The 144,179-nt window shown below is 44.0% G+C and overlaps 1 protein-coding gene across 1 annotated transcript; it reads right to left on the bottom strand.

The window, feature by feature from the left end:
• Positions 1–47,035: 47,035 nt before the first annotated feature.
• On the bottom strand, positions 47,036–116,050 carry GPD1L (glycerol-3-phosphate dehydrogenase 1 like). The gene is made up of 9 exons (XM_073630291.1): positions 115,895–116,050; positions 112,143–112,320; positions 91,672–91,812; positions 88,571–88,709; positions 84,073–84,170; positions 68,443–68,457; positions 54,049–54,282; positions 49,708–49,814; positions 47,036–48,011 (listed from the first exon to the last, which is right to left on the bottom strand). Exons 1-9 carry the CDS (start codon positions 115,936–115,938, stop codon positions 47,915–47,917), a joined length of 1,053 nt encoding a protein of 350 aa, XP_073486392.1. The 5' UTR covers positions 115,939–116,050; the 3' UTR covers positions 47,036–47,914.
• Positions 116,051–144,179: the final 28,129 nt, after the last annotated feature.

Here is a 144,179-nt window from a genome sequence, read left to right as displayed (position 1 = left end):
TAAATAAACTTTATAATTAAAACATAAATAAATTCTTTTAAATTTTCTTTTTCTTATATTTATTTATTTATTTGTTCATTTAATTAATATTTTAAATAAAACATATATCAATATCTCACTCAGTTATAGAACTCGAGCGAGTACCATAAATAAAACCTTCTTCAAAGTCCCCACCAGCCGTTTGTGTTTAGCAAAAACAAAAACGGCCTACCCCACCACCGCGGCCATCTCAATCATGTTTTGCAAATCTAAATTAAATATATCCAAGCCTACATCCGACAAGTGAACTCTGTCTTGTCGGTAAAGGCCTGAAAAACCTCCTTCCAAATCGACATGTCTGAAAGAAAAACTATCTAAAAAAGGCATAAATTTTGCAATAGAATGGTTCACACGTCTTCTAATCTTCTCCAAAGGCTTTGTCTCTGGGGAAGACAACCATACAAGACGTGGCACCATTTCTGAAAATAGTACCCGAGTACCCGGAAAAGAAAGATGTATGCGATGTAAATCCTGTTTCATCATAAAAATTAAATCCAAAGTGGATTGTTTACCTACATCATTACCCCCTAAATGAATTATCAATATATCAGGAGAGGGCCATCGCTGAGATAATGCAGAGAGATGACAGAAAAGATTGTTCCATTGAAGCCCACGAATGCCCTTCCAAAGAACTTTAAAAGAAGCATGGGGTAAACATAAATTGGAAGTATAACAACGTTGACCTGCTCTTTTGTGAGCCCAATAAACAAACGAATGTCCAATGATGCAAATGTAAGACTTGCGACCTATGAAATCAAAGACATAAATTAGGGCGAACATACAAATTAAATCTCTTGGACTCCCACCTCCCTAATTTCATAATGACTGTATCCTCAAGACCCAATCTAGCTGCTTCTGTGGCGGCTCCAATGCGAAAAGAGTGTGACGAAAATTTAAGATGAGAGAGACCTAAATGAGATAAACAACGACGTAATAAAACGGAAAATTGAAATTTAGTAAGAGGGGAATGATCCAAGTGAACTAAAAAATTACCCGAACACGAAGGACGAATAGAGATATATGTAGAAAGGGTTACATAAGGACAAATAATAGAGTCACCACAGGCATATAGACTGAGCCAATTACCTCTACCATGCACGTCCGTCTTAGATCGACTTATAAAAACTTGTACCTTACCTGGTGAAATTAATACTTCGTTAAAGAATAACCCAGAATTACCTTTTTTGTTAGCCGGGACCATCTCTGAAATTCGAAGCGCAGCAAAGAAAATTAAAACAAAGGCTGAATGAAGTAATATCGCTTCATATTCTGAATTGCATACTTTAGGCGTCACTAAACAAATATCCCGTAATATATCCAATGAAATAGGCCTACGCATATCCGGTGTGAACGTTTTTTTCTTATAACCTTTAAGAGCTTGGCGAACTGAAAAGAAACTCGTGCAAACTGGCAAGTTATGAAGTTTTAAGAAAAAGGAAATTCCAGCCAAGCTTTTGTTAATATGATTATAAGAAAAATTCTTTTGCATAAGAAAACAAAAATATGCTAAAACTGTTTGTTCCGTTGGTGAACAACCGGAGAAGCCCATTGCATCATTAAACAATAGCCATTTTTTCCATGCAACCAAATATTCGGTCCATGTTCTAGGAGCTAAAGAATGCTGAATAGCTGAACAGACAGGGGTTAAATCAAATCCCATAGATGATTTGGGCATGTGTAACCAACTAGGTCCGCTTCGGGAAAAAGCTGCCTGAAACGAGCCATCTGAAAACGAGATAATGCATCTGCTATCTCATTCTGCTTACCAGGAACATATTTTGCCTTAACCCAAATATTCCATTTTAAACATAAAAATACAAAGTAACGCAAAAGTTTTATGACAGAAATGGATTTAGAAGATAGGCAGTTTATTGCAAAAAGTACTCCTTTGTTATCAGAATGAATCAGAATTCGCTTGTTTGTGAAAAATTCACCCCATAGCTCAAAAGCCACAACAATCGGAAAAAGCTCCAGTAACACAATATTCTTCGTGGCTTTTGTAGAAACCCAAAAAGGAGGCCAAGAACCAGAGCACCAATGAGTGCGCCATATTGCTGCGAAACCCAATGATCCTGCAGAATCAGTAAACAACTCCATATCAGCTGAAAAAACGAGTTCTTCCTGAAAAAACGTACGACCATTGTAATCTAAAAGAAATTGAGACCATACCAATAGATCATCTTTAAGATCATTGGTAAGCCGAATATGTGAAAAAGGAGATTTAAACCCCGACATAGCCATAGACAGTCTTCTTGAAAATATTCTGCCAACTGGCATAACTCGAGACGCAAAAGCCAACAATCCTAAAAAGGATTGAAGTTCTTTCAGTAAAACCTTTTTCCTGCGCAAAAAGAGACAGATCAACTCCTGAATCCTATTAATCTTTAACACGGGAAGTTGAAACTGAAATAAAACAGTATCGATCGTAATACCTAAAAATTCGATAACCGGAGAAGGAAGAACCGTTTTTTCATCAGCAATAGGAATTCCAAAATTGTTAGAGATAGCTAAAAATAATTGCAACAGCAGAGCGCAAATTGGGGAATCAGGCGGTCCTATAAACAGGAAATCATCCAAGTAATGGATTATTCCTTCCGAACCTGAAACATGCAAAATAACCCATTGCAAAAAGGTAGCAAACGTCTCAAAATACTGACATGATAAAGAGCAACCCATTGGTAGACACATGTCATAGAAAAAATAACCTTCGAAACAAAAACCTAAAGAATTAAAGGACTCTGGTGCAATGGGTAATAATCTAAAAGCAGCCTTGATATCTGATTTAGCTAACAAGGCTCCAATCCCAAAATTTTTTATTAATGAAACAGCGTCGTCAAAACTAGCATATTTAACTGATGATAAAGAATCGTCAATTTCATCATTTAAAGAGTTACCTTTAGGAAAGGAAAGATGATGAATAAGACGATAAGAGTTTGGTTCTTTTTTTGGCACTAAACCTAATGGGGATATACGAAAATTTTCGAAAGGTGGAGAAACGAAAGGACCGGCTACCCGACCAGCTATGATCTCTTTGATCAACTTTTTCCTAACCACCTGTCTATGAAGAAAGACTGATTTCAGATTATCCACTACATGGCACCCATTACCATAAAAAACAGGGAGTTTAAAACCGAAAGTAAAACCGTTAATTAAAATTCCCGCTTTCTCCTTGTCTGGGTACAGAAGTAGCCACGGGTACATGTTTTCCAGCCTCACTGGCGTGTGAGCTTTTTGAATTGTCCCGGGATTGCACATTGGAATAACTTCTTTTAAAACATTTCACTAAAGGATGAGTCCCGAAACAAAAAGAACATTCATGCTTATAACGGCACGAAGCTGACCATTTACACTGTGACTCGTTATATGCATAACAAATGCCCTTTTTATAGACTGATGACGTGTTTTGATTGACAAGAGGCTGTTTGTTGAATGCTTGTTTTTGAGGAAGAATTAAGTTTAACCATAAGCCAACATCCTTCATTCCCCACTTCAAAGAAGGGAAAACAGCCATTTTTTGGCGGAATGATTCATCATAGTTGTACCAACCAAAACCGCCAAAATTTCTATAAGCTTCCAAAATGTTTTCTAGATGTTGAAATAAACCACTACATTTTTCCGGGAACTTTTCGCCCATTATTGCTGAAAAAATACAGAATGCTTGCAACCAGTTATGAAAAGATTTGGGAGCTGTACGGCGTCTATCCTCATCATCATTCCGTTTATCATATTTAAAAGGTAACTCCTTGTTGCTAGGTAATAATGTCAAAAGATCAATGAATTCACCTTTCCATATTTTTTCTTTTATATTTGAAGTTAAATGAAAACCTAACGGAGACATCTCGCAAGGTAATACTTCCTTAAAACATGTTTCCGGCACAGGGGACAGTATATGTGCCTTAGTAACACAATCTTGGGTATTATTAACCACATTCGTGTTAACCATATCATGTGAATTGACAGATGACGAAGTATTATGTGACCAAACATTAGCTGGTGAAATAACAGGTGCAGATAAATTTGTATTACCTAAAGAAGCTGTAAATTTAGACAAAGAATCAAGAAGTTGGGTTATGAAAAGTTGTTGTGCTGACTCACCAGCAGGGGGTGTTCCTGTAGTAGAGTGAAGATCAGGTGTCTGTTGAAATTGTCTATCTGCAGCAGCTGTTTCAATACGGGCTTCTGTCATCCTTTCGTCCAGATGATCAAGCCTGGACACTCTCGAACCCGTCGCCATGGCAACAGCTTGCCTAGTAACCTGTGGAGAGAAAGAGAGATTATCCCCGCGAGGCGGGGATAGATGAGTATTACCCCGCCCCCCTTTACGAAGAGGCGACAGAGAGAAAGTCCTCTTCTTCTTGCGGACACGGCCTCCACAGCGCTGAGGCGGCATGACATCATCCGCAGTAACCTCTTCAGCTGGGCGGGACTCCGTTCTTCCTTCAGAAGCTGCCATAGCCGCTCCGGCGGGCGGCTTCGTCGCTGCCTGCTTGCTGCTCTGAGGTAAGTCGCTGGACTGCTCGCTGGTGGTGATAGGCTCTGTATGTCAATTGCGGCTGGGGCCGGCGTACATTCTTCTGGGTCTCTCATGCCCGCTTCCTCCGCCGGGTCCGCTTCAAATTCAGCCAGGCATTTCATAAGCCATTCCTCACCCCCCTCCGACGCCGCCCTCTCAAGGACCCTCCTCACAAGCGTCTTCATGACCTAAACGGCAGACGAGCTCCTGTAACCTAGAACCTATGGAGCTGAGCTGAGCTCGTCAAGCCGCTGTGGGGTCAACAGTGACTGGAAACCTGAGTGCGGGGGTCTTATATAGCTTCCAGAACACGTGTATTATTCCACAATACACGTGTTTTTCCCGCCCGTAGGTCACGTTGATTTTTTTTTTTTTTTTTTTTTTTTTTTTACCTGCCTCTCATATTCCATTTCTTAAAGGAACAGTAACCAACAAAATTTTTTTTTTTTTTTAAATATTTCTTTTGCCAGCCACAGTCCCCATGCCGTGGGCACTTAATTAATGCCCACTTTTTCATGGTAACTCTAGAGGAGCTGCAGAGATCCACAGCTCAGGTGGGAGAATCAGTCCACAGGACAACTATTATGCCGCGTACACACGGTCGGACTTTCCGGCATACTTGGTCCGGCGGACCAGAGTGTGCCGGACAATCCGCCCGTGTGTGGGCGCCGGCGGACTTTTCCGGCGGACTTTTTCCCAAAAGCCCGCCGGACCTAGATTTGAAGAAAGTTTTAAATCTTTCCGCCAGACTCAGTTTCGGGCGGAAAGTCCGCTCGTGTGTGTGCTGGTCCGACGGAAAGCCCGCTCGTGTGTATGCTGGTCCGACGGACCAGATACGACACGAGGGCAGGGTATTGCATCTCGCGCTCGCTGCAATAGGAAAAACAAATTTTCCTATTGCGGCGAGCGCGGGGCATACCAGGCCCTTAGGTCTGGTATGGATTATAAAGGGAACCCCCCTACGCCGAAAAAACGGCGTGGGGTCCCCCCTAAAATCCATACCAGACCCCGATCCGAGCACGCAGCCTGGCCGGTCAGGAAAGGGGGTGGGGACGAGCGAGCGCCCCCCCCCTCCTGAACCGTACCAGGCCACATGCCCTCAACATGGGGGTGGGTGCTTTGGGGGAGGGGGGCCGCCCTGCGGGCCCCCCCCACCCCAAAGCACCTTGTCCCCATGTTGATGAGGACAAGGGCCTCTTCCTGACAACCCTGGCCGTTGGTTGTCGGGGTCTGCGGGCGGGGGCTTATCGGAATCTGGGAGCCCCCTTTAATAAGGGGGCCCCCAGATCCCGGCCCCCCACCCTATGTGAATGAGTATGGGGTACATGGTACCCCTACCCATTCACCTAGGGAAAAAGTGTAAGTAATAAAACACACTACACAGGTTTTTAAAATATTTTATTAAACAGCTCCGGGGGGGATCTTCCTCCGGCTTCGGGGGTCTTCTTCCGGCTTCGGGGGTCCCTCCGCTTCATCTTCTCCCGTCGTCCGGTTGGTTCTTCTCCGCTCTCTTCTCTCCAGTTCTTCGGCCGGCTCCTCTGCTGTCTTCAGGTAGCTCTCTTGCCAGCAGAGGTCCGGACTTCTTGTCTTCTTCTCTTCTCCAGATGTTGACACGACGCTCTCTCCGGCTGGACTGCTCTCCGAGGGCTGCGTTGTGACTTATATAGGCGGAGACCCCGCCCCCTTTTGATGTCACAGTCCCTGGGCATGCTGGGACTGTGACGTTTTAGGGGGCGTGGTCACTGGGTGATGTTGACCACGCCCCCTAAAACGTCACAGTCCCAGCATGCCCAGGGACTGTGACATCAAAAGGGGGCGGGGTCTCCGCCTATATAAGTCACAACGCAGCCCTCGGAGAGCAGTCCAGCCGGAGAGAGCGTCGTGTCAACATCTGGAGAAGAGAAGAAGACAAGAAGTCCGGACCTCTGCTGGCAAGAGAGCTACCTGAAGACAGCAGAGGAGCCGGCCGAAGAACTGGAGAGAAGAGAGCGGAGAAGAACCAACCGGACGACGGGAGAAGATGAAGCGGAGGGACCCCCGAAGCCGGAAGAAGACCCCCGAAGCCGGAGGAAGATCCCCCCCCGGAGCTGTTTAATAAAATATTTTAAAAACCTGTGTAGTGTGTTTTATTACTTACACTTTTTCCCTAGGTGAATGGGTAGGGGTACCATGTACCCCATACTCATTCACATAGGGTGGGGGGCCGGGATCTGGGGGCCCCCTTATTAAAGGGGGCTCCCAGATTCCGATAAGCCCCCGCCCGCAGACCCCGACAACCAACGGCCAGGGTTGTCGGGAAGAGGCCCTTGTCCTCATCAACATGGGGACAAGGTGCTTTGGGGTGGGGGGGGCCCGCAGGGCGGCCCCCCTCCCCCAAAGCACCCACCCCCATGTTGAGGGCATGTGGCCTGGTATGGTTCAGGAGGGGGGGGGCGCTCGCTCGTCCCCACCCCCTTTCCTGACCGGCCAGGCTGCGTGCTCGGATCGGGGGTCTGGTATGGATTTTAGGGGGGACCCCACGCCGTTTTTTCGGCATAGGGGGTTCCCTTTATAATCCATACCAGACCTAAGGGCCTGGTATGCCCCGCGACGGGGCTCGCAAGGTGTCAATCTCGCCGATAAAAGCGGCAAGATTGACATCCTTTTCTAGTCCCGTCGCACCTGAGTCACGTTCAAAATGAACGGACTTGTCCGTGTGTGGGCAAGTCCGTTCATTCTGAAAGTCCGCCAGAACTCCGGCGAAAGTCCGTCGGAAAGACGGGCGGACTTAGCCTGCCGGAAAGTCCGGGCGTGTGTGGGCAAGTCCGTCCGTTTTAAAGTCCGGCGCACCTGGCGGACAAAGTCCGTCGGAAAGTGTGCCGGACCAAGTAGGATAGAAAGTCCGACCGTGTGTACGCGGCATTAGTCGTGCACTCCACAAATCTGGCCTTTATGAAAGAGTGGCAAGAAGAAAGACATTGTTGAAAGAAAGCCATAAGAAGTCCTGTTTCCAGTTTCTGAGAAACCATGCGGGGAACACAGCAAACATGTGGAAGAAGGCGCTCTGGTCAGATGAGGCCAAAATTGAACTTTTTGGCCTAAAAGCATTACGCCACTCCCACCATGAAACATGGCTTTTGTTCAGCAGGGACAGGGAAGCTGGTCAGAGTTTATAGGAAGATGGATGGAGCCAAATACAGGGCAATCAGAAAAAAAAAACGGTTAGAGTCTGAAAAAGGATTGAGACTGGGGTGGAGGTTCACCTTCCAGCAGGACAATGACCCTAAACATACAGCCAGAGCTACAATGGAATGGTTTAGATAAAAGCATATTTATGTGTTAGAATGACCCAAAGTCCAGACCTAAATCCAATTGAGAATCTGTGGCAAGACCTGAAAATTGCTGTTCACAGACGCTCTTCTATCCAATCTAACAGAGCTTGAGCTATTTTGCAAAGAAGAATGGGAAAAAAGTTCACTCTTTAGATGTGCAAAGTTGGTAGAGACATACCCAAAAGACTTGCAGCTGTAATTGCAGCGAAAGGTGGTTCTACAAAGCAGTGGTGGGAGCTCCAGCAGTGGTGGGACCCCATTCATGCGTCCGGCCCCCTAATCTATATACAGGATGCTGGATGTATGGATTCCAATGGGGTTTTATTTTTTAAGCACGTGATCGCTATTGTCTTCCTCATTCTCCTCCCGACCAATCAGGAAACCCCTATTGGCCAGGGAGTCTTAGGACTCCCTGGCCAATTGTGTCTCGGGACACACTTCCTGTTTCTGCGCAGCCTCCATAAGGTAAGGCACCATGCACATGCGGGGGGGTGAGGGTTGTGCCTGGTGATTGCCGCCGACCATCTACCGTGGGGGGGGGGCTGTTAGTTTGTGCCGCCCCTCTAAAATTTTGAGCACCAGCTGCCACTCTTACAAAGTATTGACTTAAGGGGGCTGAATACAAATGCACGCCACACTTTTCCCTTATTTATTTGTAAAACATTTTGAAAAACATTTAGCATTTTCCACAATTATGTGCCACTTTGTGTTGGTCTATCACATAAAATCCAAATAAAATACATTTACGTTTTTGGTTGTAACATGACAAAATGTGGAAAATCTCAAGGGATATGAATACTTTTTCAAGGCACTGTAGCACAATAGAGGGTGCTACACATGTTTAACTTGGTATTGTACAGAGTGCTCCCTTTTCCTTTCTCCTGGCATCTCCCACCAGCGTTCTCCACTCCTCCTCTTCTGCATATGCCCCCATACCAAGCTGTGTGCTATGGGGACACATGTGCGGACACGCACCCCAGCTATGCTGTGTGCATCCATTGACACACACAGCATGGCTTGCCCACGCCCCTGTTCCCTCCTCACAGGATTTGATTGGCAGCAGCCATGGGCTCCTGCTATTCTTACTGCTAGGCACAATGCTGGATTGATAGAGGACTCAGGTAAGTGATTGGAGGGGGCGCACAGTAAGTGATAAAACATTATTTACCGTGGGGCGTTGCCTGGACATGGTAAAGTCGCATCTTCTGTGAGCTCCTGGCCTCCCCCTATCTACCCCGGCCTTCTCAGCTTACTATCATCAGTATGCTATTGGCGCTTTAAAAGGCGATATTCAATGTTTTCCGCATGGCGCTGGTCGGACGTATCTAAGCAGAGCTCCGTCCCAGCATAGGCCTAATTACCTCTGGCAATGCCTGCAAAAGCCTCTAAATCCCGAACGAACACGTGTAAAAGGTCCGGGAGAGGACCCGCGATCTCAATCTCCTCCTCGCAATCCATTAAGAGGTTTCTAGCTGCGGAGAAGCTCAGTCCCTACAGCTGACTCATGTCTCTTCTGCTTCCTCCAAAACAGCCGAAATGAACTACAAGCTGCTGACAAGGTGGCACTATACCCCAGCTAAATCACACAGTATGTTCCCTTCCAGTTCCCCGATGTGTTGGAGCAATTGTGGGAACACAGCATCTCACGCACATATCTGGTGATCGTGCCCAGTCATCTAACCTTTCTGGACAAACATCATCCAACTTGTAAATCAAATAACGAGTTCGTCTTTACCTATGGATCCATGGACTATACTTTTACATAACACTATGGAAACAGTTGGCTCCTATAAACGTTCTCCTACAAAACACCTGCTGAACGCTGCTAAAGCGCTCATCCCGGCCATTTGGGATCAATCTGTTGCTCCTTCCTTGAAAAAAATGGATAAAGGCGGTAGAGAATACCTGTCTTATGGAAGAACTTACCTTTTTAGCCAGAGACAAACTCAATCATCACACTGCAATCTGGGCCCAATGGTCTGAATTCAAAAGTTCCACTGCCTACAAGAACATAATGTATGTATCTCATGGTCCCACACAACAAACTCCCCCTCTCATACCTAAATGATGCATGGGCATGTAGTAGATATAGCTTTAGCCAAAAGTAATGCATTGTTTGTATGTAACTTGCGTCACGTCGTCTTATGTAGTACATCGTCTACCAGCACTTTTCCACCTTAACCCTCCCTTTTTTTCCTTACCACCCCCTCCCTCTCTCTCAACCCCTTACTGCTTCCCCTCTCCTCTCTCCCTTACCGCTCTTAAATTACCTACTATTTGTCCAGTTACCTTACGGTTAATATGCATACACCATCCCAGACCCAGGTCACTGTACAAAACTGCTTGTTGTATATAACTCGTGTGATCGAATCTGTGCGTCTTTGGACAATACAACTGTTATAACTATATGCATATATTGTTGTTCCACATCTTTGTAAACAAAGATTAAACAAAAAAAAGGTGATATTCAGCACTTCTCACAGCATCAGAGGCTCTCCCCGGGCGCTACAATGGCGGCTCCACGTGGCCTTCCTCAGAAAGCCCAGGCCTCACACATACAACCCCTCTCTCCCAGTCCTTCTGCCACCTTGGACTGCTTTTCGGGGACACCGGCAGCCTTTTGGCCAGAGATGTCAGCCTCCTCCTCCACCCGAGCGCCGTTCAGCTAGACCAGGACATTTGTTCCCTGCTGCAAGCCCTCCCTACCTGAGGGATGAGGTACACGCGCTCTCAGAAAGGATGACCACGGGTGAGACATCTCTCTCCACTCTGGAGAAGCGGGTGACAGCCCTGAAATGCTCCTAAGACTCCCACATAGACATGGCCATTGAGTTACAGCTACACTTGGAAGATATGGAGGACCGGAGCTGCTGGAACAACCTGAGGCTCTCGAGGACTCCCGGAAGCCACGGGCATGGAAAACCTGGGGGTCACTGTCACGGCCATCTTGCACAAGATCCTGGATACCCCTCCAACCTCGCTGGAACTAGACAGGGTTCACAGGGCCCTGGGCCCTAGATCTCCCAATCCCAACAGACCACGGGATGTGGTATGCAGACTCCACCGCTACACACAGAAGGAGGAGATTCTGAGCAGAGCCTGGGAGCATGGCGATGTGGAATTCGATGGGGCCCTAATCAAGATCCTACCTGATCTCTCCAGAGCGACACTGAGATGCAGAGCGCTCCTCCACCTGGGCCTGGAACTGGCAAAACACCATGGCTGCACCTACCGCTGCACCCTTCCTTCCCCCTCCCTTGACATACTCTAAAACCATGGATGTACTCAGAGTAATCTCACTTAATGCCAAAATAATTAAATGTCCCTGATAAGAGACGGATGTACTTATATAACATGCACAGTCTCCGCTCATTTGTCTCCTCTCCCCTCCAGTGCCACAATTTGCACCTTTCGGGGGGGAGGGGAAACAGGATACCTGTCTTCAACAGGTATCCTGTTCTCACTTTCAGGAGTCCGCACCGCGGCCCATGACTTCACCGCGGGGCTTCCTCCTCCTCCTCCCTCCTCCTCTTCCTGCCACTGGGCCAGTAGGAGAGAGGAGTGGAGCATACACAGTAGGGTTCCCGGCATGAAGCCGTAAGGCTACACTACTGGGTTCCCTTACCCGCAACGGTGGTGGCAGCACCCGACAACTATTGGAAAAATCAGCTGCTGTGTCGACATCACTGGACTCCAGGACAGGTAAGTGTCCTATTATTAAAAGCCAGCAGCTGCAGTATGTGTAGCTGCTGGCTTTTAAGTTCTTTGTTTTTTTTGGGCGGACTTCCGCTTTAAAGCAGATATTGCCTTTGTCCAAGAAACACATTTTAGAGATGACACACTGCCTATACTCAGGAACAAGTTCTTTCCTGTGACATAACATTCTACATACCCAGCGGCGAAAGCTCAGGAATTACAGTATCTATTCTGATGTCAGCCCGGGTACCCTGGGTTTGCCTCAAAATGGTTAAAGACCCTGCTAGCCGATTCCTATAAGGCACGATTGGCAGCGTCAAGGTGACATTGGCAAATTTCCACATCCCCAATAGTCAACAAGACCTTTTCATTTGTTGGCACAATGAGTTTGCAGAGGGCCAACTAATTCTTGGAGGGGATTTTAATACCCCCCCAATCCCCGCTGGATCTTCCTCGGTTCCTCCTGGCTCCAACAGACGTATAGCAAAATCCCTTCACAATGCCCAATTGATAGATGCCTGGCGTCTATTTCACCCCAGGGAACAAGACTATACCTTCTACTCCCCACCACATAACGTCTACTCATGTATAGACTACTTTCTCATCCCGCATGCCCAGTTACATGCGGTCTGGGATACCTCCATAGACTCCATAACATGGTCAGATCACGCTCTGGTGACTCTGTCCTTAGCCCCCACTGACAATTCCACAGCTCAAAATAGGTCATGGAGGCTAAATGAGAGCCTTCTACAAGACCAGGACGTGTTAGCTGGTATCGCTAAAGAACTAGGGGACACCAATGACACACCTGACTGCGACAAGGGCATTGTCTGGGAAGCCCACAAGGCGTTAACACGCAGGGTGCTTATTAAACACGGGTCCAGGATTAAACGGCAACGCGCATTACAACTGACCTCCCTTCTGCGGGATCTGCAGGCCCTTGAAGCACGTCATAATCATGCCCTGTCACCACCTCTGGAAAGGGAATTAACCGGTTCAATACAGGGAATTTTCACCCCCTTCCTTCCCAGACCAATTTTTAGTTTTCAGCGCTGTCGCACTTTAAACGACAATTGCGCGGTCGTGCGACGCTGTACCCAAACAAAATTGATGTCCTTTTTTCCCCACAAATAGAGCTTTCTTTTGGTGGTATTTGATCACCTTTGCGGTTTTTATTTTTTGCGCTATAGAAGAGCGACAATTTTGAAAAAAACACAATATTTTATACTTTCTGCTATAATAAATATCCCAATTTAAAAATAAAAAAAACTAATTTTTTCCTCAGTTTAGGCCGATACATATTCTTCTACACATGTTTGGTAAAAAAAATCGCAATAAGCGTATATTGATTGGTTTGCGCAAAAGTTATAGTGTCTACAAAATACAGGATAGAATTATGGCATTTTAAAAAATGTTTTATTTATTTATTTATTTTTTACTAGTAATGGCGGCTATCTGCAATTTTTTTCGTGACTGCGACATTATGGCGGACACATCGGACACTTTTGACACATTTTTGGGACCATTCACATTTATACAGCAATCAATGCTATAAAATTGCATTGATTACTGTATAAATGTGACAGGCAGGGAAGGGGTTAACCACTAGGGGGACACGAGGGGTTAAATGTGTTTCCTAGGGGAGTGGTTCTAACTGTAGGGGGTGGGGACTCACGAGGGGAGGAGACCGATTGGTGTTCCTCTGCACTGGGAACACAGATCGGTCTCCTCTCACCTGACAGTACGTGGATCTGTGTGTTTACACACACAGATCCACGGTCCTGCTCGGTTAACGGGCAATTGTGGGTGCCCGGCGGACATCGCGGCCGCCGGGCACACGCACCGGGTCCCGAGCAAAACGCAGCGCGCGCGCCCCCCTAGACGGCCGGGAAGCCCAGGACATCATATGACGGCCGCCCAGGATGGAAGATCCCATCAGCAGTCGTCATTTGACTATACGAGGGTATTGAAGTGGTTCAACATCATCCGTAAACAAATCACTGACCTACTAGACTTCAAAGCCAAAGCAGCGCTTCAAGTCTGCCATAAACGGTCATACAAATCGGGCAATGAATGTGGTAGACTACTGGCCCAGTCCCTAAGGTTGCAGAAACTAGCGGCTTACATACCACACGTCATGTCCTCTACCGTTCATAAAACCACTCTACCTAATCATATCACACGAGAATTTAAACTATTTTATTAATCGCTCTAAAATCTCCAAATAGTGACCCCCTCCCAAAATCACATAATGGATTACATATCCTCCTCCCAGATGCCTTCGCTACCTGACGATGTTAGTGAACTCCTTAACGACCCCATTACACTACCTGAACTCCAACTAGCTATAGGGAACACCAAACCAAGGAAAGCACCAGGGCCGGACGGCTTCACGATTCAGTATTACAAAACCCTACTCCCCTCTCTCCAAACATACAGGGTTGAAATATTTAATGATCTAGGCACGGGGAAATATTTCCGTGAGACTACTCTCCAAGCCCAAATTTCGGTGATCCCAAAAGAAGGCAAGGATCCCGCCTCTTGTGGGAGCTACCGGCCCATATCCCTACTATACACGGACCTCAAGCTATTTACCAAAATTATTGCAACCAGACTGCAGCAGCACCTGCCCTACTTGATTAATTTGGACCAAGTGGGCTTTGTTCCATCCAGAGAAGCCAGAGACAATACCACCAAAGTCCTCAACCTCTTACATATCGCTAATACCACTAACACCTAGTGTGTCTTCCTAGGGACAGATGCGGAAAAGGCATTCGATTCGATACACTGGCCTTTTATGTTCTCGGTCCTACAGCATGCAGGATTGGGACGCAATATGCTCAACTGGATATCTTCCATTTACTCTAACCCAGTAGCCTTGGTCAGGGCTAATGGAGTTCTATCTGATCCCTTTGCGATCACTAATGGGACAAGACAGGGTTGTCCTCTGTTGCCTCTCTCATTTTTGCCCTAACCCTGGAACCTTTCCTCAGTCATGTGCATCTGAATCCTGATGTCACTGGAATCGATGTGGGGGACTCCCAACAAAAAGTATCTGCATACGCAGACGATATGATGTTTTCACTTATGAACCCCCTAATTTCTCTCCCCAATATGCTGCGTGAATTCGAAACCTATGGAGCATTGTCCAATCTAAAAATTTACTTTACCAAATCTGAAGCAATGGGGATGGGTGTACGGCAGTCCCTCCTCTCACACCTCCAAGCGAGCTTAAAATTGAAATGGACAGAGACCGCTCTGAAATATTTGGGCCATTCATCCCCCCAAAGCTTTCAAAACTCTTTGAACTGAACTTCCCCCCACTTCTGAAAACAGTCAAGACCCTCCTTAATACATGGCACACGGGACTTCATTTGTGGTTTGGCCACTGTAGTATACTTAAAATGAGTATTCTCCCTAAGTTTTTATATCTCTTTCAAGCCTTACCCATCTCTATCCCCGCAAGTTATTTTAGACTGATGCACTCACTGTTCATTGAATTCATTTGGGCTAACAAACGACCACATCTAAACAGGAAACTTCTTTCCCTGCCCAAGCAACACAGAGGCCTGGCAATGCCGGACATTCGCACATATTATCACGCAACACACTCAGGAAGACTTGTGGATTGGTGCTGCGATCGTGACAACAAGCTATGGCCCCGATTGGAACAAGCCCAGAGTGGCATACCCCTCAGATGGGAACCCTGGTGTTATGCATCGCTCCCTTCCAACCTCAAGAAACACCCCCTTATTGTCCCCACTACACGCATATGCGCCCAACTATTCACCAAAGCCTCCCTTACATCCCGGAACTTACCTTTATTCCCCATATTGGGGGACCCACTAATCACGCCGGGACTCCATGATGTCGTCTTCCAGAATTTGATCAGCTCAGACCACTTTCAAACCTCCCATTTCAGGACTGCAGGGAGATGGATGGCTTACGGACCCCATGGGTCATCTCCAGCTGGATTCTTGGAGAGCATTTCAGCTACGTAATTTCTTGAAATCTATATCACCTCCCAGCAACCCTGACCAACCTCTCACAACCCTTGAGGAGTACTGCTCGGAGACCGGCGTCCTGCCTCACGCGCTGTCCCTCACATACAACCTGCTGATTACACCTCTAGCAGACTATCAACCCCCAGGCTTGGAATGGGATTTAAACCGCCAATTTAGCCCACACCAACGCCACCATATTCTTCGGTTCACGCACAAATCCTCCATTTGTGCGAGAATACAGGAGACTAACTTTAAACTAATGCCACAGTAGTATTGTACCCCATCACAATTACACAAATTTTTTCCCTCAATGTCAGATCTATGCTGGCAATGCCAGGAGGAGCGAGGAACACTCCTACATATTTTCTGGTCCTGCCCTAAAATCACAGACTTTTGGAAAATGGTCCGTCAAATCATACAGAAGTTCACAGAACGTCCTATCCCAGATGACCCAGCCTTTTTTCTCCTTCACGCCTCCGCCACTTTGGAGAAAATTTACAAGAAATCTGTTTTTATGCCACCTCCTTGACGCTGCCAAAGCATGCATCCCCCTTTATTGGAAGTCCCCACATTCACCAACCTTATCAACCTCATCTTTATAAATAAACCCTTTTAACTGTAATACACTATGGGAAGCTCCTGTTTTTGTATTCTCGGCCAATACCTGGTACCCACTCGGGAGATTCCATACATCCTAGCAGGTTGTCGGCTCCACTGAGTCCCAGTTCGGTGTTCTGAGTTATCCATCAAGGATCCCCAGAACAAAGGCCCTGGCTGGGTGTTTAGCCACAAGCTGTATTTTGCTTGCCTTCTGGTAAGCGCATATTCCTTACGGTGATCAGCACTCAATGGTGGTGGAAGATTACACTTTATTGTCACAGCATCTTCATTAGACATAAGAATATTTGTTTTGTATTTTTTATCACTTTTATCATAATTTACTTGATATTTACCCACTTTTCCTTTTCTTATTTTTGGGTTGTCATTTATTATCCTGGATTTATCACATATATTATCACAATTCATTTTTATTCTTATATTCATTTTTTACTTAATTTGTCCCACATTAGTTTATTACCAGTAGGTATATCAATTTTTAGCGCAGCTATTGTTTTTCCATTTTGTATATATGTATGTATTCCATATATTAGTTGCTGCTATTCTTGCTTTTTAGGTCAAGCGCGGTATTAGTCTTCTTTTTACATTTCACCAACCATCGGCCTCTGGCTGAGAAAAGTTGAGGACATAAACAAAATGGAAGACCTCATCCTCACAGCCAGACACCGACAGGACCAATATTCCAAGACCTGGACCTTATGGAACATGTTTGTATTCTCTGAAGAGGGACAGGCTCTCCTGAGAAATGATACTGCTGACTAAAAATGTTCTTTTTTGACTCTCTAATATGTGACGAATCCACTGGACACTATACTCTTTAGCCACTCTACCAATCAATTTGCATTGACACTCCTCTTCCCCCCTCCCTTTTCCTCCCTCCCTTTCCTTCTTTCCTCTCTTCTATTTTTCCAATTTCTTCGCCTCCACCCTTGTACTTCTCTATCTCTATTTTTTATTATCTTCTGCTTGCTGCTATCTCTTTTGGTTTCTATTATTTAAAGGAAAAAAAAGGGAAACTGTAAGAGAAGGGATACAGTGCCTAATGCCCCATTCTGGCATCCCATATTCCGCTATGCCCGCAGGGGAGATATAGTCCATATGTTGTGACTAGTACAATTATACACCGAACATACACGATGTGATACAGTTGCTAATGATACATGTTTGATTTTGTCGCCATTCTCTTTAACTCTGTAACGCTACAGACTGATGCACTGTGCTGTATTATATGCCTGTGTGTAATATGCTTTTTGTGTATTTAATTAGATTGGCCCAGTGGATCTTGTCTTTTGAATAAATAAAAGATTTGAAAAAAAAAAATTTTATTTTAAGAACCACTTTAAGACACTAGCAAATAACTAAGGGCTCACGTTGTGGAGTAGAGTTATAGGGGAGGCACCCAGGGGCATGTCCTTGAATGATTTGCTAGCGTCCATTCACCTGAATGTACTAGCCCTAGGGTCTATGAATACTTTGCTTGTGTACTGTACTGTATGATTAAGATAGATAGGGTGTTGAGAGGCAGTTCACCTTTTCCTTTTCCTTTTTTGTGAAAAGGTGAACTAACCCTTTAAACTGTTTTGTTTTAGTTTGCCAAAAGCTGCAAACTTTTTGCAAAGAGCTGCAAAGAGTTACTGCGAGCCCTTCAATTGCAGCCCCCATACTTCTCTTATCGAAGGTTAATAACAAAAAAAAAATGGTAAGGGGTATATTTTATATTGCTCTAATGCTACTTTGGAGCAGTGTAGGCAGGAATATATGAATCAAGCTGCAGCTTTATAGTAAATCTGACTCGTAATCTGTCTCACTGCTCCTGTATAGCACTGCCTTACTGAGCAATAAAGTTGATAAATCTACAGCTCTTTGTTAAAGTCTGGCAATAGACATGAAATATTTGGCTGATACAGAAACAGTTCAAACATTTTATAGAATAAAACACTGCATGTGTTTAGTGGACAATTACAATGGAAAATGTTGCTCACAGACAAGCCAAGCATAAACTGAGAAAGAGTCTTTTCTTTGTAATAGGAACAGTTTAAATAGAAAACCTCCAACTCAAAGGAAGCTTTCACCTGCCAGTGATGTCCTGAAATAATTTCTTGCAATATTTTCTTAAAGTAACTGTAAAGCTTAAGGTGATGGTAAACGACACATTGTAAAACAACCCATTCAGTTTTAAAAAGAAGTATGGGATTTTGGGTTTTTGCAGATTTATACTTACCTAGGTGGATGCAGCATTGGTTCGATGCTGCATCTGTCCCCCGCCTCCTCTAACACTGAGAACCAAGCGATCTAACACCGCCGATTGCTCAGTTCTCAGAGCTCCCCGAGCAGAGAGCGGTGACTGTCAGCCACCGCTCTCTGCTCTGTCCCCTCCTCACTCACTGGAGCACTGGGCTGTGGAGAGAGAGGGAGCAGTCGGCTCAGGCTCTCAGTGGCTCGCTGAGAGGCTGAGCTGGGTACTGGTCCAGGCATGTGGGTGGATCCCGACCCTAGCGCTGCAATCTTGCCCAAGCCTCGACTGGCTCTGTGACATCAGCAGATAGTGGACTTCAGCCTGCTGCCTGCTGAAAACAGGTCACAGGAGTTCAAAACTAACTGCACTCTTGTGATCCACGGGAAAAGTACAGCCAAACAAGCTTTGGTTGTACTTCTTCTTTAACCACTTCAGCCCCGGAAAGATTTACCCACTTCCTGACCAGGCCATTTTTTGCGATACGGCACTGCGTCGCTTACACTGACAATTGCACAGTCATGCGACATTGTACACAAACAAACTTTGCCCTTTTTTTCCCACAAATAGAGCTTTCTTTTGGTGGTATTTGATAACCTCTGTGGTTTTTATTTTTTGCGCTATAAACAAAAAAAGACCGACAATTTTGAAAAAAAAAACAATATTTTTTACTTTTTGCTATAATGAATATTCAAAAAAAAAATTCTTCATCAGTTTAGGCCAGGGGTAGACAACCCCTGGCACTGGTGCCGCAAGCGGCACGCAAAGCCTCTTTTGCCGGCACTCGACTCCCTCCCCATCAGCAGAGCAGCGCAGGGAAGTGTTAGTGAGACACTAATGCATTCCAATTTCAGAATTCCCCATGCCGCACCTACACTGAGGGGGAGGCACTGTGCCCCCACGCATTGTTCTCTAACTTTGCTGTAGCTGCGATCGTCAACTTTTGTGATGGGGAAGAGATTGGGTGCAGTTCTGCTGGGGGGGGCAGTCCCTGTTTCCAGGAGGAGGAGGACTGTCTTGGCCACTGCTAAAGCCAATCACAGTCCTGCTAGCCCCGTCCACCATCTGGAGGAAGATGACTCACTTGGTTGCCACTACCAATCTCAGAAAGAAGGGATTTCACAATCAGGTGACAGTTTGTGGAATTACTGTTGAGCTTCTGGGAACTTTGTTGAAATTATTTCTGGAACTTTGCATCACTTACTACTGAACCCCTGCACTCTGTGTCCCTTTAAGCCACAGCCAGTATTCAGCGCAATGAAAATCACACCCAACTACTTTTTCTCAGCTTCGGGGGCCCAACTTATGATCCTGCACACAGACCCACTGCTTTCAGAAAATGCCCTTGACCTGAGCTCATCATTGCACATCCATTCCATATGCTTGTATGTGAAATCACATACAAGCACTTGGGCTGGATGCCAGAGGTGGATCAGCAGGATGAGTGTGCCAGGACAGGTAAATGTGTCTCATCTCTGCTTCCTTTCACCACTCTGCATATCACTCATATCATAGATGAGAAGAGGGTACAGCAGTGGAGCAGATGAGCAGGAGGGTACAGCGGTTCGGAAAATGAGCAGGAGGAGTTCAGAGGTGGAACAGAAGAGTAGGAGGGTACAGCGGTGGGGCAGATGCGCAGGGAGGCACAGTGGTGGAAGAGATGAGAAGGGGGTTCAGCAGTGGGACAGAAGAGCAGGGGGGTACAGTGATGGGCCAGATGAGCAGAGAGTTCAGTGATGGGCCAGATGAGCAGGTGGTAGAGCAGTGAGGCAGATGTGAAAGGAGGTGTATTGGTGGGGCAGATGAGCAGGGGGTTACAGTGGTGGGGCAGGAGAGCAAGGGAAACAGAGGCAGGGCAGAAGAGCAGGGGGAACAGAGGTGGGGCAGAACAGCAAGGGGGTATAGAGGTGAGACTGATGTGCAAGAGGTACATTGGCGGGGTAGATGAGAAAGCGTGTTACAGTGGTGCAGCAGATGGGTTCAGTGTTAGGACAGATGAGAAGGTGATTCCGTAGTGAGACAGAAGAGCATGGGGATACGGTGGTGGAGCAGATGTGCAGGGAGGTACAGTGGAGGGGCAGATGAGAAAAGGGGTACATGTATGGGGCAGATGAGCAGGGGGGTTACAGTGGTGGGGCAGATGAGCAGGGGGGTTACAGTGGTGGGACAGAAGAGCAAGGGAGTACAGTGGTGGGACAATTGAGCAGGGGGGGGTTCAGTGCTGGGCCAGATGAGAAGGGAGTTACAATGGTGGGAACGATGAGCAGGGGGTTCAGCGGTGGGGCAGAGGAGCAGGGGGTACAGAGGTGGGACAGATGTGCAGAGGGGTGCAGAGGAGAAAGGAGGTACATCGGTGGAACACATAAGCAGGGGGGTTACAGTGGTGAGGCATATGTGCAAGGGGTTACAGTGGTGGGGCAGATGAGCAGGGGGTTACAGTGGTGGGGCAGATTTGAAGGGGGGACAGTGATCAGAGGTGTGAAGGTGTATGAATTGGGGCTCATCTGAGGTGTGGATTTGCAGGAATTGGGGCTGATCTGAGTGCAGGGACTACTAAAGTAGTTTACAGCATTTACTTTATTAAAAATCCTTTTCGTGATTGAGAGTGTGAAGTTAACATTTTTTTGTTATAAAATTGGCACGCTCAATTTCTTTGAAAACTTTTTTCGGCACACGGTTGCCTACCCCTGGTTTCTGCCAATAGGTATTCTTCTACATATTTTTAATTAAAAAAAAATCGCAATAAGCGTATATTGATTGGTTTGCGCAAAAGTTAAAGCCTCTACAAAATAGGGGATATATTTATGGCATTTTTGTTAATTTCTTTTTTTCACTAGTAATGGTGGTGATCAGCGATTTTTAGCGGGACACTTTTGACACTTTTTTGGGACCATTGATATTTATACAGCGATCAGTGCTATAAAAATGCACTGATTACTGTGCAAATGTTACTGGCAGGGAAGGGGTTAACACTAGGGGGGTGAAAAAGGTGTTAAATGAGTTCCCTGGGAGGTGTTTCTAACTGTGGGGGGATGGGACTGACTGGAGGAGGAGAGAGATCACTGTTCCTGATCACTAGGAACAGCAGATCTCTCTCCTCCCTTGTCAGAACCGGGATCTGTCTGTTTACCTTGACAGATTCCCGTTCTGGCTCTCTGTGGAGCGATCGCGGGTGGCTGGTGGACATCGCGGCCGCAGGCCACGTGCATCAGCTCTGGCGTTGTGGGCGCGCGCCTCCCACAGCTCTTAAAGCGGCCGACGTACACCTACGGCGGTTTGCGCAGCCATGCCAACCTACCACCGTATAACGACGACAGGTGGTCGGCAACAGGTTAAAATAGAAATTAAATGCAAAACATTTTTGTATAGATATAAAAAAACATTATGAATACCTTTTTAAGAAGTGATCACATTCCCTCTGTTCTGAGCTGCATAAAAGCTGGGGGGAGGAGAAGCAGCAGTACACTGAGCTTCCCAGTGAATGGCTGTGTAGTGGGGTAGCGTGTCAGGACAAGTCTGATCATTGGAGGGGAGCACACTGAGTTTTCAGCATAACTAGAGAACTGACCACAGTGTACTCTCCTGCTTAGACCCCTTTCACACTGAGGTGCTTTTCAGGCGCTTTTGTGCTTAAAAAAAAAAGTGCCTGAAAAGCTCACGAAAACCTATTTCCATTAAGATCAATTATTGCTTTCACACTGGGGCGGTGACAAAAAGTCCTGCAAGCAGCATGTTTGGAACATGTTTGGAGCGCTTAAAAAAAGTGCCCTAAAAACGCCCCTGTCCATTGAAACGAAAGGAAAGAGCTTCAAAAGTGCTGCAAAATGGTTCTTTTGAGTCACGTGACCGTAAAAAAAATGCTAATGCCGCAAAAGTGCCGCAAGAAAAAGCCTGACTTTTTTTTGGCCAGTTTTCAAGCTCCTCAGTGTGAAAGGGGTCTTAATGTGGTCAGTTTTTAATAGAAAAGCAGAGGGACCAGCAAGAACACCGGGGATTTCACATAAAGGAAGCAATACAAAGAGAACAGGATACTTTCTCATACAAGTACATGATACAGCAGGCACATATCAGGAATATGAAATGTTGGGGTAACAAACTGTAAAGTATATTATTTGCTCCCTTTTGGTCTGTTAAATATACCATTAAAATGTTTAGTTATAGCTGTTTGAAAAGTGCAAAAATACCTGGTGGATCCTGCCGGGAATGCAGTGGGCTTTTATTTTACTCTTTGCCTCTGTAGCAACAAAAAGCAAATATAATCAGCCCTGCCCATTTTGCCTACTAAAGAATACCTACCCCCTATGTTACTGATATGAGGAGAGGGGCGGTGTTCTGTAATCCAAATCAACAGCATTCTAGGGTGACAACACTGCTTCTCCATAGATGCAGTACAGGGACTGAGTATTTTTATCCTAGGACAGGAAGTGTGTTACTGGCAGGACTCCCAGGTGAAATTAAAAGGCAAAGAAAGTCTGATTAAAAAATGAATGCAGTCACCATATCTAGGCCCCTTTCACATGAAAATTCAGCATCAGGTCCACCTGTCAGTTTTTCAGGCAGACCTGATCGAATTTGTCTATTTACCCCTATGGACAGGCTTGTATCCCTTTGCACCCACCTACCAGCTCCTGATGAAGTCACGTGACTTGTGATGATACACGTGGAGCGGTAGAAGGTGACGCTGAGAATGCAGGATTGGAAGAGCGGCAGGAGATCTCTCAGATCCCAAGTACAAGCTTTGCAGATAGTCCGGTTTTAACCTATTTAAAAGTAAGTACAATTTTAATAAACCTACTTGTGATTTGAAATTACTACACTATGGTGGCATCTATATTGGCTCTGAGTTAGCTTTACAGAGGAACATAGCAGCACAGTGGAGATTTAAGGGCACAGTGACCTTCAGAATTGAAGTGGGCTAGTAAAACATCTTGGTGGACCCGTGAAGGCATTACAAATTATTCCCAAGTAGGGGACAGCGTTATGTGACCTACACTCACCAGCCAATTTATTGGGTACATCTTGCTAGTACTGGGTTTGACCATCTTTTGCCTTCAGAACTGCCTTAATTCTTTGTGGCATAGATTCAACAAGGTGTTGGAAACATTCCTCAGAGATTTTTTCCACACTGACATGATAGTATCACGCAGCTCCTACAGATTTGACGGCTGCACATCCATGATGCAAATCTCCCATTCCACCACATACCAAAGGTGCTCTATTGGATCAAGATCTGGTGACCTTGGAGGCCATTGGAGTGCAGTGAACTCATTGTCATGTTCAAGAAACCAGTTTGAGATGATTTGAGTTTTGTGACATGATGAATTATCCTGCTGGAAGTAGCCATTAGAAGATGGTACACTGTAGTCATAAAGGGATGGACATGGTCAGCAACAATACTCAGGTAGGCCGTGGTGTTTACATGATGCTCAATTGGTACTAAGAGGCCCAAAGTGTGCCAATGATTAGCAATTTGTGTTACCAAACAATTGAACAGGTGTACCTGAGAAAGTGGCTGCTGAGTGTATATTAGCGTATGGGTCAAAGGATCAAGGGTACATCCATAGTTACTTTCTGGGTGTCTATCACAGAGTGTGAAGATTGGGCTTCTTTGCAGTACTGGCAATGCGGGATCAGTTTCCAATATGAAACCAGTAGTAACACTTTTTTAAACCACAGGTGTATGGGCTGTGAAGAATTACATACAAAAGAGTGAAGACACAGAGTTTGCACGGACACTTTATGCAAGAAAAAAACAGTTATAGGTTTACTTTTTCGTGTATGCACTTGTGTAATTTGAGACACGGTGAGAGTCATTATGGAGATTTTACGTCAATCTTTTTTATTTTTATTTTTGAATTTTTAAGTGTTGGTGTCTTTGGAATAATTTACTGTGATCTGTTTTGGCACCTTTTTTTTTGCACACAGCAGCAGCGCAACACCAATCGTACCAGAAATGATGTCAGCGAGAGTGTGCGATCCTTGCTGTGGTGGAACGCACGCTGAGATGTGGCTAAACGGTGTCTCAGCGATATCGTTGTACATGTTGGTGCTGGCTTATTAGCACCCTACAATGTAAGTGTGCATTTTTATCACTATTTGGCATCTGTGTACATCAAAGCATATTGCGCTATGTGAAACATTCTGCTTATACTGAGCTATATTGTCCTGTGAGTACAAGGATACATCAAGGGATGTGATACACCCTCAAAAGCAGTGGTTCTCAACCCTTCTATTGCCCCCTTGATAAAATTTCCCAAGTTGTGGGGACCCCTAACAGTAAAATTATTTTCATAGCGTGGGTTGTCAACACCCAAGGCAAGACAAGTAATTTGCGCCCCTAACATGCGGACAGTACTTAGTGCTCCCTGAGTCCCTTCCACTCGTAGAGTATTAAAACCCCCTTATGGTACATTTTAGGATGTACCACTCTTTCTCTTTGTTCTTTGTTTCCCTTTTATCTCTCTCTATGCTAATTTTTTTTTTTTTGGGAAACAAATTTTATTGAGTTTTATGCAAAAGTATACAGGGTATTTGAGCATTGCAAGTCGTATCAAGGAGACATAACCCAATAAAGGAAAACAAATGTATACATGCATAGAAAAAATAAACCCACATAAATTAAGAATACTGATGACGATTGTGTTTCATTTATGGTATAAACCAAAAGGTGTATGTAATTCACACATGCCACATAGGGCCAGGTGCATTTAGCTAGTAATGCATAGTGCAGATTCAGGAAACACAGGTTGATGAGGACTGGAGCCATCTGTCCCAGATTTTATTGTATTTGCCCGGACACCCTCTATAGATGTAGATTATCTTTTTGTATGTAAGGGTATTATTAATTTCAGAAATCCAGGCAGCCATTGTAGGAGCTGTAGCCCGGATCCAATTCCGGGCTATAATCTTTCTAGCTACAAACAAGGTTTTATCTAGGAATCTGAGAGTGCGTTTGTCTATATGAATGTCAGGGAAGATTCCCAACAGGCATTGCTTAGGATCATGGGACACCAGTGAGCCCATCTGATCATGTAGGAACTGGACAATCTGCGACCAGTATCCTCGAATACGAGGGCAGCGCCAGAGGAGATGGACAAAAGTGCCAACTGATATCATGCATCTGGGGCACATTGAGTTATGTGAAGGACAAAATTTGGCTAAGCGGTGTAGAGTTAAGAATGCCCTGAGTGTTATGTAGACTTGTGTAAGCCTCTCCGACCTTTTTGGGGGAGACAAGTGTGCAGGTTTCTAGAGCCTCGCCCCAGTCCTCATCATCCAACTCCCCAGCATCGTCAATCCATTTGGTCTTAGCATTGTAGGCAAGTTTAGTGGCAGCTGGAGTAATGAGCATGTTATAAAAAATGGATATGAGTTGACGTGGCTCATTGTTACAGATTATAGCAAGTGCATCCAGGGATGGTAGGTCGGGGTAGGAGCCCGTGAACTGGGTATATAGGGCATGGTGCACCTGAAGATAATGAAAGAACATACGGTTGGGGAGGTTAAATTCTGCCTTTAATTGATCAAATGTTTTGAGTGTTCCATTTGTGAGAACGTGGGACAACAGATATACTGTTTATGTAAAACCCAGGTGTTCCCATCTTGGACACTGACAGATCCCATATCCGCTTGTGCTGGAATATAAGGCCCGAGTGGCTTGGGAGCTCCAATGAGCCATGCAGACCACGCAGAAGGTCGGTCGCAGAATAGATGTGGAGCCCGGGAGACCACTGAACGACATGCCAAGGCAAGGTATCTACATTTGTCAGTCTTGTCAATATGATAAAAATGTGAGAGCTATGCTGCCAAGTAATATGATCCAAAGTCCGGGATTGCCAGGCCCCCTAGGGAAGTTGGGATCTGGAGAACCTTCCAGGATAATTTCTGTCTACTGTGCCCCCATACGAAAGACTGTAGCAAAGTGTCCATCATTTTGAAGTATCTAAGTGGAATATATACCAAAGAATTTTGGGCAATAGTATCATTTTGACTATTCCCATGTGGCCCATAACTACCAGTGGCAATTTGGCCCACGTCTGTGTTTTGGCTTTAATCAGCGGGAGAAGAGGTTCCACATTTAGCGAGATATAGTCAGCTACATCCCTAGAAACCAGGACCCCCAGATGTTTAAAAGTGCTTACTCTCAGCAAGGGCATATTGGCCTGGTCTTCAGGTGGGGGAAACATATCCAAGGGGAAGATCTGGGACTTATCCCAATTTATTTTAAGGCCTGAGAATCTACCAAAATTGTCTATGATCTGTAGTGCAGTTGAAAGGGAGAGGCCAGAGTCAGCCAGGTAGAGGATAATGTCATCTGCATATAGTCCCACCCTTTCAACCACAGTTCCAGATGTTAACCCTTTAATATCAGGGTGGTCCCTAAGTGCCATCGTTAAGGGTTCTACAGCCAGTGCATATAGAAGGGGTGAAATGGGGCACCCCTGCCGTGTCCCCTGTGAAAGTGGGAAAGCATCAGACATTAAGCCATTTGCCACCACCCTAGCCTGCGGTGTATCATAAAGTATGGTGGGCCATTTGACGAAGTTGGGGGCCGAACCCATAGCAGCAAAGACACTGCCACAGGTATTGCCATTCAACCAAGTCAAATGCCTTGGCCACATCAAGGGAAACAGCTACTCTAGAGCCAATTTGGTCATGGGAGGCCTGTAGGTTCATGAAGAGGCATCCAACAAATCAACCTGTTCGGCAGATAGTTTGGGGAGATCTAGTGTCTCAAAAAGGGTTAGGAGATCCTGAGGGGGATAATGCACTTTGGATGTGTAGACTTTCCCGAAGAAATCCACAAATTCCTTGGCAAAGATAGCGGGGTCTGTGATGTCCCCTACCGTGGCTGAGTGCAAGGTAATAACCACTGGGGGTCTGGAGTCCAGATGCGCCTGATAGGCCAGTAATATACCCGGGCGCTCGCCTTGCTCGAAGATCTTTTGTTTGCGAAAAAACAATGTGTGTTTAGCCCGTTCCTGGCACAGCTGTTTCACCTCCCTGGTCTGAATTTTCAATTGTGCCAGGGAGTCAGAAGACGGTGAGGAGACATAACGTTCCTCCGACATCGTCAACTGAGTCATGCATTGTAGAAAATCTGCTGTAGAACTGTGTTATAATAATAATATAATAGTAATAGCCTGGCATGTTTCTTGAGGGTTTCCCAGATCACTTAGGGAGAGACCGTGCATTGTTATTGATGAAAATTGTCCATTCCAAAGCTAACCTGTCGCTAGCAGGGAGAATGGTCAGCCAGAATGGATTCAATCTACATTTCAAGGACAGTGGAGCAGTATATGAGGAGAGTTCAATGCAGAATGGGGAGTGGTCTGATAATATTCGGGGGGGGGGCCAAATCCCGCAGCATAGGGATTAAGGCACAGGGCAGCAATATATAGTCCATACGAGACATTGACGAGTGCAAACCAGAAAAGCAGAAGTAAGCCTGGCGGGTGGGGTGTATCGCCAGGTATCCACCAAAGTAAAACAAGTCATCATTGATTGAACCTGGTGTCACGGTCTGGCATTGGAGACTGATGCCCCAAGGTCATTCAGTCCAGACATGAGTTTGCAACCATATTGAAGTCTCCCAGCCAGACAGCTGGTATAGATGGATACCTGGCCATAAACAAAAAGCCCTCACTAAGGATAGTGGAATTATAGAGTGGAGGGACATACCAAGCCAATATTAGTAACAAATAACCCTGTATCTTAGCAAGTAAGAAAATATATCTGCCCTGGGGGTCTGTTACCACTGTCTGAATCTCGAAGGACACTGATTTGGCCACGAGCACAGAGGCACCCCTGAAGTAGGATGTATGTGTGGCATGAAATGCCCATCCAACCCAGGGATGCCGCAGCGCCTGCTGCATGGACCCCTCCATGTGGTCTCGAGCAGAACTAAACTGTCTGCGTGTTGTGTCTTGAGAAAGGACAGGGCAGCAGTGCGTTTCAGCTTATCGCGTAGACCACATACATTCCACGTGAGAAACCTCAACCCGGCCACAGTACATGCGTAAGGTAGGACAGAGGCACCCTGGTCCTGGGCAGCCCATTAGTAGGCATTGGTAAATAAGTACATAATAAAATACACCAGGTATGTAACATAACAGTAAGTGGCAGCACATGTATGGTTAGACTTAGCACACAATTGTGGAAAACCGTCATCAGTAAAAAAAAAGAAAAAAAAGAAAATAACACCCCAACCCTCCCAGCTCTACACATACCCCAACTTGTGTAAGTCCCAAAACGGAAAACAAAAAACATAGGCTCCCAAAGTAAGCACCAGCTCGGTGTCTGAGGCTCCAGGGCCACCGACTGGGGTATTAATCTTGTAAGGTAAGCGTCCCAGTATGGGGGCGAAAATCCTCTGAAAAATACTGCATGCAGTTGGGCGCCGGAGGGGCTATCACCCGTGGTAGGCGAGTGAGATGTGAATCTAACCCCAGAGCTGTTCCATGTCCACCGGCGATGAATAAACACATTATATTTCCGTGTGTAAAATATGTTGTTGTAACTGGTCATTGAGCTGCCCAAAAGTGTTGACAAGTGGGGCACACTGGAACAACAGAAAAGTAGCATAGGCAACATAAAAGGGACTGAAGTAGAAGAAAAAAACACCAGAAAAAGTCCAGTGTCCCCAGTAGACTGGAGACGGCGGAGCAGGGGCCGTGGGCAGCATCATCTAGGTAGGTAGGAGAGTTTCACAGCAGGTGCCTGCACAGTACTTACAGCTCAAGCAGGATTTAATCAATTGAGCCATTCGATGGCAGCTCCCGGTTCTTCAAAAAAATGGACATGATCCTCAATGACCACATGGAGACGAGCGGGGAATAGCCTGGAGTACTTTAGGTGGCGGACTCGCAGGCGCCGCTCACCGCTTGGTGAACTGACTACGTTTCTGCTGCACCTCCACCGAAAAGTCGGGGAATGCCAAGATCTGATGGTTATGCAGGGGGATATTACCCTTCTCCCGAGCTAGTCGCAGAAAAGCATCACGATCCCTGCAGTTGAGAAACTTGCCAATAAAGACGTGGAGGTTCTCCCCGTGGTGTTTTTTGCAGGCATTCCGTGAGCTTGTTCGAATGATTGCGCGAACTAGGCCTCCCTGCCATAGGTGTTGATGAGCAGGTCTTCCAGGAATGTGGCTGGGTTGTTACCCCCTTCTCCTCCCAGGAGGCCTACGAAGCGAAGAGTGTTTCACCTCTAATGATTCTCCAAATCGTCCTGTTTCTGCTGTAGCTGGGCGATGAGGCAGTGTGCCTGATTCGATGATTCGTACAGGGGCGGGAGGGTGCCCTCCACGTGTCTCAGGTGTTGCTCTGACTCACCCACTCTCTCCCGCAGGTGTTGCATATCCTGGTGGAGTAGGGAGATGTCCACCTTCACCTCCTCAATCCTCGTAGTGAGGGAGATCTGACAAGTTGCGATCGCCTCCAGGATTTCTGCCTTATTAGCTGCATGGGTGGTAGAGGGGGAGCCGCAATCTTTGGCTTGCGGGTCTCCGTCCTGTCGGTGGAATCTATCAAGTTTAGCGAGGTGGCGACATCTCTTCAGGGGTCACCGAGGCACTGCAGGTAAGATACCAGGTGGGATATCTCGAGAAGAGAGGGACAGGATGGTAGATTCAGGATCTCGTCGGCGTAGCTCAGCTCAGGCACGTCTTACCACATGCAGCTTCAGGCCACACCCCCTCACTATGCTAATTTCTTGTTTTTTTCCCCATCCCTCTCTCTAGCCATCTTTCTTGTTCTTTCTCTCCCTTTTTCTTTGTTCCTCCCACTCTTTTCCTCTCCCTTCCATGTATTCTGTATGTTTATTCCTTCTCTTACTCCTTGGTGGGGGGGGATGAGATGAGTGACAGTGCTGGCGGGGAGTTGGGATGAGTGGCATTGCTAGTGGGGGGGTGGGATCAGTGGCAGTGCTGGGGGGAGTTCTCATCAGCCAACTTAGGTGATCTTGATCAAGGTCATCTGCTGATCTGAGAACTGTAGTGGGGACTTTTAATGGCAACTAATAAAATATAAAAAAATAATATATATTACTTTTTTTAACATTATTTATTTGAGAGGTTCACCAGAGCAGGAAAAAAAACAAACAGCTATCAGGCACAAAATATAAAGTAAGGGAGCCAAACCGACAAAGTTCCTAACAGTTAGGGCAACTGTTGCTTCAGTTATTTTGCACAGCATCATTTATTTACATAATCGCAATTAGCGATTTTGTACACCATTTATGGCTTATTGTTAAATATTCCATATATATCATTAAACTGCGCTGAATATCATTAACTTTATACCATTTAAGTGCATTTACACACTTTGGATCTAGCTGCAACTTATCTGATTAGCATAATCTTAGCGATTTTACATAGCAGCATCATGCGTTTTTGCACAGTTGCAACATAGTCATTCTGTGTTTATGTACACTGAACATAGGGCTATTGGCACTTTAATATATACTATGCGTTTAGATTAGTATATTAATACCCAGAAACACTATTGCATTTGCAAAACACTACGTGCACATACTCAGATTGGTTTGTTCAGCACTGTTTATTGTTGTTTTTTAGGAATTTTTAAACAGCATCATTATGCGGTTTTGCACAGTTACAACATAGGCACTTTAGTACTCATCTACATTGAACATAGGGCTACTGTTGCTTCAGTTATTTTGCACGGCATCATTAGCAATTTGCATAATCGCAATTAGCGATTTTGCACATCTTTATTGCTTATTGTTATTTTTTATATATATCATCAAGCTGCGCTGATCATTATTTACTTTATACCATTTAAGTGCATTTATACACTTTAGATCTAGCTGCAACTTATCAGATTAGCATATATTCACTTTGATAGCACGAAGGATCTTACTTGCATTTACTTATATTTTAAGATTTCAAATGGTGCTGAGGGGAAGTTCCCAAAGCTTAACATGGAGAAGTACGACCAAGGGATGAAAAAAACACAAACCCCAAACCAGGGAAGTGCAGGGCACTAAGAATCCATAGATGAAATAAAAAAAAAAAAAAAGAGAAAAGGGACGGGAGGTAAAAAATGTATTTTCTCCTTTCCTTTCCTTCCTCCTCCCACCTAAGATTGCTTGGGGGGGGTAGTTTGGCCAGGTCATAAAATCATAGAATCGACTAGATATATACCACCAGGTTTAGGCACCTATGGGACTGGGGTATAGGAAAAGGCCTAGAACATTTGTTTGCAATATATTACATTTTTGTTCTTGGGTTTAGCTACACTTTAACCGTCAAACTTTTAGGTATTATCTGAGGAAGTGGTGGCCGCTCATGTAGGGCGCCGCACCCTTATCCAATGTGCCCAGTCCCCAATCTACATGCAGGGCACCGGACGCATGGATTCCAATGGGTTTATTTTTAGAAGCACATGCTACAGTGTGCTACAGTGCAGCAGAGTGTTAGAGGCTGCGGGCCACCCCTTCAAGAAAATTGAGCACCAGCCGCCACTCATCTCGGGTCAATTTGTAATTTAAGTTATCAGGTCCTTTAAAAATGCTCATAATATAGGAATATAAAAGCAGATACTGTATGTGTGAGATGAAAAATATATTAGATTTGACAATATTTTTCTGCACTCATTACATTTCTGTTGGTAATGACAAGCATTTGAGGCAAACTTTTCTGCTTTGTACCTATACATGTGCTGGATGTAGAACACGGGTGGCTTCCAGTTCACATGCCTACCTGGGAGGCAATCAAGATGAATTCTTCACTAGGACAATGCCCACAGGTACAGCATATGTCATGTGAAAACTTACATATACATTTCTAGTTGCCTAGGAGGCATCCTGATCCTCTGACTGGAAGAAGTAGGCAGCAAATTATGTCTAAACTCCTATGCTACATACCTGCACCAGGTCAATGAGCCCCTGGACGCAACAGCAGCAATAAAACATCAAATATCTAAAAATGTACTCTCATCCATGAAAAGCGTAGAACATTTATTAGGACCTTTTCACACTTACACGTGCATTTTAAACATGTCTTGTATTGGATTATCCATTTATTATGAGCCCCACACAGACCAAAAACACTTACCTGACTTTTTTTTGGTTGCCAACATGGTACCACAATGCAAGTGTATCTACACATCTATGCTTTGCAGAGTGTTGAAAGGTAGAGGTGCGTTGTTGACAGCATAGGTTAGGGCCTATTCGAGATGAATAGCACATACTGTATGTGTGTGTTGATAATGAGGATGCATAGGTGTCAGTGTTGCCAACCTACCAGACTGAAATTTACTGACACGACACCCAAAGTTTACTGGCACAGCCAAGTTTTTACTGGCATATTCAAAAGTTACAAAATGACAGTTTTAAGTGCAAATTTCAGTTTTTAGGCTACACACAGGTACAATATGCAATTAGAAAAGTGATCTAAGGTAGATATTAAGGCAAAAACATATTTCTTATTTTATTTTCGATATAATAAATAAGTAGCTCAGGGACAGGAATTGAGAGGGCAAGAAATTAAAATGGGTGGCACACACACATAAAATTGACTCACAGTGACACTGACAGCAATGTGCAGCAGCACAGATGATGATGGCACCTCACCAACATGACATGTCCCCCCCTGAGTCACAGTGACCCTCTCTCTCCCTGCCAGGTGGTCCCTTCAGTCCACTACCGGCTTGTCTTCCTCCCATTCCACAGACCTGCACATGAGGCTCCGGCTGCTTTTCCCTTGCACCATGACTTCACGTGACACAATGTCGGCACAGTCCGAACACACTGTAGCAGGCACTCGGATAGTCTCAGCCAAGCGTCACAGCCATATTTTTTTACTGACAACCTTTTTCTTTCACTGGCATTTACTGGCAGGAGAAAAGTGCCCATTTTTTACTGGCTGCCAGTAAAAATACTGGCGGTTGGCAACACTGATAGGTGTGGAGCCTGCCTTACTGTATTTGAAGATATAAAATATTTCTGAATCTATAAAAGGTTACATACGGTGGGTAATAGAAGTAGTCAACACCACCATTTTTCTAGGTAAATATACACTATTTTACCAAAAAGTATTGGGACGCCTGCCTTTACACGCACATGAACTTTAATGACATCCCAGTCTTAGTCCGCAGGGTTCAATATTGTGTAGGCCCCCCCTTTGCAGCCATACCAGCTTCAACCCTTCTGGGAAGGCTGTCCCCCATTTTTAGGAGCGTGTCTATGGGAATGTTTGACTATTTTTCCGGAAGTGCATTTGTGAGGTTAGGCACTGATGTTGGACGAGAGGTCTGGCTCGCAGTCTCCGCTCTAATTCATCCCAAAGGTGTTGTATCAGGTTGAAGTTAAGTTCCTCCACCCCACACTCACTCATCCGTGTCTTTTATGGACCTTGCTTTGTACACTGGTGCGCAGTGATTTTGGAACAGGAAGGGCCATCCCCAAACTGTTCCCACAAAGTTGGGAGCATGAAATTGTCCAAAATGTCTTGGTATGCTAACGCCTGAAGAGCTCCCTTCACTGGAACTAAGGGGCAAAGCTCAACCCCTGAAAAACAACCTCACACCATAATCCCCCCTCCAAAAAATGATTTGGACCAGTGCACAAAGCAAGGTCCATAAATACATGGATGAGCAAGTTTGGGGTGGAGGAACTTCACTGCACAGAGTTCTGACCTCAACCCAATAGAACACATTTGCGAGCCAGGCCTTCTCATTCAAATTAGTACCTGACCTCACAAATGCGCTCCTGGCAGAATGGTTAAACATTCCCATAGACACACTCCTAAACCTTGTGGACAGCTTTCCCAGAGGAGTTGAAGCTGTTATAGGTGCAAAGGGTGGGCTAACGCAATATTAACCGCTTCAGCCCGGGAAGATTTTAACCCCTTCCTGACCAGAGCACTTTTTGCGATATGGCACTGCGTCGCTTTAACTGACAATTGCGCGGTCGTGCGACGTCGCACCCAAACAAAATTGACGTCCTTTTTTTCCACAAATTGAGCTTTTTTTTGGTGGTATTTGATTACCTCTGCGGTTTTTATTTTTTGCGCTGTAAACAAAAAAAGAGCGACAATTTTGAAAAAAAAAAACACAATATTTTTTACTTTTTGCTATAATAAATATCCTCCAAAAATATATAAAAAACAATTTTTTTTCTCAGTTTAGGCCGATATGTATTCTTCTACATATTTTTTGAGAAAAAAAAAATTCGCAATAAGCGTATATTGATTGGTTTGCGCAAAAGTTATAGTGTCTATAAAATATGGGATAGATTTATAGTATTATTATTGTTTTTTTTTTTTTTTTTTTACTAGTAATGTCGGCGATCTGTGATTTTTTATCGTGACTGCGACATTATGGCGGACACATCGGACAATTTTGACACATTTTTGGGACCACTGGCATTTATACAGCGATCAGTGCTATAAAAATGCATTGATTACTGTAAAAATGTCACTGGAAGTGAAGGGGTTAACACTAGGGGGCGATCAAGGGGTTAATTGTGTTCCCTGGGAGGTGATTCTAACTGAAGGGGGTGGGGACTGACTAGAGAAAGTGACGGATCGTGGTTCCTAGCTAATAGGAACACACGATCTGTCACTCTTCTCAGAACAGAACAGGGACGTGTGTGTTTACACACACACGTCCCTGTTCTGTGTCTCCTGCTCACGATCGCTTGTGGCTGGTGGTCATCGCGACTGTCGGCCATGAGCATCGGCACCCCCGCTGTGTGGCGGCGCGCATGTGCCTGCTATCCTGATCCCGTGAGCCAACGTATAGCTACGACGGTTCGCGGGATTGTGCCGACCTGCCGCCGTACAATGTACAATTGTACGGCGGCTGGTCAGCAAGTGGGTTAAATGCTACGGACTAAGACTGGGATGCCATTAAAGTTCATGTGCGTGTAAAGGCAGGTGTCCCAATACTTTTGGTAATATAGTAGATGTCTAAAGGTGCTATTGACATGAAATTTTTACCACGTCGGTAACAACTCATGCAATCCATATGTACAAAAGGAACCAAAAAATCAGTTTAAAAAATGAAGTGATGTGTAATAAAATAGAATGACACAGGGAAAAAGTATTGAACACGCTAACTGAAATGTATTTACCAACAAAGGATTTTGCACCAAGTATTAATGAGAGCTTCAAGATGCCTCCTGTATGGAGAAACTAGTCGCATGCATTGCTCAGGTGTGATTTTGGCTCGTTCTTCCACACAGTCTTTAAATCTTGAAGGTTCCCTGGGCCTCTTCTATGAACTCTGATCTTTAGTTCTTTCCATAGATTTTCTATTGGCTTCAAGTCAGGTGATTAGCTGGGCCATTCTAGCATCTTTATTTTCTCTCTTTGAAACCAATTGAGAGTTTCCTTGTCTTTGGGATCATTGTATTGCTGAAATGTCCACCCTCGGTTCATCTTCATCATCCTAGTAGATGGCAGCAAATTTTTATCAAGAATGTCTTGGTACATTTTTCAACTTTCCTTCAATGATAGGAAGTTTGCCAGTACCGTATGCTGGAAAAACTGTCCCACACCTTGATGTTCCCACCTCCAATTTTCACTGTTAGTTTGGTGTTTTCAGTGTGATGTGCCATGCCATTTGATCTCCAAACATGGAGTGTATTATGACAACCAGAGAGTTCAATTTTGGTCTCATCTGACCAGACCATATTCTCCCAGTATTTCACAGACTTGTCTACATTTACATGCACCAAACTTTAAATGAGCTTCAACATGCTTTTTCTTCAGAAAAGGAGTATTGGATGGTCAGCATGCATACAAGCTATGGCAGTTGAGTGCATTACTTATTGTTTTTCGTGAAACAATTGTACCTGCTAATTCCAAGTCTTTTTGAAGCTCTCCATAAGTGGTCTTTGGCTTTTAGACAACTCTTCTGATAATTATTTTAACTCCTTGCGACTAGCACCTGGTTGTGGCTGGTTTATGGTGAAATGATGTTTTTTCTACTTCCAAATTATGGCCCCAACAATGCTCACTGGAACATTCAGAAGTTTAGAAATCGTTCTGTAACCAATACCATCCGTATGTTTTGCAACAATAAGGTTGCGAAGGTCTTGAGAGAGCTCTTTGCGTTTACCCATAATTAGGATTAGTTTCTTGTATGAAACCTTGGTAACCAAGGTGATATTAATTTGCATTGACAAGTGGCAGGATAGCTTTCTAATTACTGATAGATTTCAGCAGGTGTCTTTGCTTTCCATACTTTTTTGCACCTCCCTTTCTTCATGTGTTCAATACTTTTTCCCTGTGTCATTCCATTTTATTACACAACTTAATTTCTGAACTTATTTGTTTTGGTTTCTTTGTACGTATGGATTGCATGGGTTTTTACTGACACGTGGTGAAAATTTCATGTCAATAGCACCTTTAGAAATAGATTTACCTAGAAAAATGGTGACTTATTTTACCTGCTGTATATTTTATTTAAATAGTAGGTGGCACCTCAGAAGGTATTAGCTTCCCTTTTCTTCGAAGTCCCCAAAAAAAAGCCTCAATGGTGGAACTTCCAAACTTGCAAGGCACCTCCACGATGCTTCACTGTTGCCTGCAGACACTCATTATTGTACTGCTCACACAACCTACACTAACAAAACTGCCTTTTGTTACAGCCAAACCCTGCTGCCATTTTTCTGTACCCAAAGTCTTATGTTTTTGTGCATAGGACATGTAAACCTAACTAAGTGACGCTACTGTGCATGAAAACATAGGAACTAGGGTGCAGAAAATGGCAGCAGGTGCTCTGGACTGAGGCTTCAAAATTTTAAATATTAGGCTGTAACAAAAGGCAGTTTGTTTGCAAAAGGGATAGAGAGCGGTACATGTTTTGGGCTGCATTTCTGCAAATGGATTTGGAGATTTGGTTAGGATCAATGGTGTCCTCAATGCTGAGAATTACATACAGATATTTATCCATCATGCCATACCATTACAGAGGCATGTGACTGGCCTCATTTATTCTGCAGCAGGAGAACGACCCCAAACATACAGCCAAAGTCATTAAAGCAGAGTTCCACCCAAAAGTGGAACTTCTGCTTTAAGCACTCACCCCTCTTACATGCCACATTTGGCATGTCATTTTTTTGGGGGGGTGGGGGAGCGGGGACCTAGTTTTGACAGGTACCAGCTCCTACTTCCTGCTTTCATCACCTAGGCGACTCCTCCTCTCCCCCCCTCGCAGGTCAGGTCCCAGAAGATTGCCTGGCCACTAAGAGCGTAGTGCGACTTGCGCATGCGCACCTGGCTGTGAAGCTACAAGCTGTCAAAGCCGTGTGCCCATGCTTGCAATGCCGGCGCCACAGAGAGGCGAAGGTGAGGAGTGAGGCTTCAGGTGGCCGCATCGTGGGACAGGCGAGTGTCTGTTTATTAAAAGTCAGCAGCTACAAAAAGTGTAGCTGATGACTTTTAATAAACAAACGAGTGGAACGCCGATTTATGAACCATCTTCAGTGTAAAGAACAAGGACTCCTGGAAGTGATGGTTTGGCCTCCACAGAGCCCTGATCAACATCAAGTCTGTCTGGGATTACATGAAGAGAGAGAAGGATTTTAGGCAGCCTACATCCACAGAAAATTTGTGGTTGGTTCTCCAAGATGGTTGGAACAACCTACCTGCTGAGTTCCTTCAAAATCTGCGTGCAAGTGTACCTAGAAGAATTGATGCTGTTTTGAAGGAAAAAGGTGGTCACACCAAATATTGATTTGAATTTCTCTTCTGTTCATTTACTTTCCAGTTTTATTTATAAAAAATAAACTATTAACACTTCTATTTCTGAAAGCATTCTTAATTTACAGCATTTTTTTAAACCTGTGTAAAACTTTTACACACACACATACAGTATATCATATATAAGTGGCTACATCATAAAAAATGCTGTACATACAATAAAAGCCCTATCACACTGGCACCGCTCCATGTTAGCGGTAAAGTGCTGCTAGTCTTAACGTGATTTTAACCCTCGCTAGCGGTCGAAGAATGTGGTGGAGGAGCGGTGTATACAGCGCTCCTAAACCTCTCCAAAGATGCTGCTTGCAGGACTTTTTCTAACGTCCTGCAAGCGCACCACTCTAGTGTGAAAGCACTCTAGCTTTCACACTGGGGCTGCAAGGGAGGTGTTTTTCAGGTGCTATTTTTAGCCCTTTAGTGCCCAAAAAAACACCTCAGTGTGAAAGGGGGGGTCTAAAAGCTTGATTTGAGAGCTTTTTGCAAGACAAGAAAAATTTTAAAATAAATTTTGACTTGATATACAAGCAATGTCTTGATACACAAGTAGTGTCATGTCACAACTGAGTATAGAAGAGTGACGCCTTTAAGTGTAGAAATATGGTTACATTTCATGAAGGTATAACATTTAGCAACTCACATGGTTGATGATTAAAACAGGCATATTTAAGTATGCAGGCATCTGGGGTAAAGCTGTCCACACAGACCATCCTCCGCACCGCCATCAACGTTATCCCTTCCATGCTGCGTTCCACGAGCATTTCAAGCCTCGCTTTCAGGGTAGTCTTCCTGCTCACAATTGCAGACTGACAGCGGTGAGAGCCGGCGGTGCGGAGGATGGCCTATGTGGACAGCTTTACCCCAGATGCCTGCATACTTAGATGTGCCTGTTTTAATCATCAACCATGTGAGTTGCTAAATGTTGTACCTTCATTAAATGTAACCATATTGCTACCCTTGGAGGTGCCTCTCTTCTCTTTTATACTCTGTAGCTCCTGCTGGATTTTGCTTCTAATCCCCTTGTGGAGGCTGCCATTTGTGAATGGACATTTTATGGTTACACAACCAACAATCACATTGCTATAATATTTTTATATGGACTATAAACTGAAAGACCTATGAATAAAAGGTTGTGGAACGACTCACCCGAGTTTCCATTATTTCTTATGGGGAAATTTGCTTCGATATAAAGTGCTCATAAGTTTACATACCCTAGCAGAACTTATGATTTCCTGGCCATTTTTCAGAGAATATGAATGATAACACAAAAACGTTTCTTTTGCTCGTGGTTAGTGTTTGGCTGAAGCCATTTATTATCAAATCCTGTGCCTTTGTAGCTCACATATCCCCAAAACATCAGCAATAAACCTCTGTGTTTCACAGTAGGAATGGTGTACCTTTAATCATAGGCCTTGTTGACTCCTCTCCAAATGTAGAGTTTATGGTTGTGGCCAAAAAGCATAATTTTGGTATTATCACTCCAAATTACTTTGTGCCAGAAGGTTTGAGGCTTGTCTCTGTGCTGTTTGGCGTATTGTAAGCGGGATACTTTGTGTAGTAATGGCTTTCTTCTGGCAACTCAACCATGCATCCCATCTTTCTTCAAGTGCCTCCTTATCGTGCATCTTGAAACTGCCACGCCACCATGTTTTCGGAGAGTCCTGTATTTCAACTGAAGTTAATTGTGGGTTTTTCTTTGCATCCCGAACAATTTTCCTGGCAGTTGTGGCTGAAATTTTGCGTGGCTTGGTTTCAACAGAACCCCTCATTTTCCACTTCTTGATTAGAGTTTGAACACTGCTGATTGGCATTCTCAATTCCTTAGATATCTTTTAATGTCCCTTTCCTGTTTTGTACAGTTCAACTACCTTTTCCCACAGATCCTTTGACAATTCTTTTGCTTTCCCCGTGACTCAGAATCCAGAAACATCAGTGCAGCACTGGATGAAAGATGCAAGGGTCTTTCAGGAGTCCAGAAACTCGTTGACCTTTTAAAAACACACACTAATTACAAGCAGATTACAGGTGAGGATGGTTACCTTTAATAGCCATTCAAACCCCTTTGTGTCAACTTGTGTGCATGCTATCAGGCCAAAATCACCAGGGTATGTAAACTTTTGATCAGGGTCATTTGGGTAGTTTATGTTGTCATTATGATTTAAAAAGAGTAAAGATGGTTGATTTGATAATAAATGGCTTAGCCAAACACTAACCATGCGTGAAAGAAATGTTTTTGGTTATCATTCATATTCTCTGAAAAATGGCCAAGAAATCATAAATTCTGCCAGAGTATGTAAACTTATAAGCACAACTGTACAAGTGCTTTGGATTAGAAGAATGTTTCCGGAATGAATTATGCTTGCAATCCAAGGTTTTACTGTATATCAAATAAATATACACATCAGCTGTCATATAGTATTAAAGCAATTTATTCCAGATAGCAGCACAGAGAGAGAGAGAGAGAGAGAGAGAGAGAGAGAGAGAGAAGAGAAGTGGTCTTGCACCCCAAAATGCCAATATTTTTTGAGACTTTACTTTCAGGCTCTGTGCTGGGATAAAACGGCTTTACACACTTTGCTTTATGTTGCATCTGATGTGTATATTTGAAATGTTTAGCTTTGCTTATACACTGTATGATGTGGCCACTTTGCGATATACAGTATTAGACCTCATGCCCACAGGCATTATAAAAAAACGAGCTGTAAAGCAAGTACCGACACCAGGAAAAAAAAAAACAAAAAAAAAAACCGTGATTTTATCAACGTTTTGCATTGGCGTCAATGCGCGTTTAGCCGTGCTAGCTTTTAGCCGCGTTTCTCTGCCTCTATTCAAAATCAATGATTCCTTATGGGAGCCCATTGAATTGAATAGAAGTCACACCAGAAGTCGGATCATGATGATCCGACTTGTGTGCTGAGAATCTTGAAGAGAAACACCCCCCTCCCTTCCGCCAAAATGAAAAAAAAAAAAAAATTGGCGTGGGGTTCCCCTCCCAGGACCATACCAGACCCTTCGGTTTGGTATGGATTTTAAGGGGAACCCACCACACCGAAAAAAAAAAAAAAAAAATTGCGTGGGCCCCCCAAAAATCCAAACAAGAGCCTTATCCAAGCATGCAGCCCGTTAGCGCAAAGAGGAGAAGACATCCCCCCGACTCATCTTCTCCCTCAGATCTTCTTCTGATGTTGACTCAACGCAATCTCCCGATGTAATGCTGGGTCCACCATGTGCAAGCACTTATATTTGCATGGGACGGGGCCACCCGCTGACATCATCCGGAGGCCCTACCCCCTTGTGACACCATCACCCATCATGCACTGGGCGATGACATCACAAGGGGCGGGGCCTCCGGATGACATCAGCGGCCCCCGCCCCATGCCAATATCAGTCAGCGGACCCAGCATTGCACCGGGAGATCGCATCAAGTCAACATTGGAAGAAGAACAGAACAGAGGGAGAAGACAGCAGCGAGAAGACAGCAGGGAGAGAAGACAGCGCAGAGAGGAGAACGATCGACAGAGGGAGAAGACATCACCAGAAGAGGGAGAAGAGCTAGACAGGGGAGAAGAAATTGGAAGAGACTCCGGAGCTGCCTTAATAAAATACTTTAAAAACCTGTGCACTGTGTTTGACATTTTTTTCTTAGGTGAATGGGTAGTGGTACAATGTACCCCATACTCATTCACATAGGGTGGGGGGGGCCTTGTTAAAGGGGGCTTCCAGATTCTGATAAGCCTCCACCCGCAGACCCCGACAACTAACAGCCAGGGTTGTGGGGAAGAAGCCCTTGTCCTCGTCAGCATGGGGACAAGGTGCTTTGAAGCAACCACCCTCCATGTTGAGGGCATGTGGCCTGGTATGGTCCAAGGGGGAGGGGGAGCTTTCTTGTCCCCCCCTTTCTGACCTGCCTTGATGCGTGCTCGGATAAGGGTCTGGTATGGATTTTGGGGGGGTCCCCACGCCATTTTTTTGGCGTGGGGGTTCCCCTTAAAATTCATACCATACCAAGTCTGGTGTAGTTCTCGGGGGAACCCCACGCCAATTTTTTTCTCATTTTGGCGGGGGTTCCCCTTCAAGATCCTCAGCATACAAGAAGCACCGCAAGTCGGATCATCATGATGCAACTTCTATTTAAATCAATGGGATCCCATAGGGAACCATTGATCTTGAATAGAGGCAGAGAAACTCCCGACAAGGGTTAACGCTCTGTATATAGCGTTAAGCCACGTGTAACAGCTTTTACCGGCATCTGGCGTTTTTACAGCTCTAGTGCTGGAGCCTCAGAACACGCTGGTCTTGGGGTTTGTTTGTTTTTTTTGGAGCTTAAAAATGCCTGTGTGGGTATGAGTGTATGCTGTAAAAATAAAAAAGGTCCTAAACGCGGCTGTAAAAATGCCCATGGGCATGAGGCCTTATACAGTATCTCACAAAAGTGAGTACACCCTTCACATTTTTGTAAATATTTTATTATATCTTTACATGTGACAACACTGAAGAAATTACACTTTGCTACAATGTAAAGTAGTGAGTGTACAGCTTGTATAACAGTGTCAATTTGCTTTCCCCTCAACACACAGCCATTAATGTCTAAACCACTGGCAACAGAAGAGAGTACACCCCCAAGTGGAAATGTCCAAATTGGAGCCCAATTAGGCATTTTCCCTCCCCGATGTCATGGGACTAGTTAGTGTTACAATATCTCAGGTGTGAATGGGGAGCAGGTGTGTTAAATTTGGGGTTATCGCTCTCACTCTCTCATACTGGTCACTGGAAGTTCAACATGGCACCTCATGGCAAAGAACTCTGAGGAGCTGTAAAAAAGAATTGTTACTCTACATAAAGATGGCCTAGGCTATAAGAAGATTGCCAAGACCCTGAAACTGAGCTGCAGCACGGTGGCCAAGACCATACAGCAGTTTAACAGGACGGGTTCCACTCAGAACAAGCCTTGCCATGGTCCACCAAAGAATTTGAGTGCACGTGCGCAGCATCATATCCAGAGGTTGTCTTTGGGAATTGAGTGCTGCCAGCATTGCTGCAGAGGTTGAAGGGGTGGGGGGGGGTCAGCCTGCCAGTGCTCAGACCATAAGCTGCACACTACATCAAATTGGTCTGGATGGCTGTCATCCCAGAAGGAAGCCTCTTCTAAAGATGATGCACAAGTAAGCCCGCAAACAGTTTGCTGAAGACAAGCACGCTAAGGATATGGATTACTGGAACCATGTCCTGTGGTCTGATGAGACCAAGATAAATTTATTTGGTTCAGATAGCTTCAAGTGTGTGTGTGGCAGCCACCAGGTGAGGAATACAAAAGACAAGTGTGTCTTGCTCACAGTCAAGCATGATGGTGGGAGTGTCATGGTATGGGGATGCATGAGTGCCGCCAGCACTGGAGGGCTACAGTTCATTGAAGGAACCATGAATTCCAACATGTACTGTGACATACTAAAGCCGAGCATGAGCCCCTCCCTGTGGAGACTGGGCCGCAGGGCAGTATTCCAACATAACGACCCCAAACATACCTCCAAGACAACCACTGCCTTGCTAAAGAAGCTGAGGGGAAAGGTGATGGACTGGCCAAGCATGTCTCCAGACCTAAACCCTATTGAGCATCCTCAAAATGGAAGGTGGAGGAGCGCAAGGTCTCTAAACATCCACCAGCTCCCTGATGTAATCATTGAGGAGTGAAAGAGGACTCCAGTGGCAACCTGTAAAGCTCTGGTGAACTCCACGTCCGAGAGGATTAAGACAGTGCTGGAAAATAAATGGTGGCCACACAAAATATTGACACTTTGGGCCCAATTTGGATATTTTCACTTAGGGGTGTACTCACTTTTGTTGCCTGCGGATTAGACATTACTGGCTGTGTGTGGAGTTATTTTGAGGGGACAGCAAATTTACATATACATACATGTTATACAAGCTGTACACTCACTACATTGTAGCAAAATGACATTTCTCCAGTGTTGTCACATGAAAAGACATAATAAAATATTTACAAAAATGTGAGGGGTGTACTCACTTTTGTGAAATACTGTATATACACTGATGAACACAAACATTTTAACCACTTGGAGCCCGTGCTTTATCCCAAAGACAGCTACATCGTAGGCTTAAATTGCCGGGAGGGCGTACAAGATGTCCCCCTGTGCTCGCGTGACCCATGTGGCGCATTCTGTGATCACCAAGTCCTTGGGTATACACTTTCAGTTTTGGTTGAAGGGAAAAAAAACTGACAGATCCCTGCATGAACACAGAGATGTGTAATGTGGGGAATCTCCCCTGCAACAAACCAAATTGTCCTGTCTAACAGTTAAAGTTAAAACAAAATAAGGGTTTAGTTTTCACACATTTGCAAGCTGCAGCAGCCACGGCATGGCACCCCAGTGTACTGCAGTCCTAACGTAATAATTTTGACAGTCTCCTTGGTTGTAACATGAACTGTTAGACAAGGTCAATTTGGTTTGTTGCAAGCAAGTAAACTGGGCATTTGTGTTTGTTGTTTTTTTGAAATGCTCTAACCACAGTTTATTCACAAACTTGCTGCAAATTACAGAGCATTGGCTGTACTAGATTACAGCAGGGGTTTTGAGCCAGGGTTATCCATATCCCTGGGTGTATGGGATCCAAATCGGGGTATGGAACTGAATCGCTACATGGAATGAACAAAAATGTACATATGGTGGACTGCTTCTGTAGCACAGCACTTCTAGGAATAAAGATTTCAGATTATCTCTAAACTGACAGCCTCTACAGTCCCTTTTTAGGTCAAAAACACACACACTCTTATGTTAGCCATATGTTATACAATTTTCTTCTCCAATTTTTTTAGATTTACATCAACTATGTAGTGCAAAGGTCTGCCTGATTGCATACAAACTGAGTGTTTAGGTCTGACCTCATATTATATGGTTTAGGTAAATCTAAAAAGGAGTACAAGAAAACTGTATAATGTATGTATAATGTATTAAACCTCCAGGCCTCCCCAAACGACCCCCCCCCGATCTGCCCCTGCTCTGTCCTTAAACACCCATGCCCCCCTCCCCTTGTTTTCCCTGTCATATACCGTTACACAATCTCTGCTATACCCCTGCCCTTTTCCTGGTCTTGCCCCTAGGTCAGCATCCTACATTAGTGACCCCATCTCCCCTTTGCCCACTCGTAAAATAACTAGTTCTCAATGAAATCATTGTACGGTACCGTTCATGTCCTAATTTGTAAATTGTAATAGCACATTCATTGCACTTTGTTTACTTTCAAAACAAGTTCTACTGAAACTCTATGCACGTTTAAAAACAAATAATTTGTCTTTAGTTATATTTTAATGTCATATGAAATGCAGGTAACATTGTCAGTTACTTTACCTTGAAGTGACATATTTTGGTTGCAAAAAGAAACCGCAAAAATCTCACTAGCTGTAGCCATCTTGTATATTTGTGGAGTGCCTTTATATTATAAAAAAACACGGATTATAAAATCATGTTCTGCCTAGCTATATGAAATCAAGTTGTTGCCATCTCTTTAGGTCATACTTGTGCCTATTAGGACTGGCAATAATTTTGGTAGTCTGAAGAAAACAATATTAAAGTAAAAGAATTAATAACCACCCCTCCGCGCCCCCCCCCCCCCCCCACACACACACACACACCAGTGATACCCCCCCTTAAAATCTTTACAAAATGATTGATGCCATCCTTAATACATTCAAAGGATCGGGTAGACAAACTCACCCTTTAAAAGCCCAACCACCTTGGGAGGAACCACTGATGGTGATCTTTAGGTGTGGACAGTCGAGTGCAGTGAATACACGCAAGCCTATGCCAGACATGTCTGTGAGCTAGCTCTGAGTCGGACTCACGCCCTTCCTTATACACATGTTCCCCTGAGGCACAATCCTCAATTTCAAGAACTCTCCTCCATACCCAATATTGACATCTGGGTCTCTAAAAAGGTGTTTTTAAAAGCCCTTCATCTGGTGTTCACACCCAGGCCCAAAGACCTTTCAAACCCTGAAAGAGGAATTTGAGCTTTCTAACCATAGGTTTTTGTTTTTTTTTTGGTATTTACAGCTCCATCATGCACTACAAGCTCAGTTCCCAGATGATATCCCTACCTTTCAACCTCTGCACTTGATCAATATCACTGGCACAGAACCCACTAGATTGATATCTGCTCTGTACAATGCCCTGTGCATCCCCACTGCCACCCATATAGCCCACAGGGTCAAATCTCGGTGGAAGCTGGATGTTGGGTCTTTAGAGGATGCCCAGTAGAAGGAGGTACTGGAGGGCACCAAACTGGTTTCATCTAGATTACCTAACAGACTCATGCAACAGTATATTAGACATAGAGCATACCCAACTCCACTCTCAGTTTATAAATACTGCCCAAACCACAGTCCATTATTAAGGGGAAATGGGCACTCTATTTCACCTGTGGACCTGTATATAGAAATATAATAATATTTGGGATAGATGGTTGAGCAGTCAGACACCTGTGCTGTATGATATTGTGCTCAGGCTCTTAGAATTCATTATGGGGTTCTACATCTATGCTTGCACCCTTGTAATGCATTATGTGTAATGCCACTATGCCCCTCTTCAATGATCAACCCTTTTTCCTCCCTTCCCTACCATTGGTCCCCATTTCACACATGATTCCCATTCTATGAACGTTGGTATTAAGTATTTCTATTACCATTGTACTAACTCTATTGTGTTATGTCTGATAACTCCATATTGTGACTTATGAAGACCACTTATGCACCTTTTTTTTTTTTTTTTTTTTTACTATAAACTGTGCCATGCAATTGTATATTTAAATTGCTTCTTTACAATTAAAAACTTTTTTTTTTAATTCAAAAAACAAGAAAAAAGAATTTTCACATTACTCAAATTGTTACCGAATGATTTAATAGTGTTATGGTAAATCTCATGTGCGGATTACTGCGTTGTGGAATGGCACAGTACTAGGATTTTATAAAATATGCATCAATGCTAAAATCATTACATACAATAGAAGATTAGGATATTTAAAAGATGTACACTTAAAATAGGACTTCCCACTTAATTTGTCTTTGTCGTATAAAGAGTGCTCCCAATGTTACAAGTGTTGTTCACAAAAAATACAAAACAAAAAAATTAAATAATTTTGCCTTGTAGTAATAAAAGTTGATAACACTAAGCTTATATATTAACAAACTGATATAGTTGCACTGTGTAACAGTGTCTAGCTGGTACCTCGGAACTCAGGAGGTCCAACTTTACAATGAATGCAGCATGTAGATAATGGCATTTTGTTGGAGAAACCAGAAATACAGACTAACAGATTAGTAATATTCATTCCCTTTTAGAGAAAGTAGTATAATTCAATTCATGATCTCTAGGAGAATAAAATTCTGCACTGAACCAGGTTGTCAGCACAGGCCTCTTCCCTTAATACAAGTGTCAGTTGCCCATAGGAATAATACTTACAGCATTTGCTGGACTCACAAACAATCAGATTTAAACCATGCCTAAAAATTTGCCTACAACATTCGGTCTTACAAATTTCATGAGGTCCACAATTGGTCAATATAAAAAGGAGGCATTTAAATATTTTGGTGTCTGTAACCTTATTAGTCTGCAACCAGACCCAAAGCAAATGATAACGTACTTTACACATTCATGCCTTTGTGCGTTAGTGGAGCATTTTCTCCAGGATTTTGCAGCATAAAAACAAGAAAGAAAATAAAATAAAAAAAGACTGGTCATGTTGAAGATATTTGTCCCCAAGTTACATATGCTCTGGGTGACTCTGTAAACAAGAAATTACTTCTTCCACAGGTGTTTTCTCATAGCAAATTCGATAAACAGCAGTGAAAAGTGGAAATCTGTGGGATAAAGAAACAAATGTGTAAAAAAAATATATACTGTAACAGGAACCATTTTATTAAAACCCTACTCAAGTCTCACATTTTTTCTTTTATACAGTAGTACGTTATAATGCCCCACGTTAACATTTCTGAAATAGCTTTGTTACTTGTACTAGACTTTAGATTAGGCCTGAACATCTACCTGGTAAAAAAAAAAAAAAAAACTTAAACATGTGCAAAGAGGACCAGACAGCAGACTTGCATATCTGAGAAACAGATGTCTGATGCTGGATAGACCATAAAGCACTGATATAATAGAGTGTACTTTATATGGGAAACTAGGAACTTTGCCCTCAAGCCCAAAAGCTTGAACTCCTTTTGTCGAATGCACTTGGAAATAGTGGAGAGAGAAGCAGGTTGTCCTTTGTGGGGACCCTCAGGAATGAGAAAGAGAAGATCAGCTTTCCTAAACATCCTGTAGATCAGCGGTAGACTCGAAAAGCTAGTACAACATCCAAGCAGTGGAGATTCCTAAGGATGGCGAGGAGGTGGACACAGAGAAGGTAGGTTGAGGTGGAAGGGAGCAACCACCTTGGGAAGAAAGAAGGGTTTTGCCCACAAAACAACCCTGTTATTATGCAACACAAGAAAAAGGGCCCTTACAGGCGAAGGTCGCCAACTGAAAGACGTGCTGTGATGAGCTTCAAAAAAAACATGCAGTGGTGATGGCAACAAGATAGGCAACCTTGAGAGTGAAAGTGGACAAGGACATACCCCTGACATGCTCAAAGGGCGGTTTCTGAAGAGTTGAGAGACTCAAAAACGTATTCAATATCCTCAAGTTTCCCCAAACTATGTAATATAATATATTCATAAAAGGTTGAGAAGTCACTAGTAGTAAGTATATCAATAGCCAAAAAAATAATAACCTGGCTGAGACTTAAACAACCACCCTATAAATAAACCTTGTGAATACTCAAATATGCTGACCAATGGAGATTCCATTATGAAATCTAAAATTACAATTATTTATTAGCATATATAAAAATTCACAATAAATTTAGCCATAATAGAAATACTAAGACGACATAAAAAGCAACCCACTCAGTCTAAAATAGAAATGAAAAGCAAAAAACATTTCTGTATAGATATATGAAAAAAAAAAAAAAAAAAAGTATTAGTAAAGTTTAGACTAACAGTGCAAGGCCCTCAGCAACCCTGATGAGATTTCTTTGTAAAAACATTGTTTTTCCACTAAGCTTAAAACACACAAAAAAAAAAAAAACACAACAGAAGGGTACAGCGCAACCAGTTTTTTTTGTTACATTAATGGGCACAGAGGTTAATTTTTTTTGCAAATATGACAATTCTCAGCTATTCTACCATACACTGCACCTGTCTTTCTTTCGTTCCATTAAGAGGTTTTTTTGGGAAGGAGGAAGGTCTGAACTGCCATGTAAACAAGCCCTTTGGCAAGTCAAAGTCATCATTGCTCACGACACGCTTTTATGAGAATGAAAGCAACATTTTATCTGCAACAATGCCTGCTCGCCAGCCATGTGCCATTTGTATATGCTATTCAAAAATGCATTCTTTGATCGGTAAGCACAAAAGAAACATCACGCAGTCCTCTGTATGGCATGCCATCTCTATTTGCTGAAAATTCCACAAAAAAAAAAACAAAAAAAAAAAAAAAAAAAACACAACCACTCACTTATCTACCATGCCCTTCTGCTGCAGGATTCGGTAGACTTCTGCTGAGGTTTGAGGACCCTGAAGTTTCTGTCCATTAAGCATCTCCTGCTCAAGCTGTTCAATATTCTGCAACAAAGAAACACACTTACAGTATTACATTTGAGGTGATCACCAGAACATTTGAGAATTACAAAATGGTTTAATAACCAATATAAAAGATGACCCGGAGAGAACAAAAATGTAAGATATTTATTCGTACACAAGTTGTAGTAATGTAACCAAAAAGCCGTGTCTTTCTCTACCAATTTCTCAGCTGGAAGGCTCCGATACCCCATGGCCAAACAGAAATGTGTCATCACAGGAAGATAATGCAGTGACAGCATACAGTAAAATTGAATCTTCCCAGTAACAAGAACACATGCAGAGGTATGCAAACTGTTAGTAAACTTGCAGCTTGCTGTGCACAATCAAAGAATGCAGGGGATTCTCACAGACTAATGTCAACACTTTACAGGCTTTACTAAAATCAGCAGATTCAGCTTATGGTGAAATAAGGGAACAATATGTTACAATATTGGGTACAAAGTGTATTTCATATCAAATGTGGGTCTGTTTTTAAAATGTCTTTAAACCTAAAGCTCCCCCCATTTTGGATAGAGAAGGAAATGGTTAAAACCCCTGCCATTGTCTTTATTGGAGGATTTTCCCTCTATTCTGGTGACAACTCAAAATGTTGGCTCTTTAGTCTCAGTGACAGTGGACATAAGAACAAAGTGAATTTCCCTAATGGGGCAATAAAAACCTCTTCAGTCCATTCAAAATATAAAGTATGCATGCCAAACTTGTTTGGGCCACATGTGGCCCTCTCGCGTCTTCTCCCTCAGTGGTTTAGGATGTAATAATTATATATATATATATATATATATATATATACATATATACATATACACACACACACACACACACACATATACATATACACACACACACAGGGGACGGACCCCCTTAAATTTTTCACTCTGTTATATTGCAGCCATTTGCTAAAATCATTTAAGTTCATTTTTCTCCCTCAATGTACACACAGCACCCCATATTGACAGAAAAACACAGAATTGTTGACATTTTTGCAGTTTTATTAAAAAAGAAAAACTGAAATATCACATGGTCCTAAGTATCTAAGTACTACTCAGGTGCTGTCCATTTTTTTGATCATCCTTGAGATGGTTCTACACCTTCATTTGAGCCCAGCTGTGTTTGATTATACTGATTGGACCTGATTAGGAAAGCCACACACCTGTCTATATAAGACCTTACAGCTCACAGTGCATGTCAGAGCAAATGAGAATCATGAGGTCAAAAGGAACTGCCTGAAGAGCTCAAAGACAGAACTGTGGCAAGGCACAGATCTGGCCAAGGTTACAAAAAAACTTCTGCTGCACTTAAGGTTCCTAAGAGCACAATGGCCTCCATACTCCTTAAATGGAAGTTGTTTCGGATGACCAGAACCCTTCCTAGAGCTGGCCGTCCAGCCAAACTGCTATTGGGGGAGAAGAGCCTTGGTGAGAGAGGTAAAGAAGAACCCAAAGATCACTCTGGCTGAGCTCCAGAGATGCAGTCGGGAGATGTGAGAAAGTTGTAGAAAGTCAACCATCACTGCAGCCCTTCACCAGTCGGGACTTTATGGCAGAGTGGCCCGACGGAAGCCTCTCCTCAGTGCAAGACACATGAAAGCCCGCATGGAGTTTGCTAAAAAAACACCTGAAGGACTCCAAGATGGTGAGAAATAAGATTCTTTGGTATGACGAGACCAAGATAGAACTTTTTGGCCTTAATTCTAAGCAGTATGTGTGGAGAAAACCAGGCACTGCTCATCACCTGTCCAATACAGTCCCAACAGTGAAGCATGGTGGTGGCAGCATCATGCTGTGGGGGTGTTTTTCAGCTGCAGGGACAGGACGACTGGTTGCAATCAAGGGAAAGATGAATGTGGCCAAGTACAAGGATATCCTGGACGGAAACCTTCTCCAGAGTGCTCAGGACCTCAGACTGGGCAGAAGGTTTACCTTACAACAAGACAATGACACACAGCTAAAAGCACACAGCTAAAATAACGAAGGAGTGGCTTCACAACAACTCAGTGACTGTTCTTGAATGGCCCAGCCAGAGCCCTGACTAAAACCCAAATGAGCATCTCTGGAGAGACCTAAAAATGGCTGTCCACCAACGTTTACCATCCAAACTGACAGAACTGGAGAGGATCTGCAAGGAAGAATGGCAGAGGATCCCCAAATCCAGGTGTGAAAAACTTGTTGCATCTTTCCCAAAAAGACTAATGGCTGTATTAGATCAAAAGGGTGCTTCTGCTAAATACTGAGCAAAGGGTCTGAATACTTAGGACCATGTGATATTTCAGTTTTTCTTTTTTAATAAATCTGCAAAAATGTCAACAATTCTGTGTTTTTCTGTCAATATGGGGTGCTGTGTGTACATTAATGAGGGAAAAAAATGAACTGAAATGATTTTAGCAAATGGCTGCAATATAACAAAGAGTGAAAAATGTAAGGGGGTCTGAATACTTTCCGTCCCCACTGTGTGTAATTATATACATTTTTTTTAATTGCAGAGTATATTACAGTAGAATAGGGATTGTTTTTTTCATTTTGATTACAGCAAGGGAAGTTTAAAGGCGCAAGTAGACATGTTGTCTATGAAGTTAATGCTTTGAAAGCAGGAAAAAAAATGCAGTTTGTTGTGTATAGGGTTGCGAAGCCACGGACTGGTCAGGGTGCCCATACTGACCTGTGTCCACAGCCAAAAGCACCTACAATGGGCACGCAAGCATCAGAAATGGTCCATGAAGCAATGCAAGAAGGCGGCGTGACCTGATGAATCACATTTTCTTTTACATTATGTAGATGGCTAGGTGCATGTGCATTGCTTACCTGGGGAGGAGATGGCACCAGGATGCACTATGGGAAGAAGGCAAACTGGTGGTGACTAACTACACCCCTTTGTGTAAATGGTATTCCCAGATGGCAGTGGTCTTTCAGCAGGATAATACATTCTCTCACAATGCAAAAATGGTTCAAAAATGAAGAAACACAAGTTTGAGACTTTGACTAGGTCTCCAAGTTCAGCACATCTCAATTTAATCAAATATCTGTGGAATGCATTGGAAAAACAAAGTTCGATCCATGGGAGGTCCTATCTTGCAACTTACAGGACTTAAAGCCCTGTTGTCCAACCTGCGGCTTATGGTCCGCATGTGGCCCTTTGGCACTTTTTGTGCAGCCCTCGTGCCTCCTGCGGACACTAATCTGTTTCCATATTATCCTGTTATAGCAGTAATTTCTGTCAGACAATGACGGTCTCCTGAAGCATGTCCCCAATCTCCAGCAACTCCTGTACCCTATCTGCAGTCCCTGCCCATCTCCTATACCCTGTCCGCAGTCTCTGATCAGTTCCTTTAATGTCTCCAATGTGTCTTACCATTTCTTGTATCATGCCCATAGACTTCTTGTTATGCGTCTGCCATTTGACATTTGAACGTTCATTGAATTTTATGTGTGGCCCTTTGGAGATGTTGAGCACTGCACTTGAGTTCCCCCCACATCAAAGTTAACCAACAATGAATTAAAGGATCTGCTACTGACAGCTTGGTGCCAGCTACCACTGCATACATTTGGCAGAATCATAGAGGCGTATATGCCTCGACTGGTCAGGGCTGTTTTGGCACCAAAAAGGGGACCTACTCATCCCTGCCCTCCAGCTGTTTTCCAGTTAAAAAGTTAAACTTCCTTATATAAAATTTTGCAGATATGGTTTGTGGCTCTTTTTTATTGGGATTAATTATTGTAAAATTGACATTTCTTTCATTACTGTCTTTTTAAGTTCCAAAACACCATAATCTTTTTCTGGAAGCGTGTGTGGCTCTAAGACAGAATTCAGCCGCCTTGAAGATAGTCATCTCTCCCACTGTTTTGTCCAAGTTTGAAATGCCTGCTTAAAAAGTAAGCCCTTGAGTGCTCTATGCTTGGCAGAAATGGTCAGGAGGCAACTACACTTACCTGTTCTTACACTTTGTAAGTTGCTGGAGTTTCCTGGAAACCCCAACACCTGCAGCAGTCCATTATCCAGTTGCAAAAACTTCAGCTAGGATGTTGACACTTTGTGCTGCCCCTCTACTGTGCCTCATAATTGGCCAATGACTATACTTGGTGGCGTCACTGACCAATCATGAGGTACAGAATGGGGAGGTACAGAGGGTTAACTTTCTAATTGAGGTCAGAGAGCACTTTAAGTGTAAGTTGTCCACAACTTTAAATGCATAGTCAAGATAGAGCTCAGTTCATAGAAATACCTTGCCAGATTTCACAAATGCCTCAGCAACTTTTCTGTTGCGTCCTCCATAACAAGTAGTGATGAGATCAGCCACGCCGCAACTCTCAAGGAATGTGGCAGTTGACACAGGGCCTTTACAGAAGATTTTGGCAAATGCAATCATTTCCATTAGCCCCAAACGGATCACTGCAGCTTTGGTGTTGTCTCCACACTGCAGGCCATCGCAAAATCCAGCACCGACTGCCACAATATTCTGCAGGAAAAACACAAACATGGTAAAGACTGAGAACGTAATATGCCACATTTTATTGATATGCAATGCATTTGTCAACTGTAGGGATTTATACAAAAATAAAATATTAATTACTATGAATAGAAGCTTACGTACTCTGGGCCAAAATATAAAGCAATAAAGAAAAAAAAAAAAAAATTAAAACTCATCACACACCTTAAGGAAATCTGTGAAAAAAAAGTGCAACAAGCCCGTTTTGTTGAGACTCACATGAAAACTGCTGACATAGATTTTTGTCACGTTCACTATAGACTAGGTAATAAATTTATTGCGGGCCAGTAAAAGGAGAGTGTCAGTTTAAAACAAGGTATTCACAGCAATGTTCTACAGATTAGGGCAGTGTACCCGTAGAGAGAATTATATCTAAAATGAATTATTATCCTCACTAGGATAAAGGAAATGCAACAATACCTACCCTTTATGATCTTAACCAGAGACAGGTTCATCCAATTAAAAATCCTGCATCCCGTCTACTACACAACCCAGCGACTGTTATTTATCCCATGATAGATGAACACTGTCCAAAGTGCCACTTGGCAATTGGTGCGTTTATTCATATGGTTTGGACCTGTCTCTGAATACAGCAGTTCTGGGGTGAGGTGGTAGGAGATCTTAATGCAGTTACTGTAATTTGTTCCAGCATCAGCCTTTTGCAGTCCCTACACAGCAGAGCTAAAACTGGGAGGGGGAGCAGTAGCACAAGGAGCAAATTGGTTCATATGCAGATAAGAAGCATTCCAATAGGAAGAAAATGGAGAGCTCACCATTGTGCTACCTTTCTTTCATAGGCAGAGGTGGGTTCAGGACAACCTGTGCACAGGAGAAGTAGGTTTAATGATGCTGGCCATCAGGCTGGGGACATCTAGGAGGCAGAAAAAAGTACTGCGGAGGAAAGTTCTGGGTTAAATGGTGAATATTGAAGCAAAAGATGGCTTTGTAAATGTATTTTTTTTTGGGCAGTTTATTGTTATCTAGTCATTTTTGGCTGGAGTTCTGCTTTAACTCACAAAGTGCGAGTTCATCTCAGCGAAGAGAAAAAGCCCCATCTTAGGTCCAATTTGATCTGGTTGGAGCTTATACAGGGCTAAGAACATCTACCCTATCCTCAAATGCCAGCACTCAGGCCTTGTGATTGGCTGCTATATTGGTCAGTGGTGCATCATGGGAAGAATGGAAGAGATGTTCCTCCGTACCTGAAAGTTATACTGAATTTCACTTGCCCTAGCAACCTACAAAAGCAGCAAAGGCTCAAACAGAAGAAGAGTGTAAGCAAGGTCGGTGGCAATTAAATTAAGTTGTAGCTTTGTTCTGCAAGGCATGTAAGATGACCTTGGGTGTTCTGAAAGGCACCAATAAATAAAATGTATTATTGTCAAAGCACAGGTTCATTTTAGGTAGGCAGCTCCCCCCCCCCCCCCCCTTTTAATTCAGCTTCCTCTCATCTATAGTACAAAAAATAAAAACAACACACACACACACACACACACACGTTGAATAAAAGATTGAAGGCCAGCCAGAGGGGGAAAAAAAATAAAAAAATATTCCAGACAATAAATTATAAAACCTCCAAACAAATACAGCTTTACCGAGGCAAAACGAATGCTGTGGAGTAAAGTGATGTGTGATGCATCACTAAGATCATAAAACCATATTAACAAGCTCTCACGGTTTATGAGAACACACTGGGCAGCCAAGCTTGATTAAAAAACACACTAAAAAAAAACACAAACAAAAAAAAAAAAAACTAATTAAGCAGCTAAGTGTCTTCAGACCCCACAGCTATACTTATTTAACAGCAATCAGCTTGGGTTTCCGCTATACTGAATACAAGCATAGTGCGCTGATTTCTTTTTTTTTTTAACTAAGTATTGTAATTAATCTTGCATTATCCATATCATTCTAACCCTATTATAGGAGACATTTAAAATTCGCTTTTCTTCTACTTCCATAAACTGAAGCCAATTAAGTTTTTAAGACATTTTGCAGTGATCAAAGGCTGCGTGTGTTTCCGGAGTCAGTGTGAAGATGGAAGAATCAGAGGAGTGCGTTCACTGACAGAATGGCATATGAATGTCAAACAGCAGAGTGCCTTTTGAAGAACAGTAAAGTGTATGTTCCCCTGAAGCAAATATACCCTTCAGCAATCTCGCATGCTATGAAGCTGCTGGGTAATAATAATAATAATAATAAAAAAAAAAAAGAGGAGTAAAAAATAAGAAAAACAAAAAGCATGGATGTCTTATCTTTGCTGCTTCCGAGGCACTCCGACACCGGCTGCATCCAAATGAGGCAAAAGCAATTTCTGTGTTTAGCACCGAGCTACAAGTCAGGATATAAATACCCTTTTAAGTAATGAGTGGCCACTGCAGCAGAGCACAACACAATGGGAAAAGACAAACAAATAAACAGAACATCAGTGGCAGATTAGGTAATGGGCAATTTAATATTTTTATAGGTAATAAGAGCTGGAGATATTTAATGATTTAAATGCAATGGAAGGTCTTAACATAGGCTTCTCGGGCATATTAACAGGCTGATGGTGGTGAGCCGAGCAAGGCATGCAGGGGAAATGACCATTATAATGGAGCCCCATTATCTTTCATGGGCCGAAGATCAGGGGCGGATGAAAATATATAATAAAAGCATTACAGCAGGTTAACATCCTAGTAATCTTTTCAAAGCCAAATATCAAGGGAGTTGCCCAGTTTTAATGGACATCCCTGGTCTGCGTTTATTTAATAATGAGCAGAGGCTTCAAATATTCCATTAGGAACAAAAAAGCACTTATCTTGTAGGCGTTTTCACTTACTGAGTGATGAAAGACAAAAAAAAAAAAATTATATGAGTGGTTACATTTTAAGAAAATCAAAAAAAGACTTTTAGCACAGGGCTAATGAATTAAAAATTCAAGGAGGTGCTATTGCTAAAATTTTCTTCCAAAGTTCAAATCTCAAGTTTGTGCTATGACTGATTGTAGTCATTGTAAGTCTATCAAAAATAGATGAGGTGCTGCCATCAGGGTGTCCCTTTAGACCTATAGAGCTCATCAAAGTGAACAATGTACTTGTACCTGATGGATAAGTTCCCTGTAATCAGGCAGGAGCTGGAGAAGAAGCGAGTTGCAGGGGGTGTGAGCTTGGCAGAGAAGCTTGCTGCAGGGGGCAGGGCATACACATGACATCATTGGTTGCTAGGAAGCCAGTGGTCCTAACAACCAATGACTGCTTACCAGCAGGGATCCAGCGATTCAAATTGCCATGCTGATGGTCCTGACAGGAGCATCACTTGGTCCGGGTCCGGACTGCAGTCGGCCATTTCGTAACCCCAAATGTCATCTGTTGGTGGAGTTTTGGCAAAGTGGTAGTAAACCCAAAAAATTTATAGATTGCAGCTTAACAATAATTTGATGATTCTCCCTCACCCTCTTTTCATTTTCACCTGGTGATCTGGCCAGTAAAACGCCTAATGCAACCATCACATCTAAGGATTGGCAAGCAGCAATATAATAAAATGATTGCTTCTGGGTTTAACACCATTTTAAGCATTTACGCTAATGGCTCTGGAAAAAAAAAAAAAAACACATTAGCAGAGGCACCCATGGGTCTAAATGGTGAATGTTTACTGGAGATTTTGGAGGATTGTAAGAAGGGTGCAGGTATCCTGTCTTTTATGCAGTATATTATATTTTAATGAATTAAACACCATGACGGGTTGTCACTTATTCAGATATCTGACATGAACACAAACTTCCCCAGAGGTTACGTCTGAGCGTGGCTCATTCATTCACTGCAGACTGCTACAAACCCAGAAAAAAAGACTGGTATCAGGGACCTTTCTTACAAGCTTCCAACATCTCTAGGGAACATACACCACCTAAACCCATGATTGCTTCCGCTACATTTTTTTAAAATTTAAACTCTGAGTTGACCTGACTATCCGCATGACACTTTAATGGGATTGATCTGTGGTACACCATTTAATCAGTGCTGCACGTACCTGTAAACCTGTAAACCTGCACATTGGAAATCAGAGATCCCCTCCCATCTATTCAACAATGGCTACACCGAGTACAGGACATTAGGTTTATGGAGGAATTAACTAGTATGCTGACCGGTAGAGAAGAGCAATGTTATAACTTGAGCCACCCCATCAAATCATTCTTTGCAGCTATTACCTTTTGTACCACCACCCCCTCCCTTTAGAATGTAAGCTCAACGAGCAGGGCCCTCCTGTACCTTTTGTATTGAACTGTACTGCAATTGTGTTGTCCCCCTTATACATTGAAAAGCGCTGCGTAAACTGTTGGCGCTATATAAATCTCGAATAATAATAATAACTTACCTCATCTGGGAATTAATATTCATTCCAGTAATAAGAGCAACTCCTTACTGGCTGTACTTTATTTCCCCGACTCTTCCTAAACGGTCCCCACTCCGGCTGGGTGTTCTGCGCCACCCTCCTACAGGACACATGAATTTCATGTTCGTGCATTCCCCCATCCCTTCTTTGTCTTTCTAAATAAAGCATTGCGTTCTCCTTTTCCTCTGGGCAGTTTGGGATTTATAATTTTTTCCCATATTTCCATAAGGAAAGTTCAGATTATAGAGATCTGCATTCCTGGGATTCAGCATTTTTGATCAATTGACATAATTAGGACTTTATACAAGGCTGTATGTGTATTGGACATCCCTTGTATTGTTACTTTCCGAATCCCTGGATTTGTCCACACTAGCTCATTTTACATTGTATTCAGTTACCATTGCCTCTTCATGATTACCACTGCTTTCTTTACATGCATCACTGACCAATTCCAGGTAATGTGTGTGCGTTTTGGGGTTTTTTTTTTTTTTTTTTTTTTTTTTTACACACACACACACACACACACACACACACACACGAGAGAGGAGATAGAAAGATACAGCGATATTTGTTTTTTTATATATATTTTTTTAAAAAGGGACCTAGGATTGGACAACACATTTAATAGTATATTTAGCAGAGCAAAAGAAAATTCATGGTTAGGGTTTACACACACACACACACACACACACACACACACACACACACACACACACACACTTTAACCCACAAGTGGCCTCTCCAGTCTGTATTACTGCATGTCATTTTAGCATGCCTCAAGATCTATGTAGCACACCTTAAATGCCACTGCAGCTTGATGAATCAGGGCCATTGAGTCTCACTTCAAGACTAATCATAGGGTATGCAATTAGTAACTAAAGCCACAATAGAGCCTTTGTGTGCCATGGGATGACATCACGACACACAAAGGGTGACTTGGTATCAAGGTCCTCATACCGATTTGTATTATGTTAAAAAGAATACATAGTTTTCCCTTTTTGTTATTTTAAACATGTAAATGCAGTCTTGGTTCTGGATCCTATAAACCCAACTTTTGTAGTCTACCCCAATATTATACACTTTTTTTGTTTTTTTTTTTTGTTTTTTGTTTTTTTACACAGAGCATTCATTTGGTAGCAGATCTGGACACCTAAAGTTTATATTCTATGTTTTAACTGGGTAGAAATAGGGACAAATTAGAACATGTAATTTTCCTACCAAAAATTGTGCGTAACTTGCAGAGCTTGAGATATTTACACAAAAATAAATAAATTGATCAACCCGACTTAAGGATATTAGACTGCGATTCTGATATAAGAAATGCAATTAGCACTTGTTAGTGCAGCATTAAGACTCCATTTACACTTGTACGACTCGTAAGTTGTGGACTTTGTATTGGTGCACCCATCCAAAGTTGCACTCCAATTTAATTTTTTTTATCGCTCGCCTATACGAATTACCGATACCTAATGCAACTGTTTTGTTTATATTTCAGATGTAAGCAATGGTACAAAGCATTGAAAAGTTATGTAAAAATTTAACTTATTTATTTTTTCACATTTTGCACTCTTTTCAATGTGAAATGTGTAAATACAAGTTAAAAAGGTGTAAAAATATTAATGAGCAAAGCAAACAAAAAACACAAAAAGTTTTAAAAATGAAGTAAAAAAAAAAAAAAAAAAAAAAAAAGGAAGAAGAGCAGGAGAATATTAAATGGAGGCGAATAAGGAGTGAATTAAGGCGGAGTAAGGGGTTAAAACAGGCGGAGCATCTAACAAACAAACAAAAAAAAAAAAAAAATACTTGACAGGTTGCTTTAAAAACTGACTTCATCTTCAGATTGAAGTTCATCCCTTTGATCTGTAGATGAGGAAACAAAGATACAAAAAGAAACAAGGTTTCTTTTTATCTTCGGGTTTCAGAAAAAAGAAAAAAAAAAAAGAAAAAAAGCAGCCAGGCACTGTTTGACGGCTCCAATTGCCCAAATTTAACACTTCAGCTGTCACAAGGGAAACCCACTGACAGCTGAAGGAGTCATCGGTTGTTAAGAATGGGTGGCCCTGCTCCTTAACAACCAATAATTGTCAACTTTTTTTTTTTTTTTTTCCACACTTCAGCTGTCAGTGGGGGAATCCCACTGACAGCTGAAAGAACTGAGCCTGAAATTATCGGTTTCAGGTATCGGCGCATTTGCACGAATACAGATACTCCTGCAAATGCTTAGTATTGGCACCGATACTGATGTCGGTGCAACCCTAGGTGCAACTTGGGTACAACTTTGGCTTTGACCAGTGATAATAGACAACTGTTGCACTGTAGAACATTCAGGTATGACTTTCATGCAACTTTTGAGGGTTAACATTGAAGTTTTATGGCCCACAAGTTGTATGAAAGTCAGACCAAAGTAGTGCATGAACTACGGTACTTTGAGGTTGCTGTACTAAGTCATACAAATATAAATAATCATTGTTGGAAAACATGGGGAATGACTTGTCATGTGACTTTGATGTCCAAAGTTGCATGACAAGTTGTGAGCTCACAAGTGTGAGCCTAAAACAAGATCAAGTCTGGGTTTTCATAGATTGAAACTAGCACAATGGCAACATTTCATGGATTTGCGATAGTTAAAATTCCATGAGAGGAACATCAGTCATGGGGTTGTCTAAATCAAGCCATTGAGGACCGGATACAGCCTCCCATTTACTTCTGCAGCTCACATACAATATTGATCTATTGCTTGCTGTTAATAAATGTATCAATACTATAGTGAACCGTTGCTGTAGGGGGAAAGCTGCTGGACTTGCAGGACATGCCAATGACATCACAGGTGACATCACTGCACTGCCCCTTTAAAGTCAATGTGAAAGCATTAATTTGCACTGTGCTGCTTTGAAGTTCTCTGTAGTAGGATCAAGCTCAGGAGCTGAATAAGTTAGTTTTGGGCTTTTTGCTGGAATACATTAGACACCCCTGGGATTCACCATATGAGATTTGGTACTTTTAAAAAAAACGGGGCTTGGACAAACAACGGCTCAGGCTGGATTTACACTAGTGCGATGCGGGAAACCCTGCCAATCAGTGGCAGTTGCCGCATCGCACACTGGTTCACAATGACATTTGCGAATTGCTGGGGGCTGTCAATGTGAAGTTAACAACACCCCCAGATTGGTTTGCATCAATTTCAGCCAGTTTGTCTGCGATGTCTGATCTCACTAGTGTGAACCCAGCCTAAACCAACATTATGTTAAAACTGCATCTGGGAATAAGGTGGCTAAATGTGTGTTGTAAAAACAGTTTCAGCATTTCCTTTATATAAACATGGTAATATAATATTACATTGTTGTACTGTACTGCTCCTTCACAATGCAAGCCTTTGGGACCAATTCACTAAAGGAAAACAGACTGTCTCCTTTGCAAAGGAAAATTTCCCCAATGCTTAGTGTCAAGGTAAAGCTCTGCTGACTTCCATCATCCAATCATATGCAAGGAAAAATGCTCTGGGGAAAAAATTCCCTTGCAAAACACAACTTCCCTTCCAAAGTCAACAGCCTATTTGCCTTTAGTAAATCAACCCTCATGAGCCAGTTCAACTGTTGAAAGGAAAGCACTCCTTAGATGGCCAATATCTCAACAGTTGTAAAGCAGAGAGGCAGGGTGGCTGTATTACCTCCGTAAGGGCAAATTTCTACATTTAAAAACAAAAATACATTCAAGCAAGCATAGCCATATCAAAAATTACTAAAAATGTGTGTTCATTAGAATTGTTCTCTCCCTTTAGTTCCATAACTGTAAATGTAAAAACAAGCATAGCCACTAGATGGCAGTCATATGTACAGGCTACCAAATAAGCCTATTTTATTTTGGAAATACTACTGCATAGACCTGAATGCTTGTAATATATGTGGGCCTGCATCGCTATGCACCCAGCCAGTTTTAAAGGAAACCTGTACCAAGTACAAAAGCTGGGCTTTAGGCCCCTTTCATACTGCCGCGATTTGAAAGTCGGGCGATTTCAGGGAATGTCTGTGTAAACGAGGTCTACGGACCTCAACTCGCATCAAAGGCAGACCAAAAGTAGCACAGGGACTACCTTGAAGTTGCACAGATATGAATGGTCACCATTGGGAATCATGGGGTACGACTTGTCATGCGACTGATGTCCAAAGTCACAGGAAAAGTCACACAAGTGTGAACGGCCTGATTTCCCCTTGAAAGCAATACTCTTAAAGCTGAATTTGAGGCACTAAGACTTGTATTAAAAAGTGTATGTAAAACTTTATTAATGAACTTCTATTTTTGGCTCCTTTTTGGTCAGTTAAAAATATCTTTGAAAGCATTTTGCTATGTGTATAATAAGTGTGAAGAAGAAAAAAAAAGTTCATCTTGTCAGAAATTCAAAGATATCCTGCGTCTTGCGTACACTTCCTGGGTTATTGGTAAACCCCCTAGTTCTCATCTTGGCCTACAGTCTTCATCAGGGAATGGGCTGCATTTTTTCGACACAAACTTTAAATAAACCTCTCAATACAATACCTACACAGGGTATAAATTAAAGGGGTTGTAAAGATAAAAATTTTTTCACCTTAATGCATTCTATGCATTAAGGTGAAAAAACTTTCGACAGTACCGCCGCCCCCAGCCCCCCCGTTTTACTTACCTGACGCCTCGAATCTTCGCTGCTCGTCCTCATTGCAGCTCAACCTGGTCGCCGATTGGCTGCAGTGGATGGATTGAAAGCAGCGCAGCCATTGGCTCGCGCTGCTGTCAATCACATCCGATGACGCGGCGCGCCGGGGGGCGGGGCCGAGTGATACAGCGAGCGGCTATAGCCGCCGGCTGTATCACGGGAGCGCGCCCGCAAGCACTCACCACCATGCGAGGGAGCTCGCATTAAGGTGGTAAATGCTTGCGGGGAGGAGCTGAAACAGCCGCCGAGGGACCCCAGAAGACCAAGTTCGGGGCCACTCTGTGCAGAACGAGCTGCACAGTGAAGGTAAGTATGATATGTTTGTTATTTTAAAAAAAAAAAAAAAAAAATTACCTTTACAACCCCTTTAATTATTTGTGCACCAAGTGCAAACCATGTTCTTACATTGCAAACGTAGGGGTGACATGATCATAGTTGCCCATAGCCTATACACCAGCAGGACCACCCATTATAGGTTGCCTGAGGAAAACTACAGGAGGGGCAGATACAAGACCAGTTATCCTGCACAAGGAGAGTGAGCAGCAGTGACTGGTCTTTAAAGCTTAACTCCAAGAAACCTAAAATTCTCACCTGCATGGGTTAACGGCTTGTTCAAGTCTATAAGACTCTAAAAGCAGTTACTGACCTGATCCTCTACTCCTGCAGTCCCTTCTCCCCATACTCTGGCATTCTAGAGGTCCTCTGATGGATGCAGGGCTCATCGTCTTACACTGGGCACTAAGGAACAGTCCCCCATCAAGAGCGTTGGGGAGCACTCTCCGCCAGGGGACCAGAGGAGCAGGTAAGCAGCGCTGCTTTTCTGTGTCCTAGACATAAATGGGCAGTTAAGCACCTGCAGTGTTGGTGCAGCCCCAATGCAAGGGAAGGTTTTCAGGTTTCCTGGAGTGGGGTTCTAATGCAAGAAGTTCATATACAGAGACAAAAGTACAGCAGGGGTTTCATGCAGATTACTGCACAGATCAGGAAGATATATTACGCAAAGCACACCAAGATTCAGGTAAGAATGCACATATCTCTTTATTTAAACAATATTTACTTAACCCAGAGCAAAATTTAAAAAGTTAAAAAAATAAAAAATAAATAAAAACTAGCATTTTTATTTATTTTTTGCACAGCCTGTGGCACTTGCAATCTCCAAGATGCAGAATGGTTTGGTCTAGTCGAGTGCTTGTATCATTACTAGCCACCTAATAGGCAAAGAAGAAAGAGCTGCCATCGCTGGTGGAGAGGCAAACACATAAGCAACTTTGCCACATTGTACATACCCGCACATTACGGCAAATGCTCTCAGAAAAATCTATTTAAAGGGCCTGTTCACGCTATATGTAATGCCCCGTGGTTTACAAAACAATGTTGGTCACTGTTGTGGTAATGTGTGGGTCGGGAAAATGCAGTCAAGTTGCATTTTTTTGCAGTGAATCAGATGGCTTTACAGGTGACTGCACAGGGCTGTGCGGGGATTTGAATGCATTGTACATTCTAAATAAAACAAAAAACACAAAATAAACTGTGCAATGCACTGAAACAGCACATAGCACCACCCCATCACTGACCAGCAAAACTGATAACAGCCTGAGTGAGAATACGAAACATTTTAGCATGCAGGTAGTGTTAAGAGGCCCTAAAGTAGCAGTCACCAAATGCACATTACAAATGTAACACCTAGAGAGTCCTGCACACACCAATCATGTAGAACAGCCTCTATATTGACTTTCTCTCAACGGAAAACTAAACAGTACTCATGCACATCATATATTGCAGGGACGAATTCCATTCAAATAATGTCAAGCAGAATGTACAGATCTGTCAGCTTACAGTACTGCTGAGCTAGCATCAGTGTTTTTAAAGGGCTGTATCTAGGAAAAGACAGCATGGGAGGTGGTTATCACATCATACACATTATACTTAAAGCAGAGATCCACCCAAAAGAGGAAGCTCCGCCTACTCGCACCCTAACCCCCACTGCCACATTTGGCACTTTGGAGGGGAACAGCAGGACCATTCAGAAAGTGCAGCACGACTCACAGTAGGAAACAGGGTGTTAAACCGCAAGGCTTCACTTTCGGTTTTCCTTAGTGAAGATGCCGGCATCTGCACCCAAAGCCGATTGACGAATCAATTAGGGGTGCTGACATTGCAGGATTCCTGGACAGGCAAGTGTCCTTATATTAAAAAGGTCCGGCGCTACAGAAGTTGCAGCTGCTGACTTTTACTTTAGTTTTTTAATTTTCTTGTTTTTTTTAAAACAGGCTGGAACTCCGCTTTACCCACTTGCTTACTGCCCAGACCAATTTTCAGCTTTCAGCGTTGTCAAATACGCAGTCATACAACACTGTACCCAAAATTAAATTATCATTTTTTCTCCCCACAAACCAAGGTTTCTTTCAGTGGTATTTGATCACCTCTGGTTTTTAAAAATAAATAAATAAATGAAAAAAAACAAAAAAATTTTGAAAAAAAAAAAAAATATATATACAAAAAACAGTTTTATATTTTGTTACAAAATTTTGCAAACAGGTAATTTTTCTCCTTCGTTGATGTACGCTGATAAGCTGCACTGATGGGCACCGATAAGGCAGCACTGCTAGGTTTGCACTCGTGGGCATTGATAGGTGGCACTGATATACACTGGTGGACACTGAGGGCACAGATGAGGTGGCTATGCCTCTTCCTCTTCGGGACCAATGTCCCTTACACAGAAGCCAGTAATCGGCTTCTTTTTCTCCTCATGCTGACAGCACGAGGAAAAAAAAAAAAAAAAAAGGATTACCGATCTTCTGTTTACATCACGTGATCAGTCTCATTGGCTCGGTGATCACAGAGCGCCTCACAGTGATCAGTGACATTCTTGGCTACTATGTCTCTTAATGTAGATGCCTTCCTATAAATCACAGCAATTTACCTTTTATCATAGAAAAGGTTTTTTCCCCATGTAAGAGATGCTACGCCTGCAGGAACACCAAACAAAATGGCCAAAAATGTACGAAATTCATATCTACCAGTAATAAAAAGGAATATCAAATTAAAGACTTCATATAATGCAGAACTGAGGGGGTAGTATATATATATATATTGCAGTATATACAGTATATAGGAAGAACGAAACGACCGATGTGAAAGAGGATCCGAGAGCACATACAAAACATCAGGAATGGTTTCCCTAAACAGTGTTTCACATCATTTTCCACTATGCCATGATAAAAATCCCATTGGTTTTAAATTTTGGGCCATAGAAAAATATAAACCACACTGGCAGGGCAGTAATAAGGTGAGAGAACTCAGTAAAAATGAATCCAGATGGATTTTTGAAATGGGCACTCTCTCGCCTATGGGATTAAGTAATATTTCTAATTGTGGGCGGCACAGTGGTGTAGTCGGTAGCACTCTCGCCTAGCAGTAAGAAGGGTCACTGGTTCGAATCCCAACCACTGTACTACCTGCCTGGAATTTGCATGTTCTCCCTGTGTCTGCGTGCGTTTCCTCTGGGGAACACCGGTTTCCTCCCACACTCCAAAGGCATGCTGGTAGGGTAATTGGATCCTGTCTAAATTGTCCCTAGTATGTATGAATGTGAGTTAGGGACCTTAGATTGCAAGCTCCTTGAGGGTAGGGACTGATGTGAATGTACAATGTATATGTAAAGCACTGTGTAAATTGACGGCACTATATAGGTACCTAAAATAAAATAACTGTATTTGTATATTTCTTTATATAAAATAGTGGTAATTATACATGTCACCACTAGAGGGATTTTTATTGAACTTATTGGTTAGGTTAAGTGCCTGTTCTCGGGTCTTAACTATATTTGTATAACTGTATAATTGCTTGTTTTTACATTTTTTATTATACAAATTCTTTATTTTAAAATGGTTTGTATGCATAAATAAAATTTGTATCATATCTAATATGCTGCCTATGCGGTAATGATCGCATCTGATGGTATGATGATGCACAACGCTCCTTTAGAACCATGGCAATAGTTACGCTCAATAAAAGGTATAAAATATTCAGTGAGCATGTCATAAAAGTCAAGTGTCCAGTGACGTAACACGTAGGGAGGAGCCAGAGACCTTAGTGCTGTGTGAGCACGGACAGCTAAGTGAGGAGATTGGTTCGGTTATATGCAACTGACCGTCTTAAACCCCATACACACTATCAGATTTTCTGCTGATTTTTGTCTTCAGATTTCCCAAAACCATATAATATGAGATCAAACCTTTAGGAGTTTCAATTTGTATGCAATCAGGCAGGCCCTTGCACTACATGGTTTTGGGAAATCCGATAGTGTGTATGGGATCTTAGATGCGATTTCATTGCGGGGCATGTGTGAGTGTAACTGTGCTTTTATTACACACGTTGATTTTAGCCTATTTATTTGCGCAATGAGTTTGTCATTTTTTCTTGTTTGAGCAAAACGGATCTATGAAGGATTGAAAGGAATCAAGATCTGAAAGCAATCCATCACATGTGAACACTAACAGACTCCACACCTGATCATCTGGGTATAGTTGTCCCTTTGTGCTTTTATTTCACCAACTATGGGTGTTCGATTATTCTTCAGTAATTCTTCAGAAGTTTATGAGCAATTTATTCATATTTGTTTGGAAGCACTGTACTTATTTTATTCATTTTTTTGGTTGGGTTCACTGGACATTTATATATGTTAAGTGTTTTTTCTAGGTTTCTATAGGATCACTGTGCAATATAAAGGTTGATGGTAGCGCTTTATTAATTTATTTCATATATATTTCTTGTGATATCAGCACATAACACAATAATAGTAGTCACCATCATTTGAGCACCTTAATAATTTTTTTGGTTCACAGATTTATTCACATCAGCGCTTTAGTTTTCTTTACAGTGAAGAAATGACACTTTGCTTCAATGTAAAAAAAGTCATGAGTGTAAAGCTTGTATAACCGTGTAAATTTGCTATCCCCTCAAAGTAACAATACACAGCCATTAATGTCTAAACCACTGGCAACAAAAGTGAGTATACCCCTAAGTGAAAATGTCCAAATTGGGCCCAAAGTGTCAATATTTTGTGTGGTCACCTTTATTTTCCAGCACTGCCTTAACCCTCTGGGGCATGGAGTACACCAGAGCTTCACAGGTTGCCACTGGAGTCCTCTTCCACTCCTCCATGACGACATCAAAGGAGCTGGTGGAGGTTAGAGACCTTGCACGCCTCCACCCTCTGTTTGAGGATACCCCACAGATGCTCAATACGGTTTAGGTCTGGAGACATGCCAGGTCAGTACCCCACCTTTATCCTCAGCTTCTTTAGCAAGGCAGTGGTTGTCTTAGAGGTGTGTTTGGGGTCGTTATGTTGGAATACTGCCCTGTGGCCCAGGAAGGGGGATCATGCTCATGCTTCAGTAGGTCACAGTACATGTTGGCATTCATGGTTTCCTCAATGAACTGTAGCTCCCCAGTGCCGGCAGTACTCATGCAGCCCCAGACAATGACACTCCCACCACCATGCTTGACTGTAGGCAAGACAAACTTGCCTTTGCACTCCTCACCTGGTTTCCCCACACACGCTTGACACCATCTGAACCAAATAAGTTTATCTTGGTCTCATCAGACCACAGGACATGTTCCAGTAATCCATGTCCCTAGTCTGTTTGTCTTCAGCAAACTGTTTGTGGGCTCTCTTGTGCATCATCTTTAGAAGAGGCTTCCTTCTGGGAAAACAGCCATGCAGACCAATTTGATGCAGTGTGCGGCGTATGGTCCGAGTACCGACAGGCTGACCCCCCACCCCTTCAACCTCTGCAGCAATGCTGGCAGCACTCATATGTCCATTTCCCAAAGACAGCCTCTGGATATGACGCTGAGCACGTGCACTCAACATCTTTTGTTGACCACGGTGAGGCCTGTTCTGAGTGGAACCTGTCCTGTTAAACCACTGTATGGTCTTGGCCACCGTGCTGCAGCTCAGTTTCAGGGTCTAGGCAATCTTCTTATAGCCTAGGCCAGGGGTAGGCAATCCCCAGCACGCGAAGCTTCTTTTGCCAGCACTCAACTCCCTCCCCATCAGCAGAGCAGCACAGGGAAGTGTCAGCGAGACACTAATGCATTCAAATTTCAGAATTCCCCACACAGCACCTGCACTGAGGGGGAGGCACTGTGCCCTCACACATTGTAAAAGATGGGAAACATTGTTTGGTTCTCTAACTTCCATCCACCATCTGGAGAAAGATGACTCACTTGGTTGCCACTACCAATCTCAGAAAGAAGGGATTTCACTGATTGAGAAAAGCACAATCAGGTGACAGTTTGTGGAATTACTGTTGATCTTCTGGGAACTTTGTTGAAATTATTCCTGAAACTTTGCATCACTTACTACTGAACCATTGCACTCAGTTTCCCTTTAAGCCACAGCCAGTATACAGCGCAATGAAAATCACACCCAACCACTTTTTCTCAGCTGCGGGAGCCCCAACTTATGATGCTGCACACAGACCCACTGCTTACAGAAAATGCCCCCCCCTAACCCGAGCTCATTATTGCCCATCCATTCCAGATGCTTGTATGTGACATCACATACAAGCACGTTGGCTGGATGCGAGAGGTGGATCAGCAGGATGAGTGTGCCAGGACAGGTAGATGAATCTAATCTCTGCTTCCTTTTACCACTCTGCATATCATAGATAAGAGTACAGAAGTGGAGCAGATGAGCAGGAGGGTACATCGGTGTGGAAAAAAAGCAACAGGGGTTCAGAGGTGGAACAGAAGAAGAGCAGGGGGGTACCATGGTGGAAGAGATGAGCAGGGGGTTAGAGCAGTGGGGCAGATGTGAAAGGAGGTGTATTGGTGTGGCAGTAGAGTAGGGGGGGGGGGGGGGACAGTGGTGGGGCAGATGAGCAGATGGGTTCAGTGTTAGGACAGATGAGAAGGTGACTCAGTAGTGAGACAGAAGAGAAAAGGGGTACATGTATGGGGCAGATAAGCAGGGGGGTTACAGTGGTGGGGCAGATGTGCAGGGTGGGTTACAGTGGTGGGGCAGATGCGCAGGGGTAGGGCAGATGTGCAACAGATTTGCAGAGGGGACAGTGATCTATGGTGTTAAGTGGCAGGAATTGGAGTCTGAGGCGTGAGTGCAGGATGGTAATTTCTCACTACTAAAGTAGTTGACAGCATTTACTTTATAAAAAAAAATCCTTTTTGTGATTGAGAGTGTGAAGCTGACATTTTTTGTGTGCTCAAAAGGTTGCCTACCCCTGGCCTAGGCCATCTTTATGTAGAGCAACAATTCTTTGCCATGAGGTGCACTGTTGAACTTCCAGTGACCAGTATGAGAGAGTGAGAGTGATAACCCCAAATTTAACACACCTGCTCCCCATTCACACCTGAGACCTTGTAACACTAACGAGTCACATGACACCGGGGAGGGAAAGTGGCTAATTGGGTCCAATTTTGACATTTTCACTTAGGGGTGTACTCACTTTTGTTGCCAGTGGTTTAGACACTAGTGGATGTGTGTTGAGTTATTTTAACCGTGCGGGGTGTACTCAGTGTGTGTGCAAGTGTGTGTATAAAATTTTACAATACACATACACACAACAACGACCAGCAGCAGGCTCTTTAGTGAAGAAGAGACATGCAATGTTCAATGCTTCCTCCCAGAATAAAATAAAAATGTTATCTGACTGCAGCCTTCGGAGTCATCCTGCGACCCAAAGACAGCACCCAGAAGAGAGAAGATGCTGCACTAGCGAAGGACCTTGCGAACGTCAAACCAATGGAGCATAGGCAAGTTTTGCAGAATTATTTCCACTCTAAAAGTGTTACAAGGTTACTTAAAATGCAGCTTCTGACAGCGAGGAAAATAATTTTCAATGAATACAAGGTATTTTGTGATTGGACAACGGAAGATTTTATACTCCCTTGTCCAATCACAGAACGCCTAGCATTTCTTGAAGACAAAATGTTTTTTTTTTTTTTTTTGAATGGAGGAACTGCAGTGTGAGTGACCTGCTGTTATTGCCGTGCTCCAGTCACAACGATTTGTTTTACTACCTGAACTTGGTCACTATCAGAGGCTACATATTTCAAGAAAGGTGCATTGTTAGAGGTACTTTTTAAATTTTTTAATTTTTTTACACCACACAAAACAAACAAACCCCCAGAATACTACATGCAAGTAGCAAACTTGCCCAGGGTACCCAGCCAAGGCTACCAGAGTTTATAACCCTTTTATGGGTGGCCTTGTCTGGTGTATATAAGAGGTACCTTATTGGTACCCAACACCTCAATACAGTTTTTGCCCACACATCTTTAGAGAAGAACTAAAAAAGGCAAAAACTTTTTTATTTTTTTAGATTTCGATACAGCGGGGAGGGGATAGAACCATTACTAGGTTTTTCAGCATCAGCAAATTCATTTGCTCGAATAATCATGATGTAACGATCAATGTCACAGGGAAAGAAAAAGAAAGAAAAAGAAAAAGAAAGAAAGAAAAAGAAAAAGAAAGAAAGAAAAAGAAAAAGAAAGAAAGAAAAAGAAAGAGAAAGAGAAAGAGAAAGCGAAAGCGAAAGAGAAAGCGAAAGAGAAAGAGAAAGAGAAAGAGAAAGCGAAAGCGAAAGCGAAAGAGAAAGAGAAAGAGAAAGAGAAAGAGAGAAAAATGAGGGTAAAAATCAAAAATTTTGATTTGCTACCAGCACAGGAAGAGAGGAAATCTTTCCATGGGGACCATCGGACTAACTAAAAGCGACACTATTATTATTCTACAGGAAAGGAAATTAAGTGAAAAATAAAACTGTTTTAAATTGTCATAAAAATATATATTTGGGATCAAAATCTTTATTTTTTGGCAAAAACATGGCGTGGGCAGATTTCTGCTAGTCACAGGTTGCGTCACACCCCTCCATCAATCTACATGCAATACCCCGCCCCCATTGTGTTTAGCTGGTTAGTGGGCATGGAGGAGGAAGGAGGGAGGGAGTGGGCTGTCATTGTGTATACACCCACATGTGTGACTCTAGAGTCACATGGGCTACTCAGATGTGATCGGAAACTCCCTGAAAACTGAGCATGTGCAGAGTTGCCAACAGCGGAATTGGGGACTTGGATAGAAGGTGGAGATAGAGAGCAACGGGATAAACCAGGTTTTTTGCAGAATACAGAAAAATTAATCTCATGGTGACTGAGCGAGTACAAACAGCATGTAATACGGCATTCATTGATAGTTTTTTTTATGATGTGGGTTTAGTGACACTTTAATAACAAGTCAGAAAAAGCTTCTACCAAGAATGACACCGGCTGTTTAAAAGAAGCAGCAGCCGAGAAGGATGTGTGACTGATGAGCAACAAAATTACACTATAAACCAGATTTAGATTTTAAAAAGTGCATTTTTGGACCATTTAACTCGCTGGCATAAGCAAAATAAATGAATGTCAACATAGCTGAAAATAAACACGAAAAAATAAAAACCCACAACAGTATTAGCAACAGAAAAATAAGCAATCTTCCAGCAAAACTCTAATGACTACTGATGCAAGAACACAGATTTCCTATCTGCCATGCAGGCTCCGAGTTTTAAATACGTATATTAGTCTTTCGCTGGAATTGACTTCTTCCTCTAATCTCAGGGCCAGAAATAAGAGTTATTTGGCAGGTCGCATCTATAAACAGAATCACGATATGGATATAATGCTGTTCCCATGTAAGCAGCAAATCTTATTATACACTGCAGGCTGCACCAGATGATGGCAAAATGTGCGGCACTCCTGTCAACGGTAAACGTGGCTTATCTATTACTCAGCTGTGTAAACACTCGGTACATTGACAGGCTGCACACGCGTCAGGAGAAGGAAAACAGCAAGAATCACAGCAAAGTGTTCTCAAAACAAGCTAACAGTAAATTGCTTCAAAACCATTAATGTATTGAGAAATATCTGCTTAACTAAGAAAAAAAAACGACAGCTTTTAGGAGCTATGATCTGAAAGAGAAGTATGCTAAAAGTAGGGTTTAACCACTTACCGACCGGCTCCTGTACAGATATGTCGGCACTTTGCAGGTGGATAGCCCAGTAACGGCAGCAGCTCCTGCCACAACCGAGGTATCCACCTTTACAGGAGCCGGTCGTGTTTCCGATAATGGTGGTCTCTGCGGCGGGTTCGTGAAGTGAAGAAATAAGTAAAAAAAAAATTTTTTAAAGCGCCCTGTCCCGACGAGTTCGCGCGCAGAAGCGAACATATATGCGAGTAGCGCCCACATATGAAAACAGTGGTCAAACCACACATGTGAAGTAGTACCGCGACTGGTAGAGCTAAAGCAATAATTCTAGCCCTAGACCTCCTCTGTAACGCAAAACATGCAACCTGTAGAATTTTTTTAAACGTCGCCTATGGATATTTTTAAGGGTAAAAGTTTGACGCCATTCCACAAGCGGGCGCAATTTTGAAGCGTGACATGTCGGGTATTAATTTGCTTGGCATAACATTATATTTCACAATATAAAAAAAAAAAAAAGGGCTAACTTTACTGTTGTCTTATTTATTCAAAAAAGTGAATTTTTTCCAAAAAAAGTGCGCTTATAAGACCGCTGCGCAAATACGGCGCGAAAAAAAGTATTGCATTGACCGCCATTTTATTCTCTAGGGTGTTAGAAAAAAAAAAAACAATATATAATGTTTGGGGGTTCTAAGTAATTTTATAGCAAAAAAACCTGTTTTAAACATGTAAACACGTAAAATCCAAAACGAGGCCTTAAGTGTTTAAATGAAGCAACTGAATGCCGAAGCCACACATGTATTTCTGCTCAAAGTAAGCTTTTTCGGCAACAGAACACTAATAAAATGAGTAATTATCTAAAACCTGGTGAAACAGGGTGCAGCAAAGATTTTTACTTTTTTAATCTTCTTTCAATGTAGAAAAACACCTTGCAGGGTTGCGAAAGTGTATCAAAAAACATATTCGGCACAGCTATCCAATACATGGGCACATTTTCCTATTCTGTATATCTTAACCACTTCCCGACCAGCCGCTGCCGCAGTAGGTTGGCTCCCCTGCGTGAGCCATCGCAGCTGTGCGTCGGCTCTTCAAGAGCCTGCAGCGTGTTCCCTCGTGACAGAGCTAGAACCGGGATCTGTGTGTGTACTAATAGATAAGGATGGACTGAAGTAGCGGCTTCTACGACACTGGAATGTTGCTCAACCTGTTCCGGCAGAAAAATTCTACTAAAAACAAAAACGTGTCATATTTTTTTTTCTCAGAAAGCCCTTATTATAGTAGGGTTAAAATCCATTTTTTCCCCCTTTTTATTATTATTATTAGGAAATAGACACAATGAACACATAGCATAATAGAAGAAGTCTCACTTCCATTTTTATTATTATGTTCTGTACCCCAGGGGGGGCAAAATACCTGTAATGCTGTGTACCATCTTCCTGTGTGTTATCCAAGGCTACACTGGTCTACAAAACTTTGGGAAATGATCAACCTCTGAGATAAAAACGTGCCGATTCTTACATATTTTGTTAGATGAATTAGAAAACAGGTGATAAAAAGGTGCTGGTTGGCTAAAGATATTTAACATTACATATTTATACACAGGCGAGTACATCTGCCTACAAGGGAGGGAGGCGTCTGATGATCATGAATCCTTGTAATTTCGAGTACAGTAGGAGAATGGTACCACATGGAAGTGGATATATTTATTTTCACATTGAGACTAAAGATTACCCAACTGTAATTTATTGTTCTTTTATTGCAAGGTACATTTGCCTGGGTCAGATCTACGCATCATACAGTTAGATCTGGTGACTTGTGAAATTGTCATTGCCTAACATTTCCAAGGAACAGTTGGGTGATATTTTCCCTCAGAAGCCAAGATGCGTCCAAACTGAAAAAAAAAAAATGCAAATAACTTCTGCTACATTTGTGGCAAGGTTACATTTGCATCTCAAAAGTGCAGCATGATGGCAGTGGTTAAAAAAAAAAAAAAAAAAAAAAAAAAAAAGCATACTGCCTGTATTTTGGATGCAAAATAGGGAATCAGGACAAGAGTTGGGCCCCTCATTGTTGCATCACATCATCGTCATTGGCTAAACAAGAAAAAGTCCATGCCCTTCGCAGTCCCAATGGTGTGGAGGGAGCATGAAAAAACAATAAATGAAAGAAAAGTTATGTTATTGGAATCAACAAAAAGATATATTTATAATGATTAGTGTGGTACCATTCTCATTGCTAGATCACATTTTGAAGAAAAGTTATGGAGCGTAATCGCACATCCTCCTCATAATTGAATTATTTTGATGCAATTTTGACCTGAAGCTGTATCTTGGAAACTGGAGCCAATAAATATGCAGAACTTAAATTTTCCTTCATTAGTGACCCAATTCTGGTAAAATTTAGGCTCTCTCTATGTAGACCAGTGCTAGCTGTAAGGTTTAAAAACAGAGCATTCCTCCCCTCCTCCCTCCACAGCCTTCCAACAATGCAGCTAGCAGAGAGAAGGCTCCTTTGCCAAAATGGCACTCCCCCCCCCAATCTCTATACACTTATCTGCTTGCCAGAAACATTTTAGCTGACAAGCCTCCCCCAACCTTGCTTTCCTCAGGAAACGCTCATCTCCATATACTCTTTGTTCCCTGGCAAACTGAACACATTATTAAAAATGGAATTAATGTTTTGTTTTCTGGTTTTGAGCCAGACAGCGGAGCGTTAAACCAGCCATACATGATCAAGAGAAAAAAAAAAAAGAAACAACAGGTTTAGCAAGGACCGATGGCATTTCGATCCATGCATGGGCTAACTGGTTGTACACAAGTCAATCGACTTGTGTACAACCAGCTTGTCAGGTTTTCCCTGAACGATCCTTGCTCCTGGCTATAGAAGGCAACATTGATAACTGTATTCTGCAACCTGCTGGTTGAACGAAGAAGAAAAAAAAAAAAAAAAAAAAAAAAGCAGAAGAGGAAGGAAGGAAGGAAGGATCGATCATGTACGGCCAGCCTAAAGCCGGCCATAGAGGGGTCGAATCTCAACCAGTTCAGCAGGGACAGGCCAAGATTCAAACCATCTATGGGCAGGCTGGTTGTACTGAAGTCGATCCATTTAGCGACATCAGTACGACCAGCCTGTCTGATTTCTTTGCATGCCATCACTTCCAGCAGCTATAGTCACCAGCAGTGACCATTGTGTTCTGCTGGCAGGGAAGGCTTCCCCCTGGCAGAACACCATAGCGCTGCAGGAGGGATTCACGCATCAAGACTGACACTGTTGATGGGGGAAAAAAAAAAATAATCAAAAAATTTTCTTTATTTCCATCTGTGTTAAAAGCAAAAAAAATTGCGCAACATCTTTTGACTCAGTCTCCCAGAACCAATATGTAATCAACCTACATAATACAATGCAAAATAACTCATTGGTCAGAAACAGACTATTGGTGGGCCAGTTTTGTGGCTTAATAAGCATATCTGCTGTTCACCATATATGTTAGGCGCTCACTATATTTCCCTTAGGCAAAGCAAGGTTTTATATAACACACACACACACACACACACACACACACACACACACAAAAAATGCACAAGCGTGCATCAAATTTATTAGTGCTGTTCAATTTCGCTTTTTAAATCTAGGATTTTAAGAAGACTTATTAGATCACTTAAAGCAGAACTCAACTATCTAAGCACCACAAACAGAAAAAACGCAATTTAAATTTATTTTTAAGATTTGAAGCAAGCTCCCCTGCCATCCATGTCACCATGCTTTATTTTGCTGAGAAATCATTATGAACCCCCCCACCCCTGATAGCATTTCTAGCCACAGCCATCATTAGTAAGGGCAGATGATTCAGGTAGCATTTGCCTTCTGGAATACATCTGGCCCTTAGCTCAGGCATGCAGACAGGTGTGCCTAGCTTGGGGAAAAAACAAAAAACAAACACCACACACACACACACACACACTTCTGGGGTGTATTTACAACATTTTGGCCTAGGCCAGAGACCAGGAAGAAACATAAAAAGCAATTTAACCAGTTGCCACCCACAGGATATTTACTATGGGCGGGTAGCACAGGCAGGCTGGATCATGTACATCGTTCAGCCTGTCCCAGGTTAGTGGCGCTTATGAACACCCCCTGCTAATCTGCGCTGTCACTGGCTACAGCGGGATTTTGTCAGCAGGTCCCAGCCAATAATTTACTGCTGAGACATGCTGATTGACTGTAGCCACTTACAGCACACAGTCTTGTGTTTACAGACACATGGCTCTATAGACAGATCAGCGACAGCCAGGTCTGTTAGTAAAGGCAGCACATATTACACACATTATACTTGTTAGACACACAGTTAACCCCTTACTAGTCAGTGCCATTAACCGGTTCCCAACCATCTCACACAGATATACTGCGGCAGAATGGCTCCCCTGGGCGAAACCCCATAAGGTACGTCCTTCTGCTTGTCAGCCACCAGAGGGCGCGCACGCTGCATGGTGGGGGACCAGATGCGTGTGGCCGGCAGGCACGGGGATTCGTGTGTGTAAACACACAAATCCCTGCGCTGTCAGGGAAGAGGAAACATATTGTAGCATGTAGGAAAAACGATACGTCTCCTCTCCTAGTCACTCCCATCCCCACACGGTTAACCCCTTGATCGCCCCCTAGGTGTTAACCCCTTCCCTGCCAGTGACATTTACACTCTAATCAGTGCATATTTATAGCACTGATCGCTATATAGTTGTCAATGGTCCCAAAAAAAAAGTGTCAAAAGTGTCCAATCTGTCCGTCGCAATACCGCTAAAAATCGCAGATCACCGCCATTACTAGTAAAAAATAAAATAATAAAAATGCCATAAATCTTTCCCATAGTTTGCAGATGCTATAACTTTTGCGCAAACCAATCAATATATGCTTATCGCGATATTTTTTTTCTTTTGCAAGAATATATATTGGCCTAAACTGATGAAGACATTTTTTTTTCTTTTTCCATTTTTGGGGATATTATAGCAAAAAGTAAAAAATATTTTTTCTTTTCAAAATCGTCGCTTTTTTTGTTTATAGCGCAAACAATAAAAACCGCATGAGGTGATCAAATACCAAAAGAAAGCTCTATTTGCGGGGGAAAAAAAAAAAAAAGGGGACGTAAATTTTGTTTGGGTACAGCGTCGAACAACCGCGCAATTGTCAGTAAAAGTAACGCAGTGCCAAATTGTAAAAAGTGCTCTGGTCAGACAGGGGGTAAAATTTTCCGGGGCTGAAGCGGTTAATACAGTGTACAGCATTATATTTGATCACCATTTGTGTCAACGTCAGTTAGTCAACCCCCCAGCAAGGGTGTTAGCGCCAGATTGCCTGCCACACTATCACAGTCCCACAACAAGTCGCTGTTCACAGCGACAGACAGAGATAGATAGATAGATAGATAGATAGATAGATAGATAGATACACACACACACACACACATATATACATACACATACACATACACACACACACACACATATATATATATACACATACACATACACACACACACACACACACATATATACATACACATACACACATGTACAGTGTTGAATGACCGCGCAATTGCCAGTTAAAGTAGCGCATCGCTGAATAGAAAAAAAAACGCTCTGGTCATGAAGGGGGTAAAACTTTCTGGAGTGCAAGTGGTTGAAAACAAGTAAATATAAAAAAACATTCTTTCCCATCTATTTACTAATGCTAGCAGCATAAGGATTAAAAATACTTAAATGTGGATTGAGACATTTAAGGGGTTGATTCACTAAAGGCAAATCCACTTTGCACTACAAGTGCACTTGGAAGTGCAGTCGCTGTAAATCTGAGAGGAAGCTCTGCTGATTTTATCATCCAATCATGTACAAGCAAAAATGCTGTTTTTTAATTTTCCTTGCATGTTCCACTCAGATCTACAGTGACTGCACTTGTAGTGCAAAGCGGATTTGCCTTTAGTAAATAAACCCATTAGTTCTGCTTTAAGAGAAGTAATTGGTAAAATTCTGCCTCAAGGTAAAAAACTTCAAATCTATCCTAAAATGTTTACTTTTGAAAGGCATGCCTAAGAGGCGATGGGCACAAGATGTGTGCCATCACAATGCTTCATTAGCCAGAAAAAGCTCTGCTTTGTGCACCTAAAATTTCATTTCGATACCGAGACATGATGATTTTAGACATGATGATTTTTAGACTTCAGTCTAACAATTGGAGTGGCATTATTGGCCACTAAGACAGCCCAAGGCCGGCCACACACGGTACAAAGAATTAAAATTTTGCACAATTCCCCTCATCAATACAGAGACACGATTATGGCAGGTGGGAGAAGTCATCCCCGCCAGAAGACCGTGATTATCTGGTAAGGCTGTAGAATCTGCTTGCGATAAATCGCAAGAAAAATCCAGCAGGCTGGTTGCCCATTAATGGTTTGAATCCCGGCCGTTTCCTGCTGAACCAGCCGACATTCAAACCGTGTATGGCCGGCCTAACTGGCCTGTGAAATGGTGGCTGGAGGGCTTTAGGTGAATCAAAATCAGGAGAGGCACAGGAGGAGGCCTTTTCGGCAGTAAAGGTAATAGCAGCCCAGTCCAATTTTAGGCACGACTTCCTTTTGAAAGCTAAAATGGAGCAAATGTTCACTTTGAAGTTACTTTTTTTTTCTTCCTTCTAAGAATTTTTATTAGTCTTTAGACATCTCTTTTACAAAACCATCAATCATGTAATCCAATCTCTCAATTACAGGTAAAAGTCAATATAATTATAAACCTTTCAGAAATAGAATTTCCTTAAAATATTCCTATACAAGAAAAAAAGCCAATATAAATACACCAGAAAAATAAAAATAAACACCCCCCACACCACATTCAGCGCCTTGCCTTCTAAATCCTATATACATTTCATACAGCCATAAACAATATAACTGGCTGATCACCATGAATACCCAGGTACCCTCCATATAGGACACGCCAGCCAGTGTCTCCCTCCTTAAGACCATAATCCAGGGGTCTCAAACTGGCGGTCCTCCAGCTGTTGCAAAACTACATGTCCCATCATGCCTTTGCCTGTGGGAGTCAATTCTTGTAACTGTCAGCCTTGCAATGCCTCATGGACTTGTAGTTTCGCAACAGCTGGAGGGCCGCCAGTTGAGACCCCTGCCATAATCTATTCAGAATGAAATGAAGATGGTGCTAAGCCGGGATAACAAGCCACCTATTGCAATTATTTTTACATTTTTTTGGGCAGTTCCTGTATTGGCAGATTAGCTTTGTGTTTTCAGTTCCTCCAAAGTGGGGCAATAGGGGGATAACCATTTTTGAGCAAATTTGTGGGCTTGAATAGCACTTGAGTAATAGGTACATGTATTTTCTGGTAATCTAGCCTCGTCCACCATGTTCAATAAACATATTCCTGGATCTTCTGCTAAAGTAACCTGAAAAAAAACAATCCTATAGTAGTCAGAACCCCTTTCCAATATCTAGAAGTTTAGGACATCTCCACATCGTGTGGATCAAAGTGGTGGGGCCACTGTTACATTTAGGACAAAAGGGATTTGCTCTACAATGCCAGGCAAACAGTTTTTGCCCATTTAAAAGGAAACCTGACATTTGTGAACAAAACTCTTGTAACATACACTACATTGCCAAAATTATTGTGACGTCCACCTTTACACAAACATGAACTTTAATGGCACCCCAGTCTTAATCCGTAGGGTTCACCATTGAGTGGAAGGCTGTCCACAAGGTATAGGAGTGTGTCTATGGGAATGTTTAAACCATTTATCCAGAAGCACTTTTATGAGGTCAGGCACCGATGTGGACGAGAAGCCTGGCTCGCATTCTCTGCTCTAATTCAGCCCAAAAGGTGTTCTATCAGGTTGAGGTCAGGACTCTGTGCAGGCCAGTCAAGATCCTCCACCCCAACTCACTCATTCACACAATTTCAAAAGTTCAGTATCAAATCTTTTGTTGGGGGGGAGATTATGGTGTGGGGTTGTTTTCAGGGGTTGGGCTTGACCCCCTCTTTTCAGAGTAGGGAACTCTTAAGGAGTCAGCATGCGAAAACATTTTTGGGACAATTTCATGCTCCCAACTTTGTGGAACAGTTCGGGGATGGCTCCTCCCTGTTCCAACATGACTGCGCACCAGTGCACAAAGCAAGGTCCATAAAGACATGGATGAGCAAGTTTGGGGTGGAGGAATGTGACTGCCTGCACAGAGTCCTGACCTGACATTCTTCCACCCCAAACTAGCTCATCCATATCTTTATGGATCTTGCTTTGTGTACTGGTGTGCAGTCATGTTGGAACAGGGAGGAGCCATCCCCAAACTGTTCCCACAAAGTTGGGGGCATGAAATTGTTCAAATATGTCTTGGTATGCTGACACCTAAGGAGTTCCCTTCACTGGAACTAAGGGGCCCATCCCAACTCCTGAAAAACAACCCCACATCATAATCACCCTCCACTAAATGATTTGGAGGTATGGCCCAATACTTCTGTAAATTGCGTGGATGAGTGAGTTTGAGGTGGAGGAACATGACTGGCCTGCACAGTCCTGATCTCAAACTGATAGAACACCTTTGCGATGAATTAGAGGCAGAGACTGCGAGCCAGGCCTTCTCGTCCACATCAGTGCCTGACCTCACAAATGTACTTCTGGAAGAATGATCAAACATTCCCATAGACACTCCTAAACCTTGTGGACAGCCTTCCTAGAAGAGTTGAAGCTGTTATAGCTGCAAAGGGTGGAGCCAACTCAATAGTGAACCCTACAGACTAAGACTGGGATGCCATTAAAGTTCATGTGCATGTAAAGGCAGGCATCCCAATACTGTTTTAGGCAATATAGTGTATATAACTGCTACATATGTCATGTGTAATTTAAATAATAAATAAAAAAAAAGTCCCGACTCGATAAGCAAGCTGCTGTTATCAAAATAATTTTTGTGCAATATGGTGACTTGAAAGTGTTCTGCACATCCATGCACAGAATGTCCCTGGAAATCTAAGTCCCCACATGAAACTGGCACACTTATTTGTAAAAGGTGCAAAAAAAAAAACAAATGCTGACCCTTCAATCAGAAAATAGGTGTGAAAAGGTATAAGTGAAACAAACCATAATGTCTTCAAAACAGAGAAGAGGTTTGGAACTGCAAAAAGGCATCTTATATTCCCAGAGGGACTTGGTTTGTCTCCCCCCCCCCCCCCCCCCCCCAACAAAACTAGAGTTGCACTTTAAAGTCAACCCAAATGGTGTCCATTCAGGACATAGCAGGTCCCTTTCACTTCAAATACTCAAACCCCCCCAAATCACAATGGTGGGGAGAAGATCCTTAGCATTATGTGAACTTACATTCTGACCCAACCCACACAGGGATAAAGGTTTTATTTTTACAGCTCCAGTGAGCTAACAGGGTAGTGGGGGCATCAGCAACAGAGCTACGCTATCAACCTGTTATTTTGCCTTGAATAGGCAAAGGACATGTACAGTATCTTTTAAAGCTTACCTCCTGGCAAACATCTACATACACAGATGAAGAGCATTAAAGGAGCGAGATTATTCTTCAAAATATTTTTTTTTTTTTTTTTTTTTTTATCTGTCTATCTAGTTCTGAAATTTACACAGCCAGACAGTAAAGCCAAGCCCATTACATCACTTTTTTGGTTATAGCTAAAGAACACAGTGGTATCATCTCCAAGCCTGTGACTGGACACTGAAGGAATAGTAGCAAACTGATCAGGTCATCTCTCTGCTCACTCCACTCCCTTCTTCTATCATGTTCATTGTCAGCATGCAGCACGTCCGTCGGCTTCAAGTGATGCCCCTCTCTCTCCCTCATTCTACAGTAAGTGCTGCTATACTGAGGATTAAAAGTGGCTGATATCAAGACAAATTCAGGTACTTGCATTTCAAATATACATTTAAAAAGAAGTTTGGGGTATAAAAAAAAAAAAAAACAAAAAAAAAAAAAAAACAAAAAAAAAAAAAAAAAAAAAAAACACACCACAAACCACACACACGCTTCATCATTGGTTTGATGCTGCAGTTGCCACCCACCGCCTCTGAGTGATCACATGACAGCTAATCAGTCATTTCTGAGAGCAAGGAGCAGTAACTTAGCCACTGCTCTCCATTCTGCCTCTACAGCACGGAGCACAGCTGTCTCTGGCTTTCAGCCACACGCTAAGAGCCAGAGCCAGCTGTCAGACAGCAGGCTGGATACCGACAATATAGTCGGATCCTTTCAGAACCTGGAGCGGCTCTGTGACCTCAGCTGAGAGTGGGCTTTACCCCCATCGGCTGATTCTGGGAAAACAAAAGTAAGTGCACTCCTGTGTCCCACAAAAGCAGTATGGCCAAAAACGCTTTAGATGTACTTCGGTTTTAAAAGGTTTATAAATACAAATAGAGCTGCATATTATTTATATACACACAAAAAAAAAACAAAAAAAAAAAAACAAATATTTTCAGTCTATGCTGAGGAACTTTTTTTTTTTTTTTTTGGAATTGTAAACTCATTCTGGTCAGGTAAAATGATAGAATACTGTATGTTATTTAAATACTACAATGGTATGCAAAACATAAAAATGCAAGAGATTTCAAAAAATCTGAACAGCATTTGAGATGGAGACTTATACCAAAGTTGCAGAGATGTACAAGAGGGCAGCAGAAGTCACATGAAAAAACAAAAAATGTCTCCTTTAAGGCACCACAAGTTCCACAGTATCTGCATCGTCCACCACAGTTATACGGAAATTCGGGGTCTGCAGAAGTTCTTTAAATAAAAACCCTTGTTCAAGCACTCTGCTCCCTGGGTAAAAAAACAATGAACAGCATTAAAACAAACATTCCACAAAATAGATATCCTTAGAGGGTTTTTCTCAAATCTAAAACAAGAATTTGTTGGCTCAAAAAAAAAAAAAATAAATAAATAAATACTGTATTGCTTTGCAAGAAGGCCCTCTAAGCTATTTAGGGTTATATCAGTCATTTCAAGTGGCAAACATTTATGGATGGTGTGTACGTGTCATCTACTGTAGATTTCTCACCTACACATGGTAAAGGGCTCCAGAGTTCACAAAATGTGGAGAGAATAAACATTGTTTTTTTTCCTGAATTTTAGGTTCTGTGGTAGGTCCTGGAACCCGGAGACTTTGTAGAGTTTTGGGTAGGACTGAGCCTCCATTCCTAGGTCCACATCTCATCTAGTGTCCAGACCTCGTTTAGTTTCAGCTGTCCACAGGCCTTTATATGTGTGAGCTGACTGATGCCCAGGGCTCTCTCCCTCTCTGCTGAGGGAGGCTGCTGCTGGGTGAGTACTCACCAAACACTTTATAAGAAAAAAAAAAAAAAAAAAAGAGAAAGCTACCTGCTTGTGTTGGGGAAGCCATTGTATGGCACCCTGGTAATCAGGAACTGACCTGAGTTTAGTTAGGTATACTGTGACGTTTATGACGTACAAGGCCAGCACCAGAAGATTTATGGCCACAAGATTTACCACACCGCAAGAGGTCACCAGTAGAAGCAAGGAAACATCTGGGGGAGGTTCTAGGTTACAGTATATTGGGTAAGAGAGGGTTGGGAAGGGTGGGGAAGTGTGTCAGTTAGTGGATTTTAATTAGAAAGTGACATTTTCTAATAAAAAACGCAGAGTGGGCCTCTGTCGCTCACCCCTAGATGCATTAGATAGGGACAATTAAATACCCATTATTAAACAAATCCATCCTATTTCCTGAAATAGCTTCATTCAGGGCATGTCCTGAATGATAACTGTCACAGTTGCTTGTGCTTTCAACTAAACTTACAAGCCTATAAATGAACACATGGTCAGCACCAGGATAAGTTCACCTTTAGTAACATGTTACACCCACATAAATATGGGTGTAACACGGGGGGGGGGGGGGCACAGCAGCACACTGGTCCTAGTAAATGGCTGTGCACAAGTCTGATCACTGCAGGAGAGCAGGCCGAGCACCAGAACAGGTAAAGAACTGACCTCATGCCTATTGTGGTCAGTTTTTGATTGAAAGCAGAGGGCCTAGCTGGAACAACAGTATTTCACACAAAGAAAAACAGTACAAAAGAGAACAGGATCCCTTTTCCTACAAGTGCATGGTACAGCAGGCACATATCAGGAATATGAAATGTTGGGTGTGCATATCTTTAACATGTGAAAGTAACTTCTGTTAAACAAAAAAAAAACAAAAAAAACCCAAAAAAAAAACAAAAAAAGGGAAATACAAAAATTTGCTCAATGATGAGCAAACGTCGTCAAGATTTCATGGCCTCCAATTTCAGGCCCCACACACGGTCCTGTTCTCTACTTTGGGCTGAGTATTCCCAACGACCACTGAGCACAGAAAATAGGTCAATGGAGCTGCAGTATTATAGGGAACAGTTATAACAACACCCAACGCCCCCATTTAGCCTTTCAAAATTCCCCGAAGTGGGTTCACCAAATATCGATCCCAAAAGAAAGGAAACAATTATAATGCGGCTGAACATGCAACATTAAAAAAGATACATCAACTGCCCTGAAAGGGTTTTAATGACCATTTTAATATACATATTAATAAACCCCGAGCACTTTTTATGGGCGTCACATTATTACCTGATCTCCAAAGCATGAAATTGGATAGCTAGAACATTATGTCTCCTATTTGTCGCTTTCAAGACATTCAGGAGACATAATGAAATTATGCAGGGCAAACAATTCTATGTCTGAGTGTGCAGAATTTATTCCTTGATTGGATATAAATAGCTTTTATTTTGTCTGCTGAATGATTATAGTTTAATGTGTTATACAATATGGATAATAATTCCATTACTACAAGTGGGCATACAGTAACGATACATAATCAGAGAAAATATACTCTAAAGCAGGTCTACATAGCTGAGGCTTTTAAACAGACAACGGACACTCCTATACCTTGCTCTGATTACATATATGATCTATAAAACAGACATATCATTTGGTGTTGAGGCCAAATAACCCAATTTTTGTCTCATCTGACCAACTTAAAGATTCTGAGGCCACATGGTTAGATGAGATTAAAATTAAATGATTTTGCCTCAACACCAAATGATATGTCTGGCAGAAATCAAATACAGCTCACCATCTAAACACTAATTCCTACAGTAAAGAATTGAGGTGGTAATATCCTGTTATGGGGTATTTCTCTGCAGCAAAGACTGGAGCACTTGTCAGGACGGAAGAAAAATGGATTCAAAATACCATCAAATTCTTGAGGAAAATCTGATGCCCTTTGCCAGAAAGTGGTCAATGGGAAGAAGGTTTACCTTCCAACATGACAATGACCCAAAGCACACAGCAAAAATGACCACATAGTGGTTGAAGGAGAAAAAGGTGAATGTCCTTGCATGGCCTAGTCAGAGCCCAGACCTAAAACCCATTGAAAATCTGTGGAACAACATGAAGACTGCAGTCCAGAAATAGTCACCATCAAATTTAACTGAACTTGAGTAGTTCTGCAAAGAAGAGTGGGCAAATATTGCAAAATCTAGATATGCAAAGCAGGGTGGATTTGATTTAAATCAAGTCGATTTAAAATCATGATTTAAGTTACTAGTAAAAAGGCTTGATTTAAATCAACTCAATTTAAAGCATAATTTTTTAAAGAGTAACTGTCATCTGACCCGCTGTTGACTCACCGACAGTCCCATTCACTTTAATGGGACGGCTGGTGATGGGGCAATGACAAGGTGAGGGACGTGGAGGCAGGTGAGTGGATGCCCGCTAACAGGCGCTGCCATGGTGGATCTGAAATGACAGGTGCTCTTTAAATGTAAGGCCTCAATCTTGCTAGTAGTTTCAATCTTTAATATTTGCAAAGAAAATTAAGGTTTCCTGTTTAGAATAATAAGCTGTCAGCTTAATAAATATTCCCAAACTGGGTCTCTTTCACGGCCTGCTGCCATTTTGCTCCTCAAGGGAGGAATAAAGCAATTCAAGCTATGTGCAGAAAGATCACAAGGTTTATAAGCTGCTTAGAACGTTTCACTTTCATTTTTACTGCCTGCCCTTCCTCCTCACACTTAGAGCCTGGTACAGATGCATTTCTCTTCAAATCATACAGTTTGTGGTGTACATAGATTTGCAAACAATGGGAAAAAAGGAATATTCCTGAACTTTGTTTCATCTCGCTGTGAAAGTATGTGAGTGCATTAATGCAGTGCATGTTGTTATCTCTGCTCGCATTCATTGAATGAGTTTACCAAAAATGTAAATATTGCAGAATATACAGCCTCATGCTACATAACTAAGCTCCATTTCATGCTGAACTAAGATTTTTAAGGTATCTTAAATAGTAAACTATCTTTAGATAGATTTTTACTCCAAAAGCATTTTAAAATTTAAATAAATTTGATCAAAATAAAATTTAAAAAAAAACAGATTTTTATCCACCTTGGTGCAAAGTTAGTAGAGACATACCCTAGACTAAGGGTTGTGATTAAAGTAAAAAGGTGGTTCAACAAAATACTGACGTAAGGGGGGGGGGGGAATCCTTTTTCGAAGTCAGTGATTCGTTTTTTTTTTTTTTTTTTTAACAGCTGGATAAAACAAAAATTGTGCGTCTTCCCTTCAGGCTGAGTCTTGGCTAGAACGTGTGTGTGTGTGTGTGTGTGTGTGTGTGTGTGTGTGTGTGTGTGTGTGTGTGTGTGTGTGTGTGTGTGTGTGTGTGTGTGTGTGTATATATATATACACACACACACACACACACACACACACACACACACACACACACACACACACACACACACACGTACATAGGGCACAGATAATCAAAGTCAGTTGGAAAAAAAAAAAAGTTATATGCTTCCTTGCACTGTGCCTGCGACCACACGGCAGTGATTGCCTGCTCTTTAGGTCAGTGAAATCTGGAAAAGCAATAAAACCAATCAAGGGCCTACAGCCCTGCATTGGACGCAAGGACAACGCGGGACAGTCTGCTGCTGAAGTATAGGGGAGCGCCAGATCAGGCAAGTAAAACTGCTTTTACAGCCCCTACACAAACAACCATTTAACTCTTGCAGTATGGAGGCAGCCCCACTGCATGGGAGGATAGTTAACCCCAGATTTGGGCATTAGTGTGTGCCTACAGAACTATAGGGATACTTTGCTCGCCAGACACTCGGAACAGGGATCCTCCAATGTTAAAGTATACACAAGTATAGCTATATACAGCTTACCTATTGTTGTCTCACAAAACTTCTCTGCGGCCACTTCATTTGCAATGTTAGCCCCCATCAATACACTAATATCGATTCCCATTTTCTCACGAATAATGTCAGAAATTAGTTTCAGACCCTCTGGGCCTTCGTCTATACCCTGAAAAATAAATAGAGTGCAAAATATTTAAGGGAACAAACCCACTTACTATATACAGTGAAAAATGTTTGTGTTAATGTTGAATTCCAGATGGATAAACAATTTAATCTAATAATGAATGTTTTAAAACAATTATATTGATAACTGCAACCTATAATCCCATGAATAGCAGCATTCAGAATACATGCTGCCAGTCAACATTCAGGTATGCTTACCGGAGGGGAGAACAAAAAGGTACAATCTAACCAGTGCACTACTGCCCATTCATATAAACCCGTACAGCCGCCATTGCTACACATAAAAGCGAAGTACAAACAAGAAGAGGGAACACTAAGTGCTGTAGAGTTAAAAAGCTGTAATGGTAAAATCAAATGCAAAATTGGCCACTCACAAAATTAAAATAGGAAGAAAAAAAATAAAAAATAAAATGACAAAAAACAAAAAAGACGCATGTACTCAACACTCCCAGCATGAAAGCCTCTCTGTGTTCACACTTGTAGTGCTGTATAGCAGTGCTGTCAGATGGTGGAATAGCTGCAGCTGAAGGACAGTCCGAAGCTCTGTACACAGGCAGCGTGTGTTGCAGGGGGATCTCCTGGATGAGGTCACCAGCGGCCGTGCAGTGTGCGCGGCTACACATTTCAAATGAATTTCTCTGTCAAGCCTTCTATGAAGGCTTGAAAAAGGCGGTCCTTCGAAATGCATAGCCACACCCACTGCACCGCCCACATGTGACATCATTCAGGAGATCCTCTACAACACACTGTGCCTGTGTATAGAGCTTTGGACTGTCCTTCAGCTATTCCTCCATCTTCCATCCAACTGCGGATATAGGATTTTATACATTTTTTTCTTTCTATCGGAAGCACTAGAAGGACTTGTGTCTTTTCTTCAACCAGCCTACCTATGTAACTCAGAGTACATACATACCATACATACTTCCATAGATCATTGTTTGAACAGTGCACAAGGCAGGCTGTGGTGGCTACATCGTAACTAGAATACAAGGTACAACGTCTTGTTAAAGAAGGGCGTTTAGAATCTCTGCGCGACTAAATCTGCAGCATCAGTGACATTCTTCTTTTAAAAAAAAAAAAACAAAACAAAAAAAAAAAAAACCCAAAAAAAAAAAAAAAAAACCCCTGCCATATGCCATGAACATTCATATTATAGGAATGTAATTGTAAGAAGCAAATTCCCATCCTAAAGCCTCTTAAAGGCATTAGATATATATGCAGATATGATCATCTCAATATGTTTTAAAGTTTAAAATACAAGTACTATACTTACTATAGTTTTCAGATGTATAGGAAAATAGGGTTATTTATACATTATGTATGGAGGCTGTTCTTCCTGTAGTTTAGCTTAGTGGTTGTGCTTCTCACCCTCAATGTTAATGTAACTGGTTTTAACTCGGAAGTTCCAATTAAGGGTGCTATTTGCAGTAATTAAAGTGTATCCAAAGCCACAAGTTAATTTTGTTTATTTTCTTTCATTTTTAACTTGTTTCAGGTTTTTACTGCTGTGCATCAATGATGGGGCATCTCACCATCTCCATTTATCCAAGAGGTCAGTTCCTCCAGTGCCAACTGTCCAGAAAGGGATTTTTCTTCACTTTGGTGAGATTTACACTTCCTTCCCATTGTGAAGAGACTGGCAGAGACCTGCGCTATATCTGTACATGCATGATAGATGTGTAGATATCGCACCACATACGCCATCCTCACCTAGACAAGGATGGCAGAAGTATAAACACTTGACCTGTAATTTTATATATATATATATATATATATATATATATATATATATATATATATATATAACCATCAGCAACTTATAGCACGACTGCAATATTGCTGTGGACAGTGACACCGACATTTTGTGGGAACCAGTGACACTAATACAATGATCAGTGCTAACGCTATGCACTGTTAGTGTACTGACACTGGCTGGGAAGGGGTTAAACAACTATGACAATCAAAGGGTTAAAGGATAAGTTTACCTTTGGGAACAGGTTACATATTCCACCTGTTTTTTTAGGGTGGAACATGTAACATGTTCCCAATGCTGCAGCCGAAGTGCCGTAACTTTTTCAAACCAGCATGGCAGTGCAGGGCTCCGCACACATGGTTGTGTCATTCATTCACACAGCTGTGTGTGAACGAGTTACAAGCCCTGACCTCCTTTGCGGCTGTCGGCTTGTAGTTCTCAGTGAACAACCCCAGCGCTGTGCAGCACTGTGGTAGTTCATTGATTCTTCCTGTCAGATTACATCTGCTTGCCCATACGGGCACACAGATACACTAACAGATCTGAAGAAGACATGCATGGCACCGGCGATCTGCTGATCGCTGGTGCAATGTGCTACAGGCTCATATACACATATACACACACACACACACACACACACACACACACACAAACACATATACATATAAACACATAAACACATATACATATATACACACACACACACACACACACACACACACACACACACAGTTCTGCACAAAACGGCCACCTGTAGCAGTAAATCTGCTATAGTGCGGTTGGCAAGTGGATAAACTATAAAAATAAACAAAACGTTATTTAAAACTACGATAAAAACAGATCTAGAGCTAAAATTACTTTTATGGCATTGGAGGAACATACCATGAAAGAAAACCTGAGAACACACGAAATGGACAGGAAAGCCCAAACCTGCAAGACAGAAACTGAACCAGAGCTACACCCTTCCAGCTGGACACATATGCCTCTGGGAACACAAGCCCTGCACAGATATTACTTGGAATAGCTTTATAGCAGTAGGTGCTTGTGTTGTACACCAACAAACGCATATCTAGAATGGTTGTGATACCAGTTATAAAGTTATACAGCAGAGAAAAGAACACGCTCAAATCTCCCTGCTTAATAAAACTGGCCCATATCATTTCTCCTTCCATAATTGCTGAAAAATCATCACCTTAATAAGGGTTATTCCAAGAGCTTTGTTATGAACTTTCCCCGAAATCTCCTGGCAGATTTTATGTATGAACTGATGAGGAATGACAAAGACTAGGAGATCAGCATCTTTTACAGCATCAGTAAGATTTGGAACGGCAACCTAGAAGGAGAAAAAAATGTTTATTGTTGAATACCATGCAACAAGAGGAATAAAGATGGGAACAAAAAAAAAAAGAGAGGAGAATAAAAAGTTAAAGGGTAACTCCACTTTCGTGGGTGGGAAAAAAAAAAAAAATAAAATAAAATAACATATAGCGTATACAATTGACACAAGTCATAGTAATTGAATTATTAAAAATGGACTTTCCTTTTCAATCTACATCTGCTCCAATTTTCTAAAAATGCAATGAAATACGGCTACCGGGAGTTGTTCTGTACACAGAATGTGCAGAAAACAATTTCCTGCTTGTGTGATTGGCTCACCAATTTTCCCAGAAGTCTGCCTAAGATATAAGTCAGATTTCAGGCATCCCCTGCAACAAGTCATTTTTTGGTGAGATACTCCCAGTTGGAACACGTCTAAAGGGATGCAGGCCCAGCAGCTTTCCTCAGAGCTCTGCATGTGCACAGCTGACTGATAATTATGAATCCACTCCCATTAGACCCACTCAGAACAGAGGCATAGACGAACAAACAGCAATTACTTCAGCATAACAAAAAAGGTAGGAATCTCCAACAAAGGTTGTTACAATCCTTGCAATGTACATAGATCACCCAGAGGGGAATGTTTTTTTCTCAACAAAAGTGGAGTTACGCTTTGAGAAATCCAGACTTATTTTTACTTTAGATAGTTTGTTTGGGCCACACAAATTTTTTTCCATGCCAGAACAGTCTGGCTGCTGTAATAGATTGTAGTAGCATTACTTAAATGTAGTAGGCAAAAGCTGTGTTCCTGCGGGATAGATAGATAGATAGATATAAAAGGGGGGGGGGGCCTTGGCACATCTCTGGCATTCAGGAGAAGCCTTGCATTTATTATCAGTGAATAAAAAGCGCTTAGTGGCCGAGGTGGAGATGATGTAATACACAAGCCTCTCCAGCTCAGCCAAAGGAAGCCCAGGATTCACTGATAAAAAGACAAGGCTTCTCTTGAATGGCAGAGATGCGCTACAAGCGACTCTTTATATCGAGCAGCAGGGCTAGAGTCACTTGTACTGCTGCCGAAACAGCACTGCTTACTGTATGTAGCTAATGCTACTACAGCAGTCTCAGCGGATGGACTGTTCTGGCTTGGAAATATTTTGCGTGGGCCAGCTTGGCCCAAACAAACTAAAGTGCAAGTAAACCTAAAATTCACTTTTAACATACATAATACATTAAGGACAGCCTTTTCATATAATTTTCCTCTCCAGGGTTCCATATAGAAGAACTTGATTTAGCAGTGGAAATTGTACATTTGGAGAAATAAAATTTACATCGGCTACTACTGTATTTTGCTGTTGAGTAGACACTAATCTACAGTTGTACTATATTCTCATGCTGAGAATGTGTTCACTATGGGATTCATTTTCTGCAAAAAACCTGGTTGATCCTGTTCTCCATCTCCACCTTCTGTTCATATCCCCACTGCAGTTGACGGTTTTGCAAAGCAGTGACGTCAGCTCTGCACATGCTCAGTTTACAGTGAGTTTCTATGCTGAGCATCCCCCCCCCTCCAAATCAGATCTGAGCAGCCCATGTGACTATAGAGTCACACGTGGGTGTATACACAAATGGTAAATGACAGCCCTCTTCCTCCTTCCTGCTCCATGCCCGGTAACCAGCTAAACACAATGGGAGTGAGATATTGCATCTTAAAATGATGGAGGCTTCTCCTCCTTTTTATTACAAGACACAGGCTAGACGGGCATGACACAGCCTGTGACTGGCAGAAATACACCCAACACCATGGTACTGCCAAGCAGGGGCGTTGCTAGAAGGCAAAAAGACCAGGGGCTTCAGCCCGAAGTCCAAGGCCAGCACGGGGGGGGGGGGGGGGGGGGGGGCCTCTAGTGGTGCTGGGTTTTTTTGGTTGGGCGGAGGGGTTGTGTGGTTGTGTAGCGGGGGGTACGCTGACTTGCTGGTTGCTGCCTGGCTTACCAGTGCCCATCAATGCTGACCACTAAACCACCTACCTACCTGACATACACTGACCTACCTGACACATACACTGACCTACCTACCTGACATACACTGACCTACATACACTTACCTACCTGACCCACATACACTGACTTATCTGACATGCACTGACCTACATACACTGACCGGGTTAGACACAGGCAGGGGTGGTGAGGGGGGGGTTAGACACAGGCAGGGGTGGTGAGGGGTGGTGAGGGGGGGTTAGACACAGGCAGGGGTGGTGAGGGGGGTTAGACACAGGCAGGGGTAGAGGAGGAGGGTTAGACATACACAGGCAGGGGTAGAGGAGGAGGGTTAGACATACACAGGCAGGGGTGGTGAGGGGGTGTAGACACAGGCAGGGGTGGTGAGGGGCAGTTAGACACAGGCAGGGGTGGTGAGGGGCAGTTAGACACAGGCAGGGGTGGTGAGGGGCAGTTAGACACAGGCAGGGGTGGTGAGGGGGGTTTAGACACAGGCAGGGGTGGTGAGGGGGGTTTAGACACAGGCAGGGGTGGTGGGGGGGGGTTTAGACACAGGCAGGGGTAGAGGAGGAGGGTTAGACATACACAGGCAGGGGTGGTGAGGGGGTTAGACACAGGCAGGGGTGGTGAGGGGGGGTAGACACAGGCAGGGGTGGTGAGGGGGGTTTAGACACAGGCAGGGGTGGTGAGGGGGGTTTAGACACAGGCAGGGGTGGTGAGGGGGGTTTAGACACAGGCAGGGGTGGTGAGGGGGGTTTAGACACAGGCAGGGGTGGTGAGGGGGGTTTAGACACAGGCAGGGGTGGTGGGGGGGGGGGTTTAGACACAGGCAGGGGTAGAGGAGGAGGGTTAGACATACACAGGCAGGGGTGGTGAGGGGGGGTAGACACAGGCAGGGGTGGTGAGGGGGGGGGGTTAGACACAGGCAGGGGTGGTGAGGGGGTGTAGACACAGGCAGGGGTGGTGAGGGGGGGGGGTTTAGACACAGGCAGGGGTAGAGGAGGAGGGTTAGACATACACAGGCAGGGGTGGTGAGGGGGTTAGACACAGGCAGGGGTGGTGAGGGGGGGGTAGACACAGGCAGGGGTGGTGAGGGGGGTTTAGACACAGGCAGGGGTGGTGAGGGGGGTTTAGACACAGGCAGGGGTGGTGAGGGGGGTTTAGACACAGGCAGGGGTGGTGAGGGGGGTTTAGACACAGGCAGGGGTGGTGAGGGGGGGTTTAGACACAGGCAGGGGTAGAGGAGGAGGGTTAGACATACACAGGCAGGGGTGGTGAGGGGGGGTAGACACAGGCAGGGGTGGTGAGGGGGGGGTTAGACACAGGCAGGGGTGGTGAGGGGGGGGGGTTAGACACAGGCAGGGGTGGTGAGGGGGGGGGGTTAGACACAGGCAGGGGTGGTGAGGGGGGGGGGGGGTTAGACACAGGCAGGGGTGGTGAGGGGGGGGGGGTTAGACACAGGCAGGGGTGGTGAGGGGGGGGGGTTAGACACAGGCAGGGGTGGTGAGGGGGGGGGGGGGTTAGACACAGGCAGGGGTGGTGAGGGGGGGGGGGGGTTAGACACAGGCAGGGGTGGTGAGGGGGGGGGGGTTAGACACAGGCAGGGGTGGTGAGGGGGGGGGGGGGTTAGACACAGGCAGGGGTGGTGAGGGGGGGGGGGGGGTTAGACACAGGCAGGGGTGGTGAGGGGGGGGGGGTTAGACACAGGCAGGGGTGGTGAGGGGGGGGGGGTTAGACACAGGCAGGGGTGGTGAGGGGGGGGGGGTTAGACACAGGCAGGGGTGGTGAGGGGGGGGGTTAGACACAGGCAGGGGTGGTGAGGGGGGGGGGTTAGACACAGGCAGGGGTGGTGAGGGGGGGGGGGTTAGACACAGGCAGGGCTGGTGAGGGGGGGTTAGACACAGGCAGGGCTGGTGAGGGGGGGGTTAGACACAGGCAGGGCTGGTGAGGGGGGGTTAGACACAGGCAGGGCTGGTGAGGGGGGGTTAGACACAGGCAGGGCTGGTGAGGGGGGGTTAGACACAGGCAGGGCTGGTGAGGGGGGGTTAGACACAGGGACACAGGCAGGGCTGGTGAGAGGGGGTTAGACACAGGCAGGGGTGGTGAGGGGGGGGTTAGACACAGGCAAGGCTGGTGAGAGGGGGTTAGACACAGGCAGGGGTGGTGAGGGGTGGAGAGGGGGGTTAGACACAGGCAGGGGTGGTGAGGGGTGGAGAGGGGGGGTTAGACACAGGCTGGGGTGGTGAGGGGGGGTTAGACACAGGCAGGGGTAGAGGAGGAGGGTTAGACATACACAGGCAGGGGTGGTGAGGGGCAGTTAGACACAGGCAGGGGTGGTGAGGGGCAGTTAGACACAGGCAGGGGTGGTGAGGGGCAGTTAGACACAGGCAGGGGTGGTGAGGGGCAGTTAGACACAGGCAGGGGTGGTGAGGGGCAGTTAGACACAGGCAGGGGTGGTGAGGGGCAGTTAGACACAGGCAGGGGTGGTGAGGGGCAGTTAGACACAGGCAGGGGTGGTGAGGGGGGTTTAGACACAGGCAGGGGTAGAGGAGGAGGGTTAGACATACACAGGCAGGGGTGGTGAGGGGGTTAGACACAGGCAGGGGTGGTGAGGGGGGGGTAGACACAGGCAGGGGTGGTGAGGGGGGGGTAGACACAGGCAGGAGTGGTGAGGGGGGGGTAGACACAGGCAGGAGTGGTGAGGGGGGGGGGTAGACACAGGCAGGGGTGGTGAGGGGGGGGTAGACACAGGCAGGGGTGGTGAGGGGGGGTTAGACACAGGCAGGGGTGGTAGAGGGGGGGTTAGACACAGGCAGGGCTGGTGAGGGGGGGTTAGACACAGGCAGGGCTGGTAGAGAGGGGGTTAGACACAGGCAGGGGTGGTAGAGAGGGGGTTAGACACAGGCAGGGGTGGTAGAGAGGGGGTTAGACACAGGCAGGGGTGGTAGAGAGGGGGTTAGACACAGGCAGAGGTGGTGGAGATGAGATCAATGGCGCTGACACTTACTTTCTCTCATTGTCAGCCGCGCCTCCAGCGATCCCTCTTTCATCAGGGGGTCTCGGTGCACAGCAGGAAGCTCCTCCCCTTCACGCTGTTAGCTGTCAGCTGACTTTCTCTTGTCGTCCCGACATGTCAGCAGCAGTAGGGGGGAGCCGTGGAAAGGATGGGCGGCGGTCCGCTGTGCGGGTATAGCAGCGAGTGCTCTGCCATCACCTCTAAAAGCAGCGGCGCTGCCCAGGCCACCCTCACAGTGGAACAAGATGTGGAGCGATCGGCGGGAGTTCCGCCACCATCTTCTTAAGCATCAATGTGCCGCCCCTCAGAACCTGCCGCCCGGGACCCATGGTCCCACCAGGTCCCATGGTAGGGCCGGCCCTGCCCATGAGCACTAGCGCGGAGGAGGAGGAAGTGCAATCCTCCTCCGCTTTCAATGCTGGGAAGTGTGGGCACAGTGGGCAGTGACGTCACTGGTTGCTAGCCGCTAGGCGGCTATAGCAACCAGTGACTAAGAGTAGAGTCAGGCGGGGGTAGAGGCGGAGCTGGAGCCGGAGCCAGCGCAGTCCGCCCCTGTCCCCAGCATTCTAGGACCGGGACAAGAGACTCGGGGCTATTAGCCCCAGGCTCGGGGCTGTAGCCCCAATAGCCACCCCCTGACGACGCCTCTGCTGCCAAGAATAATAAAGATTTGATTTCAGATATTTGTATGACAATTTAACACAGTTTATTGACATTTATTCATTTTTACTCTGTATTCCAAAGGCTGTTTTTTTTTTTTTTTTTTTTTTAACATGTGACCAGCAGCAGAGAACTAGAAACTCCTCCTGTTTAGGTTTCCCTGCAGACAGGCTGGGAAAAAGCTGGGTCATGTGACAGCTGTATATTAACCACTTGAGCCCCAGAAGGATTTGCCCGCTTATTGACCAGGCCATTTTTTTGCGATACAGCACTGCGCCGCTTTAACTGACAATTGCGCAGTCGTGCGACGTTGTACCCAAACAAAAATTGACGACTTTTTTTTTTTTTTCACAAATAGAGCTTTCCTTTGGTGGCATTTGATCACCTCTGCGTTTATTATTTGCGATATAAACAAAAAGCGACAATTTGATAAAAAAAATGCACTGATCAACGTAAAAATGACACTGGTAGGGAAGGGGTTAACACTGGGGGTGATCAAGGGGTTAAGTGTGTTCTAACTGTAGGGGGGGGGGGGGGGGGGGGATGGGCTGCCAGGGACATGACAGATCCCAGTGATCGGGAACAGTGAACAGTAGATCTCTGACATGTCCCCTGTCAGAATGGGGATGGGGATTTGCCTTATTTACAAAGGCAGATCCCCATTCTGCCTCTGTACTAGGCGATCACGGGTCGCCGGCGGACGAGTCCGCTCGACCCGCAACGCAACTGCGTGAGCCGACATGCACCTATGGCAATTCACGTAGGAGAGCCAACCTGCTGCTGTACAAGGACGTCAGCTGGTTGGCAAGCAGTTAATTAGCAATAAAAGGTACTTAGATTTTTTAATATAAATAATTACAGTACCATCATCTATATACAGAAATAGGGATAATTTAAATTAAACAGTACGTGTTTGTTGTCACTTTAGTTTCATTTAAGTCTAACACTTAACCCAAACTTTTTTTTTGGTACATTTAGAAAAAAAAAAAAAGTGTTCGTAGTTAACCAATTAGGAAGGAACACCTATCACTGAATGCACAAAAATACTTCATTACAATTGAAGGGAAAATTAATGTCTCTCATTAGGACTCCCCAAAAGGGACACTCTGCAGATGTATTTGCTGCAATGAACTAGCAGGTTCACAGTAGAAAAAGACCCCAAGCCAAGATCATGTTAGCTTAAGGCGACTTTCACAGTGGGGCGGGGGTGCATTAGCGGTAAAGCGCAGCTAGTTTTAGTGGCGCTTTTTGGCCGCTAGCGGCGAAGTTAAAAAAGAACAGAAAAAAAAATTCAAAAGCTTAAGTATAAAGTCCAAAAAAAGCTTAAGTGTAAAGAGCAATAGCTTTAAGAAAAAGTGAACAGTCCAAAAAAAATTAAAATGTGCTGAGAATTTATAATATTTTATTTATTACACACACACACACACACACACACACACACACACACAGTGGGGACGGAAAGTATTCAGACCCCCTTAAATTTTTCACTGTTATTTTGCAGCCAATTGCTAAAATCATTTAAGTTCATTTTTTCCCTCATTAATGTACACACAGCACCCCATATTGACAGAAAAACACAGAATTGTTGACATTTTTTGCAGATTTATTAAAAAAGAAAACCTGAAATATCACATGGTCCTATGTATTCAGACCCTTTGCTCAGTATTTAGTAGAAGCACCCTTTTGATCTAATACAGCCATGAGTCTTTTTGGGAAAGATGCAAAAAGTTTTTCACACCTGGATTTGGGGATCCTCTGCCATTCCTCCTTGCAGATCCTCTCCAGTTCTGTCAGGTTGGATAGTAAACGTTGGTGGACAGCCATTTTAGGTCTTTCCAGAGATGCTCAATTGGGTTTAAGCCAGGGCTCTGGCTGGGCCATTCAAGAACAGTCACGGAGTTGTTGTGAAGCCACTCCATTATTTTAACTGTGTGCTTAGGGTCATTGTCTTGTTGTAAGGTAAACCTTCTGCCCAGTCTGAGGTCCTGAGCACTCTGGAGAAGGTTTTCGTCTAGGATATCCCTGAACTTGGCCGCATTCATCTTTCCCTCGATTGCAACCAGTCATCCTGTCCCTGCATCTGAAAAACACCCCTCGCAGCATGGTGCTACCACCATGCTTCACTGTTGGGACTGTATTGGACAGGTGATGAGCAGTGCCTGGTTTTCGCCACACATACCGCTTAGAATTAAGGCCAAAAAGTTCTATCTTGGTCTCATCAGACCAGAGAATCTTATTTCTCACCATCTTGGAGTCCTTCAGGTGTTTTTTTAGCAACTCCATGCGGGCTTTCACGTGTCTTGCACTGAGAAGAGGCTTCCGTCGGGCCACTCTGCCATAAAGCCCCGACTGGTGGAGGGCTGCAGTGATGGTTGACTTTCTACAACTTTCTCTCATCTCCCGACTGCATCTCTGGAGCTCAGCCACAGTGATCTTTGGGTTCTTCTTTACCTCTCTCACCAAGGCTTCTCTCCCCCATAGATCATTTTGGCCGGACAGCAAGCTCTAGGAAGGGTTCTGGTCATCCCAAACGTCTTCCATTTAAGGATTATGGAGGCCACTGTGCTCTTAGGAACCTTAACTGCAGCAGAAATGTTTTTGTAACCTTGGCCAGATCTGTGCCTTGCCACAATTCTGTCTCTGAGCTCTTCAGGCAGTTCCTTTGACCTCATGATTCTCATTTGCTCTGACATGCACTGTGAGCTGTAAGGTCTTATATAGACAGGTGTGTGGCTTTCCTAATCAAGTCCAATCAGTATAATCAAACACAGTTGGACTCAAATGAAGGTGTAGAACCATCTTAAGGATGATCAAAAGAAATGGACAGCACCCGAGTTAAATATAGGAGTGTCACAGCAAAGGGTCTGAATACTTAGGACCAGGTGATATTTCAGTTTTCCTTTTTTAATGAATCTGCAAAAATGTCAACAATTCTGTGTTTTTTCTGTCAATATGGGGTGCTGTGTGTACATTGATGAGGAAAAAAAAAAAACACAACTCCAGTGACCAGTGCTTGTAAATGCAGAGATTAATTATTATTATTATTATTATACAGGATTTATATAGCGCCAACAGTTTGCGCAGCGCTTTACAACATGGGGCAGACAGTACACTTACAATACAAATCAATACAGGAGGGATCAGAGGGCCCTGCTCGTTAGAGCTTACAATCTAGAAGGGAGGGTCAAGTGGAGACAAAAAGGTAATAACTGTGGGGGATGAGCTGATGGAAAAAATGAAAGTACAGTTGTTAGGTGTGGGCAGGATAGGCTTCTCTGAAGAGAAGGGTTTTCAGGGATCTTCTGAAAGCTAATAAATTAGGAGATAAGCGGACAGATTGGGGTAAGGAGTTCCATAGGATTGGAGAGGCTTTGGAAAAGGCCTGGAGGCGAGCATGGGAGGAGATGACAAGGGAGCTAGAGAGCAGGAGGTCTTGAGAGGAACGAAGAGAGCGAGTAGGTTGGTATTTAGAGACTAAGCTAGTGATGTAGCTGGGGGCGAAATTGTGGACGGCTTTGTACGTAGTTGTTAGAATTTTGAATTTAATTCTTTGGCCCAGCGGAAGCCAGTGGAGGGATTGACTGAGAGGAATGGCAGACACAGAGCGATTGGTAAGGTGGATGAGTCTGGCAGCGGCATTCATAATGGATTGAAGAGGTGATAGACTATGTAGAGGTAGGCCAATGAGAAGGGAGTTGCAGTAGTCGAGGCGAGAGATGACCAGCAAGTGAATTAAGAGCTTTGTTGTGTCATTGGTTAGAAAGGGGCGTATTTTGGAGATGTTGCGGAGGTTGAGGCGGCAGGATTTGGACAGTGATTGGATGTGTTGCTTGAAGCAGAGTTCAGAGTCTAGGACTACACCTAGAACCTTGGCATGTGGGGATGGGCTTATAGTTGTGCCATCGATTTTGACAGAGAGATCAGGGGAAGAGGCATAGGGGGGAGGAAAAATTATAAGTTCGGTTTTGGCTAGATTGAGTTTAAGGAAGTGGTGAGACATCCAGACAGATATATCTGAGAGTAAATTACTGATACGTGAGGAGACAGAGGGAGTGAGCTGAGGTGTAGAGAAATAGATTTGGGTGTCATCAGCGTAGAGGTGGTATTGGAAGCCATGGGAGGCTATCAGTTGACCCAGGGAGGCAGTGTAGATTGAAAATAGTAGGAGGTCCAAGAACAGAACCCTGAGGGACCCCCAACAGAGAAAGGAAGAGGAGAGGAGGAAGTAGAGTTATATGAAACGCTAAAGGTGCGGTTGGATAAGTAGGAAGAGAACCAGCGAAGTGTGCAGTCACGGAGACCAAAGGCGTGTCGTTTTATGAGGAGGAGGGGGTGGTCAACCGTATCAAAGGCAGCAGAGAGGTCCAGGAGTAGGAGTACAGAATAGTGTCGATTGGTTTTGGCCGTTAGTAGATCGTTTGTTAGTTTTAGGAGAGCAGTTTCTGTGGAGTGTTGAGGACGAAATCCAGGCTGAAGGGGATCGAGATGGCCATTATCAGCGAGGTGGACGCTCAGTCGGTTGTAGACCAGACATTCGAGGAGTTTGGATAAGAAGGGGAGCAAGGAGATGGGGCGTAGGTTGTTAAGATTGGATGGGTCCAGTGAGGGCTTTTTAAGTATGGGTCTGACAAGTGCATGTTTTAGAGAGTTAGGGAAGATGCCAGAAGAGAGGGAGAGATTGAAGATGTGGGTTAGAGAGTGTAGTATAGGGCCAGAGGGTGAACGTAGCATTTGTGAGGGAACTGGATCCAGAGGGCAGGTGGTAAGGTGGACATTAGCAAGTAGTTTAGCAACTTCGTCTGTAGTGGTGGGGTTGAAAGAGGGAAATAATGATTGTGCCTGTGGGCATGAAGTGTAAAGCGTGGAGGGTGTCAGCACAGTAGAGATCTCAGCGCGAATAGTATCAATTTTCTGTTTGAAGCGATTGGTGATCTCCTGTGCAGTAAGTGAGTTGGCGGGTGGAGGCGGTGGAGGGCGAAGTAGAGAGTTGAAGGTGAAGAAGAGTTGACGGGGACAGGATGATAAGTTGCTAATGAGAGTGGTAAAATAGGTCTGCTTGGCAGAGAGGAGGCTGGAGTTGTATTTTTGGAGGGCAGATTTATATTGGTAGAAATCTCTCTGGGACTTAGTCTTACGCCACAGGCGCTCCAGAGCACGACTACGTTTTTTCAGACTTCTAGTATCATCTGTTTGCCAAGGTTGAGGGGGTCTGGGCTTGATTCTGTGTGTAGTGAGGGGGGCAAGTGAGTTCAGTGAGGCTAGAAGTTAAGCGTTGTACACAGAAGTGGCTAGGTTGGTGCAGGATAGGGGTGAGATTTTGTCGTAGAGGTTGTTGATAGAGTAGAGAAGAGAAGGGTTGAGATGACGTAGGTTTCTGCGGGTAACTTTAAAGGTGGTTGGAGGGAGAGGAGGTGAAGAAGAGGGAGAGAGTGAAACTAATAAGGTGGTGATCAGAGAGAGGGGATGGATAGTTAGAAAGGTTGCATGGAGTGCAAAGGTGAGAGAACACGAGGTCAAGGACATTGCCTTCTGAGTGAGTTGGAGCATGTATCCACTGCTTCAGGTCAAATCAGGATGTTAGGCTGAGAAGTTTGGAAGTGGAAGGAGTGTTAGTATTAATAGGGATTTTGAAGTCCCCGAGAACGATAGTGGGGATTTCAGAAGAAAGAAAGTAGGGTAGCCAGGCAGAGAAGTCTTCAAGAAAGGTTGATACTGGTCCAGGGGGGCTGTAGATCACAGCTATCCTTAGAGAAATTGGAGTGAAAAGGCGAATACAGTGTGCTTCGAAAGAGGAGAGTGACAGAGAGGGAGGTGGCTGAAGTACCTGAAAGGTGCTATGTGGGGCTAGAAGGATTCCGACACCTCCTCCCTTACGTCCGCTGGATCTGGGGGAGCGAGTCCAGAGAAGACCACCATGGGATAGGGCAGCAGAAGATGCAGTGTCGGATTCGTGGAGATGCAGTGTCCAGTGCTTGTAAATGCAGAGATATCCAGGTGATTTGTGTGTTCCCCCTCCTGGGTCCCCACTCACCCCTACAGGGGTATCTTGCAAATAGGATAGACTTGCTTCTTAGGGCAGGATGAGACTTCCAAAAGCTGATCAGTCAGACAAGGATCCCTTCAAGCTTTTCGTTGTCACCCTCTAGTATCCAGTACAGATTATGGTTAGTTCTCATTCTCATGCAAAAAAAAAAAAAAAAAAAAAAAAAAAAAGGAGATATGGGCTCCCATAGTGGGAGGTTTTATTTAAAAATTAAAATTGATTAAAAGCAATCAAGAAAATTATAAAAAATAAAAACAAACAAAAGTTCCATACAAGTAAAACTTCCCAAAATAACTACAGCTATGAGGGCAACGAATAGTCTCGGAGCCGTGGTATTCACATACAGAATGTGTTCCACAGGCTCAGCGAGCGACTATCATACCCGAAAGTGACGTGTATGTGTGTCTCCGCCTTACGCGTTTCATCATCTTCTGAGTCACTTCCAGGTATAATAGTTGCTTGCTGAGCCTGTGGAACGCACGCTGTATGTGAATACCACGGCTCCGAGACTATTGGTTACCCTCATAGCTGTAGTTATTTTGGAAAGTTTTAATTGTATGGAACTTTTGTTTGCTTTTATTTTTTATAAAATTTTCTTGATTGCTTTTAATTATTTTTAAATAAAACCTTTCCAAGTTTTTGCATACTACACTTTGGGAGCCCATATCTCATTTTTTGCATGAGAACTAACCATAATCTGTACTAGATACTGGAGGGTGACAACGAAAAGCTTGAAGGGATCCTTGTCTGACTGATCAGCTTTTGGAAGGATCATCCTGACCTGAGAAGCAAGTCTACCCTATATGCAAGATACCCCTGTAGGGGTGAGTGGAGCTGGTGAGTGGGGACCCAGGAAAGTCACCTGGATATCTCTGCATTTACAAGCACTGGTCACTTTGGAGTTCCTTTTTGGAGTTTTTTCTAATGACTTTGAAATGTATGTATGCATTTTTTGTTTTAGCACATATGAATTTTTTGGACTGTTCACTTTTTTTTTAAAGCTATTGCACTTGCACTTTACACTTAAGCTTTTGGAATTTTTTTAATTTTTTTCTGTTTATTGAACCTCAGGAGTGAACTTTATACTTAAGTTTTTTTAGTACCTCACATGTTTTAGTATTTTTCAATACAGGGTTACTTCCTCAGATAGGGGAGATAGCATGTATATTTATTTTGGTAAATGTATGAAGCACATATGACACTTTAAGTACGGGAGTAAAATTCATCTATTGCACTTTATTATGGATATGGTATGTTAGTAAGGGATGTTTTACAAAAATAAACAAAAATGCAGCGCTCAATGGGACCAGTAGTAAAGAACTATTGCTGATGGTATAATCAATAAAGCTCATTTATTGGATGCATGCTGAAATTTGAAGTTAAAAACTACTGTCAATGAAAAAATGAGATGATAGAATTAGGACTTCATAAGCACAACTCATTATCATGGTTGAAGTGATTCGAAAATTAGTATATACACGATACCACCATGACTTCCAGATGACAAGGGGTTAATGTCAGCAAGTGTGCTCCAAGCTCCGATCCCGATTGGCAGACTCAATGGCTCAATGTGCAGGGAGAAAAACAGAGGTGGAGAGACACCGCTCTCTAAGGTGCACTTAATGGCTGTGAACCAGATATCAGACTCGCTGTGATCCAGGAAGCGTATTGTAGATCCTGATTGGCAGACCTAATGGCTCAACGTGCATGGAGGAAAAAAAAAAAAAAAAAAAAAAAGAGAGGTAGAGAGACACCGCTCTCTAAAAGGTGCACTTAAGTGCACCTTAGAGAGCGGTGTCTCTCCACCTCTATTCTACTTCTAAAAAACAAAAAAACAAAAAAAGAAAAATCAAGAGAAGAACTAGTGCTCCAACCATAAGAATAAGCTACAAACAGAAGAGGATCGAAAAAGGACTATGACTAGGTTGTAGTTCTTAAATAGCTAACAGATGCCACCTCCTACATGTACTACAGAAAAGCTGGAGCTTGGGTCTAGTGCACAGGCTTTAGCCTACAAGAGTGAAGCAACTTTCTTTAGCGGTCTTATAGATCCTATAGACAGCACAACTATCTGAAGATTACCATCTCCTTCAACAAAAGATGGAGAAAAGGATTGAGCTCTCACCACTTCACATTCATTATGGGTATTATACACACTGCACGGTATAGCAGAGCCCCAAAGACAGCAACTTCTATTCTTACGAATGTACAGCTTGGCTGTCTTTCATAAAGATGAAGAACATCAGTTCTCTGCAGCACATAACTGGCACTTATGGCAATATTGTGAGTAATGCACCCTTGGGAGCTTGCCCAAGGGTGCCAACTCCTAACAAATGTGACACAATGTCCTGAAATAAAAGCATCCTGCAAGACCCATTCAGACAGATTTATGATGGCATCCAGAGCACTTTTCAAATGAAAGGGAAGTTTTAGCACGAAGCTGTACAACATCTGTGTGTGAAGTACTGCTATACCCTAGAAAAAAAAAAAAAAAAAAAAAAAAAAACTTTTACGGTTGACACCACAACAGGCAGCAAGAGGAATCTTGCAATGTGGACACCTGTTCTGGTGCCAGCTAACAGAAAAATTCCAAGAAGTGTGTAGAGCTTTCCTTTCACTTCCAATTGTGTCTACAAGACAGGAAATAAAAGGGTAATCTCCCAAGTGGACAAAAAGCAAAAAAACTTTATTAAATTGAGAGATAGATAGAGTAGAGCTGGGCGATTTTCTCGGCCTAGTCCGCAGCGTCCGGCCTCGCCTAAAAACTCCTGCCCGCAGCTCCCCAGGACCGGCACCGTGTCAGCGCCGGTCCTGGTGAAAAAAAAAAAAACCACAAAAAAAAAAAAAACACCACAAAAAAAACGATTTGCTTAAATTTTGAATCGATTTGACCTCTCAACTCGATTCAAATTGATTTTTTTCCCCAGCCCTAAGATGGAGATATTATCCATCTCTCTATATCTTATTTTCTTTTCCACTACACCCTCCCACCAACATGGATTATTTCCTTGTGCTCTTGAACTCTATCCAACACCTCCATATATTTACACATTTTTCTATTTTATCTTGTCCATAATGAAACAGTTCTTCCATGTTGCAGATGAACTCCACCCTTTTAACCGGGTCTCTTATCATTGGGCTCTCTGGAGACTAATGTTTTGGAATCAAATATTTTGCTGCGAGATATCACCGATTGATTTTAGTATTGTGAAGTACGTAAAGTTCCTGGGACTTATAGGAAATTACGGGGACGAATACGAATAATCTGTTGTACAATTTTCTGCCAAAAGCATGCATATATATGGGTCATTGTTCCTCTTCCACCACAACCTCTCCAACGTGATGATGATTTCTCCAGTTGATACTTATGTGCCTTGGCAGGTGTTATATACACCATCTTGATAAGCATTTATAATTATTTCTATTGTGCTCATGTCTGTTGTTATACCCCCTGCCATTTTCAATATTTTCTCTCTTGCTCACTCCAGGTAGCACCAAGTTTCCCTTCCCATTTTTCCACAAAAACTGATTTCAGGCTTAGCCATTGTTGGAAGGATCTTAAAGACCTGGGAATTATATTCCCCATTTTGCTTGTCTGTGAATCACAAACCAAAAATTCGAATTACATTTAACGTTAATAAACTTGTGTCTTTAGAAAAATTAGGATACTTTTGTGGTACCCAAATGTGTCACGCAATAGAACGGCAGGGCGGCTCTATTGTGCGAAACGACGGACCTGTACGTCGTTTCATGCAATAGATACTGTGAATGCGCGCCACAGGAGCATGCACGCGAGTCCGGCGGACTCGATGTCTGCCGGCCACCTGCGATCGCTGCACAGAGGCAGAATGGGGGATCTGCTTTTGTAAACAAGGCAGATCCCTGATCTGACAGGGGACAACATGGAGATCTGCTGTTCCTAGTGATCAGGAACAGCAATCTCTGTTGTCCCAGTGAGCTCAGCCCCCCCACACAAATTTTAATACACCCAGGGAACACAGTTAACCCCTTGATCGGCCCCTGGAGTTAACCCCTTCCCTGCAAGTTTTATTTATACATTGATCGGTGCTTTTTTTTTTTTTTTTTTTTTTTTTTTTTTTTAAGCACTGATCACTGTAATGTCACTGGTCCCCAAAAAGTGTCACTTCAAATCAGATTTGTGGGGTGCAATGCCGCAGTCCCGCAAAAAAAAAAAAAAAAAAAAAAAAAACCCCACACACACACACACACACACACACACACACAACACCATTACCAGTAAAAACAATTTAAAAAAAAAGTCCATTAATCTATCCCCTATTTTGTAGACGCTATAACTTTTGCGCAAACCAATCAATATACGCTTATTGCGATTTTTCATTACCAAAAATATGTAGCAGAATACATATTGGCCTAAACCGATAAATAAATTTGTCGGTCTTTTTTGTTTATAGTGCAAAAATTAAAAACAAAAACACACTACACCCACACCGGTGATCAAATACCACCAAGAAAGCCATTTGTGGGGGGGGGGGGGGAACGACATTGAATTTTGTTTGGGTGCAGCGTCGCACAATTGTCAGTTAAAGCGACGCAGTGCCGTATCTCAATAAAATGGCCTGAATTGCCGTGACGCTTTGCAGGTGCTGCCCATTGATTTCAGTGGACAGGGACACTTTAAGAGCGGTGTATTAACCACTCCTAAAGCGCCTCAAAGATGCTGCGTTCCAGGACTTTTTTTTTTTTTAACGTCCTGCAAGGGCACTGCTCCAGTGTTAAAGCCCAAGGGCTTTCACACTGGAGTGACAGGAGAGGCGCTTTACAGGCACTATTTTTAGTGCTATAGCGCCTGTAAAGCACTTCAGTGTGAAAGTAGCCTTAATGTCCTAAAGTATGCTTGTGGTACACGCATTGGGAGCATTTAGAACTTCGAGAACTTCTGGCAAGTTTCCCCAACTTGACAATGTTTATCCGCCCTACACAGGAGAGTGGTCTTATTGAAATTTTATTAAATTTCCTCTTTAATCACGTTTAATAATGGGATGTAGTTTGTTTTATACATATCCTTTAGACATGCTGTTAATTTTATACCTAAATATTTTAATTCCTTCTGCCATGTGAATGGGAACTCCTCTTGTAAGGCTGTCATCTTAATTCTTATTAATATTTAAAATTTTGGATTTTGAGGGGTTCATTTTTAAATTTGATAGTTCTCCATAATACTTCAGTACTTTTATTATGTTTGGTAGCGTTGGTTCCTCCTCTCATATACTCACTCCTTTTAGATCTACACAATTCCTGATACAGGGGGTCCCCTACTTACAAACATCTGACTTACAAACGACTCCTACTTACAAACGGAGGGAGACAACAGGAAGTGAGAGGAAATCTACCCCTAGGAAGGGAAATTCTCTCCTGTAAGTGTTAATATGGGAAAAAGGTGTCTCCACTGATGCTTTATCACCTATCCTTATTTCCCTAATAACCCCAAATTTTCAAAATCCAAAATGTCATTGGGACAGAAAGTGAGGTGAAATCTTCTGAACAGGGGCAGAGACAGCAAAACAAATGTTACAGGGGTGATAACCCTTCCCTATGCTATCTACAAAACTTAAAAATAGATTTTTTGGTTGGATCTACACTTAAATAATTTACCTGTTCTGACTTACAAACAGATTCAACTTAAGAACAAACCTAAAGTCCCTATCTTGTTTGTAACCCGGGGACCCCCTGTAGTAGCTAATAAAAATTCCAGTGACAGTGTAAACAGCAGGGGTGAAAGGGGGCACCCCCTGCCTTGTGCCATTAAACAATTCAAAGGGTTCAGATAAGGTCCCATTAATCTTTAATGCTGCCATCGGCTGTTTGTATAAGGTTTTTATCCATTGGATCATTTTTTTTGGGCCGATCTTAGCATCTATTGACAGGAATAGAACTGGGGACCCGTCTCTGTTTACATGTTGTAAGAGTAACAATGTTTTAACCCCATTGTCTCTTCCTTCCCTTCCAGGGATAAACCCAACTTGATCTGCATTTATCCACTCCGACAACAATCCCTTCATTCTAGTAGCTAGTATTTTAGCATACAACTTTATATCAGCATTTAGTAATGATATTGGTCTATAGCTAGAACATTGGGTTAGGTCTTTATCTTCTTTGGGTATTACGGTAATATAGGCCAGCAATGATTCTTTCCTTATTTCAGTCTGTTCAACTAGAAAGTTTAGTATAAAATTTTGGTGCCAACTGTTCCTTTAAGTTTTTATAACTCGCAGGGAATCCATCCGGCCCTGGGCTCTTTCCCACAGCTGTATCCTTTAGTGCTGTAAGAATTTATTACTGTGTTATGGGTCTCTAAGGCTAATAGTTTTTACTCCTCTAATTTAGGTAATCTGGCTTCTTTTAAATAAGCTTTTATCTTTTCTCTATTTTTTACTTGTTCCCCGTTTGCTTGGAGTATAATGTACTGTAATACATTTGAAATACTCTTGCGATATCTGGTGTGGAATATACCAGTTTCCCTTCACAGTTTTACATTTTTTCTATATAAAACTTGCAGATTTCTTTTTCCTCAATGCTCTTTATAGGCACTTCCCTGGTTTATTTCCCCCGTTGATATCTTTGTTCACCCTATTGAAAGTCCACCTTGTTTCTTGCTCAATTAACACATTTAGCTCATTTCTTTTTAGCACTACTAGGTGTTGTACATCTAGGTCTTTTTATGCCGATGTTCTAACTCATAGTTCTTTTAATACTGTTCTCATTTTGTTCAACCTCGATTTCTTTTTTGAGTTCCTAATGATATGAGTATACCCCTGACATATGCCTTATGGGCAAGTGTTTTAAATCTACCCGTATCCATTCACAAATGGGGGAAAAAAATAAACAAAAACAAAAAGGGGCGTGCAACTAAGTAACTACATAACATATTTAACTGGTGTGCTCTATAAATAATAATAAAGTATATATTATATTTACATACACAAACACACCTCTCTCTCCTTTGCATGGTGTAGCGTGTCTAATTCAGGGAAACCGCTCTATTCCCACAATGCTATAGGAGATTCCTTGTGCATTATGTAAGCAGTGCAATCAAACAAGGAGGGCAGGGGTCTGTAGAAGATTCTGGATAATACTTTCTCTGACCAAGGAAAGTACCGTATATACTAGAGTATATGCCGAGTTTTTCAGCACTTTTTTTGTGCTGAAAGTGCCCCCCTCGGCTTATACTTGAGTCACTGCCGTCTGCCTATCTGATCAGTGTGTCATGCAGACAGACGGCGGCCATTCCAGTGTACAAAAGCCACGCCTTCTCCTCATCTGTGATAGGCAGAACGCTCAGTTTCCCAGCAGTCAGTGTTCAGCCTGTCACGGACGTCCTCTCATCCTCATCCCACGGACGAAGATAAGAGGATGTCCGTGACAGGCTGAACACTAACTGCTGGGAAACGGACTGTTCTGCCTATCACAAATGAGGACGAGGAGGAGGCGCGGCTTTTGTACACTGGAATGGCCGCCGTCTGATCTGCATGACACACTGATCAGGGGGACATCCCGACCGCTACATTTAAACTACAATCCCCCACAGAGAGCTTGCAGATCGGCACAGGTAGGCTGCAATGGACACAGAGGACACAGATCTGCACAGGGAGGCTGCAATGGACACAGTGAGGTAGGCAGATCTGCACAGGGAGGCTGCAACTGCAGATAGGCATGGTTGACCCACTTTTCCACTTACAATAGCTGCTACATTTCTCACCCTCGGCTTATACTCGAGTCAATACGTTTTCCCAGTTTTTTGTGGTAAATTAGGTGCGTCAGCTTATACGGTATGTAAAATGGAATTTGAATGTACAAAAGGATATAAAAAAATAAAAAATTCTCTTTTGAAAGTTGGATACTGTATATATATATATTTCAGATTTAAAAGCATTACACCTTCCTATGTGTATCCTGACAAGATGTGCATGAGTATGTAGTTGCATGGTGCCTTTTTCTGCTCTGTACACACATCATACAGTAGAGCAATTCTTCCCTTTGCTTTGTCAATTTCTATTCAAACATGAGGCCTGCTAATGCGCAGGTTAATGCATGACTTGTCTGCAGTATGAGAACCGACATTCCTGTGAAGAAACTACATATGCAAGCATCCTTGGGTCTCCGTCTAACACTGGTGCGAGTTACACACAGACACAAACAGGCAGAGCAATGAACCACTTGCTGCCCTGCCACAGTACATTTACCACATCGACGTACTGGTTTCATGGTGGGCATACTATTTATAATTTGAACCATCATACAATCCGGGTCATTTAATTTTGGTAGTGGTATTGGTACATGCTGTGTGTAATCTGACAACTGTACTGCTCCTCAGCCTAATGTACCCATTTGGCCTTTCTGGTTTTAAAGGCTTTCTTAATGACCTTACTACCATTGTACATAGGTGTACTTTCTACGTAAAATCAATTACATTTTCAAAACAGAATAATGTTGAATGGCATATCTGGCTCTGGTGCTTTCCATTTATAGCATATCAGACAGGTATGTTCATAACTAGTCACTATAATAGGTTTTGTTTTTTTTAGATTTTCTCGTTTGCCTCTATATAAAATTACTGACAATGCAAAGAGTTGAAAAGAGAATCTCACCACATTCTCAGGCAGCTTATACCCTGGGAGATATTTAACATTCTCGTGCTCTGTATTGATGATCTCTGTGAGTTTTCTCCCATTAATATTTTCTTCAAACACCCACATATTGACAGTAGGAGCAAACTTCTTCAGCTTCTTTACATTGTTTCCTACGATTTTCGCAATAGCAGATCCCCTTGACACAAAAAAAAAAAAAAAAAAAAAAAAAAAAAGGGAAGGAAGAAAAAAGGAGAAGATTTATGAACAGGAACAAATGAAAAATGTCTAAATGTAAAAACACATCAACAGTAAAGATTATAGAAATAGTTCACCAATTAAGGATTGGTGGAGAGGAATTTCAGGTTTCTTTATAAGCTAGTCCAGCAGTCTGTTCTCTCTTGTGCCCGGAAGGGTGATGACTAAACACACGAAGATCAATGCTCAGGGGTTGGGTGGAATGGAATTTGGCAGAGTTGAAAACAGGTTGTTACACAGAATCTGCTGGTACTATTGTAAACCAAACAGGGGCCTTGATAATGTAAATGTAAAAAGGTTTACTTTTTACAGATATTATCTCATTATAAACTTCTAGTATATAATTATCATTATAAAAGTATCTAGTATAATTCTTTATATGAAGTAAAGCTTGCTTTATATACTCACTGTGGAACTTAAGGGGGTCAACCCTCTACATTGTGTGAAAAGGCTGTTTGATCCTGCCTTCTCTGATCCTCCCCTTCTTCCACTGTCCCCAATCCCTCTCCTGATAGTACAGAGCCCCAGGGGCACTCTGCACATGTTCAGTTTGGTGTGTATTGAGAGTTTATCTCGGGAGAGTGCATGTGATCAGCACAGGGCCAATCAGCACTGTCCAAACAGAGGGTCAGGGGCCCTGCAGCCTCACATGACAATCAAGGGAGAATGATTGAATAAAACTTCTCCTACAAGCTTTACCAGTGCTCTGCTGGACACTGATAGAAGTCACAAGACTGCTTTATACTGCTGATGAGAAAAGGTATTTAGCAATTTATAATTACTAAAAGAATTGCATTTATGCGCACTGTGGGAGTCCAGATCTAGTGAATGCAGGGTCCTGGACTTAGTAACACTTTAAAGCTGAACTTTGCAAAAAAAAAAAAAAAAAAAAAAAAAAAAAAGGGTCCACGGCAGTCTTGCTTGCCCAATCCTCAGTTCTGCTAGACCAGTGCCAGCAACCTCTTTTCCCCTGCACTCTGGAGGTTTAAGGTAATGTCTGGGCATTGCATTCTGACAGTGGCATCTGCTGCTTTCAGAATACACTGATCAGCAGCTGCAGCCGCTGATTGAGAAAAATTTTCCAACTTGTCCGTTTGACAATAGTTGATTTAATGGTCGACTATTGTCAAGAGGGGGCAGACACACTCTGATCAAAATTTGCTGGGTCCCTGCTAAACCAGCCACAGTTCGATCAGCATATGGCCAGCTTAAAGAAGCAGTTAACCTGTGCAGGGCAGCCCCAGTGTGTGGGAGAACTTTCGTTTTCCAAAGCGGAGCAAACACACTGGGATTGCCAGGGTTGGGCAAAATGGAATTTGGCATCAGGTAGAAGGCAGACTCATTTCACACAAGCTGATACAAATTGTAAAAACCCAGCAAGGACCATTATAAATATAAATAATCTAAAACTGTTTACTTTTTACATACCCTATTCCATTATAACTAAAACTATAAGTAAGACAGGTTGGGTATGATAAAACAGTCTTTAAAAAAACAAAACAAAACAAACAAAAAAAAAAAAAACAAAGCCCCAGCATTAGGATGGATTACATTAGCAAAGCCAGCAGTGATGAAAAATATTAACAGCGTAGTCCTGACGCAGGCAGAGGACAGCTTTGCTGCTGTTCTGACAATATGTCATTAACAGTCCCTCTAATCAGATTAAACACATGAATGACAGGCTGTTATTGTATACACAGAGACTGGCAATGATAGCAACACAACACCTCCAGGGCATTATAAGAAAGCTAAATGCTAAAGGCCAGACTCCCTAGAAACAAAGATTTTAAACAATATAGAGGCAATGGTCAGCTCTTTAAGTAGTACTAAACCCAGGACCTGCATGTACTATATCTGGTCTCCCACAGTACACAGAACATGGAAATGCAATTATTATAGGAAATATAAACTGCTAAATACCTGTTCTCATCAGCAGTATATACCATTCCTGCGACTTCTATCAGTGTCTGGTTAAAGCTTGTATTCTACTCTGACTATCCTATAAGGCTGCAGGACCCCTGACCCTCTGTCTAGGCAGTGCTGATGACTTGACTTTTAGGATGGGGTTCTGCTTTAAAGATGGCTAATGGGGTCTTTAAAGTGGTTTAAAATTAAAAAGAATTTATACTTACCTGCTCCGTGCAATGCTTTTGCACAGAGCAGTCTCTTACCTCCTCTTCTGCAGTCCCCCACCTTTGCTGTCTACTCCTCCTTTCCTGAAGGTGCCCCCTCAGCAAGCTGTGCACTGGGGGGGCTCCCCTGCGGGCACACTCTTGAGCCAGGTTGTGTGCATTAATAGACAAACTAAGTACAGCTTGGCGCTGCCCCCTTCTTACAGGATTTGACAGCAGTGGGGAGTTTTTTTTATTTACTGCAATGCAGGTAATGCATGAAGGAGGAATAAAAAAACAAACAAACACACACTTTGACGTTAGAATCCCTTTAAATGATGTACCCCAAATATGCAATCTATCCACATTGGAAGTACCATCGATCGTTTTTCAAGAACAGCTTCACTTGACCATAAATGCAAAAATGTTGGTTTAGGAGTTAGCACTTCTGCCTTGCAGTACTGGGGCCCTTAATTCAAATCCCAGTCAGGATTCTATCTGCATGGAGTTTGCATACCTCACAACTTTTTGAGATGGGAATAGAATGAGGGACACCTATCAGCAAAAGCCCCCCCCCCCCCCCCCAAAAAAAAAAAAAAAAAAAAAAAAAAGGGAAGAAGAAGAAGAAGAGAATTAGTTAAACCCACAGGTGTTCTTTTTTTTTGTCTACTATCCCTTTATATTGGCCTTTGAAACTTACAAATGCAGCAATTTAGATGAAAAGTTTAGCACTGGGAAACAATTTTTGAACAATAAAAAGTGCATTTTATGTACAACTATATAGATGAGGGACAAATGAGGAGGAAAGAGGGACAGAGAGAGATCACATCAGGGACAGTTGGGAGCTGGGCGTTTTCTCCCACACCACAAAGCCCTGCTGGTAGGTGAATGGGCCCCAGTATGTGAGTTAGGGACCTTAGATTGTAAGCAGGGACTGATGTGACTGTACAATATGCAGGGCACGGCACAGATGGCTGTCATGATCCCGATACCTGGAATAACAATGTACAGCTGGACATAGTCATGACATGTGTTGCTCTCAGTCCCAGTGGGGGAGGGGGAGACACGTGTGGGTAGGAGATGATGAAGGAAGATCCTGACTTCCCTTTCTCTGGGCTCCAGATCTGTATTAATCAATCATCATCAAATCATTTACCAAAAATGTCTCAAGCTGTGACAAGAGGCAATTCTCAGGATCAGCCTAATAATTAGACACAGGAATAGAAATCATCTTCCTTGATCTCAGACTACAGAGCACTCATAGGGATCACTGTACATATGTAGGGAGTATTAGAAGTACATGTCAATGTAAAGAGTGCACACTGCTAGGAGTGAGCTGATCAGGGCACACAGGACCCGCCCTGCCTTGTACCCTCTCCCCCCTACACCCAGCACCGCTCTCACCAGTTCCCTGAGCCCACGATGCACACTTTCAGAGGTCCTGCCATGCTGTGTACTGGGTGACTTTGTCCGGCCAATGACTCTCACCGCACCCGGCTTGTTGTTATCGTTCCCGTGTCTGCTGAACCAACCAATCACAGAGCAGGATCCGCCTTCACCCCGCCTGTGTCACTTATGAGCGACAATAAAGCAGCGCGCTGCATTGTGGGTGATGTAGTCGGATTGGCATACAAGGCATGGCTGGTCTGGAAGTGTTTGTTGTCAGTGTAGAGGGGAAACATTAGAGGCCATTGCTGGGTTTTTTTATGCTTGTTTATCTTCAATGAAATCGTCTCTTTAGAAATGCCTTGTTCAGCTTTTTTTTTTCCCTGAGGGGAACCCTGGCCCTGACATAATTTTCAGCTTTGGGGGAACCCCTCCTAAAAATCTCTATCTGCATTTCATTGGTACACTGTGTGATCAGTGAGTTGTAGGGATAAATAAAAGTAGGGCTTTTTTTAGTGGGAACGCGGGGGAACGCAGTTTCCGACACCTCCTGAATGTATGTAAGGTGTGCTGGAGAGTCCATGGCTGCTGGGGGATCTATTGTTCCTGAAAAAGATCTATTTTTCCATGGCAGTCTAATAGGGATCTATTGTTGCGGGATGCTTGGGGATCTATTGTTCCTGAAGAAGATCTATCTTTCCATGGCAGTCTATTGGTCTAATATTGATCTATTGTTCCTGAAGAAGATCTATTTTTCCATGGCAGTCTATTGGTCTAATATTAATCGATTGTTGCGGGCTGCTTGGGCATCTATTGTTCCTGAAGATCTATTCTTCCATGGCTGGGGAGGGATCTATTGTTTCTGGTTTGGGCTTGTGTTGCAGGGGGGTCAATTGTTGCTGGAAGGGATCTACTGTTGAGGGAGGGGTCTATTGTTGCTGGCTGCTGGAGAGTCTATTGATGCTGGGCTGGTTGCTGGGAAATTTGTTGTGGCTGTCAGGGGCTATTGTTGTTGGGGTCCAGTGATGTTGGGGGAAACTATTGTTGCTGGGAAGGGTCTATTGCTGCTTTCTGCAGGAGATCTACTTTACTGCTTTTCCTCTTGTTAGTAAAAAAATCCACACAAATTTATCACCACAAAATGATACTTGTTTCTATATTCTCCAAAAAAGGAGGTGGGAAGGGTCTGGAACCAAGAGATGGTGATCGGAGGTGGGTAGGGTCTGAAACCAAGGGATGGTGCCCGGCGGTGGGTAGGGAGCGGAGACAAGAAGTAACTCAGAAGGGGGAGTTCCTGCACCTGTTCTCTGCGAAATAAAAGCCCTTGATTAGAAGGATAAAGAATTTGGTGTACCTAGATTACCCGACATCTGTCTGGTTTCACAAAACATCCAGGATCTATACACAGTTATTTTCAATGATAATCATACAATTAATTGAATGATAATGATGGCCAGAAAAGAAAAAATGAAAAGTGAAGGGGCTCCTTACACTACAGGTCAGTGTAGAAGTGACCCCTCACATTGGTGGTCAGTGGAGAAGTGACCCCCCACATTGGTGGACAGTGGAGAAGTGACCCCTCACATTGGTAGAGAAGTGACCCTTCACATTGGTGGACAGTAGAGAAGTGACCCCTCACATTGGTGGTCAGTGGAGAGATGACCTCTTACATTGGTAGTCAGAGTAGAAGTACCGCTTACATTGGTGGTCAGTGTAGAAGGGACCTCTTAATTTGGTGGTCATTGGAGAGGTGACCTCTTACATTGATGGTCAGTGTAGAAGTGACCCCTTACATTGGTGAACACTAGAAAAGCAACCCCTTTTATTGGTGATCAGTAGAAGAGAGACCCCTTACATTGGTGGTCAGTGCAGAAGTGACCTCTTACATTGGTGGTCAGTGGAGAGGTGACCCCTTACACTGCTGGTCGGTGTAGAAGTGACCCCTTACATTGGCAATCAATTTAGAAGATCCTCTTACATTGGGTATCTCTTACGTTGGTGGTCAGTGTAGAAGGAACCCCCTTATATTGCTGGTCAGTGTAGAATTTACCTCTGACATTGGTGATACTTTGGTTATCAGCAGAAAAGAGACCCCTTACATTATTATTATTATTATACAGGATTTATATAGTGCCAACAGTTTACGTAGCGCTTTACAACTTGAAGGTAGACAGTGCAAATACAATACACTTTAATACAGTAGGAATCAGAGGGCCAGAGCTTACAATCTAAGAGGAAAGGTCAAGAGATACAAGAGGTAATAACTGTGGTGATTGAGAAGATAAATGTACAGTTTTTAGGTGGGGGCCAGATAGGCTTCTCTGAAGAGATGAGTTTTCAGAGATCGTCTGAAAGTGGATAAAGTAGGAGAAAATCGGACAGATTGGGGTAGAGCATTCCAGAGGATGGGAGAGGCTCTGGAGAAGTCCTGAAGGCGAGCATGGTATGAGGTGACAAGGGAGTTTGAGAGCAGGAGGTCTTGCGAGGAGCAAAGAGAACAATTAGGTTGGTATTTTGAGACTAGGTTAAAAATTTAGCTGGGGGCCAGGTTGTGGATAACTTTGTAAGTTATAGTTAGTATCTTGAATTTAATTTGGTGACTGAAAGGCAGCCAATGGAGGTATTGGCAGAGGGGTATAGCAGACGCTGAGCGGTTTGTAAGGTGGATGGGTCTGTCAGCAGCGTTCATGATGGACTGAAGTGGGGATAGCCTATTTAGAGGTAAGCCAATGAGGGGGGAGTTGCAGTAGTCGAGGCGGGAGATGACCAGGGAGTGGATTAGAAGCTTTGTGGTGACATTGGTTAGGAAGGGGTGTATCTTGGAGATGTTGTGGAGGTTGAGGCGGCAAATTTTGGATAGCGATAGGATGTGGGGCCAAAATGTGAGTTAAGAGTCCAGGATTACACCTAGGACCTTGGCGTGGGGGACAAGTTGATAGTTGAGCCGTTGATATTGACAGAGAAATCAGGGGAAGTGGCACCTGAGGGAGGAAATATCATCAGCTTGATAGGTTGAGTTTAAGGAAGTGATGTGACATCCAGGCTGATATGTCTGCTAGTAAGTTGGTAATGCATGAGGAGACAGATGGAGAGAGCTGGGGGGTGGAGAGATAGATTTGGGTGTCATCAGCGTAGAGATATTTAAAGCCGTGGGAGGCAATCAACTGACCCAAGGAGGTGGTGTAGATTGAGAAAAGGAGAGGTCCAAGAACAGAACCTTGGGGGACCCCAACGGAGAAAGGAAGAGGAGATGAGGAAGTAGAGTTGTAAGTAACACTGAAGGAGCAGTGAGATAGGTAGAATGAGAACCAGCGAAGAGTACAGTCAGGAAGACCAAAGGAGTGGAGTTTATTGAGAAGGAGGGGGTGGTCCACTGTGTCAAAGGCAGCAGAGAGATCCAGGAGAAGTAGTACAGAATAGTGTCCACTGGTTTTAGCCGTTACATGAGTGGTAAGTGTAGAAATTACCCCTTACATGGTGGCCAGTAGGGGCGCGCATCTTCACTGGTCTCACGATTCGATTACGATTATCTGGTCTTTGATTCACGATTACCGACTAGCTTCCGTTTGGGCTGCCTAGGCGGCCCTTCCACCCTGCAATCTTCTGGGACACATCACAGGTTCCAAAAGATTCCCTGGCTATGCAGGACAGCGCAGTCAAGCTTGCAGCTTCACAGCCGGATGCCCACAATAGTATTGCCAGCACCGTGGACAGGCGAGGGAGAGAAGGGAGGGTTTGGGTGGCCATGTCACTGGATTGTGGGACAGGTGAGTGTCTTTTTATTAAAAGTCAGAAGATACACTTTTTTTGTAGCTGCTGACTTTTAATAAGCAAAAAAATTGACTGGAACTCCGCTTTGAATTAAAAATAACCTCACTCCCTTAAAAAGTGCACTAATCCGGTGCACTACAGGGTACAGGCATTCACACACACTGCTGCTGGGAGGTCAGGAGGGATTACAATCCACAGCTGACAAACAGCCCTGTGAAGTTTACTGTACTGTCTCTGTGCTGACCAGTGGCAGCTGGTGCTCAAAATTTTTGGGGGGGCGCAAATAAACTGAAAAATACTGAACCTCCTCCATCAAATGCAGCCACTGTGCCCATCAAACGCAGCCACTGTGCCCATCAAATGCAGCCACTGTGCCCATCAAATGCAGCCACTGTGCCCATCAAATGCAGCCACTTTAGCCCATCATATGCAGCCACTTTAGCCCGTCATATGCAGCCACTTGTGCCCGTCATATGCAGCCACTTGTGCCCGTCAAATGCAGCCACTTGTGCCCGTCAAATGAAGCCACTTGTGCCCATCAAATGCAGCCACTTGTGCCCATCAAACACAGCCACTGTGCCCATAAAACACAGCCACTGTGCCCATCAAACGCAGCCACTGTGCCCATAAAACACAGCCACTGTGCCCATCAAACGCAGCCACTGTGCCCATCAAAAGCAGCCACTGTGCCCATCAAATGCGCCACTTGTGCACATCAAATGCAGCCACTTGTGCCCATCAAATGCAGCCACTTATGCCCATCATATGCAGCCACTTGTACCATTCAAATACAGCCATCACTTCACTAACCCCCCCACAATGCACGGGCCGCCACTGGTGCTGACAGTTCCTTGGCATTCCTGTTTGCACCTTCCAGCACACTAGGAGTTAACAGTGGAATGTGCAAAGGGGAAGCCCAGGGAACTGTCAGCACGGAGCATGAGGTGTAAGCAGAGTACAAACACATTTGTACTCTACTTACTGTTGTTAAAATGACTGTGTTTTACTAAATGCCGTGTTACAATGAATGAAGTGCCCCGCTGCATGTGCTTTTTCACAGTACAATACATCCCGCTCATGTGACTGCCCTGCCCGGCCCGCTTCTCTCCTCTCACATCTCATGTCTCTCCTGACGTCAGCGGGGAATTCTCAGCCCCGCCTCAGAATTCCCTGCTGACGTCAGGAGAGACATGAGAGTGGAGAGGCGGGCCGGGCAGAGCAGTCACATGAGCGGGATGATTTTACTGTGAAATTCAGTATGAAGTTCCATATTTTTTTAAAAAGCACATACAGCTGGGCACTTCATTGATTGTAACATGGCATTTATTAAAACACAGTCATTTTAACAATACGCTCGGAGCGCTCTCCTGGGAGGGGGCGGGGCAATTCGGGATGTCGTCACCCGGTAATCGACTTTCCAGTCGTATGCATCGATGCCGCATCAGGACACCCGAATCGCGATGCATCGATGCAATAATTAATTTCAGCACCCCTAGTGGCCAGTGTAGAAATTACCCCTTACATTGGTGGCCAGTGTAGAAATGACCCCTCACATTTGTGGCCAGTGTAGAAATGACCCCTTACATTGGTGGCCAATGTAGAAGTTACTCCTTACATTGGTGATCAGTGTAGAAGCAAACACTTAAATTGGTAAATATATGCCATTGCTCCAGGTGAGTCTGCTCATCATGATTAACCCTTTCACTGCCAGAGACATTTTTGCATTTTTTGCACACGTTTAAAAAAATCATTTTAGGCCTGAAGATTACACAAAACCCACAAATATTATATATTTTCTGAAAGCACATACCCTAGAGAATAAAACAGTGGTAGTTCAAATGTTTTATGTCACATAATATTACCGCAAAGGTCTAGGAAACGCAAAATTTCAGTAAAAAACACACTAACGTGAATTTTAGGGCAAACAAACGCAATATATTACCCACATTTTTGGTAAAGTATAAAAGACAAGGTTGCACCGAGTAAATAGATACCCAACATGCCAAGCCTTAAATTTTTGTGCGCCCAGGAAATGGCGCAAACTTCAGTTCCCTATAATTTTTATAGATTAAGCTTCAAAAGGCCCCTATAAGTATCAGTTTAGTGTTATGGAGGAGGCCTTGTGTTAGAATTAGTGCTCTCACTCTGGCGCGCGCGGCAATATCTAACATGTTTATTGCAATTGATGTTTTCACGCATAGGAGCCCCGACGCATGCGTTTATGTTCGCGTGTGTGTGTATGTGGGGGTGGGAGGCCTCAAAAAAAAGTTTTTGGAGGGGGGTTTATGTGTAACTTAATTTTTTTGCAAAAAAAAAATATTTTTTTTTCCCGACCAACCGCCGCAGTTATACTGCAGCAGGTTGGCTCCCCTCCCCTGGGGTCGGAATAGGCGCGCATGCCCGCTGCACAGCAGGGGTGCCAGTGCTCATGGCCGACGGACGCGATGACCGCCCACTAGCGATTGCGACCAGGAGAGACAGAACAGGGACGAGTGTGTGAAAACACACACTTCCCTGTTCTGTTCTGACAGGAGTGACAGATCGTGTGTTCCTATTAGCTAAGTCCCCTCCCCTTCAGTTAGAATCACCTCCCAGGGAACATAGTTAACCCTCGAGCGCCCCCTAGTGTTAACCCCTTCACTGCCAGTGACATTTTTACAGTGGTCCCAAAAATGTGTCAAAATTGTCCGATGTGTCTGCCATAATGTCGCAGTCACTATAAAAATTGCAGATCGCCGCCATTACTAGCAAAAAAAAAAAAATGATAATAAAAATGCTATAAATCTATGCCCTATGTTGTAGACGCTATAACTTTTGCGCAAACCAATCAATATACGTTTATTGCGATTTTTTTTACCAAAAATATGTAGAAGAATACATATTGGCCTAAACTGATATATTTTTGGGGGATATTCATTATAGCAAAAAGTAAAAAAAAAAAATGCGTTTTTTTCTAAATTCTAGCTCTTTTTTTGTTATAGCACAAAAAATAAAAACCGCAGAGGCGATCAAATACCACCAAAAGAAAGCTCTATTTGTGGGGAAAAAAAAGGATGTCAATTTTGTTTGGGTACAACGTCGCACAACAGCCCAATTGTCAGTTAAAGCGACGCAATGCCGAATCGCAAAAAGTGCTCTGGTCAGGAAGGGGGTAAATTCTTCCGGGGCAGAAGTGGTTAAAGCGTAACTCCACTTTTGTTGAGAAAAAAAACATTCCCCTCTGGGTGATCAATGTATATTCTAAGGATTATAACAAACTTTGTTGCAGATTCCTATGGTACCTTTTGTTATTCTGAAGAATCCATGTGTGTTTCTCTGTGCCTCTGTTCTGAGTAGGTCTAATGGGAGTGGTTTCATAATTAACTGTCAGGTGTGAAGCTACTGGGCACTAATGAGGAAATCTGCTGGGCCTGCATACCTTTCCTATTGAAAGTATCTCTCAAAAAATGACATTTTTGTTGCAGGGGATGCCTGAAATCTGACTTGTATCTTAGGCAGACTTCTGGGAAACCTGGTGAGCCAATCACACAAGCAGAAAATGTTTCTGGGTAGTGGTCAGTACACACTCTGTGTACAGAAAACTCCAGGTAGCCATATTGCAAAGTAGTCTGAGAAAATTACATTGGCTGCAGATTGAAAAGGAAAGGTAATTTTTAATAACATTCAATTACAAAATGATAAGTGTCGCAATCACATGCACTCTTTTATTTTTTCTTTATTTGCTATTTTTTTCCCCTTTAACTCTTTGTTTTTATCACATGGGGACAAAAAGTCCCCTGTGTGATTTTTTTTGGTGACAGGTTCTCTTTATTGAGATATGCAGGGTCTAAAAAACCCTACATGTCTCCCCTGTGCTCCACTAAATGTTGTGCAATGTAGATCGCATTGCACAACATTATTTCCCGGCTGAGCTTGCCGGGGGCACCGAGAGCTTGACCCAGAAGTGATGTCAGAGACGTCGCTTTCCTTGTCACAAGAAGAAGGGGAGGAGAGCAGACACACGTCCGCTGTTCTCCTTCCCCTTCAGCCACCGGCACCTGCCATGGAGCTCCCGGCCCGCAGATGGGCAAGAGGAGCCCAGTAGGCATGATGGGGGGGGGTGCTGGTACCGGGGGTGTGTGCGAGTGATTAGAAGGCAGCTCTCACCTGACAGGCAGGAGTCTGCAGCCACCGGATTGTGTGTCCCCCCCCCCGGCGGTCAGATCGATGCCTGCGGACTTGGCGGCGAAAGGGTTAAAGGCGAAGTTCACCTTCGTCCACTTTTTTTTTTTTTTCTAAATTCCAGCTCCTCTATGTACTAATATAGCATTAATGTACTTATTTTGCAAAAATAAAACAGCTTTCCATTAATTCTACACATGCTTACCTAACTCTCATCATAACTGTTTAAACACACTGCTCCATTACTTCTGCCTTACTTCCTGGTCAAACTTTAGGTCATGACACAGGAAAGAGTTGACCAGCTGATTGTAGATGATGCAGGGTGTGTGCTAATGAGATCAGCTGGTCAATTCCTTCTTTTGTCATGACCTGAAGTATGTAAGTAAGGCAAAATTAATCAAACAGTGTGTTTAAACAGCTATGAAGGGAGTTGGGTAAGCCTGTGTAGAATGAATGGAAAGCTGTTTTATTTTTGCAAAATAAGTACATCAATGCTATATTGGTACATAGGGGAGCTGTAATTTAGAAGAAAAAAAAAACGCGAACAAAGATTGCACTGGAGGAGCGCCACTTCCAGTTTGTGGCTCTGCCATTTGGCCCCTCTAGAGCTCCCAGACTGACCAAGGATCTGGCTCCAGTTCTGGGGGGTTTACGTTACCTTGGTTATCCTTGTGATAGGGTACCTGGACAACTTTCTTTGGAAGGAGCAGTCCACTTCACTTACATTTTTGGAAAGGTTTTGGTTGAGGTCTGAATCTGCAGAAATCTGCCTTAATTATATCCCAGAAGTTTAAATATCTGGGGCTAAATCTGGGCACTGCCCAGGCAAAAGTGATCCTCCCTCCGGACAAATGTCTTACTCTGAGGTTCCAAGTGAACATGCTAAAGACACTGACACATCTCTGTAATTTGTTTTTGCATGAGGGTTTTAGAAAAAAATTATAGCCCTCTTTGAGGCAGTTCCATTTGCCTTGTTTCTTTCCAGATCCCTCCATCTGAATGTCTTGGTGGCATGGGAAAAGAGGACTTAGTTGCTGGAATCTCAGATGACGTTGAACCCTGGCATGAGACAGGCTCTGCAATGGTGGATTCCCTCTCAAATTCTGGAGATGGGGAGATAGTTTCTTCCTTTATCCTGTAAGTTCCTGACAATAGATGTCAGCCTGTCAGGCTGTGGAGGAGTTCTGGACAATTGTGCAGAAAAATTGGTCTCCGCAGGAGAAGTTGTTGTCCATCAATTTTTTTGAAACTGAAGGTGACTTGTCTGGCCCTGCCCCCTTGGACAGGTTGGCTGGAGGTCCTCCCTGTGAGAGTTCAGTCTGACAAGGCCTCAGCAGTGGCATACATAAATCATCAAGTAGGAATATTGGCAAGCAGATTTTGTCAGCCATCAACGGTTGTCTCCAAGGGAGGGGGCTCTTCATCAAGAAGGGTTTAAGGAGATCTGTCAACATTGGGGAACCCTGGATGTGGGTCTTCTGGTATCCATGTTCAATGTGACACTGTACAGGTTTATATCCAGGATCTTGGATACCTTGAGCACTCGAGATGGATGCTCTAGTGACACCGTGGGATCGGTTCTCCCAAATATATGCCTTTCTACCATTGCAGCTTCTACTTCATCTGGTTTATAGAATTCAAATGTAAAGGAATCCAGTGGTTCTGATTGCCTCAGCTTGGCCGAGGAGGACTTGAGACTCTGACGTGGTAAAAATGTAGTCGGACAAACTCCAACAAATGCGGACACAGGCAGGCTGCATATGATGGGCACTGGTAAAGCTGCTGGGTACTGGAAAGCTGCATATGATGGGCACTGGTGGGGCTGCTGGGCACTGGCAAGCTGCATATGATGGGCACTGGCAAGCTGCATATGACGGGCACTGGTGGGCTGCATATGACGGGCAATGGTGAGGCTGCTGGGCATTGGCATGCTGCATATGATGGGCACTGGCAGGCTGCATATGACGGGCACTGGTGGGGCTGCTGGGCACTTGCAGGCTGCATATGATGGGCACTGGTGAGGCTGCTGGGCACTTGCAGGATGCATATGCCAGGCACTGGTGGGACTGCAGGGCACTGGCAGGCTGCATATGACGGGCACTGGTGGGGCTGCTGGGCATTGGCAGGCTGCATATGATGGGCACTGGCAGGCTGGATATGATGGGCACTGGCATGCTGCATATGATGGGCACTGGTGAGGCTGCATATGATGGGCACTGGCGAGGCTGCATATGACGGGAACTGGTGAGGCTGCTAGGCACAGGCAGGCTGCATATGATGGGCACTGGTGAGGCTGCTGGGCACAGGTACTAGTGAGGCTGCTGGGCACTGGTAAGGCTGCATGTGATGGGCACTGGTGAGGCTGCATGTGACGGGCACTGGTGAGCACTCGAGATGGATGCTCTAGTGACACAGTGGGATTGGTTCTCCCAAATATATACCTTTCTACCATTGCAGCTTGTACTTCATCTGGTTTATAGAATTCAAATGTAAAGGAATCCAGTGGTTCTGATTGCCTCAGCTTGGCCCAGGAGGACTTGGTACTCTGACGTGGTAAAAATGTAGTCGGACAAACCCCAACAAATGCGGGCACAGGCAGGCTGCATATGATGGGCACTGGTAAAGAGCAGCTGTACTCGAACCGAGACATGCCAGCTGTGAGTGAGCGCTGTTTAATAAGTAACCACCTGATGAGGGGGCCAATCCTCACAGGGGGTGGTGCTGGTTGTCCAGCCTCATTAGCTGTATAGGGAACAGCTAAGGCCGGACTCAGAGTGTCTCCCTGACGCGGAGGCGCGCGCGTAGCCCCGCCCCTTGGGTCGTGATGATGTCATGCGCTGGTGTGTCACCGGCGAAAAGGAAGTCTCCGCCTGTGTCATAGACACAGCGGGGACAGGTAGGAGCTCCTACCCGCACATACGGCCCATATGGAGACAGTGAGAACCTTGTCATCCACTAGCCATGTGCAGTAAGTAAGGTGGCCCAGGGAACACACCATGCGCCACCCAGTGGACCAAAAGGAAAATGTCAGCCAACGTGTTTACAATGCAAAACCATCAAAATCACAGAAAACAAACAGAAGCTAAAAAATCAATGAATAAATGAAAAAATAATAAATAAGAAAATAAAAAAATGGAAAAAAAGGTAGAGAGACATGGCATTTAAATATCAAGTGGACAATTAACAATAGAATAAATCATCCATATGGCTTACATGCAGTTATGAAGGTAATAATGCAATCACAAGATTGTACTGTGAAAGGTACATCACAGTATAAGGAGACTATAATGTCACTAATCATAGTGTCCCCATAGTGTCGAAAGGGGGCACCTTCATTGGAGTTCCGGGTTGATGTCCTTTTGGTAGTGATCGCAAAGGCTTAACATATATGCAAAGGCGATTGTTTTTATTGGGAATTTGAATCTGAATGATTCCTCACCTAGATTCACATAATATCATTAGATTTATTGTGTTTTAAATGTTTAGCGCTGATTAAACTTGAGAGATAAATTCATTGTTTTTCTATAGGTTTTCTTGAGGCAGGTGCTGGAGTATCCCCTTTCTAGAAGTCTATTTATCAGAGTGTCAGCCTCATTTTTGAAATTGGCATCATCTGAGCAGTTCCGGTGAGCCCTTAATATTGACTATAAGGGATTAATGCACGTAGGGGTTTAGGATGGAAACTTGATGCGTGTAATAATGAGTTCCCTGCTGCAGATTTACGGTAAAGTTCACTAGAAAAGCCACCATCTGTCTGTTTTGTACATCCAGAAAGGTGATCTCCGCTGTACTACGTGACATGGTAAAACTGAGATTAAATTTGTTACTGTTAATATAGGCCATGAACTTGTATAGAAGATCATCTAATCCATCCCAAATTATGAACACGTCATCTATGTAGCGATGCCTTGCGAGTACTTGGCCCATGTACACAGATAGTGAGTCATTGGTAAACAGTGAATGTTACCACTCCCCTAGGTACAGGTTGGCATACGATGGCGCACAACATGTCCCCATCGCTACCCCCTGTACCTGAAGGTAGTGGGAACCATCAAAGCAAAAGGCATTATGATGAAGTATAAATTCAAGAGAGGTTAGAATGAAATCAGTGTAACTGGGTTCACATTCACTAGATTGTGACAACACATGACGTATCACTGCAAGGCCCTTCTGATGATGAATGGTGCTATACAGGGCCTCAACTTCTATAGCGATCCTCAATATGCATATCTTGAATGATTTGCAAAAAGTGGATAGTGTCCCGTACGTAAGATGACATACATGTTACAAAAGGTTTAAGATGACTGTCCACTACACGACTAAGCTTTTCAGGTAAATTGCCACACCTAGATATGATGGGTCTACCTGGGGGATTTGTAGAGTGCTTATGTAGCTTGGGCAAAGCATAGAAGGTGGCCTCCCTAGGGAAGCCCACTCTTATGAATTCCCATATTTGTTTGAATATGCGATCATCCTTTCAACATACACCAGGACGGTGTCTGAGGATGAATACCTGGAGCTCAGGCAGCAGATTCGGGTGGGGCTCTGGTTTGGAGCCCTTCAGCTCGCTGGTATAAAACAGGGCAAATGCTTTCCAACCCAAGAGCAACGGGCCAGTGACCAACGGGCATTGCGGATGGCATTCCTGGGAGAGCGGCCCCAGGAGCAATGGGTGACTGAGTTGGACAGGCTGGTCCAGCAGGAGATAGAGCTGGACAATCGTTATCGGGCTCTGCAATGGCACGCAGAGGAGGGAGGAGACAACAGAATGCTCTCCGGAGGGATATGACTTTGGAGGCCCTGGATTGCTGTGGGAGAGCCTTACAGATCATTTTATGTTTGGCGATGAAGGGGAACCTAACCTTGAGGACCTGAGAGACTATAGAGAGTCTATGCTTGGTCTTGCAGGGGTCTCAGAGCTCAAACCTGATCTGGACCATTTGCTAAGGAAGGAACAGCATCTGGAAAGGGCATACAGGAAACTGCTAGAACACGTTCAGCAGCATGCCAGAGAATCGGCAGTGGAAAATCCGGAGATTGCCATCCCCAAACCTGAAGTGCTGACAACAGGGCAGAGCTCTGCTAACCTCTGCCCAGAAATGATAGCATCTTCTAGGTTCTATGGACAGGAGATGGTGAACCTATATCCCCAGACATCAGTTGCAGAGACATGGGATTTGATAGACTTTTCTGCTGAGGAAGAACAACCTGATGAGCCTCCAGCAGAAGAGCTGCTATCAGGGCCAAAGTTCACTGTGCTCTGCCCAGCACCAACAGTGGCTTCGGCCTTCTTGAGAGAAGAGGTAGTCGGCCTTTCTCCCACAACACTGACGGGGACATGTGATTTTCTGCCAGCAGCATCTATGGAGTTACAACAAACTTCTCCAGCTGAAGATCTGGTAACTGAACAGAGGGTCCAAGACCTTTGTCCCACACTTTTAGCAATTCCAGAGACTGGGGATTTATTAGACTTTTCTGTAGAGGAGGAACCACCTAGCAAACCCCCAGCAGAAGTGCTGGCAACCGGACAGAGGGTCCAAGACCTCTGCCCCACACCTGTGGCAGTTTCGGAGGCTCAGAGTGAGAAGGTGGCAATCACTTCCCAGCAGCAGATACAGGGGAGAATGGAGAGGAGGTGTTTGTTATCCCTCCCCAACAGTTGGCCAGGGTGGGGGAAGCGGCCTTTCCTCCCCAGCAAAGATCTGTGCACCTGGGAGACAGTACCATAGACATGTCATCCAAGCAGCCAGATGAGGGAATGGAAAAGGAAGCAGCCAGCTCCCCTTTCCAATGGCAACTACACAGTTTGGGAGTGGAGGAAGCCAGCCTCCTGCCCCAGTGGTTAACTGGAGCGGAGGATGCGGAGTCCCCAGCAGAAGTGCTGGCAACAGAGCAGAGTGCTACCAACCTCTGCCCAGCACCGGCAACAACTGTGGAGTTCCAGGGAGCCAGAGCAGTTGGCCCCTCTCTCCGACGACAAGCTGATGTAGTGGAGCTGCTACTCCCAGCTGAATCGCTGGCAACAGGGCAGAGCACCGCTGGCCTCTGCCTAGCACCTAGTGTCTCTCTACAGCTTCGGGAAGCTGGGGTGATCGGCCCCTCTGCCCAGCAGCAGACCGAGCCAAGGAATGTTAAAAACAATCCAGCTGAAGCCCTGGCAGCCAGACAGAGAGTAAATGACCTCTGTCCCACACCTACTGAGGTCAACTATTCCTTGCAGCCAAGAAAGGAGATCATGCACGAAGACTATGTGAGTTCACTCTGCCTGACTAACGCATGTCCAGACCAGGTGGAGGTCTGGGACCTTGTTAGTCAACCTTTGATGGGGGAGAAATGTGACAGACTCACCCGGGACAGAGGCTATTGGAGGGGACTGAACGCAAGCCTCTTGCCCACCGATTATGGGCCCTAGCATTTGGGGGAATGGTGCTCTCTGTGAGCTGTATGCCTGGGGACCCTGGGGTTGGTGTTACTTTGGATTCAGCTCCATGTCCCCCCAAAACACACAGACTCTGGGAACCCTTTATATGCCATATTAGAATGATAAGACTGAATTATACTGTTGGGACACATCCTGTGAGGAGATGCTGGTGTCATCAACTCCAACTACCTGTGTTTATGTTAATTGAATGAGCTGATCACATTAGCCACCAGCACTGGCTAGGAGACGAATGGTCTAGGCTGAGGAGGAGGGAGATTGTTGTTTGTATTGTTAATTGTAATTAGCTCCAGCTATTGTGTTTATACTACTGTGTGAGAAGCTCGGTGCCCACAAGTCTGTCATCTGGTCTGGGTAAATTTTTTAGTAAATTAGCTCATTTTAATTAGGTTAGCTTTGAGTCAGCCTGCTGTATAAATGTGTGTGAGATCTCAAATAAAGAGTTAGTCCTGATGTACTCCAAGACTGGTGTTGTCTAGTTCTTGGGGGTTCCTATAGCCAGATCCATTGGACTTGTGTTCCAGAACTTAGGAAGCGGTATACTGACGGAAGCACTCAAGCGGAGTGTGGGACGTTCCGTGACAGACATTATGGTAAAATGCTGCATCCACCATCAGATAAAAATCTTGAATGAATGAATGAATTTATCTAGCAGCGACCTATAGATCGGTACCATTCAGCGTTGCTGAGTATTTTTATACACATTTCGATGTAGTGGAAGCTGTTCATAACCACGATTTTGTCAGAGGGTTTGATGACAATGTCGTGGTTACGGGCCAACGAGCTAAGCACCTTCTTCTCGTCATGATTAAGATTAGTATGAGGTCCATAAAAGTTTTTCATTCTCTGGATATCGACAGATATAAGTTTTAGGAATACCGCTGCATTATGATTAGAGCTTAGTGGAGGATATATAGTAGATTTCTTTTTTAAAGAGGGATCAATAATATGTGTGCTGCCTTGTGCAGTGAATATATTATCCACAGCTGGGAGAAGACCCTCTATATCAATTGAGTCAATTAGATTTTCCAGCTCATTTTCTTCCAATAATGATATCACATTGTCTAACGCTTGTGTATCTTGATTAGTTTGCCCAGGTTCTAAAGCCTGTTTCTTAGCATATAGACTTTTAAGCAAAATGTTACGTATGAAGAGATGGATGTCCTTAATGGCCTCAAATTTGCCTATAGAAAAACAATTTATCTCATCGAGATTTATTAAATGCACACAAACAACCCTCGAATGATGATACAACTAGAATTATCACCACTTACTCAACACAGCACAAACAAGTAGGCGTATCTTGAACAAGTACTGGCACCTATTAACTATGGATTCACTGCTTGCCCCATTTGTCTCTGACCTGCCAGCGGTCGCCTATAGGAGAGCTCCCTCTGTGGGTGACAAGTTGGTAGCTAGTGAATATAAATCCATTAAAGGTGACATATGTAAAACCCTGGGAACCTTTGCGTGTGGTGGATGTGGCTATTGCCAGTACATGGATAGGCATAAACATATTGATTTGCCCAACTGACGCACTTTTCATCCTAAACATTATGTAAATTGTAGGACTCCCGGCATAGTGTACCTACTCACTTGTGAATGTGGGTGCTACTATGTCAGGAAGACCATAAATTAATTTTGGAAGCGAATATACCAACATCTATCCACCATATGCAAATGAGACCCTGATGTTCCCATTGGTCGCCATATGGCACTAGTTCATCCAGAATCTATCCCTAAGGTATACTTTTTGGCACTTAGCCGTATACATTTCAACTCCAGAATTTGGCGATTTTAACAAGCGTCTCCTCCAATGTGAGTTGAGATGGATATTTAATATACAGGCCACCTCACCACCGGGCCTAGATGAGGCATTTAATTTTAAATCCTTTCTTCCAGTTCTTTGTCTCAGGGGGCTGTGAATTAAACCTATAGCTCCTCCTCCAAAGTCCTGGCTCTAACAAGATCTCAACTTCCTTGCTTTATGCTATATCTTTCACACCATTGTTTCATAGACTCATTGGTTATGCAGGTGCCCCCTTTTGACACTATGGGGACACTATGATTAGTGACATTATATTTTTCTTATACTGTGATGTACCTTTCACAATACAGTCTTGTGACTGCATTATTACCTTCATAAATGCATGTAAGCAATATGGATGATTTATTCTATTGTTAATTGTGGCCAATTGATATTTAACTGCCATGTCTCTCTACCCTATTTTATTATTTCTTATTTATTCTTTTTTCATTTATTCATTGATTTTTTTGGCTTCTGCTTTGTTTTCTGTGATTTTGATGGTTTTGCACTGTAAACACGTTGGCTGACATTTTCCTTTTGGTCCATTGGGTGGCGCACAGTGTGTTCCCTGGGCCGCCTTACTTCTCACATCACCTGGCGGGTAGGCTCCACCTGCGCATGGCTAGTGGATGACAGGGTTCTCACTGTCTCCAAATGGGCCGTATGTGTGGGGAGGAGCTCCTACCCATCCCCGCTGTGTATATGACATAGGCGGATACTTCCTTTTCACCGGTGACACGCCGCGCGCCTCCGCGTCAGGGAGACACTCTAAGTCCAGCCTCAGCTGTTCCCTATATAGGTAATGAGGCCAGACAACCAGCACCACCCCCTTATGAAACAGCACTCACTCACAGCTGGCATGTCTCGGTTCGAGTACAGCCGCTCTGATGTCTGCGCTTACACAAGCATACTGAAAGGTAATATACTATCCAATATAGGCAACTCTGGGCAATATATGCCTCCGCTTTGCTGCCACGAGCATGCTTGCTGTGCCTGTGTATCAATTTTAAAACATTGATTGATTCTCTTTTGTTTTTCTATGGCCCTTTAGACAGTATTACTTCTTTGCTGATGTAGCCATCAGGGTGTCTCTTGTGGATGTGAATCAGTGGCCGGCCCGGGGTTGAATATGTAAAACTATTAGCTTTTTATGCATTATAGTACAAATGCTATACTATGTAACTATATCTATGTTGCAGATAAAGATAAAGTCACCCAAATGTAAAACCTCCCTGATGAAGGAAAAAAACATATACCAATAAATTTCCGAAACATGTCGGGATGTATGCTACAAATCTTCACGGACTGACCTCAGCTTGACTCTGGCAGTGCCTGGATTATTAGCCTTTGATATATACATTTATGTATTAACTGGTTCATTGGTATACCCTGTATATTTTAATGTTACTGTTCATGTTTATAAAATTTATACAAAATATAAATTTATAAAATATTGTGTACTCAATAAAAGTGGCACTGTGCTGCCTTTTACCTACTTTACTACTCCCATTTCTGCCTTAAAAGTCCATGGGGGTGGCCCCTGCTGCATTTGCTGCACGTCTCTTCCTTCAAACCTGGAAAGTATACTTTTCTTGATGTGAGGCTCCAGAGTTTCACTATCGCACGTATGTTCTGGCCCTCCTCCAATTGGGAGTAGATCATGGGCTGGTCTTGAGTATAGTCAGGGGTCAAATTTTGGCCTTGGCAGTTCTTTTAAAAAAAAGTGCCTCTCATTCTTTAGTGCTGACTTTTGTTTAACTAGTTAAGCCCCGGACCATTTGGCTGCCCAAAGACCAGAGCACTTTTTGCGATTCAGCACTGCGTCACTTTAACTGACAATTACGCGGTTGTGCGACGTGGCTCCAAAACAAAATTGAGGTCCTTTTTTCCCCACAAATAGAGCTTTCTTTTGGTGGTATTTGATCACCTTTGCGGTTTTTATTTTTTGCGCTATAAACAAAAAAATAGCGTCAATTTTGAAAAAAAACGCATTATTTTTTACTTTTTGCTATAATAAATATCCCCAAAAAATATATTAAAAAAAATGTTTTCCTCAGTTTAGGCTGATACGTAGTCTTCTACATATTTTTGGTAAAAAAAAAGAGTTTATTGTTGGTTTGCGCAAAAGTTATAGCGTCTACAAAATAGGGGATAGTTTTATGGCATTTTTATTAATAATTTTTTTTTACTAGTAATGGTGGCGATCAGCGATTTTTATCCTGACTGCGACATTATTGCGGACCTATCAGGCACTTTTGGCGCGATTTTTGGGACCATTCACATTTATACAGTGATCGGTGCAATTAAAAATGCATTGATTACTGTGTGTGACTGGCAGTGAAGGCGTTAACCACTAGGTGGCGCAGTAAGGGTGATTCTAACTGTGGGGAGGAGGGACTATGTGTGACATGACACTGATCACCTGTCATGAAAGACGTCCTGTTAGCACAGCCGTCGGCGGAAGATTGGTTAACAGAACCACTGTTGTTAGAGCCAGAGGACGCGTGCAGAGGCGCGTTGGCGTGAACAGACACATGCGGGTGTGCGCTAGTACGAACGGGTGTACGCGGGTGCACGATGGTACGAACGGGCACGTACGATCGGTGCATGGGCGTGCACGAGTGCGCGCGGATGCACGCAGATGTGCAGTGTGACAGCGTTTGGCGCCATTAGGCCTATTTAAAGGAGCCTGTCAGCATGCTTTCTTGCTGTCCGGTCTACAGCGTTCCCTGTGACCCTAAGCTACCTGAATACCTGCCTACCTGCTTCCTGTTTACCTGGCCTGCTCCTGACTACTCCTGCTTGCTGCCAGTCCCTGACCCCGGCTCGTTTGACTATTCTCCTGCCTCTTCCTACTGTTATCCGATACCTGCCTGTTGCCAACCCGGACTGTATCCTGACTACTCTTCTGCCTCCATTTGGTACCTGCTTGTCCGCCAGTGTTGACCCGGCCTGTCTGATTCTGCTTGTGCTCCAGCTGAACTACAGAACACCTCCCTGCTGCCTGCTGTTCCAGAGTTCCTGCCTGCTACAGTGCTTCTTCTCACAGCCAGTGGTTCCAGTGTTCCTGCCAGAGTTCCAGTGCACCCTCTTACAGCCTGCTGTTCCAGTGCTCCAGCTGAACTACAGAACTCCTCCCTGCTGCCTGCTGTTCCAGAGTTCCTGCCTGCTACAGTGCTTCTTCTCACAGCCAGTGGTTCCAGTGTTCCTGCCAGAGTTCCAGTGCACCTTCTTACAGCCTGCTGTTCCAGTGCTCCAGCTGAACTACAGAACACCTCCCTGCTGCCTGCTGTTCCAGAGTTCCTGCCTGCTACAGTGCTTCTTCTCACAGGCAGTGGTTCAAGTGTTCCTGCCAGAGTTCCAGTGCACCCTCTTACAGCCTGCTGTTCCAGTGCTCCAGCTGAACTACAGAACACCTCCCTGCTGCCTGCTGTTCCAGAGTTCCTGCCCGCTACAGTGCTTCTCCTCACAGCCAGTGGTTCCAGTGTTCCTGACAGTGATCCGGTGCATCTTCTTACAGTCCGCTGTTCCAGTGCTCCAGTTGAACTACAGAGACACCTGCCACCTGCCAGGCACTTGTGGCCCCCTGCGCTCTCGAGTCCCTGTTTCTTCTATCAGGGGTTCCTGAGCCAGAGGCACACGAGAGGCCACTCCCTGCACTCTGGGCTCCGCCACCAGGTACGTGACAGTACCGGACAGCCATGTCCGAGCCCACGCAGGGAGCCTCTCCTATGGACGAGCTCTGCCGCCATCTTGCTGGACTTACCCAAGCAGTAAAAAGCCTACAAGAGGGCTATACCCAACTGGAAGGCCGAATCCAAGCTTTAGCAGCATCCTCACCCCCTGCTTCCGTGATTTCTGCTGCGCCCTCAGTGGTGATGATGCCGCCTGAACCCAGGGTCCCCACGCCTTAAAGATTTTCGGGCAACCGGAGTAAATTCAGGACTTTTCGTAATTCATGAGAACTCTTTTTTGCCCTTCAGCCAAGGACCTTCTCCCTGGAGGCTACTAAAGTGGGGTTCGTGATCTCGCTGTTGTCAGGCGAGCCCCAGTCCTGGGCCCATCGTCTTCTAGGGAGAAGAATGTTTCACTTGACACCTTAAACGATTTCTTTCAGGCCATGTCATTGCTATATGAGGATCCTCAATTAACTGCCACTGCAGAGGCAGCCTTGCATGCTCTACAACAAGGCCGCAGGCCTGTGGAGGACAACGTGTCGGAATTTAGACGTTGGAGTTCCAACACGAACTGGAATAATGCTGCCTTACGGTACCAGTTCCGTATGGGCCTTTCAGAATCTCTAAAAGACGAACTGGCCCGAGTGGGCATTTCAGAGACTCTAGAGGGTCTCATAGACCTCTCTATCCAGATAGACAGACGCCTGAGGGAACGGCGTACGGAGCGATCCTCTGGTCCTTCTCGTCCTGTCTGGATGTTGCCCCGTGTGCCTAGTTCTTCCCACTCTGCTTCTCCAGCTTCAACCACCGTTGCCTCAGATACTCCAGAACCGATGCAGTTGGGCCTCTTGCACCCTTCACTTACTCCTGAAGAGCGTCAACGCCGTCGGGCTGGTAACCTGTGCATGTACTGCGGGGAATCTGGACATTTTGTACTGACATGCCCAGCAAAGCTTCGTAAGTGCTTTTCTATTTTCCCTGCTTTTACCCCTGCTGTACTGAATGACGTTTCTCATCTGGCTGTTCCGATTCTCTTACAGCTCCCAGGAGGGAATTTACCAACCAGCGCTATCATTGATTCCGGGGCCTGCAGCGGTTTCATAGACTTGTCCTTCGCTTCCAGACATCATATTCCCCTTCGGCCCAGAGTGAAAGGACTTTCTGTATATTTGGCCGATGGCTCTACCCTCAGATCAGGGCCAGTAACTCAGGAGACTGTACCCCTGCATACCACCATTGCCGGCACTCATCAAGAGCTACTTTGTCTAGATGTCATTGAGTTTCCTCTATTTCCCATCATACTAGGCATGCCGTGGCTAAAGGCACATAATCCGCAAATTGATTGGACCTCGGAGAAGATTGAGTTCGTATCCTCTTACTGCCAGCAACACTCTCTACCAGAAGTCACCGATGCCCCTTCTTCCCTACTATGCATGGAAACTGACACCAAAACCTGCCGAACTGTACCTGAAGCCTACCACAGCTTCTTGGATGTTTTCAGTCAAAAGGGGGCTGAGATCCTTCCTCCCCACCGGCCATACGATTGCCCAATTGAACTTCTTCCAGGGGCAGAGATTCCTTTTGGGAGGATTTTCCCTTTGTCAGAACTAGAACTAGGGGCATTAAAGACTTATATTGATGACAATCTGGAGAAAGGGTTCATCCGACCCTCCAAGTCCCCGGCAGGAGCAGAAATTTTCTTTGTGGTGAAGAAAGACCATTCTCTACGCCCTTGTGTGGATTATCGGGCACTTAATAAAATCACAATTAAGAACCGATACCCTTTGCCCTTGGTGCCAGAACTTTTTCAAAGACTAGGGTCTGCAGTAGTGTTCTCCAAGCTGGATCTTCGTGGTGCCTACAATCTTGTCCGCATTCGTAGAGGAGACAAATGGAAGACGGCTTTCCGTACCCGATTTGGGCACTTTGAATATTTAATCATGCCCTTTGTACTATACAATGCCCCTGCTACATTTCAACACTTTGTGAATAACATCTTCAGAGACTATCTTGACCTGTTTGTTATTATCTACTTAGACTATATCCTGATTTTTTTATTCTTCTTTAGCTGAGCATCGTGAACATGTCAGAAATGTCTTGACCCGATTTCGGCTACATGGCCTCTATGCCAAACCTGAGAAATGTGTCTTTGAACAAGAGAGTATACAGGTCCTTGGTCTAATTATCTCTGTAGAGGGTATTAAGATGGACCCTCAGAAGGTCTCTGCTATTCTGGACTGGCCCGCTCCCACCGACAAGAAGGGAATCCAACGTTTTGTAGGATTTGCAAATTTCTACAGGAAATTCATCAAAGGATTCTCAACCATCATTTCTCCCATTACAAAGTTAACCAAGCAGGGCCTTAAGTTCCATTGGTCTACTGAAGCTCAGACGGCCTTCACAACACTAAAGGATCTGTTTGTTTCAGCCTCAGTCTTAAAGCACCCTGACTCCACATTACCATACATTTTGGAGGTGGACGCCTCGGAAATAGCGGTTGGTGCAGTGCTTTCCCAGAGACAGGGGCCTAGGGCTCTTTTGCACCCAGTCGCTTTCTTTTCTCGCAAATTATCCGAAGCAGAGAGAAACTATGATGTGGGCGATTGAGAATTGTTGGCGATTAAAGCCGCACTTGAGGAGTGGCGATATCTCCTGGAGGGAGCAGCTCATCCAATTCTTGTTTATTCAGATCACAAGAATCTGGAATATTTAAGGACTGCCAAGAGATTAAGACCACGACAGGCCAGGTGGGCACTTTTCTTTACCAGATTTTCATTCCACATAACCTATCGCCCCGGATCAAAGAACACCAAGCCTGACGCACTGTCACGAATGTACAACAAACCTGAAGCATCTCCATCTCCAGACACCATCTTGTCCTCAGGAAACTTTCTGCTGCTCCAAGGGAATCTACTCTCACAGATCAAGCAAGCTTCTAGGGACGCCTCTGCTCCACCTGATTCAGCCCTACAGTCCAGAGATGAGCTTCTTTGGTTCAAAGATAAGATCTTCGTACCCCAGGAGTTGCGAGCGGCAGTTCTTAGTTCCTGTCATGACCACATGTTGGCCGGCCATTTCGGTGTGCACAAAACATCTGAACTCCTTCAACGCACATTTTGGTGGCCGCAGTTAAGGAAAGATTGCAGGGACTATGTGGAAGCATGTGCCAATTGCATTCAAAACAAGGGCAGCAAATGTAAGGCTTGGGGTCTGTTGAAGCCACTACCCGTCCCGGAGAAGCCATGGAGGATGATCTCCATGGATTTTATTGTCGAGCTGCCACCTTCTGAAGGCTACATTACAATCTTTCTAGTGGTGGATAGACTATCAAAAATGGCTCATTTTTGATAGTCTATCCACCACTAGAATTTGACACCTACTTCTGCTGAGACTGCAAGGACATTTATCAGGGAAGTGGTGAGGCTTCATGGCATTCCCGCAAATATTACTTCAGATCGGGGGGTGCAATTTACTTCCAAGTTTTGGAGGGCGCTTTGTGGATCTTTGAAAATTGACCTTTCTTTCTCCTCTGCCTATCACCCCCAAACAAATGGCCAGACGGAAAGAACAAATCAGACGCTGGAGCAGTATCTACGCTGTTTTTCTTCTTTCTCCCAGGACGATTGGGCTCCGATTCTACCTCTTGCCGAATTTGCTTATAACAATTCTGTCCATTCTGCCACGAAGCAATCACCGTTTTTTGCAAATTATGGTTTCCACCCTCTGTTCCTGTCCAGTAACATCCCGGAGTGCCCAGTACCAGCTGTCCAGGAGAATCTAAACTTCTTTGAGTCAAATAATAAACTTCTGCAGGAGACTATGGCAAGGACTCAGAACTACAACAAAGAGGTGTTTGACAAGAAGAGAAGGGAGGAGCTTGACCTCAAGCCCGGGGATCAGGTCTGGCTGTCTACTTTGAATTTAAAATTGGCATGTCCTTCCAAGAAATTGGGCCCTAAATTTGTGGGTCCCTTCCCAGTTCTAAGGAACATTAATAATGTGGCCTATGAACTGAAGTTATCGGAGTCATTCCGGATCCACCCGGTCTTTCACGTGGCCCTACTCAAACCCATGGTTCCTGATCCTTTTGTCAACCGGAGGGTCGATTCCCCTGAACCTGTAATCATTGACGGAGAAACCGAATATGAGGATGAGTCCATTCTGGACTGCAGGAAGAGACGTAACCAAGTCCAGTTTTTGGTAAAGTGGAAGGGGTACGGGCCTGAGGAGAACTCCTGGGAGCCGGAGTCCAACATCCATGCGAGGAGGCTGATTCTTGCCTTTAGAAGGTCTCATCCAAGTAAGATGGCACAGTTGGGCATCCAAAGGCTGCCCCTTGGGGGGGGCAATGTCATGAAAGGCGTCCTGTTAGCACAGCCATCGGCGGAAGATCGGTTAACAGAACCACTGTTGTTAGAGCCAGAGGACGCGTGCAGAGGCGCGTTGGCGCGAACGGACGCATGTGGGTGCGTGCTAGTACGAACGGGTGTACGCGGTGCACGATGGTACGAACGGGCACGTACGATCGGTGCACGAGTGCGCGCGTATGCGCTCAGACGTGCAGTGTGATAGCGTTTGGCGCAATTAGGCCTATTTAAAGGAGCCTGTCAGCATGCTTTCTTACTGTCCGGTCTACAGCGTTCCCTGTGACCCTAAGCTACCTGAATACCTGCCTACCTGCTTCCTGTTTACCCGGCCTGCTCCTGACTACTCCTGCTTGCTGCCAGTCCCTGACCCCGGCTCGTTTGACTATTCTCCTGCCTCTTCCTACGGTTATCCGATACCTGCCTGTTGCCAACCCGGACTGTATCCTGACTACTCTTCTGCCTCCGTTTGGTACCTGCTTGCCCGCCAGTGTTGACCCGGCCTGTCTGATTCTGCTTGTGCTCCAGCTGAACTACAGAACACCTCCCTGCTGCCTGCTGTTCCAGAGTTCTTGCCTGCTACAGTGCTTCTTCTCACAGCCAGTGGTTCCAGTGTTCCTGCCAGAGTTCCAGTGCACCCTCTTACAGCCTGCTGTTCCAGTGCTCCAGCTGAACTACAGAACACCTCCCTGCTGCCTGCTGTTCCAGAGTTCCTGCCTGCTATAGTGCTTCTTCTCACAGCCAGTGGTTCCAGTGTTCCTGCCAGAGTTCCAGTGCACCCTCTTACAGTCTGCTGTTCCAGTGCTCCAGCTGAACTACAGAACACCTCCCTGCTGCCTGCTGTTCCGGAGTTCCTGCCCGCTACAGTGCTTCTCCTCACAGCCAGTGGTTCCAGTGTTCCTGACAGTGATCCGGTGCATCTTCTTACAGTCCGCTGTTCCAGTGCTCCAGTTGAACTACAGAGACCCCTGCCACCTGCCAGGCACTTGTGGCCCCCTGCGCTCTCGAGTCCCTTTTTCCTCTATCAGGGGTTCCTGAGCCAGAGGCACACGAGAGGCCACTCCCTGCACTCTGGGCTCCGCCACCAGGTACGTGACATCACCACTCCCAATTACAGGGAGCTGTGATCAGTGTCACTAGGCAGAACGGGGAAATGCTTGTTTACATCAGCATTTCCCCATTCTTCCTCTCCGTGAGACGATCGCGGGTATCCCTGCGGACATCGAGTCCACGGGACCTGTGATCACACTCACGGAGGTCGCGGCGAGCGCACCCGCAAACCGATTCTTAAAGGGCAATGTACAGGTACGTTAATCTGCCTGTACGTGCCCTTCTGCCAACGTATATCGGCGTGAGCCGGTCGGCAAGCGGTTAAGGCATTATGCACATTGTTCAACCAGTTAAGACTCTATTGACGCCATGGGTCCTCAATCTGGTACTTTCTGTATTCCGGAAATCTCTGTTTGAACCCATCTGGGATATTCCTTTGGTCCCTCCGACTTTGAAGGTTATTTTTCTGGGCACAATTACTTCAACTTACAGAGTTCTGGAATTGGCTGCCTTTTCCTGTAATAAGCTGTTCCTGGTTTTGCACAGTGGCAAGGTGGTCTAATGCCTAAGATGGTTTCTTAATTCCATCCTAACCATTTGTCCTAACCATCAGATGACAGGGCACAAGGTTTTACACACTTTGAATGTGGTTTTTACTATCAGATGTTATCTGAACTCAGCTGCTATTAGAGGTATTCCTTGTTTGTGCTTTCTTAACCACTTCAATACTGGGCATTTTCACCCCCTTCCTGCCCAGGCCAATTTTCAGTTTTCAGCGCTGTAACATTTTGAATGACAATTGCACGGTCATGCAACATTGTACCCATATGAAATTTTTATCATTTTTTTTTTTCTCTGACCATACTTTGTCAGAATTACTGGGGAGTCCTGTGTCTGTCTCTTGCACTTCAGTATTCAACATTATGGGCCATATGGGGATCTTTTTAGAATGAGCAATCAAACCTCCATGATTGGTTATCTCTAATCCCCAACTTACCTAGTAAGTCTCTCCCCAAAAAGATTGACAGGGCAGTTTGGTATTATCCTGAAACTGTAGTGCAACAACACTGATCCGCATTCTACATACTACTGGGAGAGGAGGGGTTTTGAAAGTTTTGGTGAGTATCCCATTCATTCCCATTGAAGGCTCAGCATTTGTTGTCTCTCCTCTGTAGTAGTCCTCACTGAGGGTACTACGAGTAGCTCCTGAATCCAAGAGGAATGGGGTTAACTTTCCCTGGACATGCAGAGTCACTATTGGTTGTTTGTCAAAGGAGTGAGAGACAAGGGGAAATGCTGGGATACTACCTTCTGGACAGCTTCATTGTTGTTGTGGTTTAGGCTGGGTCCACTGAATGGGGTATTTCACTCCCTGATTTTGCTGAGGGTTCTGTATCTGGGCAGGGGCTTGACTGTTTTGCTGTTGATTGAAAGGTATATATGGGCATTGATTTTTTCAGTGGCCTTCCTATCCGCAGTTGAAACAACTGGTTCTGGACTGCTGAGGACCCCTAGAAAATCCTCTTCCTCTTCCCCACTGCCCACCATTACCATGGGGAGGCATTTGCTGTGCCCCTCCTTGGTAATGGGCACTTACTGTTTTTTTTTTATTTGCTATATCAAAACATCCTGCAGCATCCCTTTCTGTTAATGTTTTCTGAAAAACATCCAAAGTACTTGTTGGCCATTCAGAAATCATTTGCTTGACCATTAAGCCCATCTGTGGTTTCAGGTTAGAGATGTAAGTCTGAATCATCAGACTAGTCATATATGCCTGCAAGGATAACCCAGCCTCTTGAGTCAAGGTATCCATAAATCTCTTCCAAAAATCCAATACTGATTCACTTGACTTCTGTTTGCACACTATAGCAGTGGGGAGGGAAGACTTATTTTTAAAAGCACTTGTCATTTCTTTCTCAATTTCTTCCCACATTTTCATCCTACCATCTTCAATGTTAAGCCTATAATCTGCTGCTTTGGTGTCACCGTCTTGTGCTACAGCTATGGTCGGGACATGAACCCAGTTCCATGCAGTTGTGTGTCCAATTATTCTATCAATAATCAGGTGCATGTCTGCATAGATTTTGTTTGTGTATGGTGGAGGGTTAAATGGAAGGAGGGGGGCAGGTGGGTCTGGTCTCTTTTTATCTGCCTGTCAGGAAGATCCTGCCAGTAACAGGCATCCTGAGCGTGCAGCTGCGCGATCACGCGGGCCTATGCGCATGCGCGTGTTCGCACGCGCGACCATTAGCACCAGGCGGGCTATTTAAACAAGACTGTCACATTGGGATCTTGCTGTCTGCTCTACAGTGTTACGTGTGTTTTGATCCTTGGGAACCTGTTCCTGTGCTAAACCCGGTTTGTTCCTGACTATCCTTGTTGTCTGCCTGCATCTGATCCCGGCTTGTCTCCAACCATTCCTGTCATCCGCCTGCATCCGACCCTGGCTTGTCTGACTACTCTTCTGCCTGACCCTCTGGCACATCCACTGTCTGCCTGACTACTGACCCAGCTTGTCTGACTCTCCAGTCTCAGTATCCTGGTTCCTGTTCCAGTCTGCTGTCCAGTTCTGGTCTGCTGTTCGGATCCAGTCTGCTGTCCAGTTCCAGTCTGCTGTCCGGTTCCAGTCTACTGTCCAGTTCCAGTCTGCTGTCCGGTTCCAGTCTGCTGCACCAGCCTGCTGATCCAGCTCCTTTCAGGTTCCAGTCTACCTTCCGGCTCAGTCTGAGGTTCTTCTGCACAGTGCTTCCTGAGCTCCAGACCCACCTCCTGCCGTTGATCCTGCTAGGCACTCGTGGCACTCTTGACTCCCTGCTTCCTGTTCACCCTACCAGGGCCCTCGAGTCGGTGCCGCAAGAGAGGCCATCAAGTCGGGCTCGTCCACAAGGTACGTGACACTGGCTTTTCCCTGTGCCTCCTCTCATAATTCTCCCCGCCTAAACATTTGGTGGGTTTCTTTTGTTTCTTATTATCCCCCTGGAACCAATACAGGGCACATTCTAACCAATTCTCCCCTCCCTGTCTCATATAAGTC

This window comes from Aquarana catesbeiana, linkage group LG05 (assembly GCF_042186555.1).
Source record: "Aquarana catesbeiana isolate 2022-GZ linkage group LG05, ASM4218655v1, whole genome shotgun sequence".
Lineage (NCBI taxonomy): Eukaryota > Metazoa > Chordata > Amphibia > Anura > Ranidae > Aquarana > Aquarana catesbeiana.
The sequence above is the reverse complement of the archived record's forward strand: the minus strand, read 5'-3'. Positions and strand labels throughout refer to the sequence as shown.

What these genes read in the sequence shown, in the direction of transcription:
- GPD1L (XM_073630291.1), bottom strand. Translation starts at nt 115,938, where the DNA reads ATGGCAGGACCTCTGAAAGTGTGCATCGTGGGCTCAGGGAACTG. An exon ending in TTGGAATAACCCTTATTAAG is followed by an intron (nt 88,710 to 91,671) that starts GTGATGATTTTT and finishes TTTATTTTTCAG; the next exon opens with GGTATAGACGAAGGCCCAGA. An exon ending in CATTTGTGAAATCTGGCAAG is followed by an intron (nt 49,815 to 54,048) that starts GTATTTCTATGA and finishes TCTTTGTTGCAG; the next exon opens with AATATTGAACAGCTTGAGCA.